General features: G+C 44.4%; 1 protein-coding gene across 1 annotated transcript; it reads right to left on the reverse strand.

The window, feature by feature from the left end:
- Positions 1–3,621: 3,621 nt before the first annotated feature.
- Positions 3,622–58,911, reverse strand: FSTL1 (follistatin like 1). The gene is made up of 11 exons (XM_036349755.1): positions 58,781–58,911; positions 58,572–58,634; positions 23,147–23,251; positions 20,711–20,840; positions 19,818–19,850; positions 18,057–18,187; positions 14,255–14,373; positions 12,839–12,951; positions 12,417–12,527; positions 9,577–9,653; positions 3,622–6,298 (listed from the first exon to the last, which is right to left on the reverse strand). Exons 1-11 carry the CDS (start codon positions 58,781–58,783, stop codon positions 6,254–6,256), a joined length of 930 nt encoding a protein of 309 aa, XP_036205648.1. The 5' UTR covers positions 58,784–58,911; the 3' UTR covers positions 3,622–6,253.
- Positions 58,912–115,132: the final 56,221 nt, after the last annotated feature.

A 115,132-nucleotide genomic window follows, 5' to 3' on the forward strand; every position in this document is an offset into this window, starting at 1 on the left:
TATATATATACATATATATATATATATACACATACACATATATATAATATTTTAATATAAAGTAAAACATTTATGTGGTATATCAGATGGTGAAGTTGTGTAGAGAAAAATAAAGCATGGCAGGCAGATTGGAAAGAGGGGGTTATGGGACGGAGGGTTATAATTGTAAATAGGCTGCAATTTCCAGAGAAAGCCTCACCAAGTGTTTAAATTTTAACAAAGATTTGTAGGAAGTGAGGAAGCCAGGCCTTAAGGTGGGTTTGAGGAACAGTAAGAAGACCAGTGGTTGGAATAAAGAGAATGTGTAGGAGAGTGTAAGAGACAATCTCAGAAAGATAACAGGAGGCTGGATTGAATGGCACTTGCAGGCCATTATAAGGGTTTGGCTTTTGCTAATACTATGGTAAGAGATGGAAAGCTGTTAGAGGGTTTTTAACAGAGGAGTGAAATGATCTGACTTATATTTTAAAAATATCTTCCCAGCTCCTTTTGAGAAAAGACCCAAGAACTCCCAAGTGTGGGAATAGGTTTAGGAGATTGTTACAATAATCCAGGTAAGAGAGGATGATGACTTGGTTCAAAGTGATATTAGTGAAAGTGATGAAAAGAAATTGGATTATGTACATATATTTTAAGGTAAAGCAAATAGGATTTGCTGAGAGATTAGATGATAAAGTGAAAGAAGGAGAGGGTCAGTGATGACCAAGGCTTTTGCTGGAGCAACTGGAAGAATGGAGTCAACATTTATTCTGATCAGAAAGTCCTAGAGTTTGGTTTGGGATGTGTTAAGTTAGAGATGCCAATGTCAGATATGTAAGGGGCAATGTAGAGTAGATGGTTGGATATGAAATTAGAGTTTAGGAGAGAGGTCCAGGCTTGAAACATAACTATGGGTGTTGTCAACCTATAGATGGCATTTCAAATTATGAGACTAGATGGACTCACAACGCAGTCGTTATAGATGGAGAAGAGTAGAGGTTCAGACACTGAGTCCTGGGACCCTCCAACATTTGTAGGTCAGGGAGACGAAGAGAAATCAGGAGAGGAGAATGAGAAGGCGTGGACATTTAAATGGAAGGGAAACTAGGAAAGCACCATGACCTGGAAACCAAATGAAGAAAATGTCTCAGGGAGGAAGTGGTGTGGTGAGCTGTGTCAAAAGCTGCTGATGGTTGAGAATAGATCCTTTCAGGGGAGGAACATGGACTACTTGTGGAATCTGAGAATAGATTACTGGACGGTTAACACAGAGGACAGTTTCTGTTTCAAAGGGGAGCAGTAGAAAAATGTGTATTAACTGAAAAAGTTACAGGGTTTTATTTTCCTTTTATTTAGATGGGATAAACAATAGTGTTTGTTGATAATGAACAAATGGAGAGTGTGAAGTTGATGTTGGGGAGAGGGCGAAAATTACTGAGTAATGTCTTCTACTAGCAGAGGGGATCGGGCTGATGCACAGGCAGAAGGATTTACTGTAAATAAGATTATGTGAAAGGTGGTTACATAGAGTAGATGGGCAGATGCAGAAAGGGGAGTAGTGTGGTGTTTGTGGAAATTCTTTTCTGCTTGCTTCTAATTTTCTTAGTGAAATCGGAGGCAAGTTATCCGCTGAGTGTAAGGCTGGGATGGTGATGTGGAAGATGTGAGGAGAAAGCATGAAATAGCCACCTAGGAGAGTAGGTGAGAATAATTAAAGAAACAGAACAGGGCCCTGGTTGGTGGTTCAGTTGGTTGGAGTGTCATCCTGTACACCAACACATGCAGGTTAGATTCCTGATCAGGGCACATACCTAGGTTGCAGGTTTGATCCTCGGTTGGGGTGCATATGGGAGGCAACCAATTGATCTCTCTCTGTCTCCCTTTATCTCTTTCTCTCTCTCCATATCCTCTGGTAAGAATTAGAAAAAAGAAAGAAAGAAACATAACAGGCTTCCTGGGCAATACTAAAGGCACTTTTGAGGTTTATGGTCATGAGTTTAAAGTGAAACCCCTCAGCATGATTGTGTGCTTTTTTCCAGCCACATTCAGCTGCTCGTGTGTGGACAGAGAATAGGAGGAGAGTCGGGCTAACCAGATGTGGAGGTTTTGCCATGCAGGTATGACACAGGAAGACAGATGCAGGCTAGACAGTGATGAGAATAATCAATCATGGGATCTAAGCTGGGTTAAGAAGGATGAAGGATGCCAATGGAAGAAAGGACGGTGAAAAGGTGGTAGGATTATTTGTTTTTTTATCCTGATGGCAGCTAAAAGATTTTTGGAGTTGGGTACTAGAGATAGTGAGATGGAGGATAGAAGGTAGTGTTTGGAGAGTTTCAGTGCCTGAAATTGAGATAATTTATTTTTACTTCCTGAACGCATACATACTGTAAGAGCATGGTAGAAGGTTAGGAGAGGCCAGCCAGTATTGAAAAGATAAATATCACATGATCTCACTCATATGTGGGATACAATGATCAATATAAATGGATCCAGAGACAAGATAGCACTGAGCAGACCATCCAACCTCGGGGAGAAGGCAGGGGAGGGGGGATTAGAGATCAACCAAAGGACTTGTATGCATGCATATTAGCATGACCAATGGACACAGACACTGGGGCGGTGGGGGCTTGCCTTCAGGGGTGGGAGCAGGGGGGAGTGTTAATCGGGGAAAAAGGAGACATGTAATACTTTAAACAATAAAAATAAATAAATAAATAAATAAATAATAAAAATAATGAATTGCATCACAGCCTGTTAAAAACCTGTTAATTGAAAAAAAAATAAAATAATAAAAGTGGTTGTGGACAAGATACTCTTCAAATTTGGTTTAAGATTTTCTTCTGTGAATGAAAATTTGAATAATCAAACTATGATTAATGAGATCAGTAATCTATAACAATAACATAACTGAGTTAGCCTTTTAATATTTGATATGCATTTGAGTAATACCCCAAATCCAATCAAGGTATCCTGGCTATAATTTTAGAGAAGCAAGACTTCAACACATGATTAAAATTAAGAAAGCATAAACCTCATCAACCATAATGAGCTCTTTCAGAAGATAGTATTATTGGGGTGGGGATTACATGTCTATAATAATCACTGGGACATGGGAGAGGAAAGCAAGTGTTGGTCATGTGTCTCCTGGACAGAGTAGAACAGAGGGTCTTAACCCGCCAACATCAGTCCTCTTGGGAATATTTGTTCCTATGGATAATGCATGTATAGCAGGTAAAAGCCATTAAGGTTTCCCAGGCAGACCCTGGCATACCCCCGTGCCACCTGCCCAGGATATTTGGTTCTCATAGTTTCCCTGCAGCCAGCCTCACCTGATGCCATTCCAGTCTCATAAGACCCATGAGGGCTTTAGGAGTCTAGTTTAACCACTTCTCAATACAGGAATGCTCCCTGACTTCTTATCATTTCCTACCCCAGACCCACCATCCATCATTCTTTTAAATAAACTTGTTCTATCCCTGAGTAAATCTTCTCTCCCAGCTGCAGTTCCAAGATTTTATTAGGAGAAAACTTTTCAGGCCTCTTTTAAGGTTCCTGAAACCCAGACCCACCTACATCAGGTAAATATGTTCTCATAACTTTACTTAGGGGGGAGGGAAGGGTAAAGGAAACCAATGCGACTGTTATTTTAATTTCTTTATTTATCAAGAATAAAAAAAAAGAATCAGGAGTTACAAAAACAAGTTAAATGCAATATGGAAGCCTACTAAATACAAATACATTTCACAAACAAATAGGCAACAGAAACCTGTTTAAATTGCTTCTTGAAATTTGACTATTTAAAAACATAAGTGTAAAGGAGAGACATTCAGACTGGTTCACATGGACTTACTGGCAGGTGGAGGAGCCCTGCTTTCCAAAAACAGTGATGGAGTTGAGTCATGGCATGTGAGGTCTCCATGGACACCGGTGGGGAGTACATGTCTATAGTAACAGATGCTGTAATTAATATGTTTATAAAATAGTATACACACAGAGAAAGCCCAAGGAAGCTTGCAGACTAAGCCTTGTGCTTTTAGAGAGCTGGAGGAACTAAACCCAATTTAATCCTGTTTATTTGCTCCCTGTAAGATTCCCCAGACTAGGCTACTTAGCAGCTTTCCATGAATGGTCATCAGATCACATGATTCTGTGGTGCAGGTAATAGCTTCCCTATTTACAGGAGGAATGCAGATTTGCTCTTAGGAATTCAGTGTTGTAGGGTAGGTTAAGTCTTGGATGGCAACCATTGTCCTAAATGTAACAGGTGAGAAGACACTCTGGTTTCTTGCTTTAAACAAATTGGTATTCCTGCTCTCATTCCCATAGTGTCCGAGGGTTGGCAAGCTTGATCAAACCGTGCTGCTGGGGTTCTCCAAGGCACTTGGGCAGGGAGGTGCCTTTCGGACAGCACAAGCGGGGTTCCAGGGGAGCGTTTAAGTGGGATGTCGATAAATGCTCAAAATTCTAAACAAAGTGGAATGTTCTCCTTTCAAAGGAGAATAAGGACATTGTTTAGCAGAAATTCCATTTCCAGTACAACTTTCTCAGAGTTGCCTGTGCAGTACAATCTACATAATTTCCCTCTAATGGTCTGAAAATGAGATCTTATGTCAAGTTTTAAATGTCTGTTATTCCAAATGCTTGTTAAGTATGGTATTGAGTGGGGTTAATAAGGACACAGGCCAAAAGACATAGGAAAGACTGACTGCTCACCAATAACAATGTTAACATTAAATTTCCACTTTTCCGCTCTTGAAATGGGAAACTTCCTTTTGTCCTCATCTCTAAATGGAAAGCCATTTCTGTTTTCAAGAAGGTTTAAGAGGAAATGCAAAAGTGAAGACCAAGTGGACTGGTTCTCTTCCCACTCTTTTCCAGGGCAGGGTTTATCCCAGAGGGCTCTGCATCACACACCGCACAACCCGTGGGGCCATTCACTGAGGTCAAACTTGGTCAGCTTGTTGTTGGCTATCCGAATCTTCTTCTTATAACAATAAGTTTGCATTTGTCCTAAGAAGGAAAATCACAGGAACCTGTCTCCTCTGGGCCAATGATCAGAACCATAGACTTTACAACTTATGAAATGGAAAGGCTAATGCATTCATACCTGCTCAGTGAGGAAACTGAGGCCCAGAAATAGAAAGAGCCAGGGCCAAAGTCACTCTCCTAGTTAGCGGTGGATCAACGAGCACTTTGATAGGCTGGGATATCTAAGCCTTGCTTTGGCTGCACTTGTCTCCATCCTTTGAAATACTGACTAGCATGAACTTAGAATAATTGAAAACAAATTAGCTTTTGGATCTAGAAAGCGTGTATGGAGGCGCTTCTCTTCCCCTGGCTTCTGGCTGAGGTGTCCACTGCTCCTGGGGTAGACTGCTGACCCACTGGGAGCCAGGGGCAGTCTCTGGGTTACAGCTAGTATGCGGCAGGGTGGGAAGTCTGGGTTATAGTGGTCCCTGCACCAGGAAGAACCCAAACTCCCCCACCTCTGAAATGGTAGGACTACTGAAAAATAATTACAAAAGCTTAATTCCTAGTCAAGAAAATAAAATATAAAAGAACAACAATAACATAATGATAATAATTGAAAAATGAAGTCAACTTGCCAAAAAAGTTTTACAGAAAAATAGCACCTTTGGTAAAAAGTATTTTTAAAATTTGGTTGGGTCTCTAAGGGGCTGGAAGTCCACAAGTATCTGCATCATTTGGGTGCACGCTCCCATAAACTCCATCAAGTATGAGGGACACTGGGTAACTAGCCAATGACTGTGTATCTAGAGGCAGTGGTTGGGGCCATGAGAAACAAAGACGCTGGAGCCTTATGCCGACTGGAAAGGGCTGGAAGCAGAATGCGTTCTTCTCCACTGAACTTCCCAAATCCCTCCTCTAGGGATAGTCTGCTAAGTTCTCTCTGGCACTGTTTGCCTCCCTGCAGCGTGTTTAGAGCTGCGGTAGACTCAGAAGTGGTTCAGATCTGGGTCCGCTCCTCTCCCAACCCTGACGTAGTTTCCTTACTTGCCTCCAGCCCCCGAGCCCCATTTATACAGTTTCTCTTAAATCACTCCTAGAAATGAAGGCTATGGCCCTTCCCCTCCTAGCCAGCCACCCCTGTTTCCTTTATTGCAAAACAAATAGACGAAATAAAACGTGTTGCTATACAAGCAAATACTGGTGATTTGGCGATTGTAGCAGACACTTGTGTATACCGGACTCAGCGCTGAAGTGGAGGAGAAGGTGCCGGGCTCTGGACACCTTCCCAGGTGCCTCCTCACTAGATCTCTTTGGTGCTCACTCTCTTAGTCTTTTCAGCTGTTTCCTTTGAGAAGCAAGAGAAAAAATAAATGTTATGTAAAAAAAAAAAAATCAGTGGCATTTACCTAGTCCTCAATACTTTATCTAGCATTGACAGATTCATGCTTAAGCTGAATTTTAGTTCTGGTTACTTGTCTGTCTCCTGCATGGATGGCAAACAACTTGAAGGAAACATGTTTTATTCACAATATGGTCACGTAGGGGCTGTCACGGAATTAAGAGCTGACCCTATTTGAATTCCTATGAAACAATCAGACCACACATTTTGATGCCTGTCTTAAAGATGAAGAGAAGGCTACAAAATGGAAGTTTTACAAGACGTCCTGAGTCCAAGTCCTGAGAGGCTTGAAGAGAGACAGGCCCTGGAGGCACAATACCTGGGCTTCGATCATGGCTGGGCTACTTTCTGGGAGGTTTGGGGCATATTATGAAGCTTTCCATGCCTCAATGTCTTCAACTACAAGACGAGGATAATAAAGTTCCATCTCTTACAGCAAGGATACATTTCTTCAAAAGGAGACATTTTTCTTACAGCCAATAAGCTCATGAGGAGACATTCAACGTCAATCATTAGGGAAATGCAAATAAAAAAAAACTACAGTGAAATGCCACTACACAGGGATGGCTAAAATAAAAAATAACGGACAATGACAAATGTTGGCAAATTTGTGGAGAAATTGAAACAGCCTGGCACTTCCTCAAAATATTAACAGGGTTACCATATGATCCAGCAATTCCATTTCTAACTGTTACCTAAGAGAACTAAAAACACAAAACTTTTACAAGAATGTTCATAACAGTATTATTCATCATAGCCAAAAAGTGAAACCTAAATATACACCAGCCTATGAATAGATACACAATATGTGGTATATTCATATCATGGGATGTTATCTATATATATAAAAGCCTAAGTGACTGGCCGACCTGCTGACAGCTATGATGAACAATGACCACCAGGGGGCAGACGCTCAATGCAGGAGTGACAGCAACTTTACAGAGTGCCCTCTTGTACTCCGAGACCTCAGGGGATGTCAGACTGCCAGTTTCAGCCCAAATCCTGCAGGCCATGCCGAGGGACCCCACTTGCCAGAGGGACCCTGCTCACTCTGCAGATGCCCTTTGAGCCCCGGTGCCACCCCAGGTGCAGCAGGCCAGGGAGGGGCTGCGGGAGGTTGGCTCCAGGGCGCGTCCAGCTTTTCTAGCCCAGTCCCGCCCCTCTGGCCACCTTCTAATTAATTTCCTTTCAATCTGTGCACCGGGGCTGATTTTATCCATAAAAAAGGATAAAGCATATATTTCAACAGTAATTGAAAAATCTTTAATAAAAAAAAGAAATGAAGCACTGATTCATGCTATAACAAGGATAAACCTTGAAAACATGCTAAATGAAAAAAAGACAAACAGAAAACACTATGTATTGTATAATTCGATTTACGTATGTCCAGAACAGGAAAATCTATAGAGTTAGAAAATAGGTTAATGATTGTAGAGTGACTTCTAATGGGTATGAGGTTTCTTTGGGAGATGATGAAAATGTTCTGGATACATAGTGATGGTGGCTGACAATCTTGTGAATATACTAAAAACTATTGGATTGTACACTTTAAAGGTGTGAATTTTGTATGTGAATTACAACAAAAAATTTAATAGGAAATAAAAACAACAGTGACTGGTATCTAACAGACACACTGTTGGTGCCCTGTCCATAGCCCTGGTCTTTAGCATCTCAGTTCACTGACATGGCTTCTTACTGCCAGTACTTGCACCATTTTGGCAGGCGAGAAATGCCAGGTAATTTATGTTTGCTGGAGGGATCCTTGCCAATAGCTGACAGGAGTTCTGGTAGGAATACCCTCAGGCATGAAAACTGCTCCCACAGTTCCTCACGAGGATTAAGCTCCGCTTGCCTACAGTGATAACTGCTGGATACGCACTCTGTTACTTCCTCCCCATCCTGAGCTCACTTCCCAATTTCCCTTCTGGTGTTGCCTGGGATTGCCTTCCAAATAAACTATTTGTGCCTGAGTCCTTGCCTTAGCGTCTGCTCTCGAGGGAACTCACATAGACAGGGACACTTAAAGATGGGAGCTCTTCTAATTCACTCCCCACTCTCTGATCATCTCTCCATCCTAAATGCAAGGAATTCCTATGGACTTCGTTTTTTCTTTGGTGGAGTTGTACTCATCTGGAAACTCAAGACTGCTGAAATATGGAAAAACAGAAGATGGGAGATTCTGCATTGGCTCAAAAAACTTACATGAGGTTTCTACACTATTAGTGATAATGACAAAATGCATATAAAATCAATAAATATGAACAATTACTATTAATATTAACAATTCTTTATTTTCAAGTGAAATATTTCACTCAATAGTTTAGCAGTTCTTATGACCTTTATATTCCTTAAAAACTTCTAGGAGAGAAAAAAACAACCCTGTAGGTTGCTTAGTGTAAAAAACAAAAACAAAAACAAAAACAAAACTTCTATGAGAGAGAGAAGGCTTGAATGACCAGACCCAGTCTACAGACAGGTGGTCTAAGGTGCAATATCCTTTGTTAAGACTTTGGTAAACGAGTGGAAGACAGGCCCGGGAGTCCAGCATAACCATGTTTTCTCCCTAGGCCCTTAGCAAAATATGTCAGTGGATCACAATTCTGCTAAGAACCTTTACCCAAGAAGGCCTTCAACTTGACATAGAACCTGAACAGAATTCTTATATCTCAAGTCTCCAGGAAGCAGAACCTCAAAGTTTCCTGTGTTTGTCATCCCAGGCTGTTTTCTAGCCAGCTTAATATTTAACTTAAATCCTTTCTGTTCCAGTCCAAATCCACTAATTTCACTGAGAGCCAACTATATACCAAGCCCTATGCTAATATAGGGCTGCAATGATGAGCAAGCTATACTAGTAGAGCCTGGCCTTCAAGAATGCATGGTCTTTGGGTCTGGCCACTGGTTGCGACAGAAAACAGTTAACTTATTTAGCCCATGTTCATTTGCAAACCACTTGAAACCCATTTGCAAATCACCAACTGGCTGATTCTTATTTATTAAGCAATAAATAAGTTGCCAAGTTGTAATCTGCTAGGACCCGTGGGACCCTGCAAGGACCCCACCAGGGAACTGTATCGTAGTTTGATACTATAGGTGTATCATTCAGGACCTACTGTCCTAAACAGAGTGCATCTTCTTGGTCTCCCAGGACATTAGGCAACATCTGAGTGGTGGAAGGGTCTGGTGGCAGCAGAGATACCTGAATCAGCACAGAGGCTGCAACTCACCTGGTGCTTTTGGAACTCTTGGACATATCTGGTCATCTCCTCCTCTGTCTGGGTCTGGGCCCTTTTCTGATTCTTTCCTGCAAGAAGAACCAAGGCTCAGAGGTGGCTGAGGGAAGCCAGTTGGGGGTCCCACTGGTATCTATTTTCTAGGTCTTTAATTTCATCTCCTATTTAATCAGTAGAAGAGGTGAATTATCCACATTCCTCTGACACCTCCAAATTAACTCACTGCAAATAAAGCATCCTACCCCCACCCTTCTCTGGCCTCTGTCCCTAGTGACTTTAACTGCTCCAGCCCATCCTTTCCAGGAGCTGACCCTGCAGAAAGAACTACAGAGAAAATCTGGACCCTGACTCAGGCATTCTTCTGGGGCAGTGATTCCCTACCTTTCACAGGTCCTGGAGAACACTTCAAATACAAATGCTTAGACTGCACCTCCAGAGACTCTGATTTAATTGTTATGAGGCAAGGCCTGGGTACAGGGTTCTGTAAAGCTCTCGAGATGGTTCTGATGTGCAGCCAGGGTTGATCACCACCACAACTACAGTGTCTACCAAACTTGCACAGTGAAAAAAAAAATCACAGAATATGTCTTAAGAACACAGGTTTCCAAGCTGCTCTTTTGTGGCTTCTGATTCAGTAGGTTTGGAATGGAGCCCAGGAATCTGTATCTTTATCGAGAATAGCACTGTTGTTAGGAAATACCGCTCCAACACCACTTCCAGACTTTAGCATCAAGTTGCCCCCCATGGCAACTTCCCTTGGCTCTGGCTCCAGCTGGCTTCGAGTCTCAGTGCCCCTTCTTTTCTGTACCATTGGGATTTAGGATCTAACTTTCAGGTATTGACCTGAAAATGCCTTGGATGCCATCTCTACAATGACCTCTCAGGTCCATGGCCTGCACACCAAGATGTGCTAAGGCCCCCGGGGCACGACCATGGAGAGTGCTCTTTATACATAACCACGTAGGGCTCTGAACATGGGCCATCAGAGAGGATAAACAGCCCAGTTACTGTGGAAATGGGCATGGTCCCAGGAGGGCAATTATTTGGATTCTGTCTACTGCATGTGATGGGGCTCATTATCCAGATGATCGTAAACCAGCTGTTCACCGATTGCCTGCATCTTAGAAAGGGATGGCTACCTTTACTAAGCCAGACCAGGAGCAGTTAGGTGTGAAAAACTATTTTGGGTAGATGAGTAGAGTACAGGGGGCTTCCTGGTTGAGGCAGGCTGGGTATTGTTTTGAAATGTTCTCTCTTGGCTTCACTAGCTACTGTATGCTTGGCCTAGCTACCATGGCTTTAATTTGGCCTCCAGCAACTTCTAGGCATTTCTACCACTAAACAGCCTCTTCCTGCTTTTTCACTTGTCTCTGGAGTTAGGTAGGCGTCCTGTCCTCCCACACTGAGAAGAGACTTGTTCCTGGGGAGTGGGAGACGAGGGATCCTCCAAGCTCCATTTGTATTATTGGTGTCTGGGCTTTTAATCTAGAAGAAACTCTTCCGGGGTCCTTGACTCTGTCTCCAATTACCAGATAACCTGGCCTTGAACATGATCCTAGGACCAGCCTGCTTTTTCTTGTCTCAGTTTGCTTTTTTTTTTTTTTTAAATATGATTTTATTGAGTTCAGAGAGGAAGGGAAAGGGAAAGAGTGATAGAAACATTAATGCTGAGGGAGAATCATTGATGGGCTGCCTCCTGCACACCCCCCGTTAGGGATTGAGCCCACATCCTGGACATGTGTCCTAACCTGGAATAGAACCGTGACCTCCTGGTTCATGGGTCAACAATCAACCACTGAGCCAAACTGGTCGGGTTCAGTTGGCTTTTTAAGATATAATTTTAGGTTCACTCCATCTAGTGTAAATTTGGGGCTTGATTCCTTCCAACTGACCTTTCTTCCCTGAGCATGTGACCTAGCTTCACCCTTGTCTGTCCTGTCTCCACTCTGAATGGTGCCTAGTTTTTCCCAGGGCTTGGCTTTAATCTTTTCCATCATTGTTGTCCAAGACCTTAATGCAGCGGTTCTCAACCTGTGGGTCGAGACCCCTTTAGGGGTCGAACAACCCTTTCACAGGGGTCGCCTAAGACCATCGGAAAACACATATATAATTACAGTAGCAAAATTACAGTTATGAAGTAGCAACAAAAATAATTTTATGGTTGGGGGTCACCACAACATGAGGAACTGTATTAAAGGGTCGCAGCACTAGGAAGGTTGAGAACCACTGCCTTAATGGGACCCTAGTGGTTCTGCACTGGCCTCCCAAACTCTGTCTGACATCTCTATATCCCCAAGTCACCCTGCCCATGTCTCAACTTAAGGAATATCTAATTCTGTTAGTTCACAGAAGGTCTACATTCTTCCTTTTTCTGCTGAGAATGGGTGGTGAGGAATTGTTTTATCTTCCAAACACCGGAGTCTTTTACATATAGGATTTTCTAAGCTATCATGAGGATTAAGTGGGTTAATATGTAAAGTGCTTAGAAACTGCCTGGCACATTGTTCTCACTAAATAAGTGTTAACTTTCATTATTATTATCACCATTCCAATCTCATATCAACATTTGTTCTTGCCCTGGGTCTTGAACCTCTTTTGTTCTAAGCCTCTGGAGTGATTTTCAAACTTCTGAGTCTGGGATAAGTGCTTTGTCCTCAGTGCTGCCTTCTTGCAGCTCCAATATGACAAGGTTGAGTCTGTCACTTGCTGCCCAGGTTCCTTGCTCCCAGCTACCACCATTGTCTTTTCCATCATCCCCACCCTGACTTCTCTCATGGTGATTTCATGAAGGGAGCTCTGCCCCTGTTGTTCCTTCTGCCTGAGGCACAGCTCACCGTCACAAGTCATGGCTGTGCAGACCCAGTTTCCACAGGCACAGACGCAGCGGTTACAGTCCACCTCGGTCTCAGCTCCATCGGCGTACATTTCATCCTCCAGGGCACACTCTGTTGGGACCAAAAATAAGAGAGGCAATCATTTAGGGTGAAGGTGGAACACAGAGTCATGTCTACAGTCTGTGTACTTTACCCTTTCCCCAGACAAGACCTGCCTGTCCCTCAGAAGCACTATATCTGAGCAAATGCTAACCATCAGCCAAAGGTTTTGGACCTGAACATCACTATGAAGATGAAGGGCTAGAGCCCACCTAGAATCGTGGAAGGGAATTTTCTTAGCAAACACTGGAGAGGGCCATCAATTTCAGTCCCTCAAAATGCTCCCACCCCCCCTCACTCCTTGTTTCTTAGGTGAAGCATACTCTTCTCTGGAGGGTTGAAGGACGGATTGAGGCACTTGAGGAACTCTTGGAAGCTGAGTTTCCAGTCAGCATTTTCATCAGACAGCTCAATGAGAGCATCAACACAGAGTCCTCTGAAACAAAACACAGGAGAAATGTGTCAGCCAGACCTCAGGAAGGTCTGAAAGTGTCAGGACCATGCACACCAGGGGCCCCAGAGGAGGCCAAGAAGGTGACTGTTAATTGATAAAGTTTCTCTCTACACTGACCTCCCACAACCATCAACCCTCCTGACTCCTGAAAGCAACCAACCTTTAGTCTGATATACCGAATGTCAGATCACTCAAATGTTCCTCCTCAGACAACTAAGACTTCCTGTATGGTTTTTTCCAGTTTGGATTGACAAATGTTTCACAACCTGCACACCTTCCACCAGTAATTGCCTTTCCCTATGGTGTGTCAAGCCGACCAAACAAGGAAAATCAAAACAGAAGCGAGAGGAATAGACAATATGAAAGCAATGTGTGATCTGAAAGAACGTGGAGTTCAAGCAAGCATCACCATTCTAGAACAAGACCTTCCAGAAATTTCACAGGATCTCAGCTCTCTCACTCTCCCATGGCCTGGATTTGAGCCCTGGCTCAATCACTTACTGCCCAAATGGCCTTGAGCTAGTTATTCAACCTTTCTGTGCCTGCTTTCTCATCTGTAAAATGGAGACAGGACTCCTCCTTCACTGAGATGGTATGGGGATCAAACGTTGAACTTGTAAAATATTGCCTAATTTTAGTTTATCAAAATATGAAGGCTTTTCAGATATTATACTTAGGCCATGGACTATTATTAAGAAGGAATCTTTCTAGAGTCTGGGCTTTCATGCTTGTACTTCCTTTGAACAAAGTGGTGCTTAAACTATTTTAATTTTTACCAATGTACTGGAACCACACCAGAGGTTTCTTAGGGATTCATTTTTATTACTATTTGCTTTGGAATGATACCAGAAAAGGAGAGGGATGTACTCACATTTGTAACCATTAGAGTTCTCTACATGAAATAGCACCGATTATCATAAAAATCAGATCTAAGCTACAGTTAAATATTGCATTAAAGTAATTCCTTCAGAAAATTAACCGTTAAAACATTACCACAACACTCAGAAACAACTTTGTTCTGATGCAACCTTGATCATTTACTTAAAATTACATGCTTCTATTCCTTGCAAGTTCTAGCCAAAAACAATAACTGTTTGATCAGATACTAGTGGTGCTCAGTATATTAGTTCATAATGTTCACAGATTAGACCCGGACAGAATTCCTATTTTTCTTTTTATTCGCATTAACACTGGTGGCTCCTTTGTAGCAGGAAGGAGTTCAAATCCCCTCTCCTATCCAGCCTTCCTCTCATGGACCCCTCCCTGTCGCTCTCACTCCACTCACCTAAGCAGCTTGTTGTTCTCCTGGTCTGCATAGGTGGTGATGTTGATGGCGGTTTCATTCTGCTCCACAAATTTCAGGAACTCACTGGAGTCCAAGCGAGAGTCACCATTATCAAAATTCTAGAAAGGGGATGAAGAGATCTTTCAGGAACAGTTTGTAGAACCCAGTTCCAGCATTCCCCCGCTGGGCTGGACCCACCCCTGGTTTATCTTGTTCTGGACATGTTCCAACCAACTCTGCCTTGGCTTAGCCTCAGAGAGCTACAGCACCAAAGGCTCGGATCCCTGGGCACCCAGAGAAGGCACCTGAGTCTCGAGATGAGAGTGAAAGTACCTGGGCAGAGGCCACTGAGGGCCTTCCAAACCCAGCCGCTGCCAAGGAGGGCAGCCTGAGGTGGTCCGCGGAACCCAGAAAGCCTGGGGGGCTTCAGGAACTCTGCAGACAGTCTCGATGGCAGCCCTGAGTTCAGGCAGCCACCACACCACATCCTTAAACCCTAAAGAACATGTGGTAACAACTCTGTGAGCCAGAATTTCCGTGGCAGAACCCAGGAAGTGTATTTCTAGCATGCTACTTGGGAATAATGACACAGGTGGCACTCAGAGCTCACAGGGCCATTTCTTAATGCTTGATTTCCAGCTTCCCTGGCCTGCTCAGTGCTTAACTTTCACACTGGTACCCTTCATCAGTGAGGAGACAGACGCAAATGGCTTGCAGGCAGAGGTGGTGCAAAATCCCCCACCCTTGTCCTGTGTGTGGGCCCCACTGCAGCACAGGTCCTCAGCTGTCCAGGCTGTCCTCATGGCCCAGCTGATATCCCATGAGCACAGGGTGAGGGTGTATTGAGCTCAGGCATTGTCCCCACTTTGTCAAGATGCTAAACCAAGCCCTTGTATTCAGGCCCCAGCTGTAGGAGGGGGTTGTCAGTTTCAAGGCTTGGCTTAAATTCCAAGTTGGACACTTGTTTTCCTAAATAGTTCGAATGGAAAAAATTTTGTCTTTCAAAATTCTTCCCTTAGGTTGCCTCATACTGCTGCCCTGGGAGTAATCAGCACCCTCATGGTACCTTCAAGGTGGATTCCCAGATGGTGTAAGGAATTCTGGAAGAAAAGTCTGTCCAGGTTTCTAGGTGGAAGGTAAAGACACAGCTACCAACTGTCCTTCGATAACTGTCACAGTCGCATGTATTCCACTCTAAGGCTGTAAACCTGTCCAGGGTATGTATGACAGCAATGTATGAGACAACTATGACGGCCCTTGTTTAGTATCTGTTCATGATTCTTGTCCTAATTCCTAGGAAGAGTTCTCAGATGTTCTGTAGTCACCATACATTCACCCGAGGAACCTTCCCTAAGTGTTCACCTTGTGAGGTCTTGATTAATGAACATAGAGAAATAAAATAAGGTTGGCCCGGTGCCATTCTTAGCAGCATAGGACTTTCTTGGGTCCAAATGCTGCAAGTGCTGGACAGACCGGAGCAGCTTTTACAGACGCAACCCCATCAGGGCCTGAGTACAGACTGAGTGTGAGGAGAGGAACAGTCCCGCAATGGCTGTGGACCCAGAGGGCACTAGGGGCACCCGGAGCCTGGCACCTACAGCCCAGGCAGCTCTCAAAGGGCAGTGCTGAGTACACTCCCTGCACATTCAGTGGGACCAGAGTCCAGGCCTGAAGCTGAGGGAGGGGCCAACCTGCCTGCACTCATCTCATGAGGACCCAATTGGGCTACTCCAGGCCAGGTCTGTATGTGGCAGCCACAGGAAAACAGGTTTGAAACCAGCCCTGAAACAGCCTGGAATCCTGAAATCCCTAGGGGGCCTGCAGGGGTGAGGGGGAGGTCGGGTCATGAACTTGGACCAAGAACCTACCTAATTCACTGTGTCTCTGTTCAACCAACCGGCTACAAAGGCATAGTACCTCTTTACACCAGCATTTCCCAGATCTACACTCAAGATAACTGCCCTTTTCTATGTAACCTTAGGGTTGAGGCAAGGCAGAAAAGTGTGCTTCGAGACCCATGTTTGGGCTTACTGCAAGTTTGGAGATTGCTGAAAGGAGATGGGCTCGGCCAGGCACGCAGTCGCGTACAGAAGCTGGGCTGATGGGAAATGTAATCCTGGGGTAAGGGAGATCAGAAGGCTGGATCCAGTTTCAGCCTGGCCACCAGGAGTCTGCCACCCAGAGTCCGGGTTGTGTGTGTGACATGGCCGTGGAAGCCTCTTTCTTTATCTCTTCTCACGCTTTCACCTAAGAAAGATTGACTGAATCCCCAGTTGAGGTGAGGGCCTGATTTTGGTCTTCTCCGCATTCTGATTAGATTTGCTTTTTAACTGATTTTTCTATAAGGAACGCCAGCTGGGCTAAGGGAGATTCACTGGTGCAGAAACAGTCTCTGTGAGGTATCAGATCGCTTAGAAACAGGCAGCTGTTTGCCTAGTGGGCGGGAGTCTCCGTTTGAAGACTCCACATACTAGTACAGGTCTCAGATAATCATCAAAAAGCAGATGCTGAAGGACAGATAAAGAGCTTCCCAAGGGCTCCACAGCGTGGGAGAGGTTGAGACAGAGGACACCGTGAGAAGGGCTGTGCTTTAACATCCAGGTGTGACCTCAAACACTTGGAATCAAGAGAGATATACTTGTTCTGCCATAGAAGAGAGAACTCGCCATCTAAAGACAATAACACAAGCAGACTCTAAAATGACCAGAGATCCTATTTCAAGCCAACGCAGTATGTAGGGTCCAGAATGTCCGTTAGAAGAGGAATCCATAGACTGGGCTGATGCTGACCACATTCGGTGACTGCAGAGCTGGCAAGAAGTTCTTCATGTGCCTGGGGTTGCTCCTGAGTCCTGCCTGGTTAGGTTCTGGGACAGAAGGCCCTGAGGCACGTGAGGGCGTGCATGTCTGGGGATGAGCATTCCAGGGCATCTGCCCAGAGATGTGTGTCTGCAAGTGAAGGGGCTTTTGTGCGCATGTGGGAATGTGGGTAACGGAGTGCATGTGTCTGTGGGTAGGATGTGTCTCTGTGTGGCGTGTGCATCTCTGTAAGTGGGGTGTGTGTTGCTGTGCGCACACGCGCTTGCTTTTGCATGTAGTTTGTTTATCTCTGAGAGGGACATACATTCATGTGCGTCTGTGTTCTCGTCCATCAGCTGGAAGAGAGCACCCTTAACTGCTTCTTCCAACAACTATTTCAAGCTCCCAGAAAGATCTTGACATGGTGGCCTTGCTCATTGCTAAGTACTATTTCTACCCTCATCTCCCTTTTTGAAGTAGCATCTCTCCTGTTCCCAATGGGAATAATCTGTCTCTTTAAGAGAGTAGCAATCTCTAGGTTCATGAAGGATCCTGGACCCATGAAATGCCAACCCATCGACTCTTCTCAGATGAGAGTTGCTCTGTGGGCCATGGGTAGTCAGTTAATGACTTAGAGAAATATCAAACTAGGTGGGAAAGAGGGTAAGGAGGCCTGGGTCTGAGTGAGAGCAGAAGGTATTTTTGTATTGGCAAACAGTTCTATAAGGTGTCATATGGGACAGGGGCATGGAGCCTGGCCATAGTTTTCATACATAAGCTTTTTGACACCTATGTGGCTTTAACTGCACAAACAGAGCAACACATATGTGTTTGACCATAAAGACTGTACTACTGGACTCCCTCTGATCAAGCTGGTCAGAAGGCAACTGTCGCTGCTCATGGAATGATCTATGGTGAGGAAACACTCAAGGACTCTCTGCTGGTTTGCATTTCCTCGTGGTCTGGCCACGGGCGACCAGTCTTTGACCCCAACTTTGGATTACCTTGAAGTACTTGTCCAGGATTTCACTGTAGTTGCTGCCTTTAGAGAACCAGCCGTCTGGAATGATCTCTGCTTCCAGCCACTGGATGATGCGACGCCGGAGCTCATCGCGATTGGACTGATAGCAAACGACTGCAGGAAAGGGGGGAGGTCAACTGACGGTGAGGACCCCAGTGTCCCCCAGCACCCACCATGTGAGTGCGTCATCTCATTGCAGTCCCACAGCACTTAGGGAAACAGGATGGCCACGCACATGCTACAGAGGAGTCAACCCAGGGCACATACTGGAAAGTGTTGAACCCAGGATTCAAGCTCGAGTGTCTAAAAAATTTTATAAAGATCAAGAATATTGAAACAGAAAGACTATATTGCATAGGTGAAGGGAAAAAAAGTAAAGCAGCAAAATAAAGGTCATTTTCATTAACTTTAGGAAGCTGAGGGCGTGGGGGAAATCAATCAATCAACAGAACAGCTCTCTTGGCCCAAAGATAAGGTAAAATAATACACGAATAAAGGAGAGCATTGCATTTCTTTATGCCACTGGATTTCTGATTCTCTCTGTATAGCTTTTCCTTCTCTCACCAACTGGGTCAATCAAAACTTTCTTCCACCTAAATTGTACACTGCCTGCATTATACACAACAGAAAATGAGGCCAATGACGGGCCACGTTGAAGCCAGTCTCTGGACAGCTGTGTAGGCCACATGGGAACAACAGGTGGGGCTGAGAGTTGGGTGGATGGGGAAGCAAGGAAGGGAAAGACTTGGCAAAAGGGAATTTCTGGAAGATAATACATGTTAGGACGTGCAAAAGGCACTAAGCCAGTGAATGAAAATCTGGGCACCTCTCCCCAGTGTGCCACTTTTTAGCTGTGGGATTCAGGGAAATTCACCTGGCCTCTCTGAGCCTCAATCTCCTCATCTGTAAGGTAATTACAATAAAACCTACCTCACAATGTTATTGTGAGGATTTAAGGAAATGTAAAGGGGTCTGCATTTATAAATGACGATGAAATTTTACTTTTTATTCGTAGAAGATCACAGAAGAAATCTTACTAGCATTACAGATCCCCCCCTTTCTTAAAAAGTTGTGCCTCTGATTCTGCTCATCCCCCAACAACAGGCTATCTTGCAGATCCCTGAAGGAAGGACTCAGTGACTTTCTCATCCTAGCAGTTCAATCCCGACTCAACAAAAATGCAAAACGCAGTCAACATTCTGACCCAACCCGATGCTTCAAATGACAAACACACAAAAAACTGCAATGCAGTTTTGCAGCTTTTCTGAGCTATGCTGAAGAGCCACCAGCTGTGGGTCACAGGGCTGACACGGAGCTCTAGTGGCCTTCAGCAGGGATTGCAGAACACGAAGTTTCCATCATGAAAAGAATTTCCTCCCTAAGATGCACAGTGCATGGATGGGCCTTGAGAACATTATGTTTCGTGAAATAAGTCAGTCAGAAAAAGCTAAGAACCGTATGATTTCATTCATCTGTGGGATATAAAACTGAAACTCCTGAACACAAACAACAGTGGGGTGGTTGCCAGAGGGAAAGTGGTTGGGGATGAAGGAGGTCCCAAGAGATGGTGGCAGGAGAAGATCTGACTTTGGGTGGTGAGCACACAGTGCAATATACAGATCTTGTAACATTGAAACCCACACCTGAAGCCTATATATGTCCATGCTGATCAATGTCCCCCCAATAAATGTAATAACATTTTTTTTTAAAAAAAGGTGCACACTGTGGAAAAACAGGCACTCACCTGGGCTGGCAGATGGACCTACAGATTTCTTCTCTGAAAGACAAAAAAAGATGCATAATGCAAAGTCAAGAAAAAAGAAAATGTCTATGTATTACTAGGATTAAAATGGCCCCACATTAAGTAGCCACCTGTAACCTTTTCATCATTTTGTCTTAAGTCCTGTCTCCTTTCCTTCTTCCAAGATCCAAGTTTGGGGGAGAAGGCGGTCTTTTCTTTCCTGTTTTGTTTGACATTTTGGGGCCACTGAGTCCCTCCTGATCTCACACCTTGTCCTGCTAGATTGAGGGATGGGGGAGGTCACTGGGACTTTGAGATCTCATATGGAATCACTGTGGAAACAGAGTGCAGACCAACATGTGGGAAACACCTCTTGTTTCTTCAGGGAAGTTTGAGGCTGAGACAGGTTAGGCAGGGCAGCAGTTAGGCAAGGGGCGAATGTCTAATTAGCAACAAGCATGGGACCCCTTCCCTTTTAACCTTATGATAATGGTTTGAATGTAAACTAGAGGAAATATAATACTACCAGGGCCGAGAGGTACCCAAATTTTAAAAACATGGGAAAAGTGAAATTTACCTGCGTTTTAAAAAGATACAGAATTCACTTAAACACTTCCTTATTATTATTGATTACGGATGTGGTTGCCTACCCACCATTCAGCTGCAGACAGAGCTGGAAGCCCCCTGGGGGTCTGATACAGGAAACCCTGGGCAGAAGCCTGGGCCATCCAGGAGGAACCCAGCAGGCTCATGGGTGCCAAGAGGATATGCCTCCAAGAACCTGGGTGGTCTCCATGGCTTTGGGTGCTGTGGTCAGGGTGGAAAGAACTCCGGGTATCCCTGCCACACTGCTCTGCCTTCCTGGCTCCCCAGTGAGCAGTGAGAGCACTCCGTACCTTTGCAGTGTCCATCGTAGTCGACCTGGATTTTGGATCCAGTGAGGCAGGCATCTCGATGCAGCTCACAGTGGTTGAGGTAGGTCTTGCCGTTGCTGCCACACACAGGCCTCTTGTGAGGTTTGCATTGCTGAAACAGAGCTGGATGTTGGTGCAATCAAGGGTGCTGGCACACACAGAGCATGCACACACGAGCACACAGAGCCATCTCCTGAGGACTCCCCACCAGCAGCGATGGCCTCAGCAGTGGGAGCCTCAGCCCTGGCATCTGTGACCGTACACCACTTAGTGTTGGAGGCACCTTATCACCTTGCAGCCCCATATAGCTCTGTGTGCTGATCCTGGGTCAGGGTCTTCTGCTATTCAGTGAAGAGACAGACCCCACCTCCCTGCCACCTCCCTCCTTGACACACCCCTCCCTGCCATACCCCTCTGACACACCCCTCCCTGACACACCCCTCCCTGACACACCCCTCCCTGACATACCCCTTCCTGACACACCCCTTCCTGACACACCCCTCCCTGACACACCCCTCCCTGACACACCCCTCTCTGACACACCTCTCCCTGACACACCCCTCCCTGACATACCCCTACCAAACAAACAGAAAGGGCATTTTATTAGAAGCCAGGAGTTTGGAATTTTCATTGCTTTGCCGTTTTGTAGTAAGTTACTCAATGTCTCTGGCTGATCTAAGATCCCTTAAAAGTCAGCATTCTATGACACAAAACAGCCAGAGCTGAGGGCTGGAAATGTGGAGACTGCAAAGCAGGCAAACGCTGCACGCCTTCTACTCTTCTGGGGCGGACCCTGAAGGATCTTTGCTCTCTTGCTTTGCTTGTACTTTGGGGCCATTTTGTTTTCCTCCCAATCTTGCAACGCCTGCTGTGAGGCTGGGGGTTGGGGTGCCCGGATTTTTGTGAAGTATTACAGAGAATCATTATGAAAGAGGAAGTGGACTAAAGTTCACTTGGCACCTCGGCTATTTAAAGTGCCATGGTCACAGGCAAGCTCAGTTTCTTAAGACTTTTGTGGTTTCTGAAAGGAGAGAGGGAGAAGCAAGTTCAGCTTGGACGTAATAAAGGCACCGAAGCAAGAAAGAGCAGATGCAGTGAAAGGAAACACAGGACACTGGAGAGGGAGGTAGCCCAAACTTTCCGATTTACAGACAAGAACACCAAAGCCAGAATGACAAACTGCGCCTAACCAATACTCATGACTGAGTTCTTCTATGTGCTGGGCACGGGGCAAAGCCAAACACAGTCTCTGTCTTCATGGTATCCTGTGGCACTAGCTTGCTCAAAAATCACACAATTGTATGTGGCCGAGCTGAGACTAGACGCCAGGCTGCTGAACCCTAAGTCTGGGCGTAAGCCACCACACAGCGGCCAGCACACCTCCAGTGAGGCCCTGCCAGGTCTCCAGCATAATCTGTTTTCCTAATTTCTAAACTGGAGGACTTCCTTTCTGGAGCAATGGGTCAGGATCCTTCCTCTGGGGACTCAATTGGGTGTATTTATTTGCACAAGGACAGATGCACTTCAGGCTTGGGTTGATTTGACAGAAAGGGGGTAAAGGGCAGGCATTCAGGGTTGTTTGCTTGAAGAGTGAGAACTGATCAGAATCCTGCTTATGAAAGAAGTATTTCTCGAAAGCTCACTTTGCTTTTTATGGTTCATTCAAAATCAAAGCAAACTTGAAAAACTTGCATTCTGCCTATTTTTTAAAATTTGCATATCCGAGTGGAAATCAATCCTACAGAAATAAAGGCAGCAGCATGTAGAGCTGTTTGCATAAGGGTGTTGTTGTTCAGTGGGACGTGTCCATCTATAGGGAAATGATTGCGTAAATCTGGTGCATTTATACCACTAAAGATCACGCATCTGTTAAAAAGTGAGTTACAGCTATACATCGTGACCTGCAGGGCTTTCCATGATCTATGCATGAGTACAAAACGCAAGTTGTGTATATACATATCTATAACTATATGTTATGATTCCATTTTTGTATGAAATAGAAGGAATCTCTCTACATGTTTATAGTAGCAAAGGCAAAAATGTGACACAAATATATTCCAATCTGTTAACCTGGACTTTGGATTAACTCAGACTGGTTAACTCAGACTAATGGGATTTGAAGGTTATGCGGAAGATTAATTTTATGTTTGCATAAATACCTGTACTTATTTGACTTACATAAAGCAATTATTCATTTTGTAATTTAAAAATCTTATAAAACTAAACTTTAAAAAAAATCCCTGTATTCACATCTGATTTTTAACTCCTGGGATGAAAATTCCACTCTTTTCAGATAGACCAGGTGTGCTTTCATAAAGTTGATGACATTGTTGGCACTGCTGTGCCGACTGGCAGCTCCAACAAGGCAGCCACCCTAGCCTGGGCAGCTGTCCTCTGGCTCCTGACCTCAGGACTTACCTCAATGCAGAGGCAGGTGGGCTCTCCCTTCTCTGTGACTGCACATTCCCGGCCGGCTCCGCAAAACACATTGGCACAGATCTTGGATTTGCTCCTTAGTTCTTCCTAAAACACAAAATCATAAAAGAACACCATGTCACTGAAATGAGCCCATGATGGGATGAACCAATGGTGGTGATTATGGTTCAAGCCCAGGGCTTGGTCTGGAGTCACAGGTTGAAGGGTCCTGATTAGCCACAAGCTGTCCCCAGCAGCCAGCACCAGTCTTGCCAGCACTGCTCCAGCCCAGGCCACCTACGAGTCTGTAAGATTGTTTCTTTAAGAACAAGAGCTCTTTTCTTGCATGCTCCCATTCTTCTAAGAACATTTATTGGTTAATATAATATTATCCATTATATGCCAACACTATACTAAGGAAAGGAGATATAAAAGCACAGTCCCTGACCTCAAGGTGCTCTGTGACTCTCTGAGGAAACACAAGTCAAGAGATCTTTAGAAAGCGATATGGAAGCACCAGGGGGCTGGAGGAGAGATGGAGGACACGAACCAAGTGAGACTCTGAGATAGGGGGCTTTCACTGATTTCCAAAGGGTGAGAAGAATAGACTAGGCAGAAATGGAAACTTTAAAAAAAATATTTTTATTGATTTCAGAGAGAGGAAGGGAGAAGATATAGATAGAAACATCAATGATGAGAGAGAATCATTGATCGGCTGCCCCCGCACACCCCTTACTGGGGATCGAGCCGGCAACCTGGGCATGTGCCCTTGACTGGAATCGAACCTGGGACCCTTCAGGTTCGATTGAGCCAAACCAGCTAGGGCAGAAATGGAAATACATGAGAGAAATATGGCTATCTGAAAGACCAAAATCTCACTGAGTAGTGTTCAAAGCAAAAGAAGAATAGCCAAGCTATTGAAACATAGATCTGCTGTTATTTTATTTGGTCTAATTGAGGTCCTGTCCACATCTGCCTCTGGCTTCAAGACCAAGAGGGCCAAACCATCTGATAAGCAGTAGAACTAGCCTCGAAACACTTATGGTCAGATATTCCTGTGCAGACATATGCTCTAGAACTGAAAAGGCAGGGAATGGCTCCAACCTATGCCTCTGAAAATGTGGGTGTTTGTAGTTATTCATCTGTCAGTGACACACTTGTTCTCTCGTGTTAATTGGCGACTAAAAGCCAGGCCCACCTCATTTGCCACTCAGGCCAGCAGTAGTGGAGGTTGAATGAAGGAGAATGGGATTCCTCCAGCCACTCTTCCTGACTGGCTGCACAGGCAGTCTCACCACAGGCCTCTGGCCTGCCCACCAGGGTGGCATTGGCTGTGCTAAAACCAACAAAGATGGCAGTTGTGATGGGGTCATGGGACTGGCCATAGTAAGGGTGGGGATGGAACCTGAGATTCTGCTCTTCGGGCCTTGTCTACTGTGTCAAGCAGAGAACTCACACTCATAAACTCACTTCTTACAGTAAATTCTTATAGCTGGTGTTTTATATACAAGAATAGGTCACAGAAAACAAAAAACAAAGTAGATATTGAGAGCTTAGGGGCTGTGTCCAATACAGCTGGTCTGCTGCCACCCGGAGGCTGCTTTGCAAACTTCAGGTTATTGTTTTCTCTCCAGAGCCAGCCTGCTTGTCATACAAGGCTCCCATTGGTCTAGAAACCCTCGCCATGTTCACATCTCATTGGTTCACGGGCTGTTGCCACACCCATTCTTTTTTGGATGTTGCTAAGGCGAATTCAATAAAGCTGGCAGGCAGGGAAGAAAAGAGGAAGTAATTCCCAGAAGGCTGGGAGGACTAGCTGTTGTTTCCTAAACCAGGAATAGCGATAAAATCAAACATATTCTCCAAGCAGAGCAGCCCTCTTGGAAACTGTGCCTGGGAATAGAAATCAGCTCTAAAAAAGAAGAGGAAAAGGCTATTGCTGGGCAGTGTAAAAAAAAAAAAAAAAATCTCAGATAAGACCCTATTTTCTCCTTTCCCTTTCAGGAAACAACCAGCTAACATATAATCCTGTGTGTGTGTGTGTGTGTGTGTGTGTGTGTGTGTGTGTGTGTGTGTGTCACACAAGGTGCAGACACACAAATGCATAAAAAGCATGCTCAGACATATGCCTACACTTAAAGGCACACCAACACACAGCTCCATGGCAGACACCCACAACCGTTAGCACTTATTAGCTGTGTTGTAACTAGTCACTTTAATACTTTGAGCCTCAGTTTTTTTCCTCTCTATAATAGGGATCAAGACCAACCCTGCCCTGTGAAGATGAAATGAAATAACATATCTGGAAGTGCATCACAAACTGTAAAACAAATTGCCTATGAAAAGTGTTATTAATGTTAATGCTTATAGAGTTTACTGCAGAATAATAGCCGGTGGCTTTATGGAGCCTCTTTTTTATCTTCTGTTGTTGCTTTTAGTGAGTACTAAAAAAAAATCTTTTGGTTATAGTCATTCATCAGAAGTAGATCTCAAAAATCCATGTAAAGAAACATACTTTTTATTTGAAAAATATAGACTAATACTTGAATAATACAATTAAAATTTACAAAGTGTTTATGTACATAAGATTTCCTCTTACTTTGTGAACAGCCCTGCAAGAACATGTATGTTATTAACCCCATTTTATAGACGAGAAAACTAAAGATCAGAAAGGTCAAGTAACTTCCCCAAGGCCCCAAAGCGAAAAATGAAAGGAATTAGGATTCTAACCCACATCCACAGACAAGAGATGATTAAGCTCCCATTTACAAATATCTGGTACCCTGCTGTGAGATTTTTACTATACATTATCTTAGTTAAGCTCTATAACACAGCCATCAGTTTGACAACATAATCCCCATTTTACAGATGAGGGTTCTCAGCCTTATAGGTTAAATAACCAGAAAGTGGAAGATTCTACCCAATCTAAAGGAAAAGTTCTTATACACTGCGTCAGAGTTAGATTTGAATCCCTATGTTCCACCTCTGCTCCTCAGTTGCCCTGTCACGCCTGTGCACAGTGATAACACTGATCCCTGTGAGGGCTGTGTGAGATTAAATGAGATGTACCACATGTCGCAGGGTGCCTGCCACACAAACGAAAGTGGCCATCATGACAGTGCAAAACCGATGCTCAGGCAATTTTCCCTCAGAGATGCTGTTACCACTTTGGGCTGTCACATCCCCACCCCTCCTCCCTTACACAGGAATGACAACCCTGAGAGCAGGTGGACCAATTAAATGGGAAAATCAAAGGGCCTACCAATCCTTGTGGCCCTGTTTGAAGACCACAGAGAAATGCAGGTGGTGCATCTGTCAATAGGTGGCAATCTCTCTCTTTGTCTCACAGAGCCAAGAGCCGCAATGCAGAGTGCAGCCCTGGCTCCTGCAGTGCCTCTCAGCTCTTCCCTGCCAGATGTGGTGAGGAGGTGGGACACTGGGGTTCGTGCCCTGCAGGCACAGGCAGCAGGAACCAAGAACTGGGGGAAAAATGTCTTACCTGAAGCCCTCAGAGTCCTCCCCACTTCCTCCCATTCACAGGCATGCTTTCATGTAGAAATCAACAATGAAGACAAGCCCTTCCCAAGCCCCATCTTCTCTGGGAGCAGGGGTGCTGAGAACATTCCCAACGCTTCTGGGAAGTTCCTTAGCATGGTAGGTGGTTTTACCCATCTGCCGAGTGACTGATTCTAAGGGAGGGAGAACACCTTGAGATGTTCATGGCAGGAACATGCTCATGGGTAGGGAGAAGTGTGGCGAGGAAGAGAGAGAGGAGGTAGGGAGGCAGGTTTCGCCAGCTGACCTGGTAGGCCTGAGGATCTTGGGAAGTTTGGAATGCGGCCAGGGACATGATGATGTGGTGTTTGGAATATTGTGTCTGGTCCCATCCAACTTGGGAATTCTGACTCCAGGTGCGGGGCAGCCTGGATGGAGAGAGGCTGGAGGCAGGGGAACCTGCCAGGCATAAGGCAGAGATCTTGTGGGGTTGACAATGGACGAGGGCCCGATGCTCATATTCATTAGAGCACCTGCACCGAGTGAGGCTCCTTACAGAGAAGTCTCTGTCCTCGCACGTCTGTGCAGGTTTCCATATAACAGATGGGGAGGAAAGTACGATTCAGCAAAGCTCTGTGATGTACAGAGACCATATGACTAGTGCGAGCTGAGTCAGGCTTAGAACACAGGTCAGCCTGACCCCAGAGCCTCGATATTCTTTTACCAAGAGCAGCAAGGGAGTGAGCCTCGGAGAGAGGGTACAGCTCCAAGGGCAGGCACAGGGAGAGGTCACGGATATACACATCCGTCGGTCTGAATACACTTGTGAGAGTATAATTGATTGGGGAGAGGGGGTGTATTCTGGAAGTGTAGACACCCTGATAGATGAATAAAAATCAATAAATACTTGTTCCCAATGGAGAAACACCAGGTTTCTAGTTTTATCTGTCTGCATCATCTCCCCGACTGGCTCTATGTTGTTTGCAGTAAGTGTTGCAAGCCATGCCCTGGGAATTCGGCCCCTTGGCTAAGTTTCACAATGCAGACTTCTCTTGGTAAAGGCTGACAGGGAAGATTGCTGACTTTTACAGGAAAAAACCTCCCCTCTGAGCAACTGTCAGCCACTGCATGGCAATAAATGATACTTTATATTTGTACCGTAATATTGATTAGTCTGTAACTTTGACTATCATTTTTTATTCTCAAAACCTTCAAGGATAGGCAGGCAAGGGTTATCTCTACGGCCGTTCCAGATGTAACATCCTAGGATGAAGAAGGAACCGAGACTTGTGGACGGCTATATGTGATTGGTCCAAGACCTCAGGGGGCTCCACGTGAGGTCCCCAGACTTTAATCCAGCTCTTTCCACTCCACCACTTTGCTTTCTTTACAAATCAAAGCTAGACCGGATCCACAGTCTAAAAAAACAGGAATTATTTTTGCAACTGAAAAAGCAAGTTATTTGCCAAACCACCACTAGAGGTGCTAGTGTGTCTGAGTCTCTGGGCCCACCAGCAGTAAGTCTGAACACAAAATAACACTTTGGATGTTTAAAAAGTCTTCTGAAGTAAAACAATTTCTGGAAGAACAATGTGCTTTGGTAAGGGAGGGAGCTTATAAGCAAAGGCATAAAACTACATCTTCATATACCATCAACCACGATGTGAACTGAGTCAGCTCTGTGCCTTCCATCCTTTTCCTCCTTCCTAACTTTTCTTTTTGGAAAAAACCCCCAAAAACCAGCCCTTACGTATGCCAAGGTGGAATTTTGGCTCCACTTGCCACTATTCTGTGACAGAGCGGCTTTGTTGACGTGAGAAAGGCTCTCCTTGCTTTGCCAGAATTAGTCATGGAAACTTCACAGAAACACCAGGGCTCCTCAGATTCGCACAGCATCATGGAGTTGGGGACAAAGGAACTCACAGAACTGGGGAGAACAGGAGAGCACGGTGGGGGTAGGGTGGGATGCTGGCTGCCCCCGGGAGCCCCTTCTGGAACGGAACCTAGTAGCCCAGACCTGAGAAAGCCAAGGAGAAAGCAAAACCACTTTAGGACCTTACAGTCTACCTGGAGTACCATGGGACCTTGCTTGAGTTCTCTAATTCCTTTCCCTGAAAAGAATGTGTTGGCGCATGCTACTTATTCCAGGTAAAGAGGAAGGAGTGGTGATTTCTAGCAGATGTCCCGATGCACTTGGCAGCAGGCACTGCATTTGCAGGGACTCGTCCCCCTATGTGTTCACAACCCATCCCTCAATCTCGAGTTTATGCACCAGAGCCAGGTCCAGGTTTTGTGGGATCTGAAGCTTACAAAATTTAAGGGGGTCTCCTTAAGAAAAGGGATGCTTGCCCTAGCCCTAGTTGGTTTGGCTCAGTGGATTGAGCATCTGTCTGTGGACTGAAGGGTCCCAGGTTTGATTCCCGGTCAGGCACATGCCCAGGTTGCAGGCTCAATCCCCATTAGGGGGCATACAGGAGGCAGCCAATCAATGATTCTCTCTCATCATTGATGTTTCTATCTATCTCTCCTTCTCCCTTCCTCTCTGAAATCAATAAAAATATATTTAAAAAACAAAAACAAACAAAAAAAAGCAAAATAATGCTTAATGATGACTGCAAAATTGGGCACAGGGGCAGTGGATGGGCCTTGTAAGTAACAGTTCTGAAAATGAAGCTTAATTGGCTTTACAGTAAGTCGGACTGTCCACCTACCCTACATTTTCTTCCTAAACGAGAAAGCTCTGCACCGGTAGTCTATTAGTCGGAGCCTTGTTTAATATTTTATGCACATATAGCTTATCTCAAGTAGACTACGCGCTTGCACATTTTGGCTTCCCACAGACCCACCACATTGTCCTGCCTGAGAAAATGCTTAATGAACGTTTCCTACACTAAATGTCATTTGGGGTCCATTCAGATTAGTGTCAGTGTCAGTGGCCAGTGACAATGGCGTTTGGGATGTCTGGAGGAAGGTGTGGGCTTTATGACATCAAAATAAGGGATGCATCACCCCAGAGGATTCGCTTTAAGATAAAAATATCTATTATGGACTTGTCACTCGTGAATGATCCAGTTCTCCTTTCTGTTGATGTCTGCCTCTATCACGGCTTATGGGAATGTGCTCCTCACCTTTTCTCTCATGTGATAATATATGGTGTGCCTGAAAATTACTATCAAATTTCAAATGGGACAAAGCTGCTTACCTTAACCACTGTCTTTATTATGTGACAGATTCTGTCACATTCTCTAAGTGTCTGCCTGAAGCACCTTGTCCCCCTGAAGCACCTAAAGTACCACCTCCACAGAGAAGCCCTTTCTCTGCAACCCCTCTCTCCATAGACTAGGTCTTTCTTGAGGTGGCCCAGACCCAGCACAGCCACCTGGGTGCTTGGCTTCTCCATAGCGCTAAGTTCTGTTGTCTGTGATGGTCTTGTCCAATCCTAGCAGAAGTATACAGCAGCATCTAGTAAGCACTTACAGAGTTAGAGTTACGCTAGGCACTTCATACAGGACTGAAAACCATCTCACAAGGGTCTAAGACAGCGGTTCTCAACCTGTGGGTCGCGACCCCTTTGGGGGTCGAACAGCCCTTTCACAGGGGTCGCCTAAGACCATCAGAAAACACATATATAATTACATATTGTTTTGTGATTAATCACTATGCTTTAATTATGTTCAATTTGTAACAATGAAAATACATCCTGCATATTAGATATTTACATTATTATTCATAACAGCAGCAAAATTACAGTTATGAAGTAGCAATGAAAATAATTTGGGGGTCACCACAACATGAGGAACTGTATTAAAGGGTCGCGGCATTAGGAAGGTTGAGAACCACTGGTCTAGGAGGCGGGAGAATGCATTCCTATTGGTAGGGAGAAGGCTGTGGCTCTGGATCGTCTCCAGCACCTGAGGAGGGTGTTTCTGCTCTCATGCCTTCAGGTCCTGGTCCTCAATGATGAGCTGGGGTGTCTCCCTGGGGAGTGCCATGCTGTTTCCTCAACTCAGGCACATCCAGTGACTCCACTCTTACTGAACGGTTCCCCAAGATCTGTCTATAGTCCTAAGAGTTATCCCTGGGAGTGCCCGAGATATTCCGTTAGTCTTCCTAAAGAGTGCTTTTTGCAAGTCCCCCAGTTTCACAAATTCACCCCCTAGCCTTTCCAGAACACCTGGTTGGCAGCGTGAGGGCGGGGGCTTTTAGGTCAGACCACTTTCTGCCCTGAATTAACCTGTTAGGTCTGAGCATAGTATTCATTTTCCGTTCTCCAACTGTCTGCCTAAGACTTGACCACATGAAGGACAAAGTAGGGCTAGAGAGAATCCTCCAGTCTTCAGGAAAGGACAGGCAGGTAATTTAATCCATCAGAAAGCATGTTTATGGTGAGTGCCTATAACAACAAAATAAGAATAATAAGTCTGTGCCCAGCATGGTGCAAGCTCTATGGCATACACTCGAAAGGAGTGGTCTCGGCCTTGGCAAAAGTCTCTAACCTCGTCAGGGCGATGGCTAACAGGCCAATGCAGTCCTGAAGGAGATGGGGCTGACTCCAGGAGGTGGGACTTCATGGACGAACTGGGACTTGAGCTGAGCCCTGATGAATGGTAGGATTGGGATGGAGGTTTTGAGCAGGAGGGTTTTAAGAATAGTTTGGCAGTGGCACATGGGAAGAAATGGGCAAGGAGGAATTAATTGGAGGCACAAGGAAATCAGCTAGAAAGAGCCTGGGAATGAGAGTCTCATGTAGGATGTGGCAGAGAAGGAAGGAATCCAAGAGAAATTTCTGAAGAACAAGGAAATCTGGCAACATAGTGGCAAGAGAGAAGTAGGGAAGGAGAGAATGGGGGAATCTGCCAAGATCTTTGGCTTCGAGGACCTGGAAGGTTGTTGGTGTATCTCAGAGATGGAGCCCTGGGAAGGGCTGCGTAAGGGAGGGGCAGGCAATGATGCATCAGTAATGGGCATACGTCTCTGGGGATGTAAAACATTCCACTGACAGTTGAAAATAAAGGACTAGAGATACACATCTGGACATCATCCGTGTCAGAGTGAGAAATGCAGCCAAGAGAACAAATGAGCTCAGGAGGAACGGGTGGGAATGGAGGGATGAGGGAAGCTGAGGAGAGGAAGAGACAGGATGTGCGCAGAGAGGAGCAAGGAGAGCAGACTGCCACCAGCTCTCTTGGGGTCTCCTCGGGGCAGATGCAACACCTGGCCAGGTTACAGGGCTTGGCAAGCAGCGTCAGATTGGAATTCAGCCTCCCTCACCTTCTCATGTAGTGAACAGCCTGCACAACTGTATGAGGGCTCTGACGGTGAAGGAGCCAAGAAAGCAGAGTAGGCACATTCAGAAAACTGGGAGCAAAACCAGGAAATCTAGAGAGCGCCAAGAAATGCATGATGAATGCCATTATATGAGAAATGATTTGGCAAACGTTGGGATGAGACCCTTCTTCTTCCCCGCAAAAAGCCTTTAAACTGCTAAAACCTGAACCAGTAACCCCGAGGACAGACCAGACAGAGGCAGTGAGGTTCCATGTAAAGAGAACTGGTGCAGAAACCTAGAGACAGGCCCTGACATATAACTAACTGCCTGTAACACACTGCGTGACTTAGGGCAAGATGCTTGACCTCTCTGGTCCTCAGTTTCCCATCCATAGAAAAGGGGCGGGGGGTGTAGATGATGTCAAAGTCCCTTAAACTGTTAGGATTCTCTTAACTAGGACGCACAGGAATTTACCATTTCAGATGTTCTTGAAAATCAAACTTTATTCTCCCAGGGAAGCTAAACCAAATGCCCAAACTAAAGAGACTGTTTACATATAGAGCCCCGTGAGGGTATTTCGGGGGCTTTGCTGAGTTTGGGCTGAGGGATTAAAATTGGCTTTCACAGTCAAAGAATTTTCATAAGAAATGCCTTTTCATTCCCTCCTGGATCGTGGCAGAGGAAATCAGGGAGCAGTAATGGGACCTCAATTGAGTGGCCTTATTTCACTAACCAGTTAACTGCTTGGAACCCTCTACTCCCCTGGAATGCCATTAATAACCTTTTTATTCTATTTGTGTTTGCCTTGCAAGAAAAAAGGAAAGAGAAGAAGGGAGAGAATGGTTAAAGGAAATTCACATGAGATTCACAGTTCTTCATTCCTGCCAAGAACCTGTCACTGAAGTATGTCTGGGACTGCCAGGGCTCACATTTACTCAGCATTCAGGATCTAATTATTTCCACATGTAGTTCAAGGAGAATGGTTGATTAAAAGTAAAAAAAAAGAAAAAAAAAGAAAAAAGAAAAAGAAAAAGAGAAAACCCCACACCTAAATCCCAATACCCTCAACTAAAGGAGGGAGACAGCTCTGGGGCAGCTGTGGGAGAGGGTCCCCTGCAGTGCCTGCCACATCTGGACCAACATTCCTGCAAGCCAACCTTCCATTTCCCCCAGCTTCCCAAGCCCAGAAACAGATAGGATTCACATTCATGGGCTTCTGAATAGAATGTAATATTTACTCCCCTGCTTCGGTGGGAAGCAGGTGAGATACGGATATAGCCTAAGAGCTACAAGTTCTCTCCACCCTTTTGTCCCAGGGGTCAACTGAATTTAGGTAGCCCCTAGGTAGCTCCTGATACACACACCTATTAGGGAATAAATCCACTGATTCATTAACATTGAGTACCTTGAGTACCTTCTCTAATCGGGGAATAGCCCCCCCACCTCCATGGCTCCTTTCCATTATCCCAATTTGTGCATGGCTCCCCTTAAAACTGAAGGCTATCGTTTCTCCAAGGTGATTCACAAGAGCTGGCACTGATTCAAATGCCTGACACCGTCACCTACTGGCATCTTCTTGGCCACATTTAACAAGGCCTTTGGCATGAAGCTCAGCGTCTTCTCTCCCCTGGGTAACTTCATTGTTAACATGGCCTTGAGATCCTTGGCCTCTTCACCTCCAGTAACTCTCTGGCTACACGGAGCGTCAGCTGTGCATATGAGTAGAGCAGGTAGCCACGGCATACTTAAGTCACAAGCAGACTAACATAAAAGATATAGAACTCCTGAGGTTCTACATTTTGAAATGAGAACTCATTACCCTTTGAAAATGTCAGCACCGTTAGGTATTGTTAGATGCTCCTTTAACTTTCAGATGGGAGGAGAATGTCTTATGAGACCAGCTAAAAAGATGTCACCACCTGGAAAGTCTGATTTTTTGTCTGGATTGCACAAATTCTTCCTCTCCTTCATGGCTTAGCTCAAGTTACACGACTCTATCCTCTGTGACCTTTCCTTTTGGTTGATATGAATTCCTTCTTCCTTCCATGAATTCTCATTCCACTTTGTCTGAACTCATTTTAATCACTTTTTAAAATTTTAATTGATTGTACAGATTTTATCTTCCCAGCTGAACTCTAAGTTCCTAGAGGATAGGATTATATTTTAGAGTTCTTTCATAGGTCCCAGCATAGCACCCTGTGCCATCCATCAACCTTTGCTGAAAGAATGAAAGGGCTGCCCTGAGGACTTGAAGTAGGGGCTGAAAACAGATCCTGTGCCAACTCCTCTTCTGGGGCTGCCCCCTTCCAGGACCAGTCTTTTGGGGGAAATACTCTACAGGCCCCACCTTTCCCCACCAGGCCATAAATATTCAGCCTGAAAATTCACTAATTAGAGATTGTCTTAGACCCATAGAAAGACATTGGTGTGTGTGTATGTGTGTGTGTGTGTGTGTGTGTGTGTGTGTGTGTGCGCACGCGCGCACCGCACGTGCACATGTTGGTAAAGTGGACAGGAGAGCAGTGGGGATACTGAAATGGCTTCCAGTCATTTCTTTTGTCCATCAGCAATGTAACACCTAGCTGCCAGGCTGTGGAAATGAGAAATTGGTGGAGAGAAAGAGGGTAGAAGATGAGGTAATGTGGGAATGTGAAAATTGGGTGAGACTCTGGAGTGTACGGGGTGGCCTAGACAGGGAGAAGTGGAAATAAAGAGAACCAAGTGAGAAGAGGCCAAGAGAAATCATGAAATGGGCTTGTTATTCAAGGCAGCTGCTTTGTGTTAACTCTTCCCAGGATCCCCACCCCTACATTGTCCTATGAGGTAGAAGGGAGGCCAGTTGGTCAGTCTCCCTAGACCAGAAAAACAAGCTTCTTCCCTAGTCCTATCCCTCCCCACCCCTAGAATGTCCCAGGGTCTCCAACCACTCCCCTCTGGCTCATCCTTGCAGTGGGCTGCCAGGGACGGGTGAGGTTTTAGCTGTGCCCAAGTGGTTTATTTCCTCTGGGGCTGGACACCTTAAAAGGAACTGTGATGTCCCACCAAGAGCTAAGACAATTTGACAGATGAAGGGGTCAAGGTGGTTGGGTGGGGCTAGCAGGGAAATCAGGGGAGATTGGAACACAATAGAGCAGAGAGACCCAGAGACCCAACACAGCCGAGCAGTGAGCAGTGTGGGTCTCCATTCTAAAAACAGGGACAAAGCCCTGAGAACCTTTGGGGACAGTGTGGCTGCAAAGCAGCCATCAAGTTTCTAGCAACTTGGCAATTATTTCCTGGCCTGAGGAATGCAGAAGGGGTTAAAACCCAGCAAGAACTCCAGGCTAAATGAAGTCTCCATATGTGTGTCTCGGTGTGGTTCTAGGAGAAGCAGACAGATGCAATTAGAAGTTCTCAGACACTGTGTTGCCATGGCAACTGCTGGCCAGGAGAAAAGTGGGGAAAACCAGGAGTCCGAGGAATACAGTTTTCCAAAGAAATGCCAGAGGCAGGTGGTGTTCATCACCCTCAGGCTCCACAGGGAGGGCTTGTGCCTCCAGTGACTCTTAAGGACCCTCCCAATTCCCCTGCACCCCACCCCCCCACCCCAGAACAATTCCAAATGCAAATGAAGGGCTCCCTTCAGATGGAGGAGTGTGTACCTGTGATGTTGCTCTCTGGGTGGCCTCTGGTCCCAGGGGCTTTCTAGATCTGAGTCTGAGGGTCAGTGAAGGAAACTGCAAGCTTAATTTACATGTCACCATGGGACCCAGTTTCTCCAGGTGGGGGGATGCTGGATTGGTGCTGCAGGGCAAACAGGGGTTTGTGAGCTTGAGCGGGAGAAGATCTGAGCATGTATTTTATCAGCCAAACTGGGACTTTTCCCAGACTAACGGGGGACCTTTTAAATAGACGTGGACAACAGGAAAACTGTGACACATGGCCACCTTAAATATTAGGCTGCCCAAGGGAAAAGTGATTATTTTTACTTTATAGAGTAGGAATTCTAACCTGGTGTCTATGAGCTCTCAGAAACATAGTGATAGATCTTGGAACTCGACTTTTCTAGGGAATAAGCTAGGAAAGATGAGAAATCCAATGAAAGTGCTACTCTGAGCATGGACTGCCACTTGCAGCATTAATTGATTCACCTACCCCATGAGGATATGTATGCATGGGGTTCTGCTGCTGGGAAGCTGGAGAACCTGGGCAGATTTTGAAACTGCTTCAAAATCTTGGTCATTACAAATCCTTCCAACTGCTTCTCTAAAGAGAGAATGATTCATTTCATGCATCGTTGACAAAGGGAGCTGGTTCTCTATGAGTTTAAGGCAATAATGTGGGCAATAGAGTGGGATGATTTCAGAGCGGAGAAAGCTGCTAAATCTCCCCTGACGAAGGGAGGCTTCCGGGAGTGCATTCTTGCACATTCCTGAACAACTGAACCCAAAACACTGGATCGGTGATCCTGTGGTCACAAAACCCAGGGGAAGGTCAGACTCTCCCAGGGAACCAGCAGAAAGGCCTGCATTTTAGGCATCATGTAGCCAGCCTAGAAATTATGAGCATGTGGTTCAGCCACAAGCTCAGTTACAAAATTGTAGGATGTTTAAAGGGTAAGGCCCACCCAGGATGCATCCCTAGTATTTTCTCAGGGACTCTGAGCGTCACAGCCATTTGATAGGAATTCCTGCCAGTTACTTGGCAACCATGGCTGGTGGTGGTCTTCTACTCTCAGTTCTGGTTGGCAGTCATGGGCCCACCTGATTTATTTACCTGCATTTAAACCTGAAAAGTGGGCCACATATCTCTGAACTTAATGTAGAGCTTCCCCAAGATTTGGGGTTGGCAATGAGGGGCTCCTTAGGAAGTTCTGATGCTGACTTGCAGATCCCCTAGACTTTAAGAATCCATTTTTGAGGAATGTTAACCTTTCTGGACAAATTAAGAGCCACATAAAATCAGTCCCTTTGAAAAAAAGCAATATGCCAAACGCAAATCAATTTGCATTTCCTTATCATTGCCTGAAGTGGAATTGGACAAAACCTATTTCTGGACAAGTAAGCAATATATGGGACAATCAAGCAACAAAATACCAAACATCATGCTGGATGCCAGGCTCAGGAAGAATAAAGCACAAGGCAGATTCCCAAGCTGCTGACAGTTCAGATGGGGAAATGGGATATAACGACATGGAATTCTAAATAACAGGACTCAATCTAATAAAAGATAACTCAAGACAATGTGTGGCTAAATGCAATGTATGGTTAAGCGACAAGTGTCTAGAGCAGTAATTTTCAAACTTTTTCATCTCATGGCACCCATAAACTAATTACTAAAATTCTGTGGCACACCAAAATATATATATTCGCCAATCTGCCAAAAAAAATTATGTATAATTTGGATTCATTCACACTGGATGGCTACTGTTGTGTTGGCTGTTGTCATTTTTAAATTTGACAATCTAAGGCAGTGGTTCTCAATCTTCTGGCCCTTTAAGTACAGTTCCTCCTGTTGTGACCCAAACATAAAATTATTTTCGTTGCTCCTTCGTAACTGTAATGTTGCTACTGTTATGAATCGTAATGTAAATATCTGATATGCAGGATGGTCTTAGGCAACCCCTGTGAAAGGGCCGTTCCACCGCCAAAGGGTCGTGACCCACAAGTTGAGAACCGCTGATCTCAGGGAAGAAAGGTCAGTGCCCCTGAGTAAAGAGTTAGGTATTTTGTGTTTTAAAAATTCTTGTGGCACACAGGTTGAAAATTGCTGGTCTAGAGCAGCACTGTCCAATAGGAACATATCAGTCTATAGATAATTTAAAATTTTCTAGCAGTCACATTTTAAAAAGTCAAAAGAAACAGATAAATTACTTCAGCAATTTACTTTAAGAATAGCCAAAATATTACTATTTTAGTATGTAATCGATATTATTGAGACATTTTACACATTTTTCCATAATAAGTCTTTGAAATTGACATGTATTTTACACTAACAGCATGTCTTAATGCGACCACCCACATTTCAAGAGCTCAACAGCCTCTTGTCGCTAGTGGCTTTTCCTACCGAGTAGCACAGCTCTAGTTTAAGTAGTCCTGACAAATCACTGAGAGCTGAAGAGGAGAATTTTTAGATAGAAAGAGTAAGATGTTAACTTGGAATATTGTAGGAGTTGTGTATATAATTGAAGTCAACATATATTATCTGAACACATGAGTGAGGCAGCATCTGGGCTGTATCTGGGACCAGGCTACACAGTTCCCTGAAAATGGCCAGATATCATGTGCACTTAAGCCTAATTCTGGCTCTGCTTTCAGTGCTCGTGGACACTGTAAGGAATGTCTCCTCTGGTCTTCTGTAAGGAAGGCAAAATGTTTGCCACCTCTTGTCATTAAGACTCTATATGGCTTCTCTCATCAAACAATGAGAAGGGGTTAATTAGACTACATATTTGGAGCCTTGTCTTAACTATTAAAATATACTTTTTTTTCCCTTTGCACAAAAGTTCATGGACAAATTTGGCAGATACACTCTGTTGCTGCCAGCTTTCAATAGTATTACATGCGTGTACACACACACACACACACACACACACACACACACACACACACATTTTAGTGTCTTGAGATGAAAGTCAATGAAAACATGCACATTCTATTCTTCCTGAGACACTCCTGCCTTGCATTCTTTCCTTGGAGCAGTAGGGAAGTCACAGCTGGGGGGAAGAAGCTGTAAAACCTACTTGTGCTGGCCAATCAGGCCTTAGCTGGCAGGAGGCCCACCAATGAGAGGCTGCCAGGTATTCTGCTCCATTGCAGCAAAACTCCTTATTTTTGCAAAGATGAAAATCCCGTGAGACCCTCAAACTATACCAACAATGCACAATGACCTCCTTTTCTGTTCACTTTGTTTTCCCCCGAGGACTGTATTAGAAACCCTACACAAAAACCTACCAGCTCAGTGGTGAGTAGTCTGTAATAGATTATGTATTATTCAGGGTGAAAACACTTCCAAGTATTATATAGCAGCATAGTTCTCAGGGCTCTATTCTTCACTTTAAACAGCCTGAGTAGTACACTTTTTAAAACATATGTCTAATCACCTACATAGAAATGCTACATAGTTAGCTGGTTTAGGTTACCCTGGCTCCACTAAAAAATGGAGCAACAGTTTATGTAAGTAAGGAAATTTGGTCTGTGAGGCAACTGTAAGAGAGAGGGCTGCAGGCAAGTGGGAGACTGGCTCCCTGGGACTCCACCCACTGCTGATCACTGTGTATATCCAATGACATTGTTTTACCCATACTGGTTGCCATTCAAATGAAATAGGAGAGAGAGCAGAAAGGATCCCAAAAAGTAAAGGTCTCAGCAAATGGTAAGGTCAGAAGACAAAGTGACCAGAAGCTTTGGGGCAAAGATTCACCAACAACAGAATTTAATACTTTATTTTATGTTCTTTGGGATATGAGTTTATTCTGGAAATAATGGTCAGTGAAATCATAATGGCAGATCATGGAAGGAAAGAATACAAATATTTACTATTCTGCTAGCCTCTGCTTAAATTTCTACTTCACCTGGAGCTGAGAGAATCAAAATCCAGGTGTCAGACTAAGCTAACTCAGCACTAATATCATGTCAAGGTTAAGCAAAGTGCTGATAGGCAAGTGCTGTTAACTATTTTCCCAGGTGCACATATACTTGCAGAATCCAACACAGGGATGATTGGGGTACAGAGTTTATAGGCAGGATATTATACATTTTCTCATCATATAGGCAACATTTGGATTCATTAACTGACCCATTTGGCCAGTGAATTATTTCAACAAATATTTACTGAGCACCTACTATATGCTAAGCTCATTTCTAGGTGACAGGGATTCACTGGTAAACGAGACAGAGGACTCTGTTGTGAAAAAGTACATATCATAAAGGGAGGACAGTGAATAAACACAAATAATAAGATCATTTCAGATTGTGATGAACATTTAGGAGATAAGTTTGCCAGCATATGTTTGACAGAGACATCTGGGTGAAAGAAAGGGCATCACTTAACATTGAGTGGTTAGGAAACCTCTCTTGAGCTTAGACCTGAAGAATGAAATGAGCAATTCAGATAGAGGAAAAAAAAAGTGCCATGTTCTGAAGCAAGATGGAATTTATTATGTTCCTGGAACAGAAAAACTTGTGGCTGCAGGGAGAGCGGTGAGAGGTAAGCTGGGAAAAGTTGGCCCCAGGCTGGAGCATGCAAGGCCTGGTAGGCACTGATGAAAAATTTGCATTTTATTCTCAAATACACAGGGACCACTGGCGGGTTTTACATAGGAGAGTGAGGTGATTAGACATATGTTTTAAAAAGTGTACTACTCAGGCTGTTTGGTAGAGAAGTAGATGGAAAGAGGTAAGGAGGAAAAAGGGGCGAGAAGCTAGGATGCTACTGTAATAGTCCAAGCACAAAATGATGATGGCTTGGACTAGAGTGGTGGTAATGGAGACCAAGAAAAGTCAATAAAGGCATGATATATTCTGGGAGTTGAAAATGAATAATCAAGAAGATTCCTGAGTACTTCAAGTTGAAAACAACAACAACAACAAAAATCCAGCTAGTTCTAGGCAATGTATGGTCATAGCCATGCCAATGGTCCAGTATGGAGTCATTCCCAGAAGGATCTACACCTGGACTAGCCCTGGGGTCCAGATAAGTCCCATACCTTCTTGATGAAATGGAATCAGTTTAGGTAAGTGAGTTCACTCACTTAAAGCCCATTAAGACCTGGGGACAGATGTAAATAGTCTCTGCTTATGGAAATCTGTCCAGAACTGACCCATGTTTCCAAACTGCTCCATGGAATACTAGCCTTGACATATTTATGGTATTTTTTGAAATGGTGTTCTGTGGTGTAATGTCTGGGAAACACTGCTTAGACTACTGTCCCCTAGAGAGGAAAATACCTAATGCATGAACACTGTAAGGCTCTGAAAAGTCCTGCAGCTAAAAACCCATTTAACCAAACACATATACTGATATCACTCATACAGTTTGAGAAATACGGATCTAGGTTCTGTATGTCTCTCTCTGTAGTTCTGCTGTCCCCTGGAATTCAAGCGAAAACAAGAAGAATAGCAACCACTATTTATTTATTGAGTACTTACCTTGTCTAAGGTGCTTTAGGTCATTATCCCCCTTGCTACACACTATATACAGGTAATGCTTTAATTTACAGGTTTAATATTATTGTTTGCTCTTGTGAGTTTTAATTACAGACCATATATTCACTTAGAAAAAGCAGACATACATCTTTTCCAATCATATACAGTATATCAGCAGTGTTCACTCATAGTATTTCCTCATGAAGCTATAAGATAAAGACCAGAAACTCTTCACTTTATCACCTCATCTTCATTTACTGTACTTACCCTATGACAATTAACAGTGGCAATTTCCCACCCTCCACCACTGCCTCCCTTCCCTTACCCCAGTCCTCCTCATCACTACTTTCCTTCTTCCTATTTACTCCATTCATTTCTCAACAAGAACCTAAGGTACTTGTGTGCCATGTTGTTTAAAGGGCAGTTAACAGGGGTGGTTCACAGGCTTTGAACTCCCCTGGACTTAGAATCCCTAATTTTTGTTTCTCCCTCAAAAAAAAGTCAAGACTTTCTGAATATGGCTGTTATCATATCTAAACCCACCGATTGGTAACAATAACCCTTAGCTAAGGACTTGTATGCATGCATATAAGCATAACCAATGGACATAAGACACTGGGGGGTAGGGTCGGCCAGGGGATTGTCAAGGGCTGGGGGGGAAAAAGGGACACATATGTAATACCCTTTGTAAGACTGTAAGTAATAAAATAAAATTAAAAAAAAAAAAAACCCTTAGCTATCTGGACACACACACACACACACACACACAAATTCATCAACCTGGGCAAAGCGAAGACTTTCCTGGAGTTAAACAACAGATCACTGGGGAATGAGGAGGTCTTCATGCTCCAGGACACTGTAATATGAGTGATTATGGTCACTAAATGGCAATGCTACTTACACTGGGCAAAATAATGATAGCATTACCTGGAAAAATAATCCAATCACCAACTGAAATATAGCCGCTGGGGAGGAACCCAGCTTGCTCACTAATCCATGCAGCAATTCACTGAAGCAACTTAAGCAGAAAAGAAGAGCCTTCTATTTGATCAAATGTGTAAAGGGAATTTAGAGGGGAAATTCATTTAACTAAGCTGTAAAATGGCCAACACCATGGGGTTAATAATCCTCAAGCATTGGTTGTTCTTGTAGGATTTTATATCATGTTCATGGTTTCTTTATTTTGTCTTAAAAAATAAAAAGAGTGCCTAAATAGGTCATGTAATAAACACCCACAAAAATAAGTTTTATAGTTTCTTATTATCATCCAGGTTGTGTTATACATGTTCTCCTATAGGAAATAAGGAAAAACACAAGAATTATTTTCCAGTTGTATCTCCCAGAGATAAAGCTGTTAACTTGGTAACTGCCCTTTAAACAACATGGCCCACAAGTACCTTAGGAAATGTTATTAAGAAAAAAAGTCTGCAGTGAGTACTGAATTTATTATACCCAACATTTAGCAAAGGCTTGAAGGTCTGGCCTCGACTCAAAACACTTCCCAATCCCTTTCTCCCTTCTAGTCTTGTCCCTCAAGAAAGGAAATTGAGAAACCCTAAAAGAGCTCACACCTGAAGAGGGAGTCCTTGTGCTGGAGTTTTCTTTGATCATTAGCCAGCCCTTGGTGCCATGAAGAAAATTACTCTTCTGTTGAACATGACGCAGACACCAATTAATGCATAAAGTGAGAGTATTAACCTAAAGTAAGTAGCTAAACCAGGAAGTCTGTTTCTCCGTGTGTGGCTGTTGGCAAGGCCAAGGCCACACAGGATACGAGAGGAAAGAAAAGAAAAATGCCAAGGATAGAAGACTAGAGGAAGAGCACGGGAACAAAACAGAAATGGCCATATTCCTGAAAGATGTTAGAACTCTAAGGAGAAGCCAAATGACTTTTCTGCTTCTGATGTGCACACACGCCTGGGCCCAATTAATTGTAGTGTCATAATAATAATAATCTATAGTGAAGACCCAAGGAGGGGGATGCCCTTGGAGATGAAAAGCTGAGTGTTCTGAGCACGTGTGAATTCTGCCTCCACCTCAAAGGCAGGTTTTTGTGAGCTGGGCTGGGCCCTCCTGATAGGGACCCTAAGAGTGAAGGGAACTCAAGTATGTGTGAGTCTGCTCAATTCAATAGCTTTTAGCTGCTTTAATAGAAATGTCACACATACCAAGTTCACACTGAAGTTTAGATGAGCCTGGAGACAGTCACCAGAAATTTCTCTGAACTGATTTTTGAGTTCTTCATCCATTTTATTTTAGGTTGCAAACGTTATGCCACAAACTTGGGTCCTTCTCCATAATTGCAAATTGGTTTAGTTAGCCTGATGCTAACAGAGAAGCTAATGGGACATGCTAGCCCTGGGATTTGAGGGGAAAAGTATACCTCTGGTTTTTGGAATGAGGTAGGAAATGAATGAATGAAAAAATGAATGAATGACATACCTTAAGTTAACGTTCATTAGCAAGCAAACCTCACAACCACACACACACAAAAAAAATAAGCACTCCTCATCACTATTTTCTATATGCCCAGGCTCAGAAAGGAATCAGGACAGCAAAATACCAGTCAAACACTGAACTAAGCAGTCAAATTAAGGGAAATTTAATAATATATATACTTCTCTCCATTAGTTCCCATAGAAACTTGTTTTTGTGAGGGGAGTGTATTTGAGCTATAGGCAGGTAGTCATGTTCTCCAAGTAGTGAAACTTAAGTCAATTAAGTAGTGTCAATTAAGGAGTGAAATTTATGTTTGTGTCTGTGCATGTAATCTACCTTGGAGCACAGCCAATTTTAATTCAATTCTGACACTGTACCAAGCAACATTGGGCGTGCTCCTACTTAGGACCAACAGTCTGCACAATATAGCATACCGGGATTATGTGGGATTCAGGAACTGGAATGCAGTTAAGGTAGCAAGCATTTAAGCAGGATGAAAACATCTGCTCTGGCCTCTGTTTCCTCACTGCCTTCACCCCAGTAAGTCACTTAATTTAACCCAGGAGGTCGAGGCCAAAGAGCAGTGTTCTCAGCTGTAACAAAAGCCCTGGACTGATTTAGAGAGAAGGGCATGGGGACTAGAGGAGCAACTTAATCAATACCTGCTCAGGAAACCCAGGATCCTGGGCATGGGCCAGTAACACGGTGAGAAAGCAATAAGGGCTCCAGAAATTAAAATTACAGGTCAGGCAACATTTTAAAAAGAAAGTGTGAACATTTTAGAAGGTCAGAAGAAAGTCATATAAAAGCTGAAGTTGCAAACTTTGGAATTTTGGGTTGTCTTCTTTTTTTAAAAAAAAAAATTTCCTTGCTCAACCCCAAGGGGACTCAGCATTCTTCATGTCTCGCCCAGTGCTGTTGGACAGCTGGTTTCTAAGGTGGAAAATCAAGCGACCCCTTCCTACAGAGCCAACAGCATTTGAACTTCCTGGGCACGAGGACTGTTCAGTGCCCCAGGCTGTACTGTTTATATTACACTCAATGCAGGTGGGAGTCAGCAAGGGACACAGAATGCCTCCTGCTTTTACTCACTCTTTTTCCATTCCTGCACTAGCTTCTCTTTCAAGCTGCCTCTCCCAGAAAAGAGTTAATCAAATATCCTACTGCATTAAGTAGGATATTTTGATAATCCAACCTAAATTGTCTGCCTGCTTTTGTAGGGATAGGACTGCAGATCTGGGTTTTAGAGCTCCCCTTCTCTAACCCCCATTTTTTGCAGATGAGGGGTCCAGTGACTCGCCCACGTCCACACTTCCCATGGAAGGCAGGAGGCTCGACACCTGGGTGCGTGGTCTCCCCGGGTCATGCACTCCAGCCCATCTCTGCCCGGCCAATCAATGGAGGCTTGTCTGAGGCCAGCTCACTTCCGGGCTCTCTGTAAACTCAGTTCCAGCTTCAGGCAGCACTGCTGGTATCTTCCCAACTCTGAACCTCTCAAGACTGTGGAATCCTGACAGTCTCATAAATGTCACCTGCTTCTTACTATACGTGGGGTCAGGCCAGTCCCCGAGACAAGTTTAAGGTTAAGAAAACTGGGGAAACGAGTGAAGAGAGGAACCCAAGTCAGCGCTGCAGAGCTGTGCAGATTGTGCTGAAAAGGCTCAGTGCCAAGCAGACACTGTCTAGACGTTCACTAGCCTCTCCAGGGGGGTGCGGGGAGGAGGGGGAGCAAGGCCGGAAAGCCCGCTTGCTTTTTGTTCAGCTAATGCAACACATGACACAACCCCTGACAGGCTCCGGGCTGGGAGTTCACTACCTAAGACATTTTTTCTTTGGGGCTGGAATTCCGCTGTGGGCTGAGGGAATTTGTGCTAATCCAGCAATCACAGGGAAGCTGGGAATACTTTTCTTAATTCCTGGGGAATCACAGTTCCCAAACTAGACTGAGTTGGGCAACAGCTAAAAGTAGCACATTGGTGAATGCAAAAAAAAAAAAAAAAAAGCAAATTAAAATAAAATATATTTTTTTTTATTGATTTCAGAGAGGAAGGGAGAGGGAGAGAGAGATAGAAACATCAGAGTCAGATGAGAGAGAATCATTGATCAGCTGCTTCCTGCTCGACCCCACTAGGGATTGAGCCCACAATCGTGGTTCGTGTCTTGACTGGGAATTGAACCACGACCTCCTGGTTCATAGGTCAATGCTCAACCACTGAGCCATGCCGGCCCAGCAAAAGCAGATTTTTAAAAAATTTCCACGTGTATCACCTTAACGAATCCAGAGGAAAAATTGGCAAAAAGTGCAAAACTGCCTTTTGATGGAGGCCTGGAATGAAAATTTTGCAAGACTGAATGATATCAATTTATAAAATGTACAGATGGATAAATGGCCCAGCATAGTCCAAAAAGCATCATATATATGAAAGAAAATGTTGAGTTTGGGAGCTTTGCACATCAGTTAGGAAAAAATGTCCCTTCTTCTAGTTTGGCACACAAGCCCCATGCCAGGGTGAACAGCCTGGTAAGCAGAGTGCAGAATGGAGTCGGCCTCATTTGCCCCCTGAGGCAGCTGCCCTGGTGCCGTAGATGGTCTGAACAACCTCACCCAGCAACTCAGCTGAGTCTTAGACATGTCTTGCAATTTGGTCCTATTCAATGTGGAGGGGTTGTGAATATACCGGAAGGACAAAGGGACTGCCTTCAAACATCGCCAGAGCCCCTGACCATGATGCTACAAGGGCTCTGATGGAATAACTATACTTCATGGGGGTCAGAGAAGCAGCTGGCTGAACCAAGTCGGGACTAGACTACTAGTATGCCCATGTCTATGTGGCCAGAATGACCAGCCTGAAGTGTCGATCGAGGCGCTTAGCTGACATAATGGAAGAGACTGTACAGGTGTGAGTGTGTGTGTGTGTGTGTGTGTGTGTGTGTGTGTGTGTAGTTTGTTGTTGTTGGGGTTTTATTTGTTGTTGTTTTTAGTCCCTGTTACCTAGAAAAACCATTTTAGTTTGGTTTCAAAGTCACTTTCAAAGTTAAGACACAGAGGGTCTAGAACAGGGCATTTACCTAGACAGTCGAAGTCCTGTTTACTATGTACGTAGGTAGCTGATTTTGAGTCACTAACTGAATCTTCTGAGTCATGGTTTCTTCACAGATAAAAATAAGATGATAATCATGTCATTATCAGGTTGTGAGAATTAAATTAGATAAGGCTTTTCCCTCTCCTCCACCGGTTGTCCCGCCAACCAGCACTCAGCTTGTGGGGCATCCCCTCTTGGAGGACTCCCGGAAGACTCGCTGCGGCCCCGTCCTAGCACTTACCACACTGGATCAATCTGAGCCTGATCAATTGAGCACGGGAGGTGCTCAATGAGGACTTAATTCTTCCCCTGGAGGAATGATAGGGCTCTGGCTTCACTAGAAATGTGAAGGCAAGATTGGCTCAGTAGAAGCAAGGGTTCTGATATGAATTCTGGGCGTTAAAGCATCCACTGAAATAAATACCCTACTTGCATTTTTAAAAGAAGGTGACTGCAAGCACCTGGGGAACAGCGTCTTTGTCCTCGTCACCAGCACTAACTCAGTGCCTGACAGAGAACATGCTTGTGATGCTTTTTACTTTCCTTTCTTGAGTTACTTTAAAAAGTTGGCTTTGCTCCAGAAGTGTGAAGCACAATAATGCATCAACACTCCTTGCTGCTTTCTCTCTGCATTAAATGTGAGCCTGGTGCCTGAGATGTTCCGACAGCTCCTAATGCAGCCCACACACCCAGGGTGACCTCTCTGTAATGGTGGAGGAGGAAGATGAGATGGAGAAGGAGAGGCGAGAAGGAAGTGGGGAAACATGAACAGGAGAGCAGACAGCCACACAGGCAGCAATGGAGACCCGGCTCTGGGGCCTGGGAATGGGTGGTCACGTGAGGCTGCAGTCAGGGCTGGACGCCAGATACAGCAAGGTTTGTGTGCAACACACCCTAGGCGTTGCCGTGGCTCCCAAAGGGACAAATCCAGCCTGCTCCAGGAATACTTCCAACCCTGTCTTGAGAAGAGGTTATTTATTTTTCAAACAATGGAAGCAAAAAGTTCTATTCCTTTGCCTGATCAAATTTTTCCAAACCCCAAATTTAGGATTTGTGACCCAGTAATAGACATACCAAGGGGACTACAGCAAGAAAATGTGAAAATGAGCATTCCACAAAAAATCCAAGATATCTCGTGGCTCCCTCCATTTTTAAGGAGGGACATAAAAGAGAGAAAAGCTAAATGTGGAAAAATTCCAGACGAGTTTGATTATCTCTCTTCTGTGCTTTTTCTCACTCTGCTTCCCTTTCCAAGTCTCTCCCTTGTTCTCTGTCTCTAGGAAGAACCTACGCTGGCTTGCACAGGTCACTGCCAGTGCACAGGAGGTGCTCACTGAGGACTTAATTCTTCCCCTGGAGGAATGATAGGGCTCTGGCTTCACAGAGGAAACACTATCTGACAATGTGAAGACAAGATTGGCTCAGTAGAAGCAAGAGTTCTGATATGAATTCTGGGTGTTAAAGCATCCACTGAAATAAATACCCTACTTGCATTTTTAAAAGGTGATCATTAATCTCTAGAGCAGTGGTTCTCAACCTTCCTAATGCCACAATCCTTTAATACAGTTCCTCATGTTGTGGTGACCCCCAACCATAAAATTATTTTTGTTGCTACTTCATAACTGTAATTTTGCTACTGTTATGAATCGTTATGTAAATATCTGATGTGCAGGATGTATTTTCCTTGTTACAAATTGAACGTAATTAAAGCATAGTGATTAATCACAAAAAACAACATGTAATTATATATGTGTTTTCCGATGGCCTTAGACGACCCCTGTGAAAGGGTCATTTGACCCCCAAAGGGGTCACGACCCACAGGTTGAGAACCGCTGCTCTAGAGAAAGTAAAAGAGGCAAGAGGAGTTCTGCAAGCCATGAGCACAGGCATGTGCGCGTGTGCATGCATGCACACGCACACACACACACACATTTCCGCCCCCCACAACACACACACACACACACACACCATGGCTTTGGAACTCTTCCAAAAGATAGGGATGCTGCAAGAATGATAATAGCAGCTAACACTTATTGCACTCTATGTGCCAAACCACTTTCCCAATTGCTTTACAAGTAATAAATAGCTGTTTAATCGTCACAAGCAACCTACGGGTGAAATACTCTGTGGTAAGCCCATTTTATAGATGAGGAAATAGGCCCAGAGAAGCTAACTAACTTCCCCAAGATCACAGGGCTGTAAGGGCAGTGCTTTAAATTAGGGAAATCTAGCTTCAAAGCCTGAGTGTCAAACCATTATGCGTACTTTCCCCCAAAGATAAATCCAAAACAGAGCAACAACCTGAGCCAGCACACAGGCCAGACAAATACAGACAATGCCAAGTAAATGCTAATGTGTAACTTGAGAATTCTCTTGCTGAAATCATGACAAAGTCAGCAATATTGTCAGGCCTATTAGGGAATGGCGAGAGGCACTTCATCTCTTGCAGATGTTTGGTGTCAAGTATAAGCCATGAGTAGAGGAAAACTTTTCCATTACTGAACTGGATAGATAGGCAGAGAGACAGTCATTATTCCCATTTCGAAGATGAGGAAAGTGAACTCAGGGAGATTAAATAACTCACACAAGGGCTCACAGCCAGATGACACCAGAATTGTAACCTGCTCCACTACCCCTTGCTCTCACCATAACTGAGGCCGCAGTGAGGCATCAGGTGGCTTTAGAAAGGTAACATCAACAAGAAAGAAGTAGAGCAGGCGTCCTAAGACAAGGACTCTTTCATGATTTTATAATGTCCCGCTTAAAAATGAGAAGGTTCTGTAACAGGTCCATGTTAAAGATAAAAGTTGGAAACACCCAGATATGAGACCAAGAGAAGAGAATGAAGGAAGGAACTCCGTGGAAGGCTGAGGTGACATGAACATGGGCGATCAGAGAAGAGCACCAGCACTCCAGGGACAGACACAATTTCAGATCAAGTTCCACACAAAAAAACTGCCCCCTACTGGACAGACTGGCTAGTGGTCAATGGCCCAGCAGCTCCAGTGGGGCCTCTCAAATTCTGAGAAGGCGTCCATCCACTGCCACACTTCATCGTTTTCCGAACCAGCAGTAGGAGGTGATTAAGGGTATGGTAATTTCTTCAAAAGCCATAGAGTTGGCCCCTTGACGGCCAGGTCCATTCGAGCCGCACAGTAATGGTATGGTGGTAGCAGCTCCTTCAGAACAGGGACCTATGTGGTGTGCCTTCTGGTCCCACACTATTCTTCATAGCAGCATTGGTGCAAAGTGACTAGCATTAATGGCTGGCACTTTCGTGGGAGATTAATAAGTTACACTCATTAACTATGGTTGGAGGATAGGAGGAAAGACTGTGGGGGAAAAGACAAACTTCACTTCAGACACAGGGTTTTAAATCTTGAACACAGTAACAAAAAAGACAAGGAGGCATTTTCCCTACATCAATTCAAGCCAATATCCCACGACGCACACATATATAAATCTGGGCCTGCAACACGTCATGGCTTTTGACATGTGTCACATGACTTGTTTTGACAACAGTTTAGTTGGTCACAAATAGTATCCAGGATTATTTAGGGGACATTTTGACATTATTTAAGTTTGACATTCAAACTTAACCCTGGGAATAGGCTCATAGGTGATGGCTTCTAAATGAGCATATAAAATGTCTGTGAAGAGATTATATGGAAATCCTCTAACCACAGCAGAAAATGCTGATTTATAGAATCCATTTTGTACTCCAACTACCCAAAGAGCTTTCTATTAGCAGGTTATTGCCAGGCGGCTGCTAATGCAGAAGCTGTTATCTATGACAGCAGCAGCTCTTAGAGCCTCAGCGAAAGCCACGCTTTACCCCATCAGAACAGCCAAGGAAGCTATCATTATCATATTTTTGTTGATGGCTAACATTAGAGGGTTTGCCTTACTTGAAGGTGTTCGAATCAAAATCATTTAAAGAACTTAAAAGCTGGGGCCAAGAACAAAGTGCTGTTTTATTAACATTTTCATCCATTTGCTACTCTGGTCCTAAACACCTATTACCCCAGGTCTCATAGTCCCAAACTCTGCCTTCTAAGCACCTTCATTTTGGCTAAAGTTATAACAAGGTTGTCAAATTGGATTGACTTTTCTAGCAGGAATGGCAAATATATGTGTATAGATGCAGATGTGAACAAAACCAACTCCATCTCTGTGTCCTGAATTTCATTTCAGTTTTAAGTTTCATACGGTGACCTTTGAACAACCTCACGATATTTAACAAGCATATTAAAGCTTTCTAGTTGATGATATGTGTTCCTTAAAAATGTAGCCATGAATATTTTTGTCAGTAACAGCCAGAATGGCATGACATTCAAGATAAATATAATAGTATGGATTATAAACAATCGTCTATCACAAGACCACAAGGAGGTAGGGCCCCTGGTGTCCCTTTGTCTTGTTAAGTGGAGAATAATCTGCAGATTGCTGGATCGTCTTTTCTGCTCTGCCCCAATCTTCCCATAAGTAAATTACCCTTTAATAAATGTGATCATTTTCTATGGTGTTGCCTGCTTCATTTTTTGGTCTGAAGATACCTTCTCATTGTGGTAGCCATTACACCTTTTATCTCACAAACAGGATAACTGATGTGAAATAAAAGTTGCTAATGGCTACTTAGAATATTGCTGAGAAAAACTTTCAAACCTCCTCTAGGCTCATAAGGACAGAGTTCTATGATTGATTAACAATATCTGTCAGGGGAAAGGGAGCGGGTAGTAGTGACATGCATGTCATGTTTGTGCTATCTCTGCAGGCCATTTATCTCATAGAATTAAGAGGTACTTATTTTTATTGCCTACAATGTCTAGTAGGCACATCACATACATCTGCTGATTGATTTTGATTATTTCTCTGAAAGGAGGAATGAAGGACTGGTTTATCTGTAGCTGGTGGAATTATGGATAATTTTATTCTTTGCTCTAGTTTTTTCTATATTCTCTAAGCTGTTATGAACAGAGGCCCTGTGCACAAGTTTGTGCACAGGTGGGGTCTGGCCGGCCTGCCCCTATCGGGGTGGGGAAGGCCAATCAGGGGTAGGGGCCTCAGGCAGTTGGCCAGCCGGCCCTGCCCCTGGTCAAACTCATGGATGAACTCCCGATAGAGGAGACAATTTTCATATTAGCCTTTTATTACATAGGATTTTATTTTCCTATTTTGTCAGAAAATAACACATTAACTTTTATTTAAACAAAATAGCATATATTAGGAGGGTAAATTCCTCTTGAAAAAGGAGAGGGGTCACAAGAATCTTCATGATGGAGTCCAAGAATTTTCTAACACTTCTCCATAAATTTTTACACAGTTGTGAGGATAAGGCATTGGTGTGAGGGGTGTTCTGCTTTTTAAATGAAATCATAATCATTTGCCAGAGCCTTAAAAATTTTTGCAAATGTAATTTTTAATGGCACATATTGCTGTTAACTCTTAACTCTTAAATTATTGCATGAGTAATAGGTTTTAAGTTCTTAGCTATCATAAATGCTGTGACAGGCATCTTATATAGCGTCCCTTTAAAAGTAATAATGGCCAGGACAAAGTAGTCAAATCTAATTGTTTTAGTTTCTTTCTTTGATTTAGTCTCTCAGTGTAGATTATATTGAGTTTTGAAATATACCCCCTGCAAAGCAGCAAAGTCAGCTCCCCCAAAGCTGATCCAAAGTTTGCTAAAATGAATTCATGTCAATAAAAAATATATTAACTGAATTTACTATATGTCTTGTAGCTAATAAGAAAAATAACTTTGTACTGCAAGCAGGTAAGTACATATTAAAATACTTACAATAACATCCAAATTGCAAGTTTCATTATTGATGGGATTAATTTACCTTTTCATTAATTATTAAAGGTTTAACATGAATTAAATGTTACTAGGGCCAGACATCAAGAGACTGGACTAATTAAACCATAATGATCCTTGAGTGATGAAATGTAACCTTGATCATATCTACTCACTTTTTTTACTGTAACTGTTTCTACACACCTGGACTCCTTCACTCTTGGTTGGGTGGTGGCTACATGGGTGTACCCATATGTAAAAATTCATTAAGCTATATATTACAAATTTGTGCATTGTACTAATGTAAAAGTACTCTAAAAATCAAGATAAGCCTTATGTTAATGTAAAGAAGCAAAAATAATACTCGCAAAGATACTTGTTCACCATCTAGTTATAATAATACTAGGGGCCCAGTGCACAAACTTTTGTACCTTGAAAGGAACTGTGGGCCACAAGGCAGCAGTGGGCACAGGGGCGGGTCTCAGCCCATCCTCTGCGCCCCCACCCGGTCCCTCCCACCACAGCCCCTGGTCTCCTGTCTGCCGGCAGCCCCGCTCCCACCACTGCCGCTCCCACATGCTGACTGCGCTGGCCCTGCTCGCTTGCAAGTGGCTGCTGCTGCCCCCATCATTCCTCAGAAGCAGGGGGGGGGAGGGGGGTGGAAAGCCCTCAGGGGCTATTGGGGACGACAGCTGCGGCTCGCCTGCTGACGGCGCCAAGGGATCGGGACCAGTGCCAGGCGCCAGCAGCGGTTGCAAGTGGGGCCATTGCCAGCAGTGGGTGTGAATGGTGGCTGCTGGCTCTGATCGCCCCTCAGGAGCAGGGGGAGGTGGAGAAGCCCTGAGGGGCAATTGGGGCTGGCGGCCGCCGCTTGCACCTGCTGATGGTGCCAAGCGATGGGGACTAGCACCGGGCACCAGCAGAGGGTACCAGCAGCGGCTCTGGCGCCAGCAGCGGATGTGAGCGGGGCCAGCACCAGCAGCAGATGTGAGCGCCCAGCGGGACTGCAGTGCACGGGAGCAAAGAATTTTCAGTAACCACCAGAGGCTTGCCCCAATGGCAGCTACTGGAGCCCTGCCTTGGTCTGGCACCCCTGCTCACCTGCTCCACCATCCTGCTGGTTCCCATGCCCGCCATGTTCCACGCGGGCCACATGGTGGCCAGAGCATGTCATAGCCATCGGTTGTTCGGTTGTTCTGCCATTTGGTTTATTTGCACATTAGGGTTTTATATATATAGACTGGAGGCCTGGTGCACAGATTTGTGCACATTGAAAGTAAATTAATTAGAAGGTGGCTGGTGGGATGGGACTGGGTGAAATGGGCCGGACATGCCCTGGAGCCAAGCTCTCATGGTCCCTCCCCCTGCCGGCCACACCTGGAGCAGCGACGGGGCTTGAAGGGCATCTGCAGAGTGAGTGGGGTCCCTCCAACAGGTGGGGTCCGTCTGCCTGGCCTATGGGATCAAGCTGAAACCAGTAGTCCGGCATCCCCCAAGGGGTCCTGGAGTGTGAGAGGGCACTCTGCAAAGTTGTTGTCACTGGGCAGCTCCTCCGTTGAGCATCTGCCTACTGGTGGTCAGTGTGCATCATAGTTACCAGCCAGTCAGCTGGTCGCTTAGCCTTTTATATATGTAGATACGTGGTACCTGCCATTTTAAAGCACCTGGCCCACCATTAAGTTGTAAGCAACCTGAGAGCAGAGACCATGTCTTCTACTTCATCCATGACTGTGTGTAGGGTTTGCCCTGCCAGCAGAAGGAATGCTGCCTGATTGATGGCCAGTGAAGGGAAGGTCCATGCTGTTAATGACTCACCCCCAGAGAAAAGACCTGGCATCAGTCACAGATGTCAGAATATAGCACTTTAGAGAAAAGTGTGCATTTGACCTGCAGGACATTAATCACCTGACTTACAAAATGAACCTACCTAAATGCAAGTATTTTTTCACTCCTGTAATATCTGGCATCATTAAGCTAACACTATTTGTGGCTGCTAGAAATTTTATGTCCAAATGTCCAATTATTTGAAGAGAGCTGGGAAAAAGCCATGGTGAGATTGACAGTTCTCCATGTGTAACCCCTGGTATTTACAGCTCACCCTTTACTTTCTCCATTCTCCTGGAAACACACATCTTTCTGCCTCACTGACTTTATTTCCTTCTTCAGGACATTACATCCACTGCAAACCATGCCTCCCAATCTTCACCTCACAGCTCCTCCCCAACTCATTCCTCTAAGCCTGGGACCCAACTCCAGCTTTCCAGCACCCAATCCAGAGACTTCTATGGGAAGGGTAGCATGTTGCCCTTCTAAAGACATTTTCAATGGCCAGGGCTTCAATGTGCAGGGCACTTGCCCATCTGTTTTGGCTATTCAGCTGAGTCCCTGCTATGTTTTAACATCCCAATTTCCAACAATGGTCTTTGAAATCACTGCAAGTAGTGTATTGCCAAAGGATAAACAAACAAGAGATTATTTTAGTGGTTAATGTGCAAGATGGATATTAAAATCTTAGTTTTGCTGCAGCTCCAAAAAGTCAGAGGATATGGGCGAGACTAAGCCTGCCTGAATCCACCATTAGAATAATCATAAAGCATATGGAGGAGTTCCCACATCAGCCAATAAAACTGAGACTCAAGGGCATATGTGCTGGCACCTGGGTTCTCAACCTTTCCCAGCCTCCCAGTCAACTGCAGTCATTCTCAGCGGGAGGGAGAAAGATAAGGGAGAGTGAGCAGGCCCACAAAGCCCCCTCCTAACAGAATCTAGAAGAGGGGAGGCTGTGCAATTGTTAGTTGAAGCACTCCCTCTGCTGTTGCCGCCCCCATTCTCCACCCATATGGGATGCTAATATATGCTCATCCAGAGATGTGCCCCACCCCAACACCCCTTTCCAGCACAGACTCTAAAGAGTGCCTGGGTGTGAGCTCAGGTGGCTGGGCCAGAATGTTGATGGAGACGGCCAGAAGGAACACATTGGTGGTAGCGGATGAAGACAAAGATAATGCAAGAAGGAGGAAGCAATCAAAAAAGCAACCCTGAGGTGCCAAGCAATAACACTTTCCTTAAATGAGATTTGCTAATAGATTCTTGAATCTAATGAAACAGGATTTATAGCCTGGCATTAACAATGATGACAAGCACCTTTCCCCAAGCCTGGGACACCTCTACTACTCCAAAGGCTTGGCTTCTTCAAATAGCAATGTAATTTGTCAGGCAATCATATTTATTTATTTATCCTCACTCCAGGATATGTTTTATTGATTTTGAGAGAGAGAGAGAGAGAGAGAGAGAGAGAGAGAGAAGCATTGATGTGAGAAACATCGATCAGTTGCCTCCTATATGCACCCAAAACTGGGATTGAACCCTTAACCTAGATATGTGCCCCAACCAAGGGTCGAACCCGCAAGCTTTTGGTGTACAGGACAACGCTCCAACCAACTGAGCCAGAGCATGGCAATCACATTTTTAAAAATTATGTTGAATTGACTCATTGTGCTTGTATTCAACCAAAAGGCACCAAGAAAACTTGAGTTTATTTTCTAAATTTCAGTTTTAAAAGGTTCAACAATATTTGTACAATTTGAACCCTAAAGTCTACTGAAGTGGAGTCATGTCAATGAAGACTGCAAATATCATCACTTGGCTTTGTTTATGTTGTTATAGCTAACAAGGAAAAATTTTCTACTGCAAGCACCGTTAACTGCATGATAAAATGCTTAAAATAACATCGAAATTGCTGGAGTTAATTTACCTTTGTATTAATAATTAAAGATATATTATTAAAACATGGATTTAAAAATTGCTGAATGTTACTAAGGCCAGACACCAAGAGATTGGATTGGGCCCAGACAGTTTTGTTTAGTGAATAGAGCATTGGCCTTTGGACTGAAGAGTCCTGGGTTCGATTCTGGTCAAGGGGCACATGCCTGGGTTGTGGGCTTGATTCACGATAGGGGCGTGCAGGGGGCAGCCAATCAATGATTCTCTTCTCATCAATGATGTTTCTATCTCTCTCCCTCTCCCTTCCTCTCAGAAATCAATATATATATATATATATATATATATATATATATATATATATATATGAGATTGGTTAAAAGATAATCCTAGATCAAACCTACTCCTCATTCCTCATACCCTGATTTCACAGCCTCCTTTATACATCAACTTCCTCCATTTTCATATCTCAGCATTTCTTGATTTTACCTTATTCCCCACGGATTTTGTCTGGGAATTCTGCGAGAGTGCTCTAGGCTCTTCTACCTGAAACAGGAAATTGCTGCTGGGGGAACTTCCTATGAGAACTAAGCTTTTCCCAGCAATGCACTGGGGGGAGGGGGTGTAACACAGGCTGCCTAGAATAGATCCTGGACCCTGGGCCACACAGCCTTATGGAAAGAGAACCCAGTCTCCTCACACCTCATACTAACATTCCAGTTCACAGAGCGATTTCACACACTAGCTGGCAATTCCTAAGCCTGCCGTAAAACCAACCAGGGATCCACCTCATCCATCAAAGGGCTGCAGCTGCCTTTTGAAGGCCCAGCAAGGGTGTTCCTTAGCCAGGCCTCAGTCAGCCAGTGAAGAGGGGTCTTCCCTCAAATTCAAACCTGGAAAACAATGCAAGAGAAGCTGATTTGGAGTTCGGGATGGGTTCCAAAGGTGGAAGGAGCTGTGTTCAGAGCCTTCTTCAGAACTAACTAGCTGTGTGACCTTGGGCGGGTTACCTGATCTCCCCAAATCTGTCTCTCCCTCTGTAAAATGGGATAACAAAACAGCCCTTACAAGGTTGGAGAAGTTTTAAAAGAAAGGATGCATGTAGCCCACCGCCTGCTGTACAAGTACGAGGCAGTTATGAGGTCCTGATATAGGGTAGTGGTTAAGAGCATGGAGTGTGATGCTAGACTGTTGGGGTACAAATTCTACCCCTACCATCTCAGAGCCCCGGATACATTGTGTAACCTCAGGACTCAGTTTCCTCAACATTAAAATGGAGTTTTATTGCAACACAGAATAGATAGCCAATTAACATTCGCTATTTTTTAATTCTTTGTTAAAATAGCCTGCTTCTAGCTCAGCCAAGACTGTAGTAGTGATTTAAATGAGAGTTCAATATAATGAGTGTGTGTGTGTGTGTGTGTGTGTGTGCGTTTAATCGTAAAGACTTGCATGCTTCCATGATTTTTTTCTGGGCAGAGTCCAGCGGTGGTGTGAAGGGTGGGGCTAAGCTGTAATATGAAGAAAAAAACTCCAAGAGGGAGAATGACCGCCCACCAGGGAGCTATTCCTTTTGTAATGTGCATTCCATTTCTTCTCCCTCATGCTTTTTAATTCCTTCCACATTTCCTGCCATAATTATCAAATGTTTGGTTTCTGACCTCACTTTTCTGGAGACTAGAGCCCAGGGAATTTAGAATTGTTTATTTTCTGTCCATAAACCTTTGAGTTAATGGAAGGGCTGGTGAGTGAAGGGTTTGTTGGTCTGTTTGTAGTGTCTCAGGAAGGTCACTGGAGTTGGAAAAAAACACACACATTACCAAAAAAGTGCTGAAATACTTTGGAAAAACCGAGCCCCCCAAGAGCTGAGCAATGGATGGCTCACACTTGCGCAATGCTAGTTTAAGGGAAAGCTTGAGATTTTAAAAGGCCGTTATCCGGTCCCGACCTGACCATAACACACAATCCGAGGACACTTTACAAAGGAAGAAAAAAAAAAAATCAGAGAATTATAAACTTGCTTTATAAGCGAGAAATTTATTCCGCCCAAAAAGAAGAATCTTTTGGGATTTTGTGGGAGTTTCTATTCCCCCCACCCCCACCCCAGTCCCCCCAGGAGACAGAAGACAGACTAGAAAGGAAAAATCCCCAACTCTTCTCAGATTCCTCTTAAGTGAAGGAAAGAACTCAAGGCGCCTTTTTGAACTCGGCTGCGGCTCTGGTCGCCGCCCCCGGCCCAAACCACCCATCCCGTCCTCTCCCCCCTCCCCACTCTCCCTCCATGTTCGCCGCGGTGGGGCTCCCGCTCCTGGCCCAAACTTCTCTTCCTGATTTTGAGGTTTAAGTTTCGTAGTAGCATTCCTGACCCAAGCGCCCCCCTCCCCACGCTCAGAAGCTCCCCGTCCCACCCGGGAGAGCATCCCCAGGGTGCAGCGCCCGCCCCGTGCGCAGACCCCAGCGGCCCCGCGCCCGAGCGGGGACCCCTGCGCGTCTCACCTACCTCGGCGCGGACCCAGGCGACCGCCACCAGCGCGAGCGCGAGCGCGAGCCAGCGAGTCCACATCTGCGGAAGAGACAGAGCGAGATTGAAGGCACCGGGCCCGCGCCGACCCCGGAAACTTCCTCGGGTCCCGGAGGCTCGCCCACGCCGCCCCGCCACCCTCGGCGGCCCCGGCGGGCCGGCCACTGCGCGCCGCGCCGGGCTCTCACCATGGTCCCGTCCCGGTCTCCGGAGGCGCGGGGCAGGGCGGCTGCAGCGAGCTCTAGGTGGGAGCTCTGCCGATCGCCAGCCTCGAAGGAAATCCGACCTGGGCTGGCCGCCCCTTAAGACCCCTCCTTCCCCGCCGCCTGCCCCCCAGCTCCTCCCCATTCTCCTCCCCTTCTGCAGCGGCGGCCCCCGCGGCTCCGGCTCCGCTCACCCCTCCCCGCCCCTGGCTCCCCGGAGCCGCGTGCGTCCTGGCGCCGCCCGAACCTCACCCCCCGACCCCCCTCTCCCGACCCCCAGGACCTGGAGGCAGAGGCAGGGAGGGGTGTCCCAGGGGACACTGCAACAAAAGCGGAGGGTGTGTGTGTGTGTGTGTGCAATGGAGGGGAGGGCGAAATCCCACCCCCGGGAGGGGCCCTGGCTCGCTGCGGCTCCGGCGGGCTGCGGGCGCAGGGTGCAGTGGTGCCCAGGTGGGCGGTGCTGCTCGGGGGGGCCCCGGCCGGGGTGGGGTGGGAACCTGAAAGAAAAGGCGCCCTGCAGCCCAGGGAGCCGCCGCCGCCCCCCACGGGTGAGAGAGAGACAGCTGGAGGTGCCCGGGGACACCCACAGCCCGGGGTCGCTGCAGCCAGGACTCCAGGAAGTGGGCGCTGGGCCCGGAAGATCGGTCAGAGTGGGAAGGTTGCTTTGGGTTCAACTGTGGGTTTCCTAGGGGGAAAGTGGCGGCAGCCCTGCTCTGCTGGAAAGATCCTGACTCCAGCGTTTGCTACCGGCCTCACCCCGTCTGTCCTTTCCTCCAATCCAGGAACTGTGCCCCCTCCTCTCTTCAGCCCACCCGTCACATGTGCCCCTGTGTTCCTAATCCTGTCATCCCAGGTACCCTCCACATTCATGCTATCCATCTCCACCAGCTTCCTTCCAGCGGCCTTCAAATGGTGCTGCCTCTTTGTATCGACTCCCCAAACTCCCAGCTGCGGCCTCGTTCCTAAGAGAACAAATCCACTTGGCACCTTAGAGTTGACATGTCCAAGGCTGAGCCCCACGTCCCACCAGCTCCCAGGCCTGCCCCTCTGCCTCTTTCCGAGTAAAGCCACGAAAATGTTCTCCACTTCCCAGACCTGGGTTGTCACCATATCCTGGCAACTTCCCCTTTGACCTCTCCTGTGCATCTCTTCATCAGCTTTCAAGTTTCCATTTCCCAAGGCCAGACCTTCATCTGCTCTCACTGGCCGTCAGGAAATGTTTGCCTGCCTTCCAGCTCCAGGCTCTCCTCCCCCAGTCTCCACCCCAACTCCTTGCCATAATCTTCCTGCCTGATTTAAACACTTTCCCGTGCATTTCCCCTGCTGGGAAACTTTCAGCATTCTTCTTCCCATATCAAATCCTAACTTTCTACGGTACTTGTTAAGTCTTCTGTTACTGGGCCCGCCCATCCATCTAACCTTATTTCCACTACTTAACATACTCCCCATGCTCACATCAGGTCAGTCTTGCCATTGTCCTCCAACCCTGTCATGTTCACTCTACTACCATGGTTTGCTGAGTGCCTAATGTTGTGGTTTTAGGGGCTTCAGAAAACACCCATATTCCCCACACGTGTTCACAAGCCACTGAAACAGCCACCAGAGTCAGACTGCTGGAGAGGAAAATGTCAGCTTTGTCGCTGGTAAAAGCTGGAATGGTGACCATGGCTTTAGATTTGCAGGCACAATGGACCTGCTCATACTTCAGCCCAGAATTGAATAAAATAAAACATGTTGAATGACTCCCCTTAGTACCTGGCTGTCACACGCAAAGTTGGAAAATCTGCATGTGTAAAATTGCGGAGCTGGAGCCACCCAGGGCTGATAGAGAGAGGGTTGGAGGTGCAGAAGGACCCATCTTGTGAAAATCTGATTGTGTAAAATGGCAGTTTTACAGTTTCTGGAAAGGCAGAAAATACAAGCTTCCTAGGGCAGGCTTGCTCCCCAAACCTCAGGGGTCAGAGTGACCTATGCATTCCAGCTCACCAGTCAGATAACTCACTCCTGCTTCTTTGATATGGAAATAAAAGAAGTGGGAATAGCTGTCCCTCACCTCTATGCCAGGACCGAGGTCAGCTGTGATGCACAGGGTTTGCTTTGGCCCTCTAATAATTTACAATACTTTTCATCCCTTACACATGCACTGTACCCCTCCGCCCCTTAATCTGGCATGATCTTTTCTCTCTTCCTCCTTCTGTCTATTCAAATTCTGCCTCTTTTTTTGTTTGTTAGTTTTTTCAGGACTCGAAGTAAAGTTTTATTGCGTCTCTAGCACCTTTTCTGACAATAACTTGGCATAGTGAAAAGCACATGAGGGCCCCGCCTGGCTCAGTGGTTGAGCGTAGGCCTATGAACCAGGAGGTCACGGTTCGATTCCAGTCAGGGCACATGCCGGGATTGCAGGCTCGATTCCCAGTGTGGAGTGTGCAGGAGGCAGCTGATCAATGATTCTCTCTCATCATTGATGTTTCTCTCTCTCTCTCTCTTCCTCTCTGAAATTAATAAAAATATATACTTTTTAAAAGCACATGAGGTTTGAAGTCAAACAAATCTGGCTTTTAATTCTATCACTTTAAATAATTTGAGAGTTCATAAAATTATTTAAACTCTCTGAAAATGTGTTTCTGCCTCTGACAATTAGCAGAGATAATGCTTTGAAGTGGGCTGTGAAATTTAAGTATGGAATATTATAGAAAGTACCTGGTGGGTAGTAGACCTCCATACATGGAAGCCATTACTATTTCATTGATCTGCATCGCAAATGAATTACAGCCAGCACCATGTGCCAAGTACTACAGAGCCAATCAAACTGTCTTATTTATTTAACTAGAGGCCCAGTGTACAAATTTGTGCACAGGTGGGGTCTGGCCGTCCTGCCCCAGGGGGGGAGGGGCGGGGGCAGGGGGGCCAGCCCTGAGGGCAGTTGGCCTGCCAGCCCCGCCCCCTGGTCAAACTCCCAGTCAAGGGGACAATTTGCATATTAGTCTTTTATTATATAGGATTATCACAATAAACAGAAAAGTATTTTTTTTTATTGTCTAAAGTTTTACATTTGTCTCGTGAAAGGTATTTTTCATTGTTTCCATTTTCCAAATAAGGAAACTGAACCTCAGAAAATGTGGATACTTTCCCAAGGTTAACAGTTGGTTATACAGCCTTACAACTTGGCATTTATTGCATACCATTCTGGTACAAACTTTAATACTGTTCGCAGAGTTGTTGTTCTTGATTCTCCAGCTAGATTTTTAAGTTGCTTAGGGTATAAACAATGTTTTTATATCTTTATACTCTCTACATCTGGGGGCACAATTGATGGATTTGACCACATTTAAATTAAAGACACATGCTCAAACAAGGGCACCATAGTAAAAAAAAAAAAAAAAGATAGATTAGAAGGAGAGAATCAACATTTAAAACTAATAAGGAACTCATAAATATGATATACATATATGTGACTCTTGCAAATCAATAAGAAAAAGAAAACCCAGTAGAAAAATGTTCCCCAAATGGCCAACAAGTAAAGATGCTCAAAGTCACTGGTATTATTTAAACTACACAAAAACCCTGTGAAATCGGTATTATTTTATCATTTCTATTTTACAGTTAAAGAAACTGAGATTTTAGTAATTTGTCTAAGATTACACAATAAGTAAATATTACTTTACACTCATCACAGTGGCAAAAATTAGACAATTAGACAATGCCAAATGTTAGTATGTAGGTAGTGCAGTGTTTCTGGTGTACTATAGTGATTAAGAACATTAGCTTAGGAGCCAGAAGCCGTGGTTCCAATGTGCCTTGGGAGTAAATCTTGGCTTTACTACTTATTGTGTAACCTTGGGCAAGTTACTTGAGCTCTTTGTGTCTCAGTTCCCTTGTTTGCAAAATGGGGATAATAGTAGTACTGATTCCATAGCATTATTGTGCAGATTAAATGGGTTAATATAAGTAAGTTACTTAGAACAGTGCCTGGAACATAAGCTCATAATTAACATGTGCTAGTTAAGAAATAATTCAATAGGAGGATCTTGCAGAAACTGATGATAATTCTGTGCTATAGAGTATGGTTAACTTTAACTCTACAATAAATGAAAAACAAGCAAACAACAATAACAACAAAACAAATTGCATGAGGGAGTTGACAGTTATATCAGTGAGGACTTTTTTGGTTGTAGGTGATAGAGAAGCTAACTTAAATAAATGGATTATGCAGTTACATGGCATTTATTGGCCTATACATTAACTGTATATATCCAGCCAAGAGATCCATAGGTCTGGCTTCAGGAAAGACTTCATCCAGGGCCTCAAATAAGGTCACCAAGGATCCAATTTCATGCCATCTCTTGTCTTTATCTTCAGCAATCTTATTTCATTCCTGGGTTCCACATGGTGGCTCCTGGGAATCCTTGTCTATGCTCTCGGTATGGTAAACTGACTGCAGTGATGAGCTCATTGTGCCACTGGACGACACCATCTTGGTGAGGGAGAGACCCTCTTTCCATAGCGGCTACATAACTCCCAGAATTCACTTTTTTAAAAGCCTAAATTGGCGCAGGAATGAGGGGTGGGATGGGGGGCAATCAGGCTAATGATGGGCAGGGAAAGTAGGGAGTGAGTGCTGAGACTAGCCAGTGTCCACTGCAGCAACGAATCACCAACCTTCACTGTGAAACCAATGCTCTCCAAAGGGGGGGTGCAGATCCCAGAGGTTATGGGAAAAATAATACATATTTCTACTTATTTCCAACCTAAAAATAAGAAATCTCCCTGACCGGTTTGGCTCAGTGGATAGAGTGTCGGCCTGCGGACTGGAGGGTCCCAGGTTCGATTCCAATCAAGGGCATGTACCTTGGTTGCGGGCACATCCCCAGTGGGGTGTGTGCAGGAGGCAGCTGATCGATGTTTCTCTCTCGTCGATGTTTCTAACTCTCTCCTTTCCTCTCTGTAAAAAATCAACAAAATATATATATTAAAAAAAAAAAAGAAAAAAAAAAAGAAATCGACTTTGCAAACATGTAGATAGACTGCGGTGCCCATATTTGGTGCATATGTCAGTCATAAGTTGCACCCCATTGCCAGGTACCAGGAGGAGAGAGTGGGCGCTCTCCCACACAGAGGGCCTGACAGCAGCCAGTTCCCTTTAACACATTGTGATGTACAGAAGTGTACCCACTTAAATGGATTACATATCATACTATCTAGTTTTAACTAAACTAGGTAAAAAACATTTCAGCTATGAAACCAAAAAAATGAGGATAAAGATTTTTTGTCTATCCATAAGAAAAGGGCAGAGCTGACATATTTCCTACTTCTGTGAAGAGCTCACTGTCTGCCACATTAGCAAGGTAAAAACAATGACTCAATCAGGCCTGACAATAAGTCAAGTCAACAAATTCAAAGGTAACAAAAAGCTGTTTGAAATATGGATTCACATTCATTATTATTAGTGATATCCTCATCCCAAGTATGCTTTTAGGTATCAGTTAACAATACTTAGGATTTGCAAGAATTTTAGAAACCAGGTATGCAGAACATAAAGACAAATACCTACTTTTTCTTTCTATCTCTCTCTCTCTCTCTTTTTTTTCATTTTGGTGATGCTTGAAGATGCGCAATATTCAATTAAGTACTTTAGAAAATTGCACTCAATTTAGATGAAATGTTTAGAGACTTTCTTTTAGATTTCTTACTTAATGGCAAAAGACATACCTTTAGGGAAAACAATTGTCTTCCTGCTCTAATCAGGAATAGTAGAAGTAGTACATAGAAAACAATATGATGACAAGCTAAAATGCATTCTTTGGTCAGAATACACCATTGAAATTGGCAATATATATATGAAGTTTAGCAGGAAAAACAACTATTAGAGCAAATTACACCATGTTGATTGTCTATATAGGGAATGAAAATATAGGTGTTTCAAATGTTTCTCAACTTATTTTATTGGCTGGATTCTGTTTCAATAATGACATATTTGACATAGGTACTTTGTGAGCAACTAAGGAAAGCTATACTGGAAAATAATAAATTACTTCTTTAATGAAGTATTTTCTGGAAGAACTGTGTAAGTGAAGCCACAGAGGAATGGCCGCTTTGAATGGAGCAGAAGAAGGATTAAGGGTAAGGTCCCACAGCCACCCTCACACGTGGAATCCCTGGCTGCCCGTTCACAGATGAGCCACTGCAGCAAAGGCATTGAGGCCAGAGGTGCACAGCATGGTACAGAAAGGCACTGATGTTGTTAATTTTATAAGCTAACATATGGCAGAATATCTGTAACACTTAGTAATGGTATGGAAAGTGACTATGCAATTATACCACATTGAGGCTCAGAGATGATCTTAGGACAGAGGCCACTGAAGTCAAACTTAGTATTTGTTTGACATAAAGACAGTTGTTCCAAATTTGTGGACTTTTTATGTGATAACAAGTAGAATGCTACTTATCAGTTCTAAAAAATCCACATACAATCTACCACTTTAAGGAAAATTTGTGATGCTAGTAATGAGTGAGAATGTAATTGATTAAAAATACATGCTATGATGCTGGCTAGTGTGGCTCAGTTGGTTGAGTGTCATCCCATGCACCAAAAGTTTGCCAGTTTGATTCCCAGTCAGGGCACATACTGAGGTTGTTGGTTCAATCCCTGGTCAGGGTGCATGTGGGAGGCAACTGATCAATATCATCACATTGATGTATGTGGGTTCGTGTTTTATTCTCTCTCCCCCGTCCCTTCCTCTCTCTCAAAAATCAATAAAAATATTTTTTATGTACTATGGAGGAAATATTTTAAAATTGGATATTCGGAAATGTTCATCATTAGGTGATTTTGTTGTCCAAAACAATAAAGGTGTGGTACCTATAAAAACTCTCAATATATACACATTGTAAAACATCAACAAAATTTTCTAACCTGTTTAAAAATTTTCCAATCAAGAGTTCCAGGAGAGAACCAAGATGGCGGCATAGGTTAACACTGGAGTTTGCTGCCTTGAACAACTACTTCAAAAGTGAAACTAAAAAACGGAATGGACATCACCCAGAACCACAGGAACGCTGGCTGAGTGGAAGTCCTACAACTAGGAGGAAAGAGAAACGCATACGGACACTCAGAGGAGGCGCAGTGCTGAAGTCAAATTCTGAGGTGCGGAGTGCGCGGAGCGGGCTGGCGGCGGAGGGCGCAGTTGGCGTTTTCAATCGGGAGGGAGTCGCAGACTCTCAGCTCCAGATACAGGCGAGTCTTTATTTTTTTATTTTTTTATTTTTTTTTATTGCTTAAAGTATTACAAAGGGTATTACATATGTGTCCATTTTATCCCCCCGCCCTAGACAGTCCCCCAGCCTCCCCTACCCCCCAGTGTCTTATGTCCATTGGTTATGCTTATATGCATGCATACAAGTCCTTTAGTTGATCTCTTACCCTCCCCGGCCTTCCCGCTGCAGTTTGACAATCTGTTTGAGGCAGCTCTGCCTCTGTATCTATTATTGTTCAAAAGTTTATAATGGTCTCTATTATCCATGAATGAGTGAGATCATGTGGTATTTTTCCTTCATTGACTGGCTTATTTCACTTAGCATAACGCTCTCCAGTTCCATCCATGACGTTGCAAATGGTAAGAGTTCCTTCCTTTTTAGAGCAGCATAGTATTCCATCGTGTAGATGTACCACAGTTTTCTAATCCATTCATCTACTGATGGGCACTTAGGCTGTTTCCAGATCTTAGCTATGGTGAATTGTGCTGCTATGAACATAGGGGTGTATATATCCTTTCTGATTGGTGTTTCTGGTTTCTTTGGATATATTCCTAGAAGTGGGATCACAGGTAAAAAGCTTCTGCACAGCAAAAGAAACCATCAACAAAACAACGAGAAAACCCAGTGTGTGGGAAAACATATTTGCCAATGTCATATCTGATAAGGGCCTAATCTCCAAAATTTATAGGGAACTCATACAACTTAACAAAAGGAAGATAAACAATCCAATCAAAAAATGGGCAAAGGACCTAAATAGACACCTTTCAAAAGAGGACATTCAGAAAGCCAAGAGACATATGAAAACATGCTCAAAGTCACTAATCATCCGAGAGATGCAAATCAAAACAACAATGAGGTACCATCTCACACCTGTCAGACTGGCTATCATCAACAAATCAACAAACGACAAGTGCTGGAGAGGATGTGGAGAAAAAGGAACACTTGTGCACTGCTGGTGGGAATGCAGACTGGTGCAGCCACTATGGAAGACAGTATGGAGTTTCCTTAAAAAACTGAAAATGGAACTCCCATTTGACCCTGTGATCCCAGGCGAGTCTTTAGGGACCCAGACTCAAATGGGAGAAGCGGGACGGTCTGGCTTCGGTCAGAGCGAGTGCAGCTTTCTCTCCGAGGTTTGCAGCGGGTGCTGGGACTCAGAGAGGCAGAGCCCCTGGGGACAGGACTGAGAGCCGCCATAACTGCTCTCTCCGGCCCACCCTGTTGATCCCGTGCGACCCACCCCACCCAAGCCCAGCACAGAGGCATTTGCCGGATAGCCTCAGGCAAATGCCAGATTAGCACCTCCCTAGAGGACAGAAGTTCTCTCACTGCAGACACAGCTGATTCTCATAGCCACTTGGCCTGGAGGTCAAACCCTCCCTGGTATTAGCTACAACAATCAAGGTTTAACTATAAGACTGCGCACAAAGACCACTAGGGGGTGCACCAAGGAAGCATAACAAAATGCGGAGACAAAGAAACAGGACAAAATTGTCAATGGAAGATATAGAGTTCAGAACCACACTTTTAAGGTCTCTCAAGAACTGTTTAGAAGCCGCCGATAAACTTAATGAGATCTACAAGAAAACTAATGAGACCCTCGATGTTATATTGGGGAACCAACTAGAAATTAAGCATACACGGGCTGAAATAACGAATATTATACAGACTCCCGACAGCAGACCAGAGGAGCGCAAGAATCAAGTCAATGATTTGAAATGCAAGGAAGCAAAAAACACCCAACCGGAAAAGCAAAATGAAAAAAGAATCCAAAAATGCGAGGATAGTGTAAGGAGCCTCTGGGACAGCTTCAAGCGTACCAACATCCGAATTATAGGGGTGCCAGAAGATGAGAGAGAGCAAGATATTGAAAACCTATTTGAAGAAATAATGACAGAAAACTTCCCCCACCTGGTGAAAGAAATGGACTTACAGGTCCAAGAAGCGCGGAGAACCCCAAACAAAAGGAATCCAAAGAGGACCACACCAAGACACATCATAATTAAAATGCCAAGAGCAAAAGATAAAGAGAGGATCTTAAAAACAGCAAGAGAAAGAAACTCAGTTACCTACAAGGGAATATCCATACGACTGTCAGCTGATTTCTCAACAGAAACTTTGCAGACCAGAAGGGAGTGGCAAGAAATATTCAAAGTGATGAATACCAAGAACCTACAACCAAGATTACTTTATCCAGCAAAGCTATCATTCAGAATTGAAGGTCAGATAAAGAGCTTCACAGATAAGGAAAAGCTAAAGGAGTTCATCACCTCCAAACCAGGATTATATGAAATGCTGAAAGGTATCCTTTAAGAAGAGGAAGAGGAAGAAAAAGGTAAAGATACAAATTATGAACAACAAATATGCATCTATCAACAAGTGAATCTAAGAATCAAGTGAATAAATAATCTGATGAACAGAATGAACTGGTGATTATAAGAGAATCAGGGACATAGAAAGGGAATGGACTGACTATTCTTGGGGGGGAAAGGAGTGTGGGAGATGCAGGAAGAGACTGGACAAAAATCGTGCACCTATGGATGAGGACAGTGGGTGAGGAGTGAGGGCGGAGGGTGGGGCGGGAACTGGGAGGAGGGGAGTTATGGGGGGAAAAAAGAGGAACAAATGTAATAATCTGAACAATAAAGATTTAATTTAAAAAAAAAGAGTTCCAATGATTTATTGACTCATTAGTGAAAAATATAAAAATGCAACGACTTTCAATTAATTTAAAGAACAAATAGTTTCTAGAGAAGATGGACATTTACTAGCTAAATTTTGACCCAAACTTTTGCATGATTAGTTCATATGACTAAAAATGAGTTGTAATTTTGTGAGTGAGTCAATGATGCACATCTTCCATTTAGAGCTACATATGTTTGGAATGTATTAGTCTGCGAGGGCTGCCAAAGCAGAATTCCACAGACTGGGTGGCTTGCAGACCAGCAACTTATTTTCTCATGGTTCTGGGAGCTGGAAGTCCAAGATCAATGTGCTGGCAGGGTTGGTTTCTGGTGAGGTCTCTCTCCTGGGCTTGCAGATGGCCACCTCCTCGCTGTGTCCTCACACAACCTTTTCTCTCTGTGTGTGCATCCCTGGTATCTCTCTCTCTCTCTCTCTTTTTTTTAAAGGTACACAAGTCCAATCAAATTAAGACTCTATTCTTCTGACAGTATTTAACCTTATTTATTTCCTTAAAGGCCCTATTTCCAAATACAGCCACATTGTCGGTTAGGGCTTCAACATGAATTTGGGGGAGCCCTAACTGGTTTGGCTCAATGGATAGAGCGCCGGCCTGCGGACTCAAGGGTCCCAGGTTCAGTTCTGGTCAGGGACATGTACCTTGGTTGTGGGCACATACCCTGTAGGGAGTGTGCAGGAGGCAGCTGATCGATGTTTCTCTCTCATCGATGTTTCTAACTCTCTATCCCTCTCCCTTCCTCTCTGTAAAAAATCAATAAAATATATTTTAAAGAAAACCAACAAAAAACAAAAAACATGAATTTGGGGGAAACATAACTCAGTCCATAACAGTGAGTTGTCTTTTTTACTTCTGACAGTCATAAAACCAAATATCAAAATAAACTGGACTTAGAATCATATCTTCAACCCTCCCTCTCACAAAATGTTAAGCAAATGTTTTCTAAATGAAATAAAAGCATCACTCTCATTAAATTTATTATTTTTCCAGTGAGAACAAATGGTTTTTTGATGGTTAACAAATAAAGTGTTTTTAAATGTTAGTTATTTTATAATTTTATATTGTTACTTTATATTTTGTACATGTTTTATAATGTACATAATATATCAGCCCACTGTTATTGGTGGAGGTGTGTCACCATAAAGTTTGAAGCCCACCACTACAGAAGAGCTAATCTCACACTTAGGCCAGAAGAACACTTCTAGAATTGAGCACAATATTTATTATTGTTAATCAAATTTATTGTGACATTTTGTTTAATCATTGAGAACATCGGTGACAAGATGCTTTCATCAGCAACTTTGGGGAAATGAAAAGTATCTATTAAATATTCATGTGGTTATTGACTTACACAGAGCAACATATAATTTAAATGTATGCCTATGAGGCCCTATCTAAAGATGCTAGCTCCACACAATCTCCTCAGTTAATTTCTGAAAATTCTGTAAATCAGTAGTATAAACTTTCATATTATATTCACAGAACTGTGATTTATGATAATCAATCTACTATCACAAGCTTGGCAGGCCTATTAATTTGTATAAATAAAGGAATTTTATACCATGAAATCCTCACGATGTTCAGTACACGCCTATTCCTTTTGCAGCCAGCACGCTTTCACTCCATTTCTATAACCATGTCTACTCTCCATCTAGAATACGACTCCCCTTTCACTCCTCTGCATTCTGGTCCACTCTAGAAGTAGCACGATCTGGGGTAAGACATCAGTGCATTCCATTCCTCTGGCCACATTTCAGGAGTAGCCATCTGACAGAAGTCAGGCCAATGGGCCAACGAGACCCAATTCCAAGATTTTTTGTTCTACCCATTAGGGAAACCCACTCTTTCTTCCACTGGCCCGGGTATAAGATAATTTAGTAATTCGGAGGCTGCAGGGGGCACCTCCTGGGGCCTGAGATACTGCCAATTCTACAGAGCCAAGAGGTGGAGCCCAATAATATCATCAGAGCCTCAAACTGAGCTGAATCTGATTAGCCCCAGACTTTTAAAAAAAATTTTATTGTTGAAAGTATTACAGATGTTCCCCCTTTTTTCCCCATTGACCCTCTCCACCCCGCACCCACCCCTCCCAGGCCTTCACCACAGTATTGTTGGTGTCCACGGGCTATGCATATAAGTTCCCTGGTTAGCCCCAGACTTTTTAGCTTTGTTGTTACTTGTTTTTGCTCAAGACTCTTAGGTTTCTTTCTTTTTTTTTTTTTTTAATTTTTATCACAATTGAAAAAAAATTCAACTGATAATCAGGCCATCAATGTAATTTCAGAGTGCTCAAAACAATAAAATAGTTAGCATAAATAAGTGCAGCAGTTCTTTAAGCCTAATATTTATACGAGCTATGAAACATAAAAGCTGGAAAGAGGAAATGATTTTCTCAAACACTTGCAGAAGAGCAGATGTTCTGCCCACTGCACCAGGCTGCCTCCTCCATCTCCCAGCCTGCTGCAGATATTGGGGATGTGCATTATTTAAAGACACCTTTAATGCACGTGATTGAACTGGACTCACGCTAGCCTAAGGCAGGAGAGAACTTATTGGCTGATGAGGGTATGTGGGGTTGAAGGAAGAGCTGCAGGAACTAAGGTCTCAGGAATCTAATGGGACTGTAGTAGGCCGAAACATATGCTCTCTCCTTCCCTGCCAAGATTTACTCACATCCTAATCTCTGGAACATGCAAATGTTACCTTATATGCAAAAGAGTGAATATTCTCTCATATGGCAAAGATGTGTCAGCTAAGGATCTTGAGAGGAGGAGCCTACCCTGGATTATCCAGGTGAGCCCTCCATGTAATCATGTGCATCCTTACAAGAGAGAGGCAGCGGGGTATTAGACATAGAGGAAAGAGAAACATGCAGAGAGGTCAACGTGAAGATGGATGCAGAGATTGGAATGGTGCAGCCACAAGCCAAGGGACACCAGGGAATACTGGCAGCCATCAGAGCAGGAAGACCCTCCCCGCAGCCCCTCAGCCTCCGAAGGGAGCACTACCCTGCTGACATCTTGATTTCAGTCTTCTGGCCTGCGGAACTGGGAGAGAATAAATTTCTGTTGTTGGAAGTCACCAAGATCATGGTAATATTTTTTTAATCCTCTCCCAGGAATTTTTCCCCTGTTGATTTCCAGAGAGAGCGGAAGGGAAGGAGGAGGGAGAGAGAGACACATAGGCTGGTTGCCTCCCTCACGAACCCTTGCCAGGGCTGGAGAACATACAACTGAGGTACGTACTTTTGACTGGAAATTGAACCTGCGGCCCTTTTGTCCGTGGGCCAATGCTCTAACCACTGAGCAACTGTCCAGGGCAAGATGGTTATAGCTTTTTATGGCAGCCCCAGTGGCTCCAGGACGTTAATTGGCAGCATCAGATTGTTGATGGGTTGGGGCTCAAGTAAGATGACCCCTGGGGATAGAGGTTTTCATGGCCAGAGCCAAGGCTCAAGAGAATCTTCATTCTGTGGCTATTTCATCTTCCTTCTCCTTCTCTCCTGTTTTAGTCTCCCTCCCTCCAGGACCTTCCCTTTGTCTTCTTTCTCTCTTCTTCTCTCCAGACTCCCACCTTGGGAGAAGACGCAGGATGCTGACGCACCACTCCTGGGTTTTGCAGAAAGCAGATGATGCTTTTCTTTTTGCTGAAGAGAAAATGCCTTCCCCTGCCTAACTTCGGTGGGACACTCTGTTATCAGCATAATCACTGGCATTTATCACAAACCTCAGTGACAAGATTCTCCCAGGGCCTGGGCTACTCCCCGGGAGAAAATCAGGCAATTCTGAGCAATGACAGGGCTTCTTTCAGACCCTCAGGTATTATTTTTAATGCAGCAGCAAAGCTTAAAAATGGAAGTGAATAAATACAGCTGGTTAAAGGAACTGACCGGCACAGGAAAGTCATGCAGCAGAAGAATTTGGCTCATTAAGAATGTGTGGACGTGGCCGGAAATGCTCATTTTTACTGGCTTTTCACAGTAAATAGAAACGCGGCCATTAGCCTGCTGGATGCCACTCAGAGGGAGCCTGTCAGAGATGCCACCTGGAAGCCCCTCCAGCTGGGTCTGCCCCTTGATGTCTCCTCTTTGCCCTCATTAAATTTTTAGTCGCTTATGGCTACTTCCAAAGAAAGCTGACTCTTTCAAATTATGGCTTTAAATAGCTGTAATGGATGTGTGAGGGAGGGAGTTGTAATATCTCTGCAAAGAAGAGACTTGTAGTTTCTCATTTTAAAATGTGAGGAAGTGGTGCTACTCCAATATGAATTTTCATTTACATGGACCGGATTGACTCTGTGTTGGGGGTCTCCAAGACAACTTTCAGGTTCCACAATTAGCTCGGAGGGTTCACAGGACTGGGCACAGAGTTGAGCTCACGACAATGATTTATTACAGCGAGAGGATACAAAGCAAAATCGGCAAAGGAAAAGGCACCTGGGGCAAAGACCAGAGGAAACCAGGGGCAAGCCTCCAAGAGTCACACAGGATGCACTCAATCCTTCCAGCCACAAACTGGGACATCTGTGAGATGTTGTCCATCAGGGAAGCTCATTAGAGACTCAGTGCCTAGGGTTTTTGTTGGGGCCTGGTCATGCAGGCACTCTCTGCCTAGTACATACCAGAATTTCAGATTCTTAGAAGGAAAGCAAGTGTTCAGCATAAGCCATACTGTTTGCATAGGTAAGGTGCAGTTAGCCACTCTCATCATTTCTGGAAATGGTGGGAACTCTCCTGGAATTGAAGTTTCCTGATGCCAGCTGTGGACCAACCTTGCAATCAGGGCTTTCTAAGGATGACAGTCTCAGGGCTGCTATGTTAACTCTTCCATCTCTACAACATACCGGTGGCCATGGCATGTCCTGCATTAAGGAAAACTTGAAGTTATAAAACAGAACTTAGTAAATATAAACTAGGGGACACACCATGAAGTCACCAATGTCTGTCATGCCCCCAGCTTTCTTTCAAATAATACTTACATGCCATGTGCTTATCCTGTTATCCTGGCCATTAGTGATGGAACAAGGGATGGCTGGACATGACTGAGACCAAGAGTCACAGAGTCGGACCAATGAGGGGAGCTCCATAGAGGAGGTGAGTGTCAAACTGCTCGAATCTACTGTCTTGGGAAGAATAAATGCTAGAGGTGGAGCCCAATAGATGGAGATGAATAGATGGAGAAAGGGAAAGTGGGTGACGGGCTCAGATTTAGTGAGGACAATGTTGAGGTATTGTTCCAGGTCTCCATGAAGCCTAGTATGCTACTCAGTCTTGGACGTCTATGCTCACGATAGAGATGATGCCTCCTGGCTCACATTGTGCATCCTTGCAATGAACACATTACTCTCACTATTAGAGGTGTGTCTTTTCCAAGGAGCCTGAAAGAACCCAGCTAATCACAGGGATTTGGCAACTAAAATGAGAATGGTTGTACTAGAGCAGTGGTCGGCAAACCGCGGCTCGCAAGCCACATGCGGCTTTTTGGCCCCTTGAGTGTGGCTTTTCCACAAAATACCGACTTCTGCACATAGGCCACGAAGTTTCAATCGCACTGTACGTGCATGTCCCCACGTGGTATTTTGTGGAAGAGCCACACTCAAGGGGCCAAAGAGCCGCATGTGGCTCGCTAGCCGCAGTTTGCCGACCATGGTACTAGAAGACCCAAGAAAACTTGAAAGAGTATAGTTTAGGTCAGGGGTGGGCAACCTTTTTGTGAGTATGTGCCAAAACCAGCAAAATCTCTGACTCAAAATTCTTCTGCATGCCAAACCTAATTTTTTGAGAACATGTTATGCCTACTTGATATCTCTTAAGGTGTACGTATGTGAAGAACCTTGAAGAAATAATAAAATTTATTCGAGTGACAAAAACACAGTATATGATGATGAAAAATACATTTATTTTTAATGTATACATGTTATGTAAAATGCATCTTAAATGTTATCTAAGATGCACCTATATTGAATTTATCTGAAAAATGAAAAAGTTGATATTAAGAAAAAAATTGTAAATGGAAGATTATAAGAAAGGGTTTCGAGTGCCAGCAAAAGTTACTGATGTGCCATGTTTGGCACGCGTGCCAGGGGTTGCCCACCCCTGGTTTAGGTCAATGATAGAAAGTAGCACCTTACACTGCAAAGTGGAAGTTTCAGAACACATTCCACTTCCTCAAAACAATAGCAGCAACAACAAAAACATAAGTAGGCTTAAGAAAAGCTTTAAAAATTATCTGCATGGTTGAGTCATAAGGAGTTCATTTTGCTGGGACTATTGCTTCGCCTATGAGACAAAAGCCAGGAAAGAGTGACGATCTCCTGTGACGTAACTCTGGTGTCCTTGACACATACAGTCCAGGCAGGAGGAACCCAGGACGGTCTGTAGCGAGGGTTCCCTTTGATGAGGCTGCCAGCAGGGGCTGTGATGATGATAATACCCTCTAAGGCAGCAGTTCTCAACTTGTGGGTCGCGACCCCTTTGGGGGTCGAACTACCCTTTCACAGGGGTCGCCTAAGACCATTGGAAAACACATATATAATTACATATTTTTTTTGTGATTAATCACTATGCTTTAATTATGTTCAATTTGTAACAATGAAAATACATCCTGCATATCAGATATTTACATTACGATTCATAACAGTAGCAAAATTACAGTTATGAAGTAGCAACGAAAATAATTTTATGGTTGGGGGTCACCACAACATGAGGAACTGTATTAAAGGGTCACGGCATTAGGAAGGTTGAGAACCACTGCTCTAAGGATTTTAGCCCAGAATCCCCAAACCAGACTTGAACAGTGAGCTGAAGCATCCTGATGGGCTCAGTGAAAGGCAATTATTCAACCTCTACACCCCAAGCAGGCTCAGGGGCATGAGTATAGTGTATTTATCAACTTGTCTGTGGATTAAATATATCACGAGAGTCAGATTTTGGGACTCTGCAAGGATAAGGCTAATCAGAAGTGTGCTCCATGGGCGCTGTTAGCCCAGGATGTCCTTGTGAAAGGCCCCTCAGACACGCAGTTAGTGTGGGGGTACACACCACCTGCCATCTGGCTAAGCATCTCAGGGACTCCCATTGACACGTCTTTGGTTGAGGCAGGACTGTGATTAGAAAGGGTGGTTTCATTTCGCCGCCATCACCTTCTAAAGGAAAGGATAACCGCTCTTTATCTGGCATGTAACCTTTTAGTTGAACCTGAAGTATTTGGGGCTGTTCAGAGATAGTGCTAAATGGCACAAGAATACTTACTCTGTGCTGATTGTTCCCTAGCAAGCTTCCTGAAGTAAGAGAGATAAGGGTTGTCAGAGACTATCCGGTTTTAGTATTGGGGCATTTCCATCCTTTGTTATTTAAAATGGGCTTGGAGTTTGCTTTCTCTATAGGGGGAGGGGCAACTGAAAAGCTTTCTTAAGCATTTGGGGCTTGGTTATGCTTTGAATACAGAGTAGTGTGGTTAAGACTCTGAAGTGTTAGAGTCCTGCAAGTTAGCTGCTTGGGGCAGTTACCTAAACTTTTTGCTCCTTTGTTTCTTGTGTAAATGTGAATAATAATAATAACAATAATAATATCACACAGGGTTTTTATAAGGATGAGATTGGATAATGTATGTACAACATTTAGCATAGGACCCAGCACAGAGAGAACACTCAATTACTACTAGCTATTTATTTAACTACTTTATTTTTTCACAAGTAGTGAATTCTGCATATAATTACTTTATTCCTGAACCTTCAGATCAGAATTCCATTCCTGGAAATGGTCAAGAGCAGAACAAGGGTAGATTTACTGTCAAATGCCGTAGACCTTTGGATTTCAGTTTTGTAATTTCTGCTATTCTTAGACAACCTCAAGGGTCCGTGACATAGTATACACTATTACATACATGTCACCTTAATCTAAAAGAGATAAAAAGTAGTCAGGGTGCAGGAGAATCATTTTGAGTATGCACCCAGCCCTGTCCTTCCCTGAGAACTTTTCCTCCCCCCACCCCAACCCTGAAGAGAGATGGACCCCAAAGCTGGTATTGTACCTCATGACCCCTGACCATAACTGATTGGACACTTGATGAGCAAGAACCAATTTGGGGTTTGAGTCAACTCAATTTTCAGTACATACACAAAGAAGAAATTGGAGATCACATCTCATGATAGCTACAAGGTATGTTCAAATGGTTCAGAAGAAAAAGTGTCTATAATACACACACAGAGAGTGAAAGCAAACATCCCAGAATCATAACAATGGGTATATCTAACTAAAAGGCATACAAGTGCTCATTGTTTCCATTCTTATTTGGTCTACAATTTTTAAAGTTGGAAAAAGGTTTTGATGAAAAAGAAAAATCCCCCTGGAAAAGATTAGACAATAGAATACTCTCTGAGTTAGAAATCAGTTCCAGAGTCTCTAGCCATCTCTGCTAGGCCTTGAGCTGAGAGACTGCATGTTAATCTTGGGTGGAGGAACCAAGCACACACAGGAGAGAAAGCCATACTTCGGGGAGAGACTAGGGAAGCAGAGGTGCAGAAACACGCAGAGGGGAGAGAGCCTGACATTCCTGGATACGGGGAATGGAGTCTGTGTTCCTGACCTCCTGTTCTGGCTCCGGAGGCCTAATTCTGGTGCAAGGCCTGGGAGATAGTGTATGCAGTGAAACAGCTGCAATTGATAAAAGCTACAGGAACTGTTAACAAAAAGTAAGACTACCCCACACTGGATTTATGGCTTAAAACTGGCAGAGACAAGATCGATCCAACGTGGTGACTAATTTCACCCAACAGTAACCCCTAGCCTCATCATACGGTCATTTAGCACATTAGCATGCTAAGCAAATAGAAAGCCCACATAAGGACACACAATAGCCCAGGAAGCTCCTCTGAGAAATCTCCACCCCTTTTTGGGGAAAATCCTGAATATTCCTCCCCCTTATTGAAAACATTACTCCCTGATGAAATGAACCTCACTAAAGGAAGCACATCCTGCTAAGGGGGGCTGCTCTGTCTGGAATAGCCCATTCTCTTTCTCACTGCTTCATTAATAAACTCACTTTCCCAGTAAACTCCATGCTGGCTCATGTTTGAATTCTTTCTCACACAAATCCAAGAACCCATAGTGGACGGTGAATTCTTGGGTCCCAGGACCCTTGGAATATCTGCATCATTCCTTCTACCCTCGAGGTCCATGAGTTACCTTGGTATCCTTCCAATAAATTATTTAAAATTTTTTTTTTGCTTAGGATGGCTTTAGTGGTTCTGGTCCTTGTGAACAAGTGGGCTCTGATCAAGTCCCCTGGCAGGCCTGTGGTAACAGGTGCATGAAGGCATGTATGGGACGCTTCCTCTGAGTTGGTGGGTGGAATAACTGGCTCAGCTAGAAATTGTGCCTGGCAGACTGCTAGCATCTGCATCTCAACGGATTGTGTAGGACAGGCAAACTAAGTATTAACTGGAACTATAACTTTCCATTATACTTTACAGCTTGGGGATAAATCATATGTGTAGTGGAACATATTCTTCAGGACGCAAGCTCAGGAGTGGGGTGAGGGTTGGGGAAGTAACTTTTTTTTTCTTTTCTATGCTGAGCGTAAGTCATCTGTGCAGCCTCCTTTTAGTAGCAGAGTCTGAGTTTGCTCACTGGGTTCAGTGTTTTCCCTATTTTTCCCTGGGGAGTATGTTGTGGAGGATGGGCTATAAGGCTGTGTCATCACCATTGATGCACACCTGGCATCTCCAAAGATGTCCCCCCCACCCTCTGATCCTCCCCGCCCTCACTGTGGGGCATCTCCTGGCTCACCTGCTCTTGGGGCCAGACCTGCTGCCTGGCTACACAGGGACTCTCTGAGGCAGCTTCTGGCCTCTTGGCCTACACCTTCTCTAGGGACAGACCATTCAACTGCCCCCTGCCTCACCAGGGCGGAGTCTTACCACTCTCTGGACTCAGATCTCTCCAACAGATTCTGTTTACCGTCCTCTCTAGCTTCTAGAAGGGCACAGAGTCTTTCTCAAGTCACCTAGGTGACATCTCTCTCTTCCCTCCTGGGATGGAGGACTGGATTATAGACCCCCTGGAATTCTTCTTAGTCTACTGCTCATATCACATTTTCTTTCAAAACTTAGTGTTTTATTTTTACAAGAGTAGGTGCACAGAAATAGCATATTTTGTCATTTTCTTTCATTACAAAATAACCAGAACTAACTGCTCTTTTAGAAATATGGAATTCACAATTTAATATATAATCTGGCATAATTTTATGCCCTGAATCATTTTGGGTATTAGCTTTTGATATCTAAAGACCAAGCTTTGGGATCGTAAAATCCTTTTTTCTTGCAAAGCCTATTTTGAAATCCAAATGTTAAGAACTGACTTCTTTGTTATTTGCATTTTGTTATAACAAACTTACCCTGAGGCAATGAAAACTTCCAGTCTAGGTCAAATGGAGACTGGTCAACAGATAGAAGAAAGTGAGGGGGTGGGCAGGAGGAGAACACATCAGGTTATATCCACTCCATATACCAATGTAGTATTCATGAATTTGGGGATTTAAATAGATTGTATAAGTTATCCTTGCCAATGTCAAGGTTTTCCTCTATTGAAAGGTACAAGATTTTTCCTTGCTAAGATTATACTGTATGGGAACATCTTGTGGACCTGAAACTTGAGTTGGATGGGGCAACTTCAACAATCTAAACACAGCTGGGGATAGGAGGTAGCAAAGTGTGTAAGTCACTAAAACAGGTTTCATTGAAGCCACACCCCAAAGAGTTCATCCATAGGCAAAGCCCTTAAAAAAAGTCGATTTATCTTTATTTATATATTCACTAAAGGCCTGATGCATGAAATTCGTGCAAGAGTAGGCCTACCTTCCCCCCGGCTGCGGGCACTGGCTTCCCTCTGGCACCCGGGACCAGGGCTTCCCTCGCAGCCCTGCTTTGAAGGTTGTCCAGAAGGAGGACCAGTCTAATTAGCATCTTTGTCTTTTATTAGTCTAGATACTCAGTTATCAACTTTCTAAGGTTGTATTGGGGTAAGAGACAGAAAGATTATATTGTATATTGCAAACAACAAGAAAAACTGTTGATCACATTAGATAACAATGGAGGATTAAGCAAAACAACAAAAATAACAGATATAAGCATTTAAAACATCAAGGCTGTCTAGGAACTTTAGTGTAAAGATAACATGTGTTAAATTTCACATTTGTTCCTATAACCAGTACTGTAATTGATCAACACCTTAGAGGACATTTAGAGAAATCTAATCCAAGTAAGATATATTGGATTCATAATTTAATAAAAAGACATAATAACAACAGTGTGACATGATTTTATGCCTGTAGTCTTTTGTGGGCATTGGCTTTTGATAACTAAAAGCCAAGTTTTTAGATTTCAAAACATTTTTTTTACAAAGATTATTATGGGCTAACTTGTGTACCCCTCGCCAAACTCATATGCTGAAGCCCTCTGAACTTTTTAAAAAATGTATTTTATTTTTTTTTTCTGATTTTCCAAAATGTCTAAAATCACTGTGCGCTAATTTAAACCAAGAAAAAAAAACCATTATAAAATCTACCAGGTGGTTAGGTAAGAGAGTGCACAATGAATTCAGTCATTTTGTCATTCTGACTATAATGGAAGGTGCTTAAAAGAGTGATAGTGACAGATGCCAGAGTGCAAGGGTGGAGAAGTGACTGGAGAGTGAAGAAGTAAAGATACAGGTGATGTGAGTGTGAAAATGAAACTGGGTTTGGAGAAAGCTTTTTTTTAGATGGAGGAACACTTGGATGTATTTATAGGTGGAGGAAGTAACTAACTCTAGGAGAGGGAGAGGTTATACAAATATAGAAAGAGAGTAAGGCCTGGAGGAAGCTGGAGGGATTGGGTTTGAAGCCTCACAGTAAGGAGGTTGGCCTGAGACAGGTAGGAAGGAGGAAAGTTAGGGCCATGATGGGTAAGGTTAGAGGAAGAGAGAAGAGAAGCTGATGGCTTCCTGTCTGATAGCCCATTTTCTTTGAGATAAATGATCTCAGTTGCTGAGATTGAGAGGGATAGGCTGGAGAAAGGGCTCATGGAGAGTGTGTGTTATCAACACAGAGAATGATAAAGGGCATTTAATAGGCACAAGTAAAATCCTTGCTGGTCAGGGATGAGGGCCTGATCAGGGTTGAGGGCCTGGTCAGGGATGAGAGAAAATAGGGTCATAGAGACAACTGTGAGTTACTAAAGGAGAGGAATAATGTGGTAACAAACGTATTTCAGGAAATTTTTAAAGTGCTGGTATACCAGATGGTGCAAGTGAACTTGGCCAAATTTTAGGGTGACTGGTAATGAGGTCGAAGAAGGGATGGTGAGCAGGGTCCTTTTGAAGGGAGATCATCTCGACTTTTAAAATAGGGGAGAAATCATCAGACCACATTTCTCTTTGGCCAGTTAGCTCCCTGTGACAGGACAATTGGGGATGCTATAGAGAGATTGGATGCCTAGAAGAGATTTTTTGGACTGTTTTGCTTTCTTTTCCTCTCAGTGTCACCCCAGAAAAGGTTCTTCACCCTTTGGATGACAACTGGCTCTGGTTTCCATACTTGTGAGCCACCTCATAGCATCCCCTCGAGGTGCTGGCCACAGCCAGCTGGCCTCCTCTCCTCAGAGATCTGAGTCCCAGTTTCAGTCCCTTCTCTGAGCTCCCAGAGACACCGGCACTGACAGGCAGCCTCCAAGCTTGGGCCCCAGCTCAGCAGGACCTCTTCTCTGAGCTTCCAGATTTTGATAACTGAACCTCTTCCCTTTTCCTGCAGCCCTGAGGATGGTAGCTGCTTCCTGCAATTCTGCTACCTCAGTGTTCCCCCTTTGCCTTTCAGCCCCCAGTACCTGCTTAACCAGTTTCTGCAGTTAAACTTTTTGTGGAAAATCACTGGAGTGGTTTTTGTTTTCTGGATTAAATCCTTATTATAAGAGTCACGTTATTAGTTGGCTAGGGTTGTTATAACAAATAACCCCAAACTGGGTGGCTTAAACAATAACAGTTTGTTTCACAGTTCTGCAGGAGGTGAGAAGTCTGTAATCAAAGTGTTGGCAGGATTGGTTCCTTCTGAGAGCCACGAGGGAAAGTCATAAATGGTCTCTTTACACTGTCTTCCCTCCATGTGTATCTGTCATCAAATTTCTCCTTTTTATAAGGACACTAGTCATAATGGATCGGAGCCCATTCTAATGACCTCACTTTAACCTGATTACCTCTGTAAATACCCTCTCTCCAAATAAGGTCACAGTCTGAGGTACTGGGGGGGTTAGGACGTCAACACATGAATATGGCAGGGATGGCAGAAGACACAATTCAACCTATAACAGCCACCTTCAGCATAATAAACAGCAATTAGAGGAAAGTATCTGTTGAAGTTTTGGTTAGTCCACTTCTAGCTTTATGTCCTTGGGTAAGTAGCTTCATCTCTCAAAACTTCAATTTTGAAGTGTGAAAACTTATACTATAGTTCTTACTGCAAAAATTAAATTAGATAAAATAAAAAGAAATTCCAATTCTCCTCTCTTTCTTTCTTTGTTCTCTGTATTTTCTGGAAGATAAACATGTTGCTCCTTCTTTTATTGCTAATTCTATTATTCTTATCCTGCTTCGATTAAAAAAAAAAGAAAGGAAAGAAAAAAAAGAAAAGAAAAGAGTTTGTTTGTGCACAACTGGCTCTGAGACTTGACTGACAAGGGCTGTGCTGACCACTGGAAATCCACCCTCCACTAACAGCTCTGCAAACCTCACCCAAGTGGTGTCAGTAGGGCTTCCGCCCAGCCTCCCTTTGCTCACTAACTCATTTCTCTGCTTCCTTTGGCAAGGTCTGGGTGTGCCTCTGTGAGAGACCCCACTTTCCCAAATAAGTCTTGGCCAAGTTTCTGGCAGCTAACCACACCCCTGCCTCTCAGGGGAGAGTGCTTTTCCACACAAGACTTTGTTTAAAAATCCTTGTCCTGGAAGCTAACAAGCTGTGAGTTGCTTAAAAAGTAATGGTTACCTATGAACATTACAGCTAAATATAGTCCTGCAAAATGCAGTATTTTCAAACAGAAGAGCGTTGTTTAAACAAGAATTCGAATAGTTTTCTCCCATGTAGGGATACGATGAGAGACCTTAGCAAAGCCTGTATTCTGTACTATTTTAAAAAGAAATGGAATTTTTAGAGTGGTGTGATGGATAATTTTATATATCAACTTGACTGGGTCACAGGGTGCCCAGATATTTGGTCAAACATTATTCTGGGTGTTTCTGTAAGAGTGCCATTGGCATCTAGAAAATAGAGTTTCGGGATGCTGCTAAACATTCTGCAACGCACAGGACGCCCCCACAGAGAATTATCCAGCCCAAGGTGCCCATAATGCCTTGGTCTAGACCAGTGGTTCTCAACCTTCCTAATGCCGCGACCCTTTAATACAGTCCCTCATGTTGTGGTGACCCCCAATTTCATTGTTACAAATTGAACATAATTAAAGCATAGTGATTAATCACAAAAACAATATGTAATTATGTATGTGTTTTCCTATGGTCTTAGGCGACCCCTGTGAAAGGGTCGTTCGACCCCCAAAGGGGTTGCGACCCACAGGTTGAGAACCACTGGTCTGGACTTTGACTTTGTCACCTCATTTCTGTTCATGGCATCAACCACCTTCCCTAACTCCAGCCCAGAACAACCACCTGAGTGTCTGCCTTAGACAATCAGCATCTTAGCAGGTTATCTTTACCTAGAGGTCTCAAAGGCCCAACATGTCAAAAACTCACCTTCATTCCCAATCATTCAACCCTTACTATGTGATGGGCACTATACAGGTTATGTAAATATAGGTGTAAAGAAGATAGAGTCTCTGCCATCTTAAAAACTCTGATTTGTGGTGGATCCAAGCAGCCAAACAGGCAACTACAATATGGAGTGGGAAGTGGTCACTAGTCCAACAGAAGGCAGGGTTTCAGAACATGCGACTAGAAATACACCACAGGAACGGAACTCTTCTTCATATCAATTAGCCGGTGGTAAAACTGGTTTTGTTCTATGTCCTTTCACTTAAAGTCGAAGTTTCCAAGAACCTGTTGATGACGTTAAGTGAGATCTTACTGTACATGTGTTCACTGTATATGTGTTCACATGTAGTCACACTGTCATTTCAGGGCCAGCCTGAACTTTCCTCCAGGGCTAGTAGCAAGCACTCCAAGGGAATACACATGTAGAGTTGGGCAGTACGGTTCATTTCCATGAAAAAAACAAAAGTGTCATCCCATCAAAGGAGGAGAAGGAATTCACAAATAATTGATGTTCACTAGAGATGAGCAACAGCTTAGCTGCTCTCTCAGAGCATAAATGGGTAAATGCTAGCCTCAAGGGACATTGCCACGGTAAAACCTCCTCCATGCCACCTGTCCAATTTTTTTCTCCAGTTGGCCATGCCCATGATCTCACTGGCCCCTTAAGAGACCTGGGTCCAGTACTCTGAGCCACACCCTGTAATTGCTTTCCCTGTAGCACCCCTGCTCCCTCACACCTACCAAGGTCAGCTGTCCACTCCTTGCGATCCTCCCATTACCCACACCTGGGACTCCTAATAAAATTCCATCAAATTTCAGAGCCAGAGGGAGCTTGCAGAGCATAATATCCAACTTCATTTTACAGCTGAGGAAACACAATTTACAGTGGAGAGCTGATGGAGGAAGCCATTATCTGCTATGTGAGCTGAGTAACAGAGAAAGCCTGGCTGCACCATCAGAGAGGTCATGAAGCACAGGGATGCTCAGAAAAGAGCAGGGATCAGAGACTGCGAAAGAGGATCCCCCCATTGCCTGGTCTTATCTGTTCTTGAGGTTCATCTGTATTCCCACCTTCACGCTGCACGAGTCTTCCCTGGACCCTAATTACAATTTCCCTTTTTTGCTGACGGTAGCTAAAGTCAGTTTCCAATATATATGTGGCTCTTACTTCACACACATAATAAATCAGAATTCACACATGCAAATTCACAGTGTTGGAGGAGAGCTCTCTGAACACCCTGGGCCCCCAGAAAGACAAACAAGTGGGTCTTAGAACAAATTAAGCGTGAAACATTTCCTGAAGCAAAAATGACAAAACTGAAACTGTCTTACTTAGGGCACATGGTGAGCAGGCAGGGTTCTCTGGAAAAGCCACTAATGCTGGGATACAATAGAAGGCAGCAGGAAAAGAGAAAGACCAAATATGGATTGACTCCATAAAAGAAGCCATAAGCACCATGGTTGGCTAGCTTAGTTGGTTGGAGTGTTGTCCTGTACACCAAAAGTTTGCGGGTTCGATTCCCCATCAGGCCACATATTTAGATTGCGGGTTTGTTCCCTGGTCGGGGCACATACAGGAGGCAACTATTGATGCTTCTCTCTCACATCGTTTCTCTCTCTCTCCTTCCTCTCTCTCTAAAATCAATTTAAAAAATATCCTTGGGTGAGGATTAAAAACAAAACAAAACCATAGGCCTGAATCTATAGGAGCTGAACAGGATAGTTGAGCACAGAGCATGTGGACATCGCTCCTTCATATAGTCTCTGGAGCTGGAGCTGACTCAACGGTATGCAACACACACAGAACCACCTGGAATAGAAAGGGTGACTCCCCAGATGAAACTGCAAGTCTCACTCTATTCATTTCTCAGGGCTGCTGTAAAAAATGACCACAAACATGGTGGCTTAAAACAACGGAAATTTATTGTCTCACTGTTCTGGAGGCCAGAAGTCTAAAATCAGCATCACTGGGCAGAATCAAAGTGTAGCCAGGGCCATGCTCCATCAGAGACTCTAGGAGAGAATCTGTTTCTTGCCTCTTCCTCTTCTCGTGGCTGCATCGTTCCTTGATTTCGGGTCACTGCAATCTCTGCCCTTGGTGTCATATAGCCTTCTCATCTTCTGACTGAGCCCCCAGTCTCCCTACTCTTATAAGGATACTTGTGATTATATCGAAGGCCTGCCAGTTAACCCAGGATAATAGTCCATCTCAAGGTATTTAATATAATCCTGTCTGCAAAGACCCCTTTGCCATATAAGCTACCATTCATAGATTCCAGGGATTAGGATGTCAACAGCTTTCAGGGGTCGGGGGAGGAGAGGGCTGATTGAGCGTACCACATTTGGGATAAACAAAATGCCCATTTTAAAGGGTACTAGCTGGCAATGAAATGGTAAAGAAGGGTAGAGCCAATGAGTGTTTGCAGCACCGGGCTGAATAAGAGGCATCTAGACCCAAAGAACACCAGATCTGGCTCTCACGGTGGGCACATTCCTATGTTGCTGTGGTCCATCCTTTGTTCCGGATGCTACCTGAGTGATCATAAGGAATTTTTCTGATAATTTGGCTGCTTATGTAGATTAACCTACAGTGACAGAATACGCTGATTTGTACACCAAAGTGTTTGGTTTGTTGGATCATTACGTTCTCATCGTAAATGTAAAAATCAGAATTCTGTTTTATTGTCCATTAGTTTTTATGAGTTTAGGTAACACATCAGGCTCTGAAATGAGGTCTGTCCATTTTACAAGCTCAGATATGTAATTTGCCAGCACAGTAATAGTGAATCCATCCATGAAGAGGCAATCGAACTGAGTTATGATCTCTTGGTCCTAATTTCAAACTCTAAAGGAAGGAATGTAATTAGTTAAACTGAAGTCAATTTCCCACACTGGAGCAATGGACTGTGGCCAGGGAATGAGTCCCCTTTGAATGTGTGGCGCTTGTTTTATATTCATTTGGGAGGGATAGGTCAGTGTCCTCACAAGTTGGAGAACATGGCAAACAAGGGACATAATGTAAGTACAGGCTGTATTGTCCTTAATTCCCAGAAGACATTCTATTTCCAAACATCCCCTGTGCCACCTACTATGTCTTCATAATTATGTTTTTGTGTGTAGTTTCAGGAATCACAGTAAAACTACAGTTTCTCGTTCCTCCAATGCATTCTTCTCACTCCTACCAAATTAATCTCTATAAAATACCTTTGATTTGTTATCTATCATGACTATTACTCATATACTATCTCTATGTTTTTAGCCTTACTTCTGTATCTCCTGCATTTTATTACTTAGTATATTTTTAAATCAATTCACTCTATAATTAAATACACTAATTAAAAAAATAAACTCTTTCTCCTATAAATAAAAAAAACTGATATCACTGTCCTTAAGTAGAAGATAATTATTCAAAGAAATGTAGCAGGATATTAGAATGTGGTTTTGACTGAGGCTCCAAATACAATATACAAGGCACAATATGCAATAGCCTATACAGAAGCTAGTGTAAGATGCAAGTTCACAAAGCAAATTGTGGAGAACTGGTTCCATGGTGCTTGCACCCCTTAGCCAGATCAATGATATTTACAACGAGTCAGCATGTGGAGGGAGAGGATTCATGGAGGGTCTCTTAGGAGGGATCTGATGATATGCCAGAGGCCCAAGGGAGGCCTCAGACCCATGTGACAAGCTTCCTTGGGATCGCATGGAGAGCCAAGGAAAGTGTTCCCTGCAGTTAGGGGATAAAGGGGATATGCAATGGCAAGGGACTCCCACCTAAGAAGGGGTGGAAGCGGCTGTGTTAGGATTGGACTACATACCAAGAGTTTTGGGGATAAAGGAGGGTGACTATTTCCTGTAGACCAGACGTAGGCCACTTGGGAGAAAGGGAACTGGCTTCTGGTCAGAGCATCTTGGGTCCTTCCAATTGAGTGGCCGAGGAACTCCAGCAGGAAGCTACAGGGGACTGCTGGCTTCCTACGGGCTGTGGAAGAGTTGTCAGTTGCCCTTCCACAGGGAGTGATTGAAATCTTCATGAGAGTGCCCAGGCACGAGGGAGTCAGTTTGACATATTGGCCCACAGGGATCTCAGCCACCAACCAGGAAGTACTGTCCTTACACCTTTACTTCTCTCCTTTTCTAACCCTGGAAAGTAGTAAAATAACAGCTAACAAGGGAAGGAGAAAGTGAGTGGAGAGATCAGGAGCCAACTACACTCCCTCTCTGGAAGGCAGGCAGTGGTCAAGCAGAGGCCTTGCCCGGGAGAGGACGGGGATATTGAAGGGTGGACTAGTATCTAATACTTGACATTCAAATGACCAAACCAAGACTGTGTGCAAGCCACTAACACTGCAAATGTTGATTGATTGATTGGTATCTTGGTGTGGGTAGTGAAGTCAAATTTAAAACCCCTGGATTCTAGACCTAATGCACAATAATTTGCTATGTGACTCTGAGCAAGTCACTCTCTTCTCTGGGCCTTATAAATACTGATAATTAAATAAAAACAGTAAGGGCTGGAAGGATGTGAGAGCTGTTGGTGTATTTATTTTTTAAATTTATTTTTCAATTAGAGTTGACATACAATATCATATTAGTTTCAGGTGTATAACATAGTGATTAGACATTTATATACCTTATGAAGTGATCACCCTGATAAGTCTAGTACAGATCTGACACCATATATAGTTATTACAATGTTATTGACTATATATTCTCTATGTTGTTCTTTATATTCCTGTGACTATTTTTGTAACTGCTAATTTGTACTTCTTAATTCCTTCACCTTTCCACCCATCTTTCAACCCCCTCCCAACTAGCAATCATCAATTTGTTCTCTGTTTGTTTTGTTTATTCATTTATTTTACCTTTGAGATTTCACATATAAGTGAATTCATATGCTATTTGTCCTTCTTTGTCTTTCCCTTAGTGTAATATCCTCTAGGTCCACCCATGTTGTCACAAATGGCAAGCTTTCATTCTTTTTTAGGGCTGAGTATACGTACCACATACACTTTATCCAGTTGTCTATTGATGGACACCTTGGTTACCTCCGTATCTTGGGTGTTGTGAATAACACTGCAATGAACATAGGGGTGCATATATATTTTTGAATTATAGTTTTAGAATTCTGATAAATTCCCAGAAGTGGAATCGCTGGGTCATTAGGCAGTTCCATTTTTACTTTTTTAATATATATTTTTGTTGATTTCAGAGAGGGAGAGATAGAAACATCAATGATGAGAGAAAACCATTGATCCGCTGCTTCCTGCCCATGCCACACTGGGAACTGAGCCCATATGCTTTTTTTTTGTTATTAGTATAGTTATTCCTGCTTTCCTTTGTTTAATATTTGCTGAATATATCTTTTTCTACACTTTTACTTTCAACCTGCCCATATCATTATATTTGAAGTGAGTCTCTTATAGACACCATAGATCATTGGATCATGTTTTGCAATTCAACTTACCAGTTTCCCTCTTTTAATTGTTGTATTTCAGTCATTTGCATTTAATGTAGTTATCAATATATTAGGGCCTAAGTCTTCCTTTTAGCTTTAATTTTTTGTTAATGATAATAATCATTATTATATCAAGTAATAAATATGTACAAAGATAAAACAGTTTTAGTCATTTTTTCCAGATGTTTTGATTGACTTATAAGTAAACACAGAACTAAAATCTATATATAATCTTAGAACAAAAGTTTCTATTTGGTTGGTTGCTCTTCTGTATTTATAATCTGTGCCTTTTACTTATTTATTTTTTTAAACTTTATTTTTGTTGTTGACACTATTACAGATGTCCCCATCCCCCCCCCCCCCCCCCACTTTGCCCACCTCCACCCAGCCCCTCTTCCCTCTGGCCATCACCACACTGTGTCTATAGGTTATGAATATATGTTCTTTGGCTTATCCCTTCACCTTCTTTCAATAACTTGTGCCTTTTTAAATGGACTTCAAAGCATTAATAGTCACGCAAATACTTAAGCAATAAAGAAGTTCCATTATGCAGAATCTATAATGTATGGCAAACAGGAACTGGCTACTAAGTAAAATGTGCTGTCAGGATTCATTAAAAACAAAACCCTTAGAGTTATGTTGGCTTATGAAAAGGAACAAGGAACAATCTGGGATACATAATGTATTTCACAGAGAAGATTATAGTGAGACATGGTATCTCAGAGGCAAATTACACTTTGCTATAAGTTAGAGTACTGTTATGTGCATCTTTTTAATCAACACTTAAAAATGATCGAATAGTTCCTAACTACTTAAATGCAAATCCTAATCAACTGCAAAATCTTTCCTGTAGTCAGAGCCTAGTGAGAACCATGGAAGAGAAAAGGGCAGAACACCCAGCTGTTAGCATTTAAAAACATGTTTCATCTAAACCAGTGGTTCTCAACCTTCTGGCCCTTTAAATACAGTTCCTCATGTTGTGACCCAACCATAAAATTATTTTCGTTGCTACTTCATAACTGTAATGTTGCTACTGTTATGAATCGTAATGTAAGTATCTGATATGCAAGATGGTCTTAGGCGACCCCTGTGAAAGGGTCATTCGACCTCCAAAGGGGTCGTGACCCACAGGTTGAGAACCGCTGATTACTCTAAACAGAGGAGATGAGTTGTAACTTATCATCTTGCAAGAAAAAAAAAAAAAGGAAAACCTTTCAAAGCTAACAAGGAGGCTAGGATCTGGCATTCTGTTCTATTTCAGCAAAATACTCCCTAACCAGTCCTCTTGCATTAATGATGCCTCAGGGCAGGTGGGTCTAATCACTTTCTCCAACCCTTCTATGATGGTCAGCAGCTCAGCATGTTGTTTTGAGGCACCTGGTTGTCCCCAGTTCCCTGGAGGGTATAGACACTTTTCAAAAGAGGACATAGAGAAGGCCAAGATACATATGAAAACATGCTCAAAGTCACTAATCATCTGAGAGGTGCAAATCAAAACAACAATGAGGTACCATTTCACACCTGTCAGACTGGCTATCATCAACAAATCAACAAATGACAAGTATTGGCGAGGATGTGGAGAAAAAGGAACCTTCTTGCACTGCTGGTGGGAATGCAGACTGGTGCAGCCACTGTGGAAAACAGTATGGTGTTTCCGCAAAAAATTAAAAATGGAGCTGCCATTTGACCCATTAATACCACTTCTAGGAATATATCACAAGAAAACAGAACACCAGCCAGAAAGGATATATGCACCCTTATGTTCATAGCAGCACAATTTACAATAGCTAAGATTTGGAAATAGTCTAAATGCCCATCAGTAGATGAGTGGATTAGTAAACTGTGGTACATCTACACAATGGAATACTACGCTGCTGTAAAAAAGAAGGAATTCTTACCATTTGCAACATCATGGATGGAACTGGAGAGCATTATGCTAAGTGAAATAAGCCAGTCAGTGAAAGAAAAATACCACATGATCTCACTCATTTGTGGAATATAAAGAACATTATAAACTGATGAACAAAAATAGATACAGAGGCAAAGAAACATTGAACAGATTGTCAAACTACAGTGGGAAGGCTGAAGAGGGTTGGGTGGTGGTGGGGAGGGAGGTAAGAGATCAACCAAAGGACTTGTATATATGCATATAAGCACAACCAATGGATGCAAGACACTGTAAGAGGGATTGGGGGAGGGCATGTTTGGGGGTTGGAGTAAGGGAAGCCAGAGGGAGGTCAATGGGGAAAAAAAGGAGACATATGTAGTACTACTTGTAATACTTTAAACAATGAAATAAAAATAAAATTTAAAAAATAAGTAAACAGAGACCTATAGAGGTTAAATAACTTGCTGAATCTAATAATTGCAGAGCGAGAATTCAAACCCCAATTTGTCAGCTATGAAAATCTGCTTTGCAGGAAGAAGGTGGGGCTTGGGAGAAGTAGCAGTAGAGATGCTTGGTAAGTCCTTGAGGTGGCCACAGAGGATTGATAGATGTAGCTGGACTACACTGCTTTCCTCAGTCTCTCCTATTTTCACAATTGTGCTGTGCTTTGTGCTAGACGCAGTGATGGCGAACCTATGACACACATGTCAGAGGTGACACGCGAACTCATTTTTTTGGTTGATTTTTCTTTGTTAAATGGCATTTAAATATATAAAATAAATATCAAAAATATAAATCTTTGTTTTACTATGGTTGCAAATATCAAAAAATTTCTATATGTGACACAGCACCAGAGTTAAGTTAGGGTTTTTCAAAATGCTGACATGCCAAGCTCAAAAGGTTCGCCATCACTGTGCTAGAGTCTACAGCCTTCTCCTCCCAGGATGAACTTTTATTTCAAGGTAAAAGTCTGGGCTGGGTTCTTCTTTCCTCTCAGATCTAAAGGGAGTTGGCCAAGTCTCCTCTTCCTGAGTGTACAAGACGAAGAGAGACGGGAGGGGGCCTTCAGCACAGAGACCCATTGCCAAGAACATCTCAGGGTGGAGAGACCTTTGGAACATTTTTTCCACTCTGCATCAGACAGGGTAAAATTGATTAGCATTTAATTGGTTTCAGCTGTTCTTAACATATTGCATAGAAAACTTTGATGTACTTGGCTAAATTCAATATCCCTTATGGTTAACAGGCTGAAAGCCAAAACACCCTTGAAGAAACACCAGAAATCAATGCTTTGGATCACACTGAGTTCTTTGCTGTTGTTCACCCATTTGGAATGCTCCTGGAATGCTAACTACCTTGAATTGGGATGAGAAAAGAAACAAATTGGATAGATAGCTTCCCAGAAACCAAAGTATCTAGATTGCAGCTCCAGATTTCCCTGGGTAGCCATGTGATTTTGATAAACCTCTTCACCTCTCTGAACTGCATTTGGGTTTCTAATCCAGAAAATGAGGAGAATGAGCTCAGTGATCACAAAAGTTGCTTCCATCTTTCAAAATTCTCTAAATTATTTTCCTTATTCTGATGCTTCAGTACAATTCTGGCAAAACAGCAATACGTTGCTCTCTGGTCAGGAAGTATATAGAATAGCAATGGCAGGTTATGTGTTGTAACTCAGTGAGGAAAAGAGTTGAGAGAACATGTAGGCTACAGCTTAATCCATATGCATTTTAGTCTCCAAAGGTCAGAGGACAAACGAGGGGCTGGGGAAATCACAGACTGTTTCACTGTGTGTTCTTGGGCAAGGACTCTTCAGCCTCCACCCTTCATGTCTACATCTACCTGTTACTGCAGAAATCTTGGTCAAAAAGTAGTCTGCAAATTGTGTGTACCAGACACTGAGAGACACAGAGTGAGTGCAACTATAGTAACTGCTCTTTCTCAACCTTCCATCCTATTCTTCCCTGCATTCCCTTCAATTGCTCATTCTTCAACTTTCTCTTTGCCTTTATTTCTTCTCCCTTGCTACTTCCCTCTTGCTGAGTCACGGTCACTGGGTGTTTTCTTTGCTAGCGCTCATGGAGGACTTCGTGGCCCCTAGAATAGTGAAAAGCTTAGGAGGACCTGAGAGGGAGCCTTCTAAAGTCCTGCGTGCCCCCACTTGGCTTTATAGAGTCCCCAACAATTATTGTCCTCCTATCGCCAAACCGAAAGTTAGCATTTAATTGACTAACTTGCAGGCCTAACCCCAAGGCCTAGAGAATTTCTGACCTATCTCCAGCACCTCCAAGGTTCCTAGGATGAATGTGGACTTACTTAAGCTTGAGAAGAGAGAGACCTGAGGCACCTCCATTGAACACCTTCTCCAACCCCTAAAGCCAAAGATTCCCCTTATGCTCCATGAATTGGTTAATGCTTGAAATAGTTCAACCTGCTGGACCCACAGCTGGTGCTGCTACATACATGGCCCAGGACCCTTTAGGGGTCAAGGCAAATGGTAACATTGAAGAGCTGTTGCCTGAACTGGTTCTCCATGAGTTAATACCCCTCATAGATGAAGTAGGTTTGTGTTAACAACACACAGCTATGACACCGAAGGCAAGACTAGCTACTGGAATTTGTAGGCTGCTTGTAAAACTTCATGAGCGTTATTATATCAATATGGATCCTTCTTTCCCAGAACCAAGTCATGCACTGGGAATCTGAAGTGTGGAAGAGAGTAGGTCTTGGTCCTTGACTCACCCATTTGGGGATGCCAGCCTCACTAGATTGGAAAAATGATGAATAGTGTTCTTTCCATCTGGAAATGCCATGTGGCCACCTGGGAGGAGAATAAAGGCTTGCAGGCTGCAAGGTTTTCCCAGTCCCATCTGGAGGCTCTTTATCACAGTCTGGGTAGGAGTGGTCTGAACACGCTCTTCTCCATGAGTGGTAGAACATTCTATCTCTCTGAACACCCTCGGGGAGCAGAACAAAATTGAGCCTATTGAGTGAGCCCACCAGCTCAGCAAATCAGGGCTTCACACTGTTGTGTGCTAGGTACTCCCACAAATCTTTCCCTGGCTTGGGAATTGCACACTATTTAGGGCATCATTTCTCTTAAGAGTTTACCCCTGGTTGGGAATGTGGGGAGTCCATGGAATAGAGATGAGAAACAAAGATGAAAGCACTCTGTGAACTCTAAAGGGCTGGTCTTGTTTATTATTGTTGTTGGTGTGCAAAACCTCAGGGAGCCTCCCCCCAGTGATTGCTCTTTAATATGTGTTCAGTCAGGGAGTGGGGCCCTGTCATCAGGTGATTTATATGGTCGTATTCTTCATGGAGAAGCCCAAGCCCATCCTGCTGGCCTGGCCAGCTTGGCAATAAGCCCAGACTCATCTTGTTAGATCCTGATTCTGCTCTTCCTCCCCAAAGTCACAGCAACACTTGTACTCATTGACCTCAGGCATTTTCCCTAGTTTCTCAACTCTAATTCACCTTGAGTTACAAATGGATGATGAAAGATCACATAGTTTTCTTCATTTTGATTATAAAGAGGGAACACGAGGGAGCTTTGAATCTTGAAGTCACTCTTGTGCTTCCCACATGTTGCTCTCACTCAGGAATGGGAGAGGATGGTGTGGTTGGAATTGAGCCCCAAGTCCCCACCCCCATCCTCCCCATCCCGATGCCCCCTACCCCATCCCTGCCCAAGGTTTTAGCACAGCCTCTGTTTCTCCTCTGGATTCCTTTCTCAGCCCTTCTGAACTCCTTTTAGTCTGAACTCATGTAAACTCTTATTGAGCCAGACAGTGTTTTCCAATTTTTATAAACCAAATGATAGAGGGTTATAAAAAGAAAACAAGCCATGATTATGAAAGGTGCCATGAACATCAAGTTCCACACTGCTGCTTTTGAATTGGCCTTTATTAAAAACTGGTTATAATTCTTCTGGGGTCAGGACTGCTAAAAATATTAGAAGTTGACTTGGAAATTCTATGCTTTTATTATGCCCATTTTCCCTAATTATTTGTTTTCAGCCATAAAAAGCTGACATTTTAGGGTCTGTTGCTTTTTCCCTAAGCCATAAACTTAATTTTCAGCTGCTGCATCTTGGAAACCTAAGATTCGCAGACCATTATTACTTATATTCAGAAAAAAAATATTTTATTTTAATCAATAAGGTTTAGTTCACCAGTAATTAGGTCAGCTGGGATAAACCTGCATTTTCCTCTTCTTCTTTAATGGTGATGTGATTATGAGAACTATTGTAGTTCATAATAATGCATTTAGATATTGTACGATCAAAAAAACACCAATAAAGAAAGGAAATGAAACAATAAACAGAAGAAACATCTATCCCTTTTCCCCCTTCCTCCATCTTTTTGGCTATTCGAACATAAACTGTCACTAAAATCCAGGGGAGTTAAATTCTACTTCTATCTAGGATAACTGTTATAAACTCCTCCCTAAGCAAAAATTTTGTGTTCTGAAGTCATTGTGTTCTTAGGCTTCGGTCCAAAGTGACTTCATTTTCTGTCTGCTGGGATTTAAGAGAGACTGCTAATGTAAGGACGGCAGTTTCATGAGCCAAAGATGTCTTCTTTTTTTCTGACTCATGCTCAATAAGATTGAATTGTGTGTTAAGATGCCCATCAAGTTTCTCCAAAATTTTAATTACGTTTTGCAGAATTCTACTTGGCTCAACCATGGAATTAATTAAAAGGTACATTACAGATCTGAGAAACTTAACAAAAAATTGGCATCGGGAAGGCAAAGGAACAGTTACTAAAACTCTAAAAATAACAGTTCTCAGAGAACAGTTCTCAGCCTTATATTAAACACATCAAAATTAATTTCAGCTGCATCAAAAAGTTGGCATATGAGTCAGTCTCAGGGTTTATTTTGTTTTGTTTTTAATTGGTTTGAATAGAAAGGGGGTAAAAACAATTCTAGGGTTTCAGGATGGAAATGAAGAGTTTATTAGTCATGAGCCTGTCCATTAAGAATGATGCAGGCATCTTAGCTACTAACATCCTAGCCTTCTTGTCATTGGCATCACTGTAAACCAGAAAGTCAACACTCCTGGGAGAGCCTGTTCTAGAAGAAAATTGGCACTGAAAGTTCTCTCTCAACTCAGTTACTCCAACCTTCAAGAAGAAAAAATAATGAGTTTCAGAAGTCGCCTTAAAAGATAATCCAAGATGTGCAAAAAAGATTTTTGTAAAAGGTGCTCATTGAAACATTATTTATCACAGTGAGAAATTGGAAAGAGCCAAATAGCCCAAAAGAGGATTGGTTAAACAAATTATACTATAGTCAAACAATGGGATACTCTGCAATCATAAAAAATAGTCTATATATATAAAAGTCCAGCGACCGAACGGCAGAATGACCAGAACGACTGGTTGACCAGTTGCTATGATGCACACTGACCACCGGGGGCAGAAGATCAATGCAGGAGCTGCCCTCTGGTGGTCAGTGTGCTCCCACAGTGGGAGCACCGCTCAGTTAACTGGGATAGCAGGCCCAGGGTGAGGCGGAGTCTCTGCAACTATCAAATACCTGAGACAATCCAGACTCTGGCCTGATCTCACCAGCTGATGCAGGCCCTCTAAGGTGTGCTCTAGAAAGAGCATGGGGAGCTGGCATAGGCGGATGGCAAGAGGGGATGTGACTGTAGACCCCCCCCACCCGGGGAGGCTGTTCTGATGGCTGAGGATCCTGGAGCATGGCTGCCCTGAGCATCCCCGATGGTGTCACCGACCTGGAATCACACATCAAGGACATTCACCAAGTGACTTTGGGATGCAAAGCTCTCCATCAGGTTCCTCCAGGATGCAGACCATGCCTTTACCCAAGACATTACCCTGAAATATCAGCTCAGACTAATTTCCTCATTCAGCAGCTGCTCAGAGGGTGGGTCCTCAGGTGCTTGGTTGACTGGGATGAGTGGTGCTCCCACAGTGGGCCGATCCCTGCAGGCCACGCACACACCAGTGCACGAATCTGTGCACTGGGCCTCTAGTCCTATCTAATAAAAGAGAAACATGGTAATTAGCGTACGACCGCTACCCTTCCCATTGGCTAATCAGGGAGATATGCAAATTAACTGCCAGCCAAGATGGCAGCTGGCAGCCAGGCAGCTGGAAGCGAACATGAGGCTTGCTTGCTTCAGTGATGGAGGACTCCAACGTTCCCCGCCTCTGCTGCCGGCCTCTGAGCTTGCAGTTTGAAACATTGTAACAAGTATAGAAGCTAAACAAAACCCCAGAAACCTGCTTTCAGCCTGCCAGGATCTCAGAGCTGGAGTTATACATTGTTTTGATTATAGAACCCAAACAAACCAGATACCTGCTTTCAGCAGCAGAGGCCTCAGAGCTGGAGCCAGAGCTAAAACTGGCCCAGAATAAAAAAGAAAAAAGAAAAAAAGGAGCAGTTGGGAGCTTCAGTCACCCGTCAGCCTGAAAACAGCCCTCAGCCCCTTACCCAGACTGGCCAGGCGCCCCAGTGGGGACCCCCACCCTAAAGGGTGTGTGACCAGCTGCAAACAGCCATCATCCCCTCATTCAGGCTGGCCAGGCACCCCAGTGGGGACCCCCACCCTGAAGGGTGTGTGACCAGCTGCAAACAGCCATCATCCCCTCGCCCAGGCTGGCCAGGCACCCCAGTGGGGTCCCCCACCCTGATCCAGGAAACCCTTCAGGGCAAGCCAGCCAGCCCCACCCATGCACCAGGCCTCTATCCTATATAGTAAAAGGGTAACATGACTCCAAGCACCGGGATCAGCGGAGCCGCGAGGCCTCCCGGCACCGTGATCAGCATGACAGGGGGCAGCGCCCAAACCCCCTGATCACCCTGTAGCTCTGTGTGTGACAGGGGGTGGGGCCACAACCTCCCTATCTGCCCTGCTCTGTGCCTGATACGGGGGAGCTCCCCAACCCCCTGATTGCTCTGTGGCTCTGTGTGTGACAGGCTGCGGCGCCCCAACCCCCTGATCAGCCCTGCTCTGTGTGTGACAGGGTGCGGCGCCACCCCCCCCCCCCCACGGGCCCTGCTCTGTGTGTGATGGGGTAGAGCCATAACCTCCCCATCGGCCCTGCCCTGAGTGTGACAGTGGTGGTGCCCCAACCCCCTGATCCGCCCTGCTCTGTGTGTGACAGGGTGGAGCTCCTCAACCCTCTGATGGGCCCTGCTCTGTGCATGACGGGGGGGGGGGGGAGCTCCCCGACCCCCTGATCGACCCTGCTCTGTGCATGACAGGGGGTGGAGCTGCAACCTCCCCATCGACCCTGCCTTGAGTGTGACAGGGGGCGGTGCCCCAACCCCCCAATCAGCCCTACCCTGAGCGTGACTGGGGGTGGCATCGCAACCTCCCGATCCGCCCTGCTCTGTGCATGACAGGGGGCAGCGCCCCAACTCCCCAATTGGCCCTGCTCTGAGCCTGACCAGGGGCTGCACCTACGGATTGGTCCTGCCCTCTGCCACCCGGGAGCAGGCCTAAGCCAGCAGGTCGTTATCTCCCGAGGGGTCCCAGACTGCAAGAGGGCACAGGCCAGGCTGAGGGATCCCCCCTTCCCCCCCGAGTGCACAAATTTTTGTGCACTGGGCCTGTAGTGTTATTATAATAATGCTAGAGGCCTGATGTACAAGATTTGTACAAGAGTAGGCCTTCTTTCCCCTGGCTGCCGGCACCAGCTTCCCTCTGGCACCCGAGACCTGGGCTTCCCTCCAGCACCAGCAGGCACCCGGGACCCAGGCTTCCTTCTGGCCACCAGCAGACACCTGGGATCCTCACAGCCCCAGCTTCGTCTGGAAGGACATCCGGTCTAATTAGCATATTAAACTTTTATTATTATAGATTAGAGTTCATAAGAAAATGTTATTAACATGTTAAGCTAATTATCTATCTATCCTATCTAATAAAAGAGAAACATGGTAATTAGCTGTAGGACCGCTACCCTTCCCATTGGCTAATCAGCGAGATATGCAAATTAATCAACAGCCATGATGGTGGCTAATTTGCATATGTCAGCCCCAAGCCTCGGACTGAGGCTTTAGGCTGGGGCCTGGGCGGAGCCAGCCAGCAATCGTTGATGGCGGAGGCGGGCGGCAGGGAGCTGGGGGTGCCCTGGTCCAGGCCTAAAGCCTCCGCCAGAGGCTTTAAGCTTGGGCCGGGCGAGCCAGCCAGGGATCCTTGATGGCAGTTGCGGCGGGGAACCGAGGAGGAGCCAGCCAGCGATCATGAGCCAGCGATTGTTGATGGCGGCGGCTGCAGGGAGCTGGGGGTGCCCCGGCCCAGGCCTAAACCCTCAGCCTGAGGGGTTAGGCCTGGGTCAGGGAGGAGCCAGCCAGCGATCATTGATGGCAGGGAGCATGGGAGGAGGGGTCCCGGCCCAGGCCTAACACCTCAGCCAGAGGCTTTAGGCTTGGACCAGGGTGGAGCCAGCAAGCGATCCTTGATGGCAGCTTTGGCAGGGAACCGGGCTGAGCCAGCCAGTGATCGGTGGCGGGGAGCGCCGGCCCAGGCCCAGGCATAACACCTCAACCAGAGGCTTTAGGCTTGGGCTGGGGAGGAGCCAGCCAGGGATCATTGATGGCTGCAGCGGCGGGGAGCCGGGGTGGAGCCAGCCAGAGGTCCTTGATGGCGGTGGCAGCGGCTGTGGGAAGCTGGGGGTGCCCCGGCACAGGCCTAAAACCTCGGCCTGAGGCTTTAAGCTTGGGCCAAGGAGGAGCCAGCCAGCGATCGTTGATGGTGGCAGCGGCGGGGAGCTGGGGGTGCCTCAGCCCAGGGCTAATGACTCGCCAGAGGCGTTAGGCCCAGGCAGGGGCCATACCGGCAATTGGTGTGAACTACAGAGGAAACACCTTTTCTGACTGCTGATTGGCTAAGCTCCCTGTATGCCACTGGTAATATTCTTAGTAACTTGGGTAATGAGAGTCCAAATAGGTGATCTAGGGTTTTTTTACTACACTCCTGGAGAAAAAAAGGAAGGTCTGCTGCTGGAGGGTTAAGAAATGTCATATCCTGCCCTAGCTGGTTTGGCTCAGTGGGTAATGCCTCAGCAGATTCTGGGTTCAATTCTGACCAAGGGTATGTACCTAGGTTGCAGGTTCCTCCCTGGCCCGAGCCCAGGTCAGGGCTCATGCAGGAGGCAACCAATCAAAGTGTTCATCTCACTTTGATGTTTCTCTCTGTCTTTCCCTTTCTCTTCCACATTCTCTAAAAATCAATGGAAACATATCCTCAGGTGAGGAGAAAGAAAAAGAAAGAAAGAAAGAAAGAAAGAAAGAAAGAAAGAAAGAAAGAAAGAAAGAAAGAAAGAAAGAAAGGAGGGAGGGAGGGAGGGAGGGAGGAAGGAAGGAAGGAAGGAAGGAAGGAAGGAAGGAAGGAAGGAAGGAAGGAAGGAAGGAAGGGAGGTCATATCCTATGAAAGACACTTTTTGAAAATGCCTAAAGAAAGTTGTCATTTTTTCATGGTGAAGGGACTGGAGTCTGTGTTGATGAAAACACCTTGGTGGCTGCCGTGACTGGCAGTGGCTGCAACAGTGCGGTGATGGGGCTGCGGCCTTCCCCTGATCAGCCCGGTCGACTCCCACAAAGGGAGGCCAGACTGTGGCTTAGGCCTGCTCCCCAAGGGGAGCAGGGAGCAGGTAGTAGGACATCCCCTAGGGCTCCCAGTATGTGATAGGGGGCAAGCTGGGCTGAGGGACCCCCCCCTCCAGTGCACAAATTTTTGTGCACTGGGACTCTAGTCTATCTATATAAAAGCCTAAGCTACTGGCAGACCGGTAGCTATGATAAGCACTGACCGCCAGAGGGCAGATACTTAATGCAGAAGCTGCTGAGCTGCGGTGACTTGGCAGCTGTAGTTTTCAGGTGACACACCCGGAACCAGAGAGGAGGGAGCCCCATTCCTGGGTGTGTCACCCAAGAACTGCCCCCTCACAATCTGGGACCCCTCAGGGGATGTCGGAGAGCTGGTTTAGGCCTGATCCCTGCAAGCCAGGCTGAGGGACCCCACTGGTGCACGAATCCATGCACCAGGCCTCTAGTCATATATATTAAGAGAAAATAGCAAGTTAAAAAATAGTAGACTCCAAAAAGTAATCACGGCTATCTGTAGGGCAGTGCCAAAAATCTGCATTTTCCTCTCTCTGCCCTTTTCCACATGTTCTTTGGAACCAAAGAAAAGAGAAATAAATGCCACAAAAAGAAATTTCTTTTGCAAAATCTGCTGAGAGATGGTGCATATTTTAATTTCTTATTTTTAAACTAGAGCTTTCAAATTACTTGGCTTTTTAGAGCGGCATCTACTGCTTATGGTTCTCATCACTTTTTAAAAATATCTGTCACTTCCTATTGTATTTGGAAGTTTTCTGTTCTTTACTTATGGTGCTTAGGGGAAATAAAATTTGATTGTGCCAAAGTAATCAGAAATGGCTTTTATTTTGTTTCTGGGAAGCCTTTTTAAGAGTTGTTAGATGGTGTTAATAGGCTGTTAAATTGGTCAAGAGTCCACCAGACCTGAAATAAAACAATCCTTTATTAGTACAAATACCTCCGTGGACAAACTCCACGCTCCAAGCAACATGCCGGCCCCAGAAACTGAAAAGAAGACACACACGCTAAGCCAGGGTGCTCCTGCATTCGGAGCACAGACTAAGCTACTTCATTAAAGATGGATAACTGAGGCTTTGACCAGTAAGACTGTGCACTGGGGAAAGATCAGGTGGGTACATTCTTGTGTGGGAGGATCATTGTCCACTACAATTGAGAATGGCTTTTGGTTAGATGGGAAATTCCATGAGCCCATTATCTAAGATAAGAAACTAAAGTTATTATATTAGCTGCTCTTGATTTGAGACACATGTGTTAAAGGACTACAAAATCTCCATCTCTCTTCTCTCTCTCTCTCTCTCTCTCTCTCTCTCTCTCTCTCTCTCTCTCTCACACACACACACACACACACACACACACACACACACACACACACACTAGTGGAAAGATAGAGATAGTTATCATTATAGCAGTAGTTGGAATTCTGTGTTCCCTCCTGTCACAGCTCCCTGTCCATGACCTGGAGCTTCTCCTTTCTCCCTGGCACTCTACTCCATGCCCTGCACAAAGTGGGTGCTTGAAGGATAACGGGGCAGCATTATCCTTCCAAGGCATAATGCTTCCAGTCTTGCATGCTCTAGGGAAGGAGACAGCAGAAACTCTAGGCTGCAAGAGGTGTGGCTGCTGGGTTTGGGTGTGAGATGTGGGAGGATGCAGTTGTTTGGTGCCCATGCTATGGGGATAAGGAGATCTAGGTTAGAGGGGAAGAGTAGTGAGGAAGAGTAGAGAGAGAAACCTGAGGGAAAGGGTTAATAACATGAGCAAGAACAGGGCACACACATGGCATAGGCAAGGAAGAGTGAGGAGAGGGTGGTCTGGCAGTGGAGGACTGCTGAGGGCGGGGTGGGTAAGAAGTCTGGTTAGCAAAGGAATTTCTTTCAGTGGAGTCTGCAGATTATAGTTTTAGTTTTGTGTGTCTGAAAATATCTTTATTTTCTCCATCATTTAAGTTGTGATTGAGCTGGATATAACAGTCTAAGTTGAGAGTTTTGTTCATTCAGCACTTTGAAGACTGCTTTCTTCATCGTTTGTACCATTTAATGTTGCTGCTGAGAAGTCTGACAGCGTTATTCTTCATATATACATGCACATCCACATTTTTTCCTGGGTTTTATTTCTGGCACATTTAAGATTTCCTTTTTTTCTTTCTGTTTTAAGTTTCATTACAGTGTTCCTAGGTGGGGACTTATTTTTATTTATCCTTTTGTTACCAAGGGTAAACTGTCAATCTTTCTTTTGCTCTGGAGAATTTTATCAGCCTTATTTTTATGTTAAGCAACTTACATTGCTTTTCTGTCATTCTTTTCATTCTCCCCCCCCCCCCCCCCCCCCGGTACTCATGTTATATGCATATAACCACTCTTTGTCTCTGTTGAATTTGGGGTAAACTCCTTAGTTTGACCTTCCCATGGATCAGTACTTCCTTTACTGAGTATAAAGTTCATTTCTCCTATTAAGTATTTTTAAAATGTCAAAGGCTACCTTTTAATTTCTAAGAGTTCTATTTGGTTATTTTGCATATCCATTTTGTTCTTGCCCCATTTATTCCTGTTTTTGTTTCATAATGACTAGTTCTTTTTATAGTTATCCTCTTATTTATCTCCTTGCACTTCCTTGTTTTAACCAATTTGTTATACTGTTCATCAAAATTTCTTTCTGGAGCGAATTTATTTTCGGATTTCATATTTTATTGATTGTATTTTTTAGGATTGGACTTTATGGATTTTGGGATTTTTATCTGCAAGCTTATTTTGAAATGAGTTGTTTTTGTTCGTCTTCAGTCTGCTTTTATCCTCTCCTTCCGTGCCTTTCTCTAAATTCATTGGTTTGTGGTTATCTTTTTGCTTGGCCCCCTAGAATTTCACTTCAGAACCAGACACTGTAAAGGCAATTCAGGATCTTGATCATGGTGATGTCAGGGATCTCTCAGGTCCAGTCACGTGGCCAACATGTGGCTTGGTTCTTGTCTTGATTTCAAGGCTGGATCTGCGTCCTCTCGTCTCCTTAGGTACATGGTCTCTCCTAAGTCATAGCTCAGGCATGACTATGGCTAAGGAACTCATCCTAATTCAAGTCCCTTGTCTCAAGTGGAGTAGGCTGTGAAGCAGCCATTATCCCCTAATTCTGGACCTAGAGACCAACAGGCCCATAGCTTTAGTCCAGCTCTTTGGCATTCTGTTGCTTTTTCTTATTTGTGAAGATAGCAATCTTTATTTCTCCCTTCAACTCTGCAATGCCATTTTATTGTAAAAATAGTTTCTCTATCTTTTTCATGTGTTTGGGGGAAGAACAGAAATGCCCAAGTGTGAACTTGTTATCCCATCTTATTAGAAGTCCAGCAGCTATTTTAAAAATATACCCTGCCATTAGCTAGTACACATGCTGTGGGTTGTATATTTAAGTACTAAATGAGAATTTTGAATTTAGCAAAGTTAGAATGATTTTCTGGTTATAAAAATAATAGGGCATGGAACAGACTGATAGCTGTCAGAGGGGCGGGGGTGTGGGGAACTGGATAAAAGAAAGTAAAGAGATTAAGAAAAAAAAATACCACATTTATATATAACACATAGACAGGGGCAACAATGTGGTGATAGCCAGAGGGAAGAAGTAGGTGGAGGAGGGCAAAGGGGACTGAAAGAGACTTTGCTTGGGGTGGCAGGTGCACAATGCAATGTGCAAATGATGTTTTGTTGACTTGTGTGCTCGGAACCTGTATGGTTTTGCAAACCAATATTATACCAATAAATTCAATCTACACTAATAAAAGAGAAACATGCAAATTAGCCATCACTCTGCTACACCCACCAGCCAATCAGGAACAAGTATGCAAATTAACCCAACTAAGATGGCAGTGGCCAGAGCTGGAGTGAGCAGGAGGTTTGGGTTGCCCCTGGTGTTGGAGGAAACCAAGTGTCCTGCCCACCCTGGCTGGCCCTGGCCTCCGCTCAAGGCTACAAAGTTTCAATTATAGAAGATAAATAAATCTCAGATACTTGCTTCCAGCCTGCCCTGGCCTCTGCTCAAGGAGGCGCTGAAAGAAAAAATAAAGAAAGGAGAGGCTGGGAGCTTGGGTTGCTGGGGGGCGTGGCCAGCCTGAAAACGGCCATCAGCCCCTCACCCAGGCTGGCCAGGCACCCCAGCGGGACCCCCCTCCCCACCCTGAAGGGGCTGTAGGCAGCCTGAAAATGGCTCTCAGCCCCTCACCCAGGCTGGCCACACCCTCATGGAGTGAGGGTCCCTGATGGGGGGCTTGGCCAGCCTACAAACAGCCATCAGCCCCTCACCCAGGCTGGCCAGGCACCCCAGTGGGGACCCCCTCCCTGAAGGGAGTGTGGCCAGCCTGAAAACGGCCCTCAGTCCCTCACCCAGGCTGGCCACACCACCATGGGTTGAGGATCCCCGCTGGGGAACTTGGCCAGCCTGCAAACAGCCATCAGCCCCTTACCCAGGCTGGCCAGGCACCCCAGCAGGACCCCCACCCTGATCTGGGACACCCTTCAGGGCAAACCAGCCGGCCCCCACCTGTGCACCAGGCCTCTATCTATACTAATAAAAGGGTAATATGCTAATTAGACTGAGAGACCTTCCAGATGTTCTTCTGGACAAAGCCATAGTGGCAGGGTCGAGGAAGAGGTGGTTAGAGGCCAAGAGGAGAGGGCAGTTGTGGATGATCAGGCTGATGGGGGGGGCAGGGCCGTTGGGGGTAAGCAGACCAGCAGGGGGGCCAGTTGGGGGTGAGCAGGCCATCAGTGGGGGTCAGTTGGAGGTGATCAGGACAGTGGGGGGACAATTTGGAGTGAGTAGGCCAGCAGAGGGCCATTTGGGTGCAAGCAGGCCAGTGGGAAGGGAAGGTGTGGGTGAGCAGGCCAGTGGGGGGGGGGGGAGGGAGTTGGGGCGAGCAGGCTGGCAGGCAGAGTGGTTAGGGGCAATCAGGCAGGCAGGCAGACAGGTGAGTGGTTAGGAGCCAGCAGTCCTGGATTGTGAGAGGGATGTCCGATTGCTGGTTTAGGCCTGATCCCTGTAAACCAGCAGTAGGACATCTTTGAGGGGTCCCAGATTGGAGAGGGTGCAGGCTGGTCTGAGGGACACCCCGCCCCCCCCGCCCCCCCGCACGAATTTTGTGCACCAGGCCACTAGTAAATAATAATATAATAGGGCATGATTTTTCCTGTCATGGGTCAAATGGTTCTCACTGGATCAAAAATTGTATCTGAATTGATTAGCAAAGTTTGTAGTCCCTTAAGACTTAAAATCCAGAAAATGCTATCAATTTTTTAAAAAGATAGGTAGTCATAGGATTTTAGAACTCAAAGCATCGTATATTGCTGGCCCCTCGTTTCTGGACCTGAAAACAAAGACAGAGAGATTAAAGGTCTTGCTCAAGGTTACGTGACATACTGGTAGTGAAGCTAAAGCTTGAATACTTGGATTAAACTAGGTTTGTATTTCTCCAACAAAATTGTCCATAGTATATATTAGAAGTGATAGAACTAGGATGCTGATATATGATTTCCACAGCACTTAATTTTTTACCAAGTGGAGGCATTTCACAGAACAAATCACATCCGGGTTTCATAAGGTCCCAATTTCAATCTATCCTGTGATTTTTAAAAGCAAATATGTGCATAGCATCGTTTCTTGCTCTGGATAGAAAGCAGAGGTAGCCAGGATGCTCCTTGTTCTATCACATGGCCATGTCTACTAAGTGTCTAATTTAGATAAACATAAGAGACTGAAAAAAATAAGAGTAGAGATGAAAATAGAATCAGATTGCATTTCAGGGTCCATGGTTACAGGTAACTGACTCTGGCTGAGTCAGCAGAAAAGTAACTTATTACAAGGGTCTTGCGTAGCTTACAAAATTGTTGGGAAGGCTAGAATCAGGCCTGAAGATAAGCTTCCAGAAATAGGCTTCAAACTTTAGAACTGGCCTTCCGAGAAAACCACTCCTGCTGCAAGCGCTGAGCATTAGATGCTACAGCGAACTAGGCACTTACAGGAACTTGGCTTTACTGAAACTACAGCTGCCATCACAGCAAGGCCATTTCTGTGCAGAGCACACTGCTCTGTGAATGACACCCTCTGAACTGTGCGGTGTATTTGTACTGCTCCAGTCATGGAGGCTCAGTTGTAGCCCCTGCTAGTCCTGAATGCCAGTGTCCTCTCCCACCGTCCTCGGCAGCAAAATGGGTTCTGTGCAGAGCTTCCTTCGTGGAGCAGGAACTGCTGTGCTGGCTACATCTAATTGATGTACTCTGGCTCACACGCTAACAAGCCAGCTGCAAAAGAGGGGCGGTCTTTCTTCTTGGAGAGCCAGGGTTCTGAATGTGGAAACTTCCCCAAAGATAGCATCAGGCAACTAGAGGGTTTGCCAATGTTTTCTATATTTAATAAATGTAAATGGGCAAACAAAGGAGCCAAAGTGCCCATGAGGTTGCATATGGGGCAAGACCATCCATTGTGCTAGATATTCTCCACTTAACCCCTCTAAATGCACTCTCCACCCTTCTCCCCGCTGTGCTGAGCCCCTGGAGGCTGACTATGCACTGCGTCGACCAGCTTTTTTGCTCTCCGCCTCCAGTTGGGTTGGCCAGTGGGAAGGGTTGGCAGGGGATGGGAAGGTAGAAGGACAAGGTTTGGGCATTTAGTCCCCCAATTCCCTCCTGCCTGGATTGTAGGTAGTTTCTCTCCTCAAGGCCCTTGTTGGGTGGCCTCTCTTGCAGAGGTGTGGGGGGGGGGAGGGGTTGGAGGAGGGTCTGGCTACCACTCCTTTCTCTTGTCTCTTCAGGACTAGGGATCCCCACTATTGCTAGCCGTGGGCACTTACCCAACCCTGTGGCTTCCCTCACCCCTCTCCATGCCTTGTAAACAGCTTCTTTAAACTCTTCTGTCCCATTTACATGTTCTGTCTGCTCCCTGCCTGGATCCTGAGGAACATCTCCATCCCCACTGGGCAAGTGCCTGCCTCTTGCTTTCCCATCTCACCAACCAGAGTGCTGCCATGCATTTCCTTTCGTTGTCTTCTCAAACCCAATTACCGACTGAGTTAGAGGAAGACGATATTTTAAGTTATGACAGCAGGGGGCATCTGTTATCAGGGTTTTGAAATGTGTTGTCCACAGCTATAGCCAGTCCTGGCAGTGCAGCATTAAAAGCTCTAAGAATCATGAGTTTGAGACTCATTTCAGAAGAGGAGAGTGACGGGCCATATAGATGTACTAGAGGCCTGATGCACGAAATTTGTACAAGAGTAGGCCTTTCTTCCCCCAGCTGCTGGCACCAACTTCCCTCTGGCACCCAGACCTGGGCTTCGCTATGGCCACTGGCAGGCACCCGGGACCCAGGCTTCCCTAGTAGCCCCAGCTTAGACCTGAAGGACATCTGGTCTAATTAGCATATTATGCTTTTATTATTATAGATTGTAAATGTGTATTGGCTGGTTCTGAGGCAATCCGCTGCTAGAAGCTAAGGAGAAGCAGTCCCAGAATGGCCACAGTGGTACGCACTGCTCCTGCCTTGCCCACACTACCATGGACACAGTGCCTCCTCTGAGAGGACTACTATGAGAAGGCTGAATTAGTGCCCTGAGTGAATTCTTCAATACAGAGAAAAATTACATGTGTCTGAATTCTCATAAAACTCTACAAAGGGCTTCCTTGCTTAAATAGCTGTTTTCCCCAATTGCTTCTGATTGATGGGTAATTTCCTCTCACGTTTTCTAACAGATGTCAGCCGTTTCTGCCACCTGTAGCACAGAATCCTCTGCACGTAACACCTTTACTAATGTGACAGAGCAACAAATCAATGGAAGCTTCCACTGCACTCTGCTTGGAAAAAGAACATCCCAAGGAAACAAGGTCATACAAAGGTAACACATTTTTAAAAATCAACTGGCAGTATAGGTTCAACCTACTTGCCTACGTCTAGGGATCATGCATGTCATCACGGATTTTCAGCATGACAGATGTGGAAACTGCATTATCTTCAGGCTTAAACAATGTTTTATTCTGTTTAATACATATTCTCATAATTATATTGTTATTCTTTTCATAAGAATCTCTCTATACATCACTCAATGCCTTTGATATGCCTAGCTGTCCTCCAAGTTTTATAGGGATTAAGAAATACAATATGCAGTGCTTGCTCTCAAGGAGCTTCCAATATAATGGGAACAACAGTGAAAATGATTGAAACCATATTAAATGCGTTTTGTGTGGCATTCAATGTACAGAGGTTCAGAGGAATCTAATATGTTTCTGAATGATACATATTTTAGTGTTTCTAACTGCTCAACCAGCTTAGAGCAGTCCATTTTGGTGGATGATCCAGTTGGCAACTGTGACCACATTCCTCTTCCTAAGCCTTCTCTTAATATGGCTTGAAATTGTGTTCCCTTTTTGGCATCCACATATATAACTACTTCCAACTACATTTACCATCAATATTTTACAGGTCGGGCCACCGAAGCTCAGAGCAGCAAGGGGACCCGCCAGCAAGTGCAGCGCCAGGACCAGGATACACATTTTCAGACTTGTGCCTGGTGCCCTTTCTTTTCTTTCCTCTTCTCTTCCCTTCTCTTCCCTTCTCTTCCCTTCCCTTCCCTTCCCTTCCCTTCCCTTCCCTTCCCTTCCCTTCCCTTCCCTTCTCTTCCCTTCCCTTCCCTTCCCTTCCCTTCCCTTCCCTTCTCTTCTCTTCTCTTCTCTTCTCTCCTCTTCTCTTCTCTTCTCTTCTCTCTCTTCTCTTCTTAAAATATTTTTTTTACTAGAGGCCGGTGCACAAATTTGTGCACCAGTGGGGCCTCTCAGTGTGGCCTGCGTGATCAGGCTGAAACCAGCTTCCCAACATCCCCCAAGGGGTCCCGGATTGTGAGAGGGTGTAGGCCAGGCCAAGGGACCCCACCAGTGCATGATTAAGGCTGGGGAGGAATGCAGGAGGTTGGCCAGCTGGGGAGGGACCGCAGGAGGGCTCCAGGGCATGTCCAGCCCATCTCATTCAGTCCCCATTAGCCGGACCCCAGCAGCAAGCTAACCTACCAGTCGGAACATCTGCCCCCTGTTGGTCAGTGCATGTCATAGCGAGCAGTTGCACAGCCTTAGCACATCATTAGCATATTACTCTTTGATTGAATGGATGACCGGACACTTAGCATATTAGGGTTTTATAATATAGGATTAATTTTTTTAGAGAGAGAAAGGGAGAGGGATAGCGAGTTAGAAACAGTGATGAGAGAGAAACATCAATTAGCTGCCTCCTGCATGCTTCCTACTGGGGATCGAGCCTGCAACCAAGGTACATGCCCTTGACCAGAATAAAACCCAGAGCCTCTCAGTCCTCGGCCCTATCCACTGAGCCAAACTGGTTAGGGTCCTTTCTTATCTTTAAGGCATTATATTTTTAAAAAGAGGTCTTTTTATTTATTTGTAACATTTACAAGTAACATGTTCAGTAACATTAACATTGCATAAAAACAGAGATTAAGTGAATATTCCCCTCGGCCCTTCCTCCAAGCCCATGTTCCTCTCCAGAGGTATTCACCCAACTTGGCTTGAAATGTATTCTTTAAGACCTTTTCCCAAGCACTTCTTCCCTCCTGGAAATAGTTCATTTTTTAGGGGGTTTCATAGAATACTTGTTTTTCTGAAATTTTCCCTTTTCACTCAATATATTTTAGAGACCTTTCCATGTCAGTGTTTACATATATTACTTATATTTTTACATATATTACTTTATATTTTTTATTTTTACTGCACAGTGTTCCATTGTAGGGATGTGTATAACTTAATTAATTTCCCCCTTATTGATAGACACGAAGATTGCTTTCAGTTTGTTACTTAAAAAATACTGTAATAAATATCTTGTGCATGATTCTTTGAATACATGTGTGGGAATTTCTCTGGGCTAAATACCTGGAAGTGAAAATGCTACTTGAAAGATACATGCATAACAACTACCAAAATTGTCCTCCAAAAAGACCTATTCATGTATATTCTTGTGTACAGGGGTAGCATTTCCTGTACTTTTAGTAATACTGATTTGTACTAATTGCTTTAGTTTTTACTAATCTGAATTGTTCTAATTACTGAGTTTCAGCATCTTACATTTCTTCTTCTATGAGTTGCTTATTTTTATTCTTTTCATAATATTCTCTCTACTATACTTTATATTGTCTTCATATGAACCTCCCCCCAAAAGTATTGCATTAACCAAGAGCAGGTATAGAGCTATAAACATCTTTAGAGGCCTTCCTCTGTGACGGACATGGATCCATTAACAGGCATTTGAATGAAGAAGTGGGCCCCTCTAACCAGTTTACAAACTGGGCGATATCCCTCCATCCTGTTCAAATGAATGTTATGAGCATCTTTACAAAATATCATACTGAAAAAAAGATTAATTGTGCCTGGTATTTTTATAATCTATCTTTTAAAAATTATTCATTGATTGATTGATTTTAGAGAGAGAAAGAAAGGTAATGAACGAGTGCGAGAGAGAAACATCAATTTGTCGTTCCACTTATTTATGCATTCACTAGAAGCCCAGTGCACAAATTCATGCATGGGGGGGGGGGTCCCTCAGGGTGGCCTGTGGGAATTGGGCCCCAGCTCGTGCCCCCAGCCTCACAGACCCACAGTGCCTGGGAGCTGGACAGTGCTCCCCCTCCCCACTGCCTCTCCTGGTCACCATCTGTGGGGTGGTCAGCGGGGCGATGGGACCTCCACTCGTACCCACCTTGGTCTGGTGCCACCTACTCATCTGCTCCACCATCCTGTTGCGGTCCTGCTCTCATCGGGGCCCATCAGGGCCAGCAGTGCCTCCATTGCCTCCCACTGCTACTGCCGTGTTGCCAACATCCATTATGTTCCACGCCGACCCTGGTGGTCAGCACATGTCATAGCGAGCGGTCGAACTCCTGGTTGGATACTTTGCAGGTTAGGCTTTTATTATATAGGATTGGTTGCTTCTTGTATGTGCCCTGACTGGGGATCAAACCCAAAACTTTGGCATATCAGGACAGTGCTCTACTGGTAACTAGCTGAGCTGCCCAGCCAGGGCCAAATCTATATTTTAGCTCTATATGACATTAGATTACCCTGTTTTAATGGTTAGTTAACAAGTGTTTATGTAATATGCATTCTAGAATATTGCAGAAAGTAATGCTAAGCTTGCTCACTCTATAGATGCCATAACCCCCCGCCCCCTCCGTTTTTTTTTTTAGAAAATCTGTATTTCTGCCGGCCTTAGATTTCTGGCACTTGTCCTATTTTCAATTTCCCTGAGATGAGAGGCAGTGGTTCTGAGACTTATAATCTTTTGTTCAGTCTGCAAAGCCTGCAGACCGGGTTCTCTCTGACTCACTCCTCATTTAGGCTGGGCTTCAATTTATTTCCTGTGTATCTATTATACCCTTCTCGGTTTGAAGATCATGTTCCTTGCTGGGGAAGAAAGAAGCAATTGAGTAGCTCTGCCTTTCCTCTGTTATCATTTAACAGAATCTTCTCTAAGCAGTCAGCTTATCCTTCCCTTCATCTTCTTGCTTCAAACCATGTGTGTGTTTTTAAAGCCCTTTCTGGGGTCTTCATCCTTTAGTACTCCTCAGCTCATTCCAGATTTTTGCCTTCTGTCACTTTCTTTCAGGGTTTGTATAACTCTCTTATTCACCTTGGTCTGTGTCCTTTCTCTCATCTTTTGTATGTGTCATTTCAGAATATAGACTCATCAGAGAATGCCATGTGGGCTCATATCAGCTTCTTCAGATAATGGTTACTATTCTAACAGTTGCTCAGTTTGACAATTTAAAAACCCCCAATATATTTCTTATCATCGCCCTGAGGTTATATTTATGTGAACTTGTTAAAGTTTGTTTTCCTAAAGCCTCGATTACATGTCTTTTTTTGTTTTCTCTCTTACAGTTTCTGGGATGACAGGATCCCTTTCATCTTCTGGAAGGTAAGGGATGAGTTTTATTTCATATGTTTGTTGAAGTATTTTTATCATTTAAACATCAGTAAAACATCCTTCCTTGCTGGTCAGAATTGAGTCTAGTGTAGCAGTTCCCTTCATGCCTTCTTGTACTTTTTGAAAAATGAAATTATGCCCTGGCTGGTGTGGCTCAGTTGGTTGAGTGTCATCCTGTTCACCAAAAGGTCACTGGTTTGGTCCCTATGGGAGGCAACTGATAGATGTTTCTCTCTCTCTCATCAATGTTTTGATGTTGTTGTTTTTTCTCTCTCTCTCACTCTCTCGAAAAATCAATAAAAACATTTTTTTTTTAAAAAAAGAAAGATGAAATTATTAGGAAGGCAAGTCAAGAATGTATTAAACTCTAAAGTTGTTTAGAGATTTTGAATAGATATCTAAGTAGTTGAAGTGACACACCAACATTACATCTTGCCTCTGTGACGTTTCTATCATGTGATTTAGAGAAGCATCCTTCAGCTCTTTAACTTAGCCTGGCAGTCTTAGCGTGCTCCCACAAATAGCGTACGCCCTCACGCTCATTTAATCCTCTCCATATGCTGTATGCTGTACTTTTGGGTTCATATATTTGCAGTTTTGACACATGGTGGTACTATATATCCATTTTTATCAGAATTTGTTTGATATTGGAAACCGTACCATTTCATTGCTTAAACCAATTCCATTTCCCCAAGTCTCGGGAACATCTAGGAAATTGTGTTTATCTGTGTAACGGAGGCTATGGCGTACCACCGGTTCCCCTTCAGGAGTAAAAGAATTATTATTCCAGAAACTGGGAATGTCATCCAAGCTGGTCTCTTCCGGAACTGCCGTGGCTGAAGAGAGAGCCTCATCTCCCAAGGCCATCCCCTTCCAAAGTGGCCTTTGTTCAATGATTGATTAATGTGTGGATAAAGGGCCTCACCCCAATTCAGGACAGCTCTGAAGTATCATCTCAGAACTCCTCAGCAGGGCCACCGAGGCATTCCACTGACAGCATTGGAGCTCCACTTCTCCTTCTGCTCAGTCCTGCTTCTTTCTCCTCCCCTCTTATCCAAAGAGCAATCCCAAATAAACTTCCTGCAAGCCAATCTCCATCTCAGGGTCTATTTCCTGAGAAACCCAAACTGGGACAATCTGCCGATCTTTTAAAAAAATATTTTTATTGATTTTAAAGCAAGGAAGGGAGAGGGATCGAGAAATGGAAACATTGATGAGAGAGAAACATTGACTGGCTGCCTCCTGCATGCTCCCTACTGGGGATGGAGCCTGAACCCTAGGCTTATGCCCTGACTGGGAATCAAACCATGACCTCCTGGTTCATGAGCCCATGCTCAACCACTGAGCCATACCAGCCAGACTGCTCATCTTAGTTTGTTATTATGTTATTTTGTGCATTGAAATATGAATAATTGAGCCTTAAGTATTATTCCCAGTACTGGTTCTCTGGCATTTTCTTAGAATTACTGGGCTTATCTTTCTCTCACTATAAATCTTTTTATGCCATTCATGTTAGCTTCCATTTATGTGATTTGGAAGTTTCTTCTGAGCCTGTTTTCCTCCTTTCCTTCAAACTTCATGTGAAGCTGTTTGACTAGTAACATTTGCCCCTAAAACATTTTTTAAAACTCTTCCTAACATGCATTTCTTGCTTGCCAGGAGTCTGTCATTTTGGTATTATAAATCAGAGTTGAAAAGAAAAATATTGACACCATCTTCTGAGACACCTTTTCCATTCCAGGAATCTTCTTAATCCCCCAAAGGCACAGCTTTCAACTGGAACAGTTGAGATAATGCTGATGGAATCAGTCCTCTGCCTGTTACCTTCCTGCCGGCAGCTCAGGGGTCTCTTTCTGAGTGTCTCCCGCTGAGGGGATTCAGTGTGGGCACTGCCTCTCAAGAGAGGGCTCAGTGGGCTCATATCCTGGAGTTCTCAGGGGCCAGTGAGCCTGGGTGTCAGTTTGGACCCTCTGGAAAGCATGATGGGACAGAGTCAAGATAAAGGGAGAGGAAGCAAGCTAGGGCAGGAAAGGATTTCAGAGTGTGAGGCAGATCTGACACCTGTGGAAGGAAAGCTGGGGAGAAGCAGAAGTGGGCAAGGAGAGCCTCAGACTGAGCTGCAGATAAGTCTTGGCCAACCCAATGGGGAGATTTGGAGCGAAGACTCTCCTTCCAGGTGTCTTGCAATGGGCACCTGGGAAGAGCATGGCCTGGGCTTGATCCTGATGGTGCTGCATCAGGAGGCTGTCAGGTAACAGCACTGCTCACAGCTGAATGCCAAGTTCGTTCTCGAAGGGGGATCCAAGTGCAGAGCTCCTTGGCTGTCCCAGTTCTCCCTCCACCAGTACAGTCTCCTCTATTATTCAGGGAGTAGCCCCTACGGGATTGCACTTAGAAGAGGGAGGTTATTGGGAAGAACTGCAGCCCCCATTGCTTATAATACCATCCACAATGGGTCCTCAGTGCCTGGGGGCAGCAAGTGTCAGGCTGCAATGCAGACCTGACAGTCTCAGCCAGCCCAGTGGGGGAGCTCTGTATCAAAGAAGGCCTGTTAGAAGAGTCCTGCATCCAGTGGAAATGGCCAGGCCCTGGCCCCAACCATGCTCAGCTCTTGGCTGGGAGCTACCTGGGAAGAGTGTGGCCTTAGCACAGAAGCTGCAGGCCCTTGACTAGCTGGTTTTTTGCAGCA

Source organism: Myotis myotis, unplaced genomic scaffold (assembly GCF_014108235.1).
Source record: "Myotis myotis isolate mMyoMyo1 unplaced genomic scaffold, mMyoMyo1.p scaffold_m19_p_2, whole genome shotgun sequence".
NCBI classification, from domain to species: Eukaryota; Metazoa; Chordata; class Mammalia; order Chiroptera; family Vespertilionidae; genus Myotis; species Myotis myotis.

Bases quoted from the DNA above. Each gene is read 5' to 3' on its own strand.
- FSTL1 (XM_036349755.1), bottom strand. The intron at 12,528-12,838 runs GTATGCTTCACC...TGGTCCCAACAG, and splicing joins CTTCAACCCTCCAGAGAAGA to AGTGTGCCCTGGAGGATGAA. The intron at 6,299-9,576 runs GTGAGTTGCAGC...TGCTTCTCAAAG, and splicing joins AAGAGTTCCAAAAGCACCAG to GAAACAGCTGAAAAGACTAA.